Genomic DNA, 144,179 nt, shown 5'->3' with positions numbered 1-144,179 from the left:
CCCGATTGGTCTGGATAGGTTGGCCCTGTTATTTTCCATACTCCCTGCGACGTGTTCATCCCAGTATGAAACAGTGTTATTCCGAGCCGCTTTTGCGTTAGCATTCCATGGGGCTATGCGGGTAAGCGAGCTGGTGGCAAAGAACAAGCAGGATACGGTGGGGGGATTGTGCCGAGAGCACATTCAGGTTAAGATGGAGAGGATGACTGTCTCGTTTGTCAGGTCCAAAGCCGATCAGGGTGCGATTGGGGACTGCATAGTCATACATAGGATTCCCGGATCTCCCATGTGCCCTGTTGTTTGCGTAGAGGAATATTTAGCGCAGAGGGTGGCATCATGGGGGGGGACCTTGTTGAGACACTCTGACGCCACCCCACTGGCGAGGTATCAGTTCCAGCGGGTGCTTTCAATGTCAATTTCGGCCGCGGGTTTGAACCCCGGCGAGTTTGGGACCCATTCCTTTCGGATAGGGGCTGCTACTGAAGCTACAGCCAGGGGTCTGAGTGTGGAAAAAGTGAAACGTTTGGGGCGTTGGTCCTCGAATTGTTACAAGAGGTATGTGCGGTTGCACATGTTGTGAAGCTGTAATCATGTACTCACGCTTCTTGTTTTTGTTTGGTTTACAGTTTCGCAAGCTTACGAGGCGGGGCGGACTGAGCAGTCGACCCGACACCTGGGAACCACCGGTCAGACATCACCGGCTGCGGAAAAAGTGGTGTGGGTCGTGGGCCACTCATACGTGAGGCGTGCTGCGGACGTATTCGAAGCAGGTGACATGATTCACATGGCTGGGGAATACGGGTACAGGGTGACCTTCTATGGAAGGGGCGGGCTCTGTATTGACCAGTTTCAATCCTTTTTCGAGGGTTTGTTAGGGCGGAGAAGGTCACCGCCGTCTATAATCATAGTCCATCTTGGGGGTAATGATTTGGTGACCACTGGTAGACGACTGCTTCTCGAGGCAATGCTTTCCACTGTAAGTTGGTTGGCGAGAAGAGTTCCAGGGTGCACAATTGCATGGTCCCATATGATTCCACGAAAAGTGTGGCGGGGGCGATTTCGGTTTCTGCTCTGAATCACTCAGTGAAAAAAGTAAATAACAAGTTGGGTAGATTGTTTCGTTCAAGGGCACTGCATTCTATTCCGCATGGTTGTATCAAGGGGGACAGTATGTATTTGGGAGATGGGGTCCATTTGTCCCGGGTGGGGAATGAGTTACTCATAGGAGACCTCATAGCTTGGCTAAAGAGTTTAAAACATGACCTTTAGGCAGGAGTTGTTGTGGGGGGTCCGGATAGCCGGTCAACTATCCGGCTTGTGGCGGTAAGGTCATGATCGGTGAGCAGTAATTGGAAGATTCCTATGGGGGGGCGTCACCCATTACGGATGGGAGCGCCCGGGAGAGGTGGCCATTGGCCCCTCAACGGGGAGGCGGTCCCTTCTAAGGATGGGCCGCCGAAAGAAAAGGAAAGGCGGCCAAGGCCCCTTCCTTGATAGGAGGGGCTACGGGCCCCTCCTGGGGAATTTCCCGGGGCCAGGACACCTGCGACGGCAGATGTGGTAAGTTGTGCGGGGTGGGGAGGGGGTTTACGCTACCTTCTAGACACCTCACACGAGTCCTCGGACGACCTTTAAATGGCGTCGAGTTCATTGGGGCCCCCGTCAAGTCAAGGGAAATTGGTAGATGCATTTGAGGTACAGCCTCTGTGCGGTCGCCCCTCCCAAGTGGGGGGGGTAGTTCTGGTTTAGGGATCTGACACCGGTTACGACCTTGCGGTTGGCCCTTAACGTTAGGATGTACAATTTCAAGTTAAATGTTTTGTAGGATGTTAGTTCGGCTAGGAGAACCTTTGTATTAGAAATATGTTAAGGTTAACCAAACATCGTAATGTGGAAATGAAATTGTACATAATATGAAACTGTTATTTTAATGTTTTGATTTAGTTTCATATTTTAATAAATACGGCCGGGAGGGTCACTCCCTCCCGCCTTCCAGAAGTTCAGAACCGTTCCTGTTTCCCATCCTTGGGGATTGCGTCGAGAGGGGGTGGCGGGTATCTCAGCCATATGGAAAGGGGCGACCACTCGGTCCCCCCGAACGTATGGTGGAGTACCCCGATCCCCCCGGGAGGCCATCTTGGGCGGGAGGCGAGTCTCGGCTGGTATGCCCGAAGCGGCGTAGCCGGGGCGCGCCTTTTCCCGCCCTGGAGTGGGTTGACCTAGACGCTGACGCCGCCGGCCACGCCCCCGGAGGCAGGCGGAGGCGGGTTTACGCCCACCCGTAGACGGATAAAAGGAGCAACAAGCCAAGAAAGCATCCTCTTGTTCCTGTGCTCTGAAGCTGCACCTCCCCGCTGCACGTGAGCTCGAGACGGAACGAAGAGCCAATTTTGACCCACCCACCAGCCCCTGAAGACAGCAAGTGGTTTTTTAAATAAAGTTTTGATGTGGTAACTCTATTTCTTACAGGTTGTGATGATTGACGTGTCATTTGTATACGCAATAAAAAGAATGATCATTTAGAGTATGTTTTCGAATAAAGTTTTGCACTAGTGTTGATCAGTAATCATACGTGAAGTAGTTATGGTGGTTTTTTACTTTAGTAATTTAGTTAATTGTCGTATTTATTTTGGTCGGGCGGTAAGGTCATGATCGGTGAGCAGTAATTGGAAGATCCCTATGGGGGGGCGTCACCCATTACGGATGGGAGCGCCCGGGGGAGGTGGCCATTGGCCTCTCAACGGGGAGGCGGTCCCTTCTAAGGATGGGCCGCCGAAAGAAAAGGAAAGGCGGTCAAGGCCCCTTCCTTGATAGGAGGGGCTACGGGCCCCTCCTGGGGAATTTCCCGGGGCCAGGACACCTGCGACGGCAGATGTGGTAAGTTGTGTGGGGTGGGGAGGGGGTTTACGCTACCTTCTAGACACCTCACACGAGTCCTCGGACGACCTTTAAACGGCATCGAGTTCATTGGGGCCCCCGTCAAGTCAAGGGAAATTGGTAGATGCATTTGAGGTACAGCCTCTGTGCGGTCGCCCCTCCCAAGTGGGGGGGGGGGTAGTTCTGGTTTAGGGATCTGACACCGGTTACGACCTTGCCGTTGGCCCTTAACGTTAGGATGTACAATTTCAAGTTAAATATTTTGTAGGATGTTAGTTCGGCTAGGAGAACCTTTGTATTAGAAATATGTTAAGGTTAGCCAAACATCGTAATGTGGAAATGAAATTGTACATAATATGAAACTGTTATTTTAATGTTTTGATTTTGTTTCATATTTTAATAAATACGGCCGGGAGGGTCACTCCCTCCCGCCTTCCAAAAGTTCAGAACCGTTCCTGTTTCCCATCCTTGGGGATTGCGTCGAGGGGGGGTGGCGGGTATCTCAGCCATAATACCATTATTGATGTTTTCAGTAATATTCCGTTAAAAAATATAGTTTTGCAGCACTTCATAGAGACAAATGTTCTCAAGATGATGACTTCTAGTTGGATAATATGTATCCAACATATTTGTTTTCACAATATCTGTACTTTCTGGCTCTTATTCAGCTAAATATTCAATTTCTTGTACAGGTTTAAGAACTCGGTTTTGTGTTGCAGCAAGACCTAGACTCACCCAAATGATTCTTCTAGATTTAGAGTGCAGACTTGCAGATGATAAGCGATCCGAGCATTCATACGCTCCAATTTCTTGATGAGATAACATCTTCAAACTGTAACTGTATAATTTCTTACTTAGACTCTTCTCATGGGAAATCTCTTCCCACCTTTCCTTCAATTCCGTCTTTTCCGACTTTGTTATGTACGAGGTCACATATTGAGCAACAGCAATGGAATTGTCTGCAACATATTGAATATCCATATTATCATTCCACATAGACAAAATGACTGGGTTGTAGTCATTTATGTATTTTGACTCTTCATTTCTTCTGAAGTTGTAGGTATTTTTAGGAGACTTTCTTGTGATAGTATGTCGCAAAGATGACATAAAACTGTTCACTCTTCCTTTCGATATTACAGGTCGAGGAAATGCAAAACGGCATTTGCTGTAGAATTTGTCCTTAGATTTGTACTTTTGACGACAGTATTTCCCACAACGATGGCTTTGGAATCGTAAGACTTGTTGTCTTAAGTCCTTATCTTGTGTACTTTTGGGTACTTGACATGAAGCATATTCTTAAATAAAAGACAACACAGTATCATCTGAGTCTGTTCCAAATATGGGAGCATCTTTGATCCATAATAGCATATGTATGTGAGGAGCACCTCTTGCTTGATACTCCTTTCTCCAAAAGAAATCCAGAACCTCTCCAAGAGGAGGATTTTTTTTATTGGTGATAAAAGACATCATAGCTTCAAATCTATGATTGAAATACCTGCATACATTAACAAGATCCAAAGAGCACAATTCTCCAGGTGTCTTGTATTCGATATTTAGTATATTTGGATTTGCCTCTTGAAGAAATTGAAGTAAATCATCCCAAGCATATTCAGCACAGTTTAGAGTAAAGAACCATGTAGGAGTTCCTAAGTTCCTTAGCATACATTTGAGTTCTCCGTGATGACGGTACCGGTACTCATTAGTACTACGCTGACAAGCCATCAGATTAATCAGATGAGATTCCAAAACATTATCTTTCAGCTGTACTTTATCCATAAATTCCTTTGCCGAAACATTTTGCAGATATATGCCTGTTTTCAATATATCGTTTACTGCATAAGAAAGTCCAGACAAATCACTCTCAAACAAAAGATGGAACAAATACGGAATACATTGTCGAAATCTTGGATCTTTTGAATATAATCTTGATGTCGGGTATTCACATGCAGGAATCTGCACAGGTCGTTCATCATATCGTCCTCCTTTTCCTGTAGGAAACAACGAGCTTCCAAGCTTTTTTCCCATACACTAATGGGACTTTCTTTTGCTTCTTTCATTTGAAATAACTATATAACATTCCCCATCATTTCTTTGGAATGCAATGGATGAACACTGTAATGTTCGTAGATTTCTTCAGTTCTGGACACATCTACTTTTTCAATTTGTCCAGATGGCAAGTCACTATCTTCTTGTACAGTTAATTCTTCATCTCCTACGTACACATTTTTGTAATATTGATTATTTTTTACCAGATACAACGTTGCCTTTTTCACTTTCCTAACATCCACTAATTCTTGCCAGATTTTCTTACTCTTTGTAGGAACGCCATTAACAAGAATAACTAAGGGGCAGATTTATGACGGACTTGCGCCACGTTTACACCGCCGTTGTGTGACGCAACGGCGCAGAAACGTGGCGCATCCCTGTGACCTATTTACAACGTGACGCATCCAGGGAGATGCGTCACGTTGTAAAGCCCTGCGCCACATGAAACCTGCGTCAGGTTTCATGTGGGCGTTCTGTCGCAGGGTGGGCATTCTCTCGTAGGAAAGCCCAGTAAAACTGACGCAGTGAAATCTACAAGATTTCACTGAGTCAGTTTTACGACGCTGCTGCGTCAAATCCTTACGCCTGCTTGAAGCAGGTGTAAGGAGTGACGCACCACATTATGTATGGGTGGCCTCTGTACATTGCAGGAGTTGCGTCGCACTTGCGATGCTACTCCAGCAATGCGCCGCCCGTACACCACAAGATGCGTCACGCATCTGCCCTTCCTTGCACCATGGTGCGCCGCATTGTAAATGCGGCGCATCTGTGGTGCCGCAAGGAGGGATTTGCGTGACGCATCAGTTCTGGCGCATCCCTGCTGATTTGCAGAGATGCGCCAGAACTCATAAATCTGCCCCTAAAGGTTCATCCTCTACATTTTCTACACCAATGGTTTCAATATTTTTCTTTAAATTTAGAGGCAAATATACAACTCTTCCCTTTAATCCTCTCTGTAAATCAGAAGGAGGCAATTTTCCTGTCTTAGGCTCCATACGAACAATAGCCTGAAATTGATGCACACATTGAATAAGAATAGACTCATAGGTATTTAAATCCATCAGTCCCGAAGGAATATTTACCAACTCAAGATTATTATGCACAGCTCTAGCAGGCATTTTGTTCTCATCTAATTTGTTATAACAATATTTACAAATACGCTGATCAGAACCCAAATCAAAATAATTCTCTACCAACAAATAAGTTGCAAAATCCTTCCACTCATTATTATTTTCTTTTTCCCTTTTAAATGCAGATCAACAGTCCTGGTTTGAGTTTTATAATGAATTCGTCGAGAACAGATACAAGAAAAAATTTGCCTTTCACCTGAAATCACCTTAAACTGTATAATTTCTTGCTCAAAATTTTCTACACTGCACTGTCCTACATTCTCTTCCACATTTTCTTCTATTAATCTCTCACTTTCTCCACTGTCTTCCTGAGGACCAAAGTAACTAATCTGAATTTTATCACAAACATTTGTTACATCTGATACAGATCCATGCAAAAGAGCACTGTTCAACTTTTTTTAACATTAGTGCTGGTCTTCGCGTAATACAATGTTTTGACTAATTTCCTCATCTGAGTATGATGAACTGCTAACATCCTGAAATGGTGGAAAACACTTTGACATACTTTTTTAGAAAGACAAGGCAGAGAATGACCTTGCAAACCAGTATTTTCTCTCACGCTGCAAGGGTCTAGTCCTTGCAACATCTTAATCTTTTGTTTAACACTTTTCTTAGTATAATTACGCAAGAAATTGCGTAAAAAATCCATAGATTCTTGCCGCACACTGCAAATAGTACTACAATTCCAAGTGTACACTGGAGCTTTAGGATGTCTCCCTAAAACTTCACCAGCTAACACCTCATCTGCATTTCTAGAAACAATTTTTTCTTTCTCAATAGGACAACCATTTCTAACCTCATAAGCACGACCACTGGTGTCAACTGCATGCAACAAATCATTACTCTGAAGATAACTTTCTTCATTAAAAAAGGCTCAGAACTTGAACTATGTTTCCATTCACCCAAAAAAACCTCACAAAAATTACTTCTGTTAATTAATCTTCTCCACTTACTTCTGGACTTCATTAAATGGATTTGCTTATCTAGTGATCTAATTCTATTGATTACTAAAATAAACAATTTTCTTTTCAATTCCAAAGCTTTGTCAACTACATTTTCTATAGCTTTCTTATAAAATACTGTTTTTTTCTTACCTACCTTAATTTCTTTTATTAAATTTGTTGCAAATCTATTATAAAACATTTGTTTCCTAATTTCCATAAATTGATTTTTTCTCCTTTTACTATACACAGTTTTGTCTGCACTTGATTTTCCATTATACTTCTCATTATTAGTATTTTTTTTCATTCCTGATACACTAAAAACATTTTTCTCTTTCTGAACACTACTCTTAGTCTTTAATATTTTCCTCAAAAAAGTGCTCCTGCTCTTACCAGGACTTTCTTTCTCTTTGTTAAGACATCTCTCTTCATGTAAATCTTCTTGATGACTTCTCTTCAAATACAGACTTTTCTTTTATTGCTTGCGCTTTTGGAACTTCGTTGGCATCATACAGTATTTTCAGTATCGATAAACACAACCTATAATAAAACAATATATATAACATTATAAAAAAAATATATCAAATATTCTATTATATTGCTTACAAGAACAGAGGGAGGATTATGAGGACAAACCTCAGACTATAAAAATAAAAGGACTTACAACAAAAGAACAAGGAGTATGAAACAAGGAAAATATAATAAAAAATGAGAGTATAAATAGACACTGCAATATAACGGAATAAAGAAACAGCCGCGGCCAGTGGAGGGAGTTGCGATGGGGCAGGCAGGCGGGGCGGGGAGGGGCAGAGTGAGGAGTGATAAACAACGGAATGTGGATCATTGCAGGTAAGTAAACAATTAAATTAATAAAACGAATTTCGGGTCATATTATCAACAAAAGGCGATAGATTATCGTCGCTTTTATCGGCAGGAAAATGCTGATAAAGCGACGATAATGAGCTTGATAATATGCTCTTGACACCAGAACCTGGGCTCCTATAGCAATTTATAAGAACCTAGGGGAATATTACCAAGGGGGGCGATAGAAAATTATCGCCGATTTAGTGGCCGTTTTCGGCCGCTAAGCGGCGATAATTCTATCGCCCTATTAGCAAGCTGTCGCTAACTGATGTTAGCGACAGCATTTAGGCGATAGCGAGCGGTTTAGGGCCCGCTTTGCATGTCAGCGATGTTTATCGCTAATGACATGCAAAGTGGGGGTACCCAACCAGTTAGCGACTGAAAGCAGTCGTTAACGTCGCTATCGCCTATTAGCAAGGCAGGCGTAGCGTTGGAAATATTCGCACTAAGCGCAAATATCTCCAAATACTAACACCTGCCCAGACCAGTTCTTAGCCATGTTATCCAATGGGAGGTGGATAACATGGCTAAGAGCATTTAGTCACTAATGCGTGAATATCGCTGTATTCTGAGCGATATTCACGCATTTCGCCGCTATCCCTGGATATTTTAGCACAATGGAGAAAACGTTGCTAATAGTATGTTTTCTCCACTAACATATCCAGCGATAGGCAGCGATAAAAAAATCGTCGCTAAGCCTAATTAGCGATAAATATTGCTACTTGTTGGTAATATGCCCCTTATTACCAAGCCCTTTTTTTCGCCGTTTTATCGGCAGTTTCCTGCCCATAAAACGTTGATAATTTTAACACCTGTCCTTAATAATATGCCTGTCAGTGCCATATTATCAGTAAAGGTCGATACATTATTGCCGCTTTTACCGGCAGGAAACTGCCACTAAAGAGGCGATAACGGTCTCGATAATATATCCTTGTAAATTCCCATAGAAGCCCAGGTTAAGACCATAACTATGTGAATTCACAAGGATATGTTATCGAGACCATTATCGCAGCTTTACCGGCAGTTTCCAGCTGATAAAAGCGGCGATAATGTATCGCCCTTTCTTGATAATATGGCCCATAATCCCTTAATGTACAGAGACGCACAAATTGATATTAAACCAAAAAACATAACAGCATGCATTATAGCAAAACACATTTAATACTCTAAAACGTTTTCTCTCTCATTTTACACATACATACATATAAATAACCAAGTAAAATCCTGTACACATTAATTCAAAATAAAACACACATTTCTATTGGTTTAACATTCCAAACCTTTCCAAGTAACAAAACTTTCAACCCTTCCCCATTCCACAATCTGCCAGTTACCATAGAAACACTTCAGGGAATACCTAACTCAGCACACAGGTGAATAGACTACAACTTAGAAAAGAAATCAAAATAATACCTCTTGCAACATTTTCCCATGCAAACTTACCCCCCTACAAAATTAAATGTTTGGGCCTCAATCATACCCCTCAAACCACGGAAACAATCACCCCACAAAGATTTCTATATTGTATGAGGAGCTGCGTGGCCCTCCGCCTACTGCCCTGGAGTCCACGACGCCCAGACCAGGGTGCTGCAGTGTTCTGGGGGGAAACAGCCATTACAATGCGGTCATAACCACGCGTGATCGTCACCACGAAGCCATTAGCATGCATTTCGGGCCATATTATCAACAAAACGAGATAGATTATCGCCGCTTTAATGCCACTTTCCTGCTGATAAAAGCGGGGATAATGTATCGCCTTTTGTTGATATCGCGTTTTGTTGATAATATGGCCCGAAATTTGTTTTATTAATGTAATTGTTTACTTACCTGCAATCATCCAGATTCCGTTGTTTATCACCCCTGACCCTGCCTCTTCCCCGCCCCCCTGCCTGCCCCATCGCAAGTCCCTCCACGGGCCGCGGCTGAAAGACGCGGTTGCAATCTAGTCATTTACCACAGAGTTGAGGGGCATCCTTGGTGAGGCGCGCTGACTAACGAGTGCGCACTTCACCGAAGATGTTCCGGAGTTCAGACCCGTTTTCAATTGCTCTTTAGACATTCATAAAGATAAAGTGGAAATATTTCTGTGAGAGTTAAAGAACGTTGTTTGACAAGTTAGTGAGTAAGTAAACTTACCTGACATTATAGACAATATTGAATGTACTCAGTTGATGTATGTTCTTTAACTTAAAACAAGAAATAATAAAATTCGTGTTAAGGAAGGTCTTAAGGGAAAAGAGCACATTGAGTTAGGAATAGTAGGAAGACTTTTGAATTAAGAAGGAACATTAATGAAAAACATAAGATATTGAAGGATTGAGAGAATAGATAACGAGCAACTGCATAAAGAAAAGTTAGTAGAAGAATACGAGGAAATTAATAACATAAAAATTAGACAATAAACTGAGAGGTCTAGGTTAATGAATGTTACGTAATTATAGTTGTATAATTTTGCAAAGGGCTAAAACTCTACTAATAGAATGTTATTAGATAATAGTATTTATACAGTATTTTTTGTAGGCCAAAATAGGTGAAAACAGTAGTTTTGTATTATATATTACGAAAAGTGATAAAATTAACGGTTTATATTTTTATACAAGGAGCAAGAACATAAAGCAAAAATTATGGAAAGAGAACAGCCTCATACTTAGGAAATTTTGGATATTACTTTGAGTATAATTGAAGAACTAATCGTATCTGTCACAGGCAATGAGAGTGAAGAAGGAGAAATTAGTGCTGCAGACATGAATTGGGATTTTGAAGACGATAGCTTTGATGGAGATTTTCTGGAAGTTTTAAATTATGTTGAAATTTTAGTACAAATTAAATCAGAAACTGCTGACGAGGAAATTGATCTGAATGATATATCTGATGAAGTTGCATTGGAATGTCTGTTAAATGATGAGATGTTACAAGAATAAATTTATTGTTGAAAAATAAAGGTTTGAGCACTATCTCCTAATGTATTTATTGTACTAAAAGTGAAACTGTTATAGATTCAGTTATATATTCTTTAATTGTTTGTATTGATTTAAAATATGCAAAGTGGGTTTGAGGGTATTGATTGCTTAAAATCCGTATGGAGTATACATGCAGTCTTGCATGCAGCTGCAAACTTGTGTTTTATGCCTTCAATTGCCCAGTCTGTATCCTTAGACTTCCTGCAAGCACTGTGACACTGCTGTTTTAGTATTGTAGTGAGCCAGTCAGCAGTATGTTCTTTTTCATTGTACCATGGTAAAACTGAAGCTGTTATAAATTTAGTGAGGAACATTTTTTGCAGAAGTTTAATGATCCAGTCAGTATTTAGATACTCATGGATTAAAAGAGGCCTTAGTGCATAGGCTATTTCAAACCTTTATAGACTGTGCATGCACTGTTCTATGCACCAGCAAACTTATGTTTTATACGTTCAATTCTTCAATGTGTATCCTAATACTTCTAGCAAACATTCTCACACTACTGTTTCAATATTGTAGTGAGCCATTCATCAGTATGTGTTTATCTGTATACTGTGGTACAACTGAGGCTGTTATAAATTCAATCAGGTTCTTTCCTTGCAGTCTTGTAATCATCCACTCACTATCTAAGTACTCATGCATAAAAATGGGCCTTAGGGCATAGACTGCTTCAAAACCCTTACAGACGATGTATGCAGTCTTCTATGTACTTGCAAATTTGTGTTTTATACGTTCAATTTACTAGTTTGTATCGTTACACTTCCAGCAAACACTCTGTCACTGTTGTTTTAGTTTTGTAGTGACTCATTCATCCGTATGTAGTAATCCTATCACTATATGAAAACACTAATGGGCACATATACAATAACTGGCATATCCCCAGGAATATGTCAGTTATTGTGCTCCGTGACACCACCACCATGCATGCGCCGTATTTACCATGTGGTGTACCATGGGACAAAAATGGCACATGTATATGATGTATCTGCTGTAAAGGTGGTGCATTGTTTGAGTTATGTTGCAAGTGCAACGCATCTCCAGCAATGCTCTCGGGGCCCTATTCTCAGACTGCTGTGTCAATCCTTACACCTGCTTCAAGTTAGTGCAGTGTTTTGACACAGCATGAGCCCAAAAGTGACAAACTGAAATCTTGTAGATTTCAGTCAGCCACTTTTAGGAGGTGTTCCTGTGCCGGAACGCCCCCCCCCCCCCCCCATGTAGGAATGTCTCCTTCTGGTACAGGGATTTACAATGTGACGCACCTTCCAGATACGTCACATTCTAAATACCACATACCATGGCGCATCTTTTGCACCACCGCTTCATCAGAAAAGTGATGCAACGGCTGTGGAAAAGAGGCACAAGGGTGTTGTAAATCTGCCTCTAACAAATACTTACAAATTAACCCAGGCAGTTTCACTAGCAGTGTATTCTTTTTGAACTTACTTTTGTTATTATTTTACATTAAAAATATGAAATTTAACTTTAAAAATAAAATAAATATAAGTATTTATAATAAAAATGTAGGAAATTACTATTAAAAGTGAGAAATATAATAATTAGTACATTTTAAAATTATCATTTACAAAACCTTAAAAATACACTGAAAAAAACATAGGTTTCAGGCACGTTATAGCTAGGAATTAGCATTTAAAAAACCTTAGAAATTCACTGAAAAAAACATAGGTTTCAGGCACGTTATAGTTAGGAATTAGCATTTAAAAAACCTTAGAAATTCACTGAAAAAACCATAGGTTTCAGGCACGTTATAGTTAGGAATTAGCATTTAAAAAACCTTAGAAATTCACTGAAAAAACCGTAGGTTTCAGCCACGGTATAGTTAGGAATTAACATATAGAAAACCTTAGAAATTCACTGAAAAAACAATAGGTTTCACCCATGTTATAGTTAGCTGGACATTTCTCTCATACAAAACCATTGAAATTCCTCCGTTATAGTTAGTTCAGCTAACTATAACTCGCACGCCCACAATGCACTACTGATGATGTCACATAATACATCACTCATGACATGGTCAGTGACATCACTCATGACATCACTGATGACATCTCAAATGACAACACTGATGACATTACTGAAGACATCATCCAGTGACTGTGTGTCTTTCTGAAAAATAAATATTTTTTATATCGCTCGCCATTTCTTTTTAGCACATAAACAACACCAGAACCTTTTGAAATTCTGTGTACTTGATTCCGTCCCTCTGAAGGACAGAGGTGGGAATCGTACATTGGAGTCTAAAATGATAATAAAATACAACACAGTAAGCCCTTTCGGTTTAAATCTGGACGAAGAAATGTCAATTCACTTAAGATAAATCTTGAAACTTAGAATAGAATCAGGTACTGTCTCTATATTTGCTGTCTTTTTAAAGAGCATGTTTTTATTAGCCTTTTTTCACTTATTTTTTGCACACAGCAGTTCCTATTATTTTAGTAATTTCCTGTGTTTGGTTTTGTTACAGAGGAGAAGATCCTTATTGACTGCTGCGGTTGATTACATGATTACATGAGTACATTTCTCACTGGAGCATGACTTGAGTTTATATCTGGGAATGGCACATTATTGAAATTACATGAATTTCTTTTGAGACAAAACTTGATGTTTATCCTTATGCTTTGGATAACTTTGCAATTGGCAACCTTTGTTTTGACTTACCCCACTTGGGGAAGATTTGACTACAATGTATCATGTAGGCTGCAAACAATGAGTGAGTTTAACGTTTGTCAAACAAAGCGCTTTTCCTCACTGGGGGCTTATGTTAGTAAACTATTTGAAATTTATGGTTTGCATAAATACGTTATTAATTACATATTATGTTGCCTTTCGGTTATAAAATCACTGCTAAGTATAATTTGTTCAATGATACAAAACCAGCCTGACAGATGTATATACATTTCTTTTATGTCTATTATTATGGAAACGCTGTATCTTTAAATGTCAATGGCTCATGCATTACTTTACCCGTGATCAAGGAGTGAAGGAACTCCGAAACGCGTTGGGCACCCGTTTGCTTTAATAAAGTCTACTGCAATATAGAGGCCACGGCTCCAGTGAGTTTAATTTCTCAGCAACTGGCTTTCGTGCAATAATTTTGGGAGTGGCATCCCTGCCGTGTTTGCCCGCCTTGCTCAGTGGCTTGACATGCCGAAAACTACGTTAGAATATATCTATCTATCTATATATATATATATATATATATATATATATATATATATATATATATATATATATATATATATATATATATATATATATATATATATATATATATATATATATATATTCACAGAAAAAAACATAGGTTTCAGGCCTTATGTAGTTAGGAATTAGCATTTAAAAAACCATTGAAATTGCTCCTATATAGTTAGTTGTACTAACTATATTTCGCGCACCCGCAATCCACTGCTGATGATGTCACATATTACATCATTCATGACATGGTCAGTGACATCACTGATGACATCTCAAATGACATCAATGATGACATCACTGATGACACCATCCAGGGAATGTGGTTTGCTTCGTTATTTAAATATGCATTATATATATAGCAATTTACATTGAAGTATGAGTAGATATATAAAAATAAATATTTGGATGGAGGACTTTAACAATTTATAGTTTCTCACTAAATATAGTGGATAGTGACTAAACTGTGTGAATATCTGTATCACTTTGTCAGTTGTTGTGTAAATTAGTTCTCCAGTTGGTTATTAGCTATGTGTAAGTCTATGTTAGGTATTGATTAGTTAACTGAGTATTTGTATGGGAGAGTGAATGTGTGTGTGGTTCGGTGGAGGGTGTGTGACTGCCCAAAGATGTGTGAATAGTTAATTCAGTAGATAAACTAGAAAAATAAAAGGCAGTGTATGTGTCAATTGTTGTATATAAATAAGTATACATAAGACTCAATGATTGTGTGTGTGACTGTATGGATAACTGTATACTTGTAATAATGATTTTATTCTACACTAAATTTGACGTACTATCTAAATAATTAGATGAAGTGGTGTTTGTATAAGTGTGTAGCTAAGTAAGTATGTAAGTATGATCCATTGTTTGCATAAGTGAGTAGGATAACTGCATATGTGAATAGGTTGTGTTTTGGTGTGTAATGTCGATATAGGTGTATAAGTATTTTTGATAGTGTTCTATTGATCATTGACAGCATGTATGAGTGAATCTACAGGTAAGTGATTAGATGTGTGTATACATCTGGGAATCAATGAGTGGGTTTTTAGATACTTGTATTGCTGTGTCAATGGATTCAAATATGATACTCTGTATTTTACAAAGAGTGATGAAAGATTTTACTAGTGTATTAAAAGGTGTATGTGATTGTCACGTGGGTGATGTCATCGTTGATGTCATCATTGATGTCATTTGAGATGTCATCAGTGATGTCACTGACCATGTCATGAATGATGTAATATGTGACATCATCAGCAGTGGATTGCGGGTGCGCGAAATATAGTTAGTACAACTAACTATATAGGAGCAATTTCAATGGTTTTTTAAATGCCAATTCCTAACTATATATGACCTGAAACCTATGGTTTTGTCTGTGAATTTCAAAGGTTTTTTAAATGCTAATTCCTAACTATATATGACCTGAAACCTATGGTTTTTTAAGTGAATTTGCAAGGTTTTTTAAATGCTAATTCCTAACTATATATGACCTGAAACCTATGTTTTTTTAAGTGAATTTGCAAGGTTTTTTAAATGCTAATTCTATTAGCGGATAACGTTTAAATATGTTAATATCCTTCTGGGACCACTTTTTAAAAGCTAATTCCTAACTATGTCAGGCGTGAAACCTATAGTTTTTTTCAATAAATTTCAAAGGTTTTCTAAATGCTAATTCTATTAGCGGATAACGTTTAAATATATAAATATCCTTCTGGGACCACCTGAGCAGCCCTAGGGAGTCAGGGTGTTTCTACCCTGCCCCCTTTTTGCATTCTACATGTTTGTTTTTCGGCTTCTTTTGTGCCTCGGTCTACCTAGCACAAGATGAATGCCAACACTTCCTGGTTAGAAGTGTTGACAGCCAATGAGCATGCTGCTTTCCTGTGAAAGGCATGCTGATTGGCTGCCACTGTCTGTCAACACTCCAAACCAGGGAGTGTTGGCAGCCATCTTATGACTTGGTAGAACCAAGGCACATGAAAGCAGTGAAACAAAGGTGCAAAACACGCATTTTTGAAAAATCGCGGGGTGCACGCACCGTGCGCGTACCCCGCGATTTTTCAAACATTTGTTTTGTTTTTTTGGGCCTGGGGGTCCTTGTGGAACCCCCTGAGCAGGCCTAGGGAGTCAGGCTACTTCTACCCTGCCCCCTTTTTGAGTTCTACACGTTTGTTTTTCTGCTTTCCTGTGCCTCAGTCTACCGAGGCACAAGATGGCTGCCAACAATTTCTGTTTTGGAGTGTTGACAGACATTGGCAGCCAATCAGCATGCAGCTTGCGCACGCTAAGGTCCGCGCACGTGCAAGGACGGTGCGCGCACGGGTGCGCACCGTGTCCCACCTATAGATATATAATTTGAAAAAAGTCGATTTTCTCAACAATTACTGAAGGGAATTTCACCAAATATACAAAGGGCACTTCTGCATACCAGGCTCTACCATTTTGCCAAGTTTGCAGTAATTCCATTCAGCCGTTCGGGCTGTAGCTGTGTCTTAAGGTCCTATGGAAAATTGCATTGGACTCAATTTCACATTCAATTTTCTCATAAACTACTGGAGGGATTTACACCAAAGATACAAAAGGCACTGCTCCATACCAGTCCCTACCATGTTGCCAAATCTGGTGTAATTCCGTTTAGCTGTTCGAGCTGTAGCCTTGTCAGAATGTCCCTATGGAAATTAACATGGGGAAAACACGTTTGGGGACCCCCCTTTTTTCTCGGCCCCCGCTTGACGAATCCCCCCAAATCTTTCAGGGAAGGAGCGGAGCGCATAGGAATATTACAGGCAGATCCCTCAATCGGAGCCAAAGTTATCCCCAATAGAATGTTCGGCATTTCCTATGTAACTAGGTCCTAACTATATATAGGTTATATATACATATATATATATATATATATATATATATATATATATATATATATATATATATATATATATATATATATATATATATATATATATATATATATATATATATATATATATATATATATATATATATATATATATAATATATTCACTGAAAAAAACCATAGGTTTTAGGGGTGTTATAGTTAGCTGGGCTTGTCACTAGTATAAAAAAAGGAAATTACTCCGTTATAGTTAGTTGCGCTAACTATAACTCGTACGCCCGCAATCCACTGCTGATAATGTCACATATTACATAATTCAAGACATGGCCAGTGACATCACTGATGACATCTCAAATGACATCATGATGACATCACTGATGACATCATCCAGTGAATGTGGTTTGGTTCGATATTAAATAAGTATTATATATATAGCAATCTGCATTTAAGACTGAGTGGATGTATAAGTGTCTGGATGGAGGATTTAGTAGCACTGTGATTGACTGTCTAAGTGACTAATTTAAAGTGTCTCACTAGATATATGGGATAGTGATTAAATGGTGTGAATATCTGTTTCACTCTATCTCTTGTTGTGTAAACTACTACATAAGTTGGTTACTAGGTGTGTGAAAGTTTATATTAATATTAATTAGTTAAGTGAGTATTTGTATGGGATAGTGAATGTGTGTGTGGGGTTAGGTGGGAGGTGTGTGGCTGTCCAAAGATGTGTAAATAGTTGATTTAGTAGGTATATGAGGTTAAGACTGCATGTGGAAACATTTGTTTGGGTGACTGAATCTCTTTATGGGTGTGGTGATGAGTAAATATATTTCTCAATGATACATGTCCAACAAAGAAGAAATATAAAAGGCACTGTATGTGACAGTTGTTGTTTATAAATAACTATACATAAGACTCAGTGATTGTATGAGTGACTGTATTGAAAACGGTATTCTTCTAATAGTGATTTTATAACATACTGATGTTACTGACATATGAATTACTATCTATATCAATAAATAAAGTGGTGTTTGTATAAGTGTGTAGCTTAGTAAATGTAAGTATGATCAATTGTTTGCATAAGTGAGTAGGATGACTCCATAAATGAATAGGATGTGTGCTGGTGTGTAATGTCGATGTAGGTATAAAAGTATATTTAATAGTGTTATATTGATCTTTGTTAGCATGTATGAGTGAATCTACAGGTAAGTGTTTAGATGTGTGTGTAGATGTAGGAATCACTGAGTGGGTTTTAAGAAACTTGTATTTGTGTGTCAATGGTTTCAAATATGATACTCCATATTTTATAATGAGTGTTGACAGGTTATACTAGTGTATGATGAGATGTATCTGATTGTCACATGGATGATGTCATCAGTGATGTCATCAGTAATGTCATTTGAGATGTCAATAGTGATGTCACTGACAATGTCATGAATGATGTAATATGTGACATCATCAGCAGTGGATTGCGGCCGCATGAGTTATAGTTAGTACAACTAACTTTAACGGGGGAATTTCAATAGCTTTGTCCAGGTAACTATAACACCCCTAAAACCTATGTTTTTTTCAGTGAATTTCTAAGGTTTTTTAAATGCTAATTCCTAACTATAACATGTCTGAAACCTATGTTTTTTTTCATTGAATATATATATATATATATATAGATATATATATATAGATATATAAGCAATAATAACACACAAGTCAAATGCAAACGGTTAAATGCATGCATAAAATATAAGCAGATAATAAACATAATAATACTGGACGTCCACTGCAAGAAATAAGCACTGTTATTTGCAAGTAATCAGACACAAGGAATAAACCCTGTCAAAGGAAAGCATGAAAGATATGTACACAGAATACAGTAGATGATTATAACCACTGGAGACTTGAATGTGCACACAGACACACTCATATATCACAATGCCATTAATCAGAGAAAATACATCTCCAGCTGCAATAACTTCATCTTAGCCCATAACAGACTGGGGGTTTCACAGCCCTGGGATCAAGAGACTCCACAAGCTGGGAATTGCCACACTGAATAGATGTGCCCATCTTTCAGATCCAAAATCCGGCTCTCCACATCAGGAAACCCCAGCTTTATAATCTCAATGCACTAGAAGTTTCAAAGCAGACCTCCGCTCCGCCAAGGAAATTTACTGGAGTTAGCTAAGCTCCATGCAAGCATTCCAAAGGCAAAGGAGTTCCCACATATTCTCCTGCACTCCCACACATTCCAGCCCTCTATCTTAGTGAAGCTTGCAAAAGTAGAAAACATCTCTAAATGTACAGAAAACAATCTTGAGTGTGAATAACCCAAATAATGGGAGTAACATGGGGGCCTGATTGTGTGTGCAGAGCTGAAGAGTGAGAATTCAAGATGGCATGAGTGCATGTCAAAGTCAATAGTAAAAGCTTTCTTAAACTTCCCAATGTACAACATAACACACATGTGTGCACCACTGCCTATATCACCACACACTTCAGTTCCCAATATAAAAAATGATGAACATTTGGGCACCACTGCCTATAACACTACCCTCCGAGACAGACAAGTACCTTCCACACCATTTTCTCTCTCATGCTTTCAAATGTACATCCCACACTTTTTGTGCCTGGCAAGGCTGTTCTACTCTGTGAAACATTCCCACTTTGAGGCAACAAGGAGACATGATATGGAATCTCAAGGCATAATGCACATGCAGAAAAAACTATGTCGTACATACAAGCTAGAGTAAATTAAAACACCTAAAGCCAAATAAAACAATGGTAGTCAAAGGTCATCATGTGGTCCCAATATATAGGAGTGATTCTGGCACTACAGGAACAAATAAGGCAGCTCCAATTCTAACTGGGCCATCGACGTGCAGCCAGAGCCTGCGGTGACACATTAGGGGAGGTTAGCATGGCAGGGGGCTCAGCAAAATATACATAACAGAAGAGTATCATCCTAACACCATTACCAAGAACAAGGCACCAAAACACATGTATGTGGATCCACTCCTACGTGTGACCAATGGGAAAGGTTGGGATCTATGCCAGTGAATGACGGACTGCTGCTCTCATGCAGGGACACAGACTCCAGCGCCCTAAACCATGATGCTAAAAGCATCTCTGGCCTATAATGGATACTGCCATAGACTACAATGGCAATGAAGGGATTTAGAACAGTAAGCTCCCTGTCATGCATCACAGTTCACAAAGTTGATTTACTGCCTGGCTTCCGTTTCCTGCTACAGAGCGAGGCGGGGCAGGCTGCCTGAGACAGACATCATAGACTTAATTACATCTATTGGTTTAGAGATACGATCGTATGACTAAATAAATTGACCTATTTAACATTTGTGCAGGAATGTGTAGGAATTTCAGGGGGGTGCAGGACCAGAGCCTTAATTGAGAAACCACCCCTGAGTAGGGGTAAACCCAAATTCAGAGTTGTGGAAAAGAATATCCACTATTCCTAAAGTTAATCTCTTGGGCACATTAAAAAAGATACAAAGGTCTCCTTCATGCCTATCTTCCATTAATCTTACCCTGTGATGTACAATAATCGATAGACAAAAATAATTATAGGCGGCAGCTAATTTGTTGGTTCAGGGTATCTCATGTTTTGGGACAATCAACAAACACTATGCATTACTACTACCAGAAGAGTCTATAGTCTCAGCAGCTTAGGAATTAAATATTGAATTGTGAGAGCAGCTAGTCTTACCCACACAATGTTTATTTTAAGCTTTGTTGAACTAATCACAAGGTGAAGAAGGTGATCCATTCCAGGTACTATTAATCCTCTTAATTATTTATACACTGGTGTAACATTCCATTTTGGGTCTCAAATAACTGTTAAGTATCCTGCTGTACACAATACACAAACAGCAATATCACATGAGGCCCTTGCAATGCACTCAAAAAGCATTCACAATCTTGGAAAGTACACTTTTATTAGCTCTCTCTCTAAACAAAACACTACTTACAATAGCCTGCCAGTGTAAGCTCATTCTTTGTGACTCGTTGTGCCCTCCCTTTTCTTCAAATTGGATCCCTCTACCATTCCTTTCCCTATCTGTAAAATGTCTTTCATTGTCGGAACTGTTTGTTCAAACAAACAATATTCCGGCTTTTAAGCTTTTGGAGCAACATAATTTTGGATCCACTCTGTGGTGATTAATTAAGCCACATATATATTTTTGTATGGCCTTACGCATTTGTGTGACCTAACGTTACTAAAAGTGTAGTGCACTTGAACCAATATAGAAAGTACCACTACTTTGAAATCCTGGCATTTATATGAGTGTGTATTAACATTTTCTTTACAGTAGGAACAATTTGCAGTTCTCACATATATGTACACTTGTGTGGATTGAATAACATTGTATTTCTTATATCTTCACATACTTAATAATGCTCTCCATGAATGTGTAACTAAAAATGTTGTCATTGGAATAGTGATCTACATTTATATCATAAATGTATATGTACTCGTACTCATGCATTTAAACGTGTACTTGAAATGCTTACTGAGCTAAAGTATACCAGAGGCCTTAAGCTTTTGGTGTTTGCAATGCTTAATTTCAACGTGAAATGCCTGCTTTCAGTTTTTCTCTCCTCCGTAGGTGCCGAAGAGTGAGCTCATTGTTGAAAAAGGATCCATTGTGATAAAGAAATAGTGAGGTTCAAAGGAGTACCGCTTGGCAGAGATAATAAATTAAAGAGGGAAAGAAGGACTGCTGTCCGTACGGAAGAAAAGATGAGAGAAACCCAAGGATGTTTTGAATGTGCAGACCAAAGAAGAAGACATTTTGAGTGTAGTTACCAACTTATTGCTGTTTGATGATTACATTTAGTTGGTCACATGCCCTAGAAATCTAGGAGGTTCTTATATGGGTATAATTGGGTGGTGCACTTTGGCTTTGTTCAGATTCCTTTAGACTCTAAGAAATACAGACCTCTTTGTGACCTCTCTGTTGTGTGGCTTTATGCTATGCAATATACTTTACTTTAAGAACTTCTAAAGATGTTCTGCTATGCTGACACCTTTCTAGACTTCCCCAAATCAAATAGGGTTTCCCTGATGCTGAGTTAGTATAGGGTTTAGTAGGTTTACTTATATAATCTCATGTATAGGGAAGAGGATCGAAGCTTTCAATCTACTCATCAAACTGTTTTCCCCATATTATGAATTGCTGCTACTGAATTTCTAATTTGTTTCTTGTTATTGTGGATTCATTTTATTCACCGGTTCAGTTTTCATATAGTGATTTTATACTTTTAAAATATGTTTATAATACTGATATATTTCAACTTGGCTTTGGATTTGTACTTAATCCATATTTAAAACATTCAATTGACTCTGAACTTTACTGTGTGACCAACGGGTTAGTCTGTGTTTCCTAGAAGTTCGTCCTGGAAGGAGGAGTCCATGTTTTATGGATTATCAATTTGATTTCATGACTGTTGGAATCCTGCCTGTTGTTGCACTGCTTTGCTATAGTGTATCTGTGATATGCGACAGAGGCAAAGGTTCTCATGGCAATTCTGACTTTGTACATTGACATAGAAATGGGACATTCAGGAGTGACCCATGCAGGTAGGAGCAGTGGGACAGGTGGAGGGGAGTCGACAGACAACGATGTGGAAAAATTTTTAAAAAAAGAAAACCACTTTACTTGCCTTCCGCCGCATTGCTCTGCCCCATCTCGCCCCACCCGGCCCCACTCTGCCCCACCTCACCTCTCTTACCTGTAGGGACCGCTCATGTGAACACTGTTTGAAGGTCACGTAGGCAACCCAAAGATCTAGGCTGGAAATTCTCAAGTGCCTTTCAGTCTGTAAAATTCCTCTTGGTACACCAGTTTCCTTTTTTGCAGCTCAACCATTGCATTACTAAAAATGAATGGACCATATGCAATGTTTGCTTGCCTGGAAAGACCATAATCAGATGGATAACTGGCCCAGGGTCGCCTCCTCCATTAAGGCGGAGGACAGTCACCCCACTAATTAAATTGCTGATAGCGACAGAAAAAAAAATGGTAATAAAGTTAATTTATTACCATTTAATTTTTCAAAACCCCACCCTGAGTCAAGCGTCAGGAAGGGGGATGGTGCTTTCTGCTATTGCCCAGTCAGGCAGTGATGGGCATTGCACTTTAAGCTTAAAGTGTGCAAGTCTCTTCGGCCGGCAATGCTGCGATGGCCAACCAGACAAGCGCATTTTAAAGTTCTCTAACCCAGCTGTCTAAGACTTCTGGGTTAGAGACAGAGAGGGCTCCAGTGTCCTTGGGAGGGCCGATTGAGGCTGATCTCTCCAATCCTAGGTGCTTTTTTCATGCTGCATGAGAGCAGCGCCAGGATTGGTTACTGCAGCTTCCTGGGTCCCACGTTGGAGCCTGCCTGTCTGGAGCTGACCGGAGAGAGGAGGATGTTGTGCCAGGAAGGTAAGTGTAATTATTTTTTTACTTATTTATTTACCTTCATTTTTGTTCCACCTGCCCTACCACCCCTCATACATGCCAGCCACCACAGAACTGACCCCCCTCATCTTGCCAAAACATTGGTTTCTCTGCATGGCCCGTTTGTGTCTGCATTTGTGTCTGTGGTGGCGGCAAGCGGATCACTAAGTCAAAGTTACTGTATTGTCTTTGGCACATCCATTTAGTAACATTCACACCAAAAAGGCATCTCAGCTCAAATTCTGACAATAAAAAGTATGGTCAAAACAAAGAACTAAAAGTGGATAATGGGATGCACCATTTATTTAGTAAACAAACATGCTTTTATTTTTTCCTAAAAGGAAAAGGTTTTTCTCTTTCTCTGTGCCTAATGGCAAATTGTCGCTGAATTTACCTCTATTTACTGTAAAGGAATTTTTGTCAAAGGAGGCATTCTTAAAGGGAGCGACCCTCGACCCTTCCAGGTAGGTCGCTCCCCCTCCGCAGAGCACCACCAGTGCCCGTTCTCTCCCTCGCTACCACCGTGTCTCTCTGCCCAGTTTTTCCTTCTGCTCCCCTCGCAGCTACCGTGTCTCTCTGTCCATTTTGCCTTCTGTTGCTTAGCTGCCCCTGCATATCTGTGACCTTTCTGCCCTTTCCTGCGACCTTTACCTCTGCGACACTCATTTCCCACGTTTTTTATGACCTTTTCTGCCCTTTCTTGGGACCTTTGTGCCTCTGTGCCACTCCTTTCCCCCTGTTTTTTTGTGACCTTTCTGCCCTTTCTTGTGAGCTTTCTACCTCCTGTGCCACTCGTTTCCCCCTGTTTTTTGTGACCTTTCTGCCCTTTCTTTGGACCTTTCTGCCTCCTGTGCCACTCGTTTCCCCTGTCTTTTGTGACCTTTCTGCCCTTTCTTGTGACCTTTTGGTCTCTGTGCGACTCGTTTCCCCCGTTTTTGTGACCTTTCTGCCCTTTCTTGTGACCTTTGTGCCTCTGTGCCACTCGTTCCCCCCGTTTTTTGTGACCTTTCTGCCCTTTCTTGTGATCTTTCTGCCTCTGTGCCACTCGTTTCCCCCTGTTTTTTGTGACCTTTCTGCCCTTTCTTGTGAGCTTTCTGCCTCCTGCGCCACTCGTTTCCCCCATTTTTTGTGACCTTTCTCCCCTTTCTTGGGACCTTTCTTCCTCCTGTGCCACTCGTTTCCCCCCGTCTTTTGTGACCTTTCTGCCCTTTCTTGTGACCTTTGTGCCTCTGTGCCACTCGTTTCCCCCTGATTTTTGTGACCTTTCTGGCCTTTCTTGTGACCTTTGTGCCTGTGTGCCACTCGTTTCCACCCGTTTTTTGTGACCTTTTCTGCCCTTTATTGTGACCTTTGTGCCTCTGTGCCACTCGTTTCCCCCCTTTTTTGTGACCTTTCTGCCCTTTCTTGTGACCTTTCTGTCTCTGTGCCACTCATTTCCCCCCGTTTTTTGTGACCTTTCTGCCCTTTCTTGGGACCTTGTTATGTTATGTTAGGTTATTAAAATATTTGTTAAGCGCACTATCACTGATTAGTTTCTTGGCGCTGAAATCCTCAGAGACCTTTGTGCCTCTGTGCCACTCGTTTCCCCCCGTTTTTTGTGACCTTTTCTGCCCTTTCTTGGGACCTTTGTGCCTCTGTGCCACTAGTTTCCCCCCGTTTTTTGTGACCTTTTCTGCCCTTTCCTGGGACCTTTCAGCCTCTGTGCCACTCGTTTCTCCCCAGTTTTTTGTGAACTTTCTGCCCTTTCTTGGGACCTTTCCGACTCTGTGCCACTCGTTTCCCCCCATTTTTTGTGACTTTTTTGCTCTTTCTTTGGCCCTTTCTGCCTCTGTGCCACTCGTTTCCCCCCGTTTTTTTGTGACCTTTCTGCCCTTTCTTGAGACCTTTCTGCCTCCTGTGCCACTCGTTTCCCCCCATTTTTTGTGACCTTTTCTGCCCTTTCTTGGAACCTTTCTGCCTCTGTGCCACTCGTTTCCTCCCGTTTTTGTGTCCTTTCTGCCCTTTCTTGGAACCTTTCTTCCTCTGTGCCACTCGTTTCCCCCCATTTTTTGTGACCTTTTCTGCCCTTTCTTGGGACCTTTCTGCCTCTGTGCCACTCGTTTCCCCCTGTATTCTTGTGACCTTTTGCCTTCTGTTTCCTTCGTCGCCCCTCGCTGCTGCGTCCCCTGCGGCCCTGCCCCCCTGACTGCCCATTCGCTACCCTACCTCCCGCCTACCAGCTGCTCCTGCCTCCCAGCTCCCCATATAGGCCGGCCGTTGCGCGGTGAGGAGAGCGACCCTTGACCCTTCCAGGTAGGTCGCTCCCCCTCCGCACAGCACCACCTGTGCCGGTTCTCTCCCTCGCTGCTACCGTGTCTCTCTGCACGGTTTTTCCTTCTGCTCCCCTCATGCCCTGTGTCTCTCTGCCCATTTTGCCTTCTGTTGCTTAGCTGCCCCTGCATTTCTGTGACCTTTTTGCCCTTTCTTGGGACCTTTGTGCCTCTGTGCCACTCGTTTCCCCCCATTTTTTTGTTACCTTTCTGCCCTTTCTTGTGAGCTTTCTGCCTCTGTGCCACTCGTTTCCCCCATTTTTTGTGACCTTTCTGCCCTTTCTTGTGACCTTTCTGCCTCTGTGCCACTCGTGTCCCCCCGTTTTTTGTGACCTTTTCTGCCCTTTCTTGTGGATTCATTTTATTCACCGGTTCAGTTTTCATATAGTGATTTTATACTTTTAAAATATGTTTATGATACTGATATATTTCAACTTGGCTTTGAATTTGTACTTAATCCATATTTAAAACATTCAATTGACTCTGAACTTTACTGTGTGACCAACAGGTTAGACTGTGTTTCCTAGAAGTTCGTCCTGGAAGGAGGAGTCCATGTTTTATGGATTATCAATTTGATTTCAAGACTGTTGGAATCCTGCCTGTTGTTGCACTGCTTTGCTATAGTGTATTTGTGATATGCGACAGAGGCAAAGGTTCTCATGGCAATTCTGACTTTGTACATTGACATAGAAATGGGACATTCAGGAGTGACCCCTGCAGGTAGGAGCAGTGGGACAGGTGGAGGGGAGTCGACAGACAACGATGAGGAAAAATGTAAAAAGAAAGAAAACCACTTTACTTGCCTTCCGCCGCATTGCTCTGCCCCATCTCGCCCCACCCGGCCCCACTCTGCCCCACCCCACTGGAGTTCTGGACTTTTTGGTTCCGTCCAGAGGTGTCAGGGAACAACACCCGAAGACCCCGGAGTTCCACCTGCCTTGGTGCACAAATAAACAGAAACACGGGCTTCTCAATGGTGGCGTCAAAGACCAAAGGTTTATTACTGCAGGGACACAGAAGTCACAGAAACCACACATGGGCAGTATCTAGGAGCCTGTTCGATTTGTACAAAGAGGGTTGCTCCTTATATACTAAAATTTGAGCTTGAGGCAAATTCTTTACATGTTAGTACATTCCCAAACCTTTGTGTCCTAAACAATAAATATTTGGCGTTACACAGGAACCGTCGATAATATCTGATGCCAAACATTACGAAGAGGGGTTCCCACTAGTTCATCACAATCCCTTGTCAATATTGCATTCAAGAGCCGGACCGCCTCATCGTAAATTTCGTTACCTCCCCCTAATAAAGATTCAGAAAGAAAAGGAACGGAGCCAGGTGTGGAAGATAGGAAAGTGGGATAAGGGATGTTTGTGGGTTGTAAATGGGCAAGGCTACCGGCTTCGGCCGCCTAATCATGATCGGGACAATGGACACGAGAACCAGTTCAGTAGGGCTGGCCTCGGGCAGAGGAGGCAGCCTTTGTCGAGTCATGCAGCTACAGCGTGTTCTGTTCCAAGGTGTACGTGTCACTAAAGAGGTGAATCGCCGGCTAAGCCTACGTGTCCTTAATTGAAATGAAGTGATCAGAGGTTATTGCGTATGTGAGGGCAAGAAACACAAAATGGCTGCCATGATCTAAGATGGATGTCATGGGTAGATCAGAAATGTGTTTGTAACAGGAGTACTCTTGCTCGTAGCATAGCGAAAACACCAGGATATGCTAAATGGATCATTTGCGGTTCGCTGATACCAATATTATGTATTTCCGACAATATTGAAAACACGGGTTCAAATCGTCACGGAACCTCAGACCCTCCTTTTGCCCTTACATAGGCAATTACTCAGTCTATGTCGGAATCTAAATCTATGCTCATCAGGTCAGTGACATGCTGTTGTATCATCATCCTTTCTCGCGCCTTTTCTCCAAACGCAGGTGGTTTCCTAAAACAGGTTGCAGCACAAAGACTACACAGAGCAGGACCACACTGGATAATCAGGCAGCATGAGAATAGGAATACTAAGATGACACCAATGACCATCAGAACCTTCCATCCCCACGCTGATATCAGAGTCCAAAACCACTCCATGAAGGACTAGTTTCCCTTGTCTACATGAATAGAGTCGGAAATCTTGTGTAGCTTCGAGATCGCCTCATAGACTGTTGGAGCATTATTAGGAATAAAGACACAGCAGCTCGATTGGATCATTCTGCATACCCCACCTCGATCTGCAAGTATTACGTCTAGAACCATACGGTTCTGCAACGTCATGAGTCTATCCGCCTGAAGCTCAGCTGTCAAATTGCTAAGGGCACCAGCAGTTTCGGTAATAGTAGATTCAACTACCCGTGTTAGCTGACGTATGTTTCTACTATTGGCCATAGGCCCCCAGAACGGAAGGAAACGTTTGAAGAAGTCTCCAGCTTCCTGACCAGCGGTATCTTCCTTGCTGAAGACACCTCTTGCCACTCTGGTCTTGTGGTAGTCAGATGATGCAGTGTATGTTGGAGGCAATAATCGAGCAATATAACATGATCCTGAAAAGTCGGCAGGCAACCATGTATATGCTCTGTCTCGACAGATGAAGTAGGTACCCCTAGCAGTAAGAAAAGCAGGGGAAGAGTTAGACGGAAACACGTAAGTCTCTACGCACTCACTCCTCCCTAGCTGAGCTCTCGGATTTCTCCCATTACCTTGCAAACAGACCTGACCTCGGTGAGGTACGACCCAGATTGGAGTTGAGCTTTTACGCTTGCTTTCTCCCAAACTAAGGCGATACTCTGAAGAATTCCAACTTAAATATACTCGCAATTCGTCTCTAGGGTAAGATGGAGTATTATTGACGTCCTTGATCATGTCAATAATTCCCTGGACTAAAGCTTTGTTGGCAGAGTTATATTTAGTGGAACGTGGTGGACGTGGAGGATAGGTTTCAAGGGCATAAGCAAAGATGGTTTGAAGGGCCTGAAATGATCCATTGTAGCTAAAAGGCAAAACCAGATAGGGAATACCTTTATCCATAGTGTGGGGTATCAAGCCACACACCCAGCAGTCTGTAGTGTTAACTACCAGTTGGTGTTGGTGCAAGAGCTGTACAAAAGTGTTATTAATGAATTCTGAGCGTCAAGCTTGCTCATGTTCAGGAAACGAGTGAAAAGAGTGTATAGAAGAAACAGTAGAAGTAGCAGGATCAAGGGGAGGTACTGTGGTTACTGGCATAAAAATCAAACCCATACCAAAGACGATTCCACCCACCAACGTTATCAAAACAATCAAAAATGTAATGGCACATTGTATCAAAAAGCATTTGCTGTGAAGAATTCTGTAAAGTCTGTTTCTGCGAACATAAATCACATTTTCTCGTTGCAGCGCAGGAAGCTCCATCTTCTACAATCCGCTCGCGACCACTGATGATGTGTACGTAGATGAAAATGCCTCTATCAGCCCTGGGAGTTCCCAGAACCAACAGAAAGATCGACCTTGTGTCAGACCCCCGCAGATTCAACTAGGCACACAGCCACGACCCTACGGCTACCCAGACGGCAAGGCAATTTTAAAAACAATAAAACAATAGCAAACTTCCTGGCTGAAGGCAAAAGTTCAAAATTTCAAAATATCACAATAGGCAGTTGCCTGCTTTATTTGTCCATATTACGAGGTCGTAGGTTATATCTTTGCTTTGCAGGAACTGTTTGATCGGCAAATAACGTATCACTAGTAGCTGTTGCAGTGTTCAGGTTCGCAGATGACAGAGTTTTTTCTGGTGCAGAGGACAAATGTTCAGAGTTCAAAGGAGTCTTTTCAGGAGGAGAGTCAGAGTTCGGAGTGTCGGTAATAAATTCGGCATCGCTGAAAGGGATGAACTTTGGCGTTTGTTCAAATTCGGAGGCACCAATTCCCTTCTTCACCCAGTCGTCGTAAGGAAGTGGTAGGGGCACACGTTTAACATGGGACGCATGTACCCAGTGCTTGCGACCAGCTACACGAACAGCGGTTCTTGTCGCAAGCAGTACTTGGAAGGGGCCGACGAATCTTGGCTGAAGGTTCTTCGTCCTCGCGAAGTTTCTGATCACAACGTGATCGCCGGGTTTCAGCTGATGCCCTGGACTCTCCGGAGGCTTTGGCAATGCATCGAAAACCTGTTGGTGAATAAGACTCAATTTAGCAGTCAAGTCGTAAAGGTAATCGATCAACATAGGATATTCCAGAGAACAAAACTCCTTCGGCCTAGGCACTCCCCACACATTTGCCGGACGGCCAAACACAATTTCATAGGGACTAAGCCCCACTCTAGAATGTACAGTTGCTCTTGTTGATAACAAAGCCAAGGGTAGTGCGTCTGGCCAGGATAAACCCATGGATGCCTGTATTTTAGCTTGTTTTAGTTTGAGGGTGCCATTGTAACCCTCAACTAAACCAGCAGACTGGGGATGGTTTGCACTGTGGAACTTCTGTTTGATGCCCAAACCGGCACACACACTCTGCATAACTTTCCCTATAAACTCACTTCCGTTATCTGACCATACAATCCGTGGCATTCCGAACCTAGGGAAATATTCTTTGAGAAGAATTTTGGCAGTTGATAGGGCAGTATTGTCCTTTAGTGGATATGCTTCGATCCATCTGGAAAAAGCACAGACTACCACCAGGACGTATTTCAAATTATTACATCGATCCATGTGAATGAAGTCTAACTGAATCACTTCAAAGGGGCAGGAAGGAGGAGCGAAGTGACCAGCAGGAGTTGGAGTTCCCTTGCCAGGATTATGCATCAGGCATACCATACAATTTTTCACCACTCTCTCTGCACATTTACTGATCCCATCATTCTTCCAGACTGGAGCCAACATCTTACAGATTCCTTTAGAACTTATATGCGCTACTCCATGCGCCATCGTCACCACTGCAAGCACATACGCATTAGGCAACATCCAACACTGTTGTTCCGACAAGTCAATCCAACACCCACTCGAATCCAACTTGCCCGTACTTTCTCTCCATACACGTTTTTCCTCTTCAGTTGCCTCTTTCTGAATCTCTTTCACACTTTCCACTGTATCCTCACACATCCCAGACTCAGAAATCCATCTTGCAGACGTAGCAACATACATTCTACTCATCATATCTCTAGCTGTCTGTTTAGCGATCTCATCAGCAAAAGCATTCCCACGACCAACATCATCCGTGATTGCTTTATGAGCACTGCATTTCACAATTGCAACTTCAGTCGGCAAGGTTAGAGATTCCAACAAGTCGTTAACTAGCTGACCATGTCGAATCTTAGTCCCATGGGACGTAATGAAACCTCTTTCTTTCCACAAACGGCCAAAACTATGGGCCACGCCAAATGCGTACTGACTGTCTGTGAACACATTCACTCTCTTTCCCTTAGCTAAAACACACGCTCTTGTTAGAGCTATTAATTCTGCAGCTTGGGCAGAATTCTGACTCACTCTTGCAGTCTCCACAATCGTCTTCAAAGTTGTCACTGCGTAGGCAGCAGTCACATCACCATTCTCCAATTTGAAACATGACCCATCCACATACAGCGAGCCATCTGGATCTGACAATGGAGTGTCTTTTAAATCAATTCGTCCTTTTGTCTCTTCCTCCGTTCTAAAACAACAATCATGGGGCTCGGAATCACTCGACTCTTGATTAGCCGGCAACAGCGTTGTTGGATTCAATACATTACATCTTTTGATCTGAATATGACTTGCTAGTAATGTCAGCTCATAACCAGATAATCTTGCACTGGTAAGGTGTTGTGTCTTGGTTCGATTCATGAGTGTGTCAACAGCATGAGGAACCATAACCACTAGCATGTTGTTCATCACCAAACCAGCAGATTGCCGAATGGAAGCCGCAGCTGCCGCTGTAGCTCTCAAACAACTAGGTAACGCTCTGGCTACCGGATCTAATGTTGATGAAAAATACGCACAAGGGCGTTGTTTATCACCAAATTTCTGTGTCAGAACACTCAACGCGCAACCTTCTCTCTCGTGAACATAGAGCGTGAATGGCTTGCTGTAATCAGGTGTACCCAATACAGGAGCTGAACACAATGCTTTTCGTAACTCAGAAAAACTCTCCTGACATTCATCAGACCATGGCACCGGACTCGGAACATTTTTCCCAGTCAAAGCTACCAACGGTTTTGCTAAAAGAGAAAAATTTGGGATCCACTGCCTACAGTAAGAGGTAATACCTAAAAAGGCACGTACTTCTCTCTGCGTGCAGGGAACACTCATCTGCGTAATTGCTTTTATTCTCTCTGGGGTCAACTTCCTTCCCTCCTTTGACAAGAGATGACCTAGATAGGTCACTTCTTGGCAGCAGTATTGCATTTTTGAAGGTGATACCTTGTGATTCAAATTAGACAAATGATGCAATAACGAAATCGTAGCTGCTTTGCAAGTTTCCTTGTCATCGGCAGCCACTAAAAGATCGTCTACATACTGCACTAGAGCAGAGCCTGGAGGAAGGACAAAGGAATCTAGCTGATTTTTTAATGCCTGACTGTAAATGGATGGGCTCTCACAATAGCCTTGTGGAGCGCGTTTAAACCTGAAACTTCGACCTCCTAGACAGAAGCCGAAAATATCTCTGCTTTCCTCGGCTATCGGAATGCTGAAAAAGGCATTCTTCAAGTCGATGACTGAAAACCATGTGGCTGTAGCAGGAATCAATGTTAACAAGGCAGTAATGTCTGGAACTACAGGAAACTGCGGGACCACAATCTTATTGACTTCTCTGAGGTCAATGACAAACCTATACACTGGAGGCTTTGTAGGATCAGTTCGTTTCAAAATCGGTAATACAGGACTGTTACAGACGTTTCCTCTAGTTTCTTCAACGACACCTTTTTTAATCAAATCTTGTACAATCAATAAAAGTGCACGTTCACCTTCACTAGATATTTTGTATTGAGGAATTCTTGGAAATTTTACATTTGCTTTCAAAGTGACTACATATGGTGGTATTTCCAAAAGGCCTACATCATTAGGACCAGTCGCCCAAAGAGTATCGGGGAGCGAACGCAGCTCTGGCGGGAGTGCATCCATTGACAAGTACATCGGAGAGGTGATTCTTTTGCCCAATGTAAGCTGTACTCCTTCCGGAGAACAGTACAATGTCGCATATAGGCGTTTCAACAAGTCTAAACCAAGCAGATTTTCATTACAACCTGTCGTCAAAATCAGGGGTGCTTTCAATTGACACGGTCCAACAGAAATAGACAAAGGACCAGATATGGGGTTGTAAACAGGGGCGCCTGAAAAACCTACAGAAACATTTGTTGAGCCAGACAAAGGTGCGCCAGGGAGTTTTGCATGAATGATAGAACTTTTTGCGGCACCAGTATCCAACAGAAACGGTTCGACTACACCTGATGTTGCTACTGCGACATAAGGCCCACTCTGATCCACTGGAACTGATACTACTCCCTCTCTCTGTCCATGGCTGTCCTAGTACCCATTTTGCTGAAATCCCTCATCCACTTCACAATAGTCTTCAACAAGATACTGTTGAGATCTATTTTGTTGGGCAGACTGTCCATTTCGTTGATCAAAGTGATTGGAAGGGCGATCATTCGTCTGTGGAGGCATAGCACCTCGCCCTCGACCTCTAGAGTTTTGCACAAAACCACCACGACCTCTCTGAGCTGCTGCTGCGTTATTTTGCGCTAAAACTGGACACTCATTTTTGTAGTGACCTTCTTTCTTACAGTACGCACACTGATTCCACTGATATTGAGGCCTAGGTGAACTATAATCTGTCCTTTGATATGACCCTTGTTGCGTATTAGTCTGATTCGTACGAGGCGGATACGCTTGTTGCAAGAGAACTTTAGTCTTTAAGTCGTTCGTTTTCTTATCTGATTTTTCTTTCTCCTCTTTATCCCTATTTTCATAATACTGTGCAGTTGCAAGTATTTGCGCAGTTGTAGAAACAGCCCACGCACTCTCGGAATCTTTTAATTTGTTGCATAGCTCAGGTAACAAATTATGTACGAATTTATCGACAAACAGTCTCTGTCCTCCTTCTGTGCTCATATCCTGACCACTATGATCTACAAAAGTCTCTTCGAACCTCGTGAAAAAGTCGGAGACACTTTCATCTTTCTTTTGCCTGCATGCGGACAACTTGTCCCAATTAACACGCAATGCGGGCATCAGAGTCTTCATTAAGTCGATTATTCTACCTGGAAGATTAGCAATTAGGGGTTCGGGTTTGGATCCACCTATTTGCTGACCATCCGCTGCAATGATAGCTGCCCAATCACCACCTAGGGCAACTGGATGATTCTCTTTACGAATTTTAGCCCAAATTGGTTGCGGAACTACATTACCAAATAACATATCAATGTCCGCCAGATTCATTACACAAGCCTCAACTGTCTGTGTTAATTCCTTATTGTATCCGGCAGGATTCTTACGCGGGTCTGGCAAGGCCTGCTTCACTGCTAGCACTTCGGCTCGTTTCCATGGAATGTGTATCCACACCCTTTGGAATTGGGCTGGAGCGGCTGCAATACCATTCGCCAAATCAGCTTGCACAGCATCACGCCAAATTGGAGGAACCTCCCTCATTGGATATTGGCGATTTAGCTTCATACTACTTTTCTCTAAGTCTCTTGGTGAACGAAGTGATGGATCATTTCTATAACTTAAAATCAGCTCCATCGCTTCTTTTATATTTTGACCTACTATCATTCCTGCAGCAAACTCTTTCTGAACCTTAATTAAGTCTTCTAAATTCGATTCAACATCATCTTCTTCTACTTCCTCACGTAACAGCGAGCACATCTCGTCAAAGACATACCGTTGCGTTGGTTCATTCCATTGCATAAATGTATCTAGTACATCTCTCGTGCTATATCTCCTACTCTTCGAAATCCATCTGAGAGCCGTGGAATCTAAAATTCCCCGTTCCTCAGTACTCGGAAGCTGGCTACGTCTTTGAACAGAGTCAGAAGTAGGAGTCTTGATTAAAGTTTTATAGAGGGGAGACAGAATGCTAGAAACAGAATCAGTGATCCTTCCTACCCCGGTGTCCCATGCTCGTAATCTGGGCTTTGTACTAGACAACGCCTTATCCATGGATAAGCAGGCCAGCAAAGTTACTGGATTGTGCCTCACCATAACCAGATGGTTGAGGAAAATCCTGTGGATGTTGCCTTTGTCAACACAGAAGACCGTAGTCAATGCCCTTATCACATCAAGGCTTGACTACGGCAACATCCTTTACTTAGGCGCAAATAAATCTGTCATTGGACGCCTGCAAGTGGCACAAAACGCCGCGGTCAGACTCCTGTGCAAGATTCCCAGGAACGCTGGAGTCTCGAACCACCGCCGGGACCTTCATTGGCTCAGGATAGAGAACAGAGTTCGCTTCAAGGCCTTGAACTACATGTTCAAAATAAAAACTGGAGGAGCCCCAAAATACCTCCAATCTCTTGCTTGCCTCTACACACCAAAGAGAAACCTCCGGTCCCAGACAGCAGCATGGTTCTGTATACCTAGGTTCAAACGTGCAAGATCAGGGGGCAGATCCTTTGCCTATCTCGGACCGTCCCTGTGGAACTCGCTTCCTCCAAACATTCGGAAGGAAGATAACTACCATAGTTTCAGAAAGCTTGTAAAGACCTGGCTGTACGAACAGTAACCACTCAAATCCTCCTTCCGTTTTTGTCTTTTCGTTCTAGCTGTGTCTAGGCGCCGGGAAACCCTTCTTGGGTAGCTGTCGCGCCCTACAAATTGACAAAATAAATAAATAAAATTCGACGAACAGAAAGTGGAGTCAACATACTAGCAGACGCAGAGAACACAGTAGAAGTAGGAACAGATAGTGGAACAGTAGGAGTATCGAGCAAGATAGTTTGTGGAACAGTAGGTGTAAGCGATACAGACACAGGTATAGAAGTCGGCAACCCAGGAAGAGGAGGTGCCGTAGGAATATTCACATTGACCACAGGAGGTACAGGAGCTTGATTCTGAGGGGCAGGAGCAGGAATACCAGGTTGTCCAGCAACCGGCAGTTGAATATTCGGTAAAGGTGGAGCCGTAGCACCCTGTGCATACGGTGGAGGTGACCTTAACAGATAAGATAACAGAGGATCGTTTTCGGGGTCCTCCAGTATCTTAGTTGTTTTCGATGGCAAGGCAGGATAGCACTTGTCAATCGCTAAATTATGCTCTCTAATGGCCACCTCTATGGCCTTCTCAGACTCGTTGACTTGCAGCTGCTTAGCCGCTTGTTCTAAAGTCAATTCTTCTTGCTCTTTCTGTTCTTTCTTCAATCTTTTAATTTCTCTTTGTTTAGATTCTTTTCGCCAGTAACGGAAAGAATCAAACATTGCCGGCCGGGCTTTCTTCCTAAACAATTTCGCTTCTAAATTATCAAGGATTTCGGGTTCAAAACTACCATGTAGTGGCCAACTAAGGACACCATCCTTTTTCGTATAGCGGACCCACAACTCATTATAAGATATAGGACCCACACCATGCTTACAGTACAGGTTGTATAAGGGAGTCCCAATCGGAGGAACCAGACATGAGTCCTCCAATCGTGAATCACTGTTGCAACCAAAACATGACAACATACAATTTCTCCGACTTACCATTTTGCAATCCGGAACACAGAACAAACAAAACACGAAACAGATATGTGCACCTGAACCAAGAACTTAGGCCTACCAAAAGCGAACTGATGTATCGATACCCAAACTAAACCAAATAGATTATCGTAACCAGAACAACCAGTGATAATCTTACGAAACCAAACCAAACCAAGAACCAAAAAGGATTTTAACAACCCTCACGAAGTAACCAACTAGCAACCACTAAATACTTAACTGAGGCACTGAAGACGTCACCAAGGAGAAACCCGTCACGTTTCGCCGTACTAAGGACTGCACCTCGGGTCCAAGACAGGGCGACGGTCAAGGCAACGGCCCACTGCAGCCGTCCTGAACGGGAACCCTCGTGGAAGAGAACTTCGGGCCACTTTTGCGATATGCCGGGATCGATGAAGTGGGGCGCCTCCCTCAGGAATCTTCACACGAAGCTTCTCGAACTCTTCAGGCTTTTGGACCGGTACCGAATGACGTCGCCCCACGTTGGGCGCCAATTGGAGTTCTGGACTTTTTGGTTCTGTCCAGAGGTGTCAGGGAACAACACCCGAAGACCCCGGAGTTCCACCTGCCTTGGTGCACAAATAAACAGAAACACGGGCTTCTCGATGGTGGCCTCAAAGACCAAAGGTTTATTTCTGCAGGGACACAGAAGTCACAGAAACCACACATGGGCAGTATCTAGGAGCCTGTTCGATTTGTACAAAGAGGGTTGCTCCTTATATACTAAAATTTGAGCTTGAGGCAAATTCTTTACATGTTAGTACATTCCCAAACCTTTGTGTCCTAAACAATAAATATTTGGCGTTACACAGGAACCGTCGATAATATCTGATGCCAAACATTACGAAGAGGGGTTCCCACTAGTTCATCACAATCCCTTGTCAATATTGCATTCAAGAGCCGGACCGCCTCATCGTAAATTTCGTTACCTCCCCCTAATAAAGATTCAGAAAGAAAAGGAACGGAGCCAGGTGTGGAAGATAGGAAAGTGGGATAAGGGATGTTTGTGGGTTGTAAATGGGCAAGGCTACCGGCTTCGGCCGCCTAATCATGATCGGGACAATGGACACGAGAACCAGTTCAGTAGGGCTGGCCTCGGGCAGAGGAGGCAGCCTTTGTCGAGTCATGCAGCTACAGCGTGTTCTGTTCCAAGGTGTACGTGTCACTAAAGAGGTGAATCGCCGGCTAAGCCTACGTGTCCTTAATTGAAATGAAGTGATCAGAGGTTATTGCGTATGTGAGGGCAAGAAACACAAAATGGCTGCCATGATCTAAGATGGATGTCATGGGTAGATCAGAAATGTGTTTGTAACAGGAGTACTCTTGCTCGTAGCATAGCGAAAACACCAGGATATGCTAAATGGATCATTTGCGGTTCGCTGATACCAATATTATGTATTTCCGACAATATTGAAAACACGGGTTCAAATCGTCACGGAACCTCACCACCTCTCTTACCTGTAGGGACCGCTCCTGTGGACACTGTTTGAAGGTCACGTAGGCAACCCAAAGATCTAGGCTGGAAATTCTCAAGTGCCTTTCAGTCTGTAAAATTCCTCTTGGTACACCAGTTTCCTTTTTTGCAGCTCAACCATGGCATTACTAAAAATGAAAGGACCATATGTAATGTTTGCTTGCCTGGAAAGACCATAATCCGATGGATAACTGGCCCAGGGTCGGCTCCTCCATTAAGGCGGAGGACAGTCGCCCCACTAATTAAATTGCTCATAGCGACAGAAAAAAAAAGTTAATTTATTACCATTTAATATTTCAAAACCCCACCCAGAGTCAAGCGTCAGGAAGGGGGATGGTGCTTTCTGCTATTGCCCAGTCAGGCAGTGATGGGCATTGTACTTTAAGCTTAAAGTGTGCATGTCTCTTTGGCCGGCAATGTTGCGATGGCCAACCAGACAAGCGCATTTTAAAGTTCTCTAACCCAGCTGTCTAAGACTTCTGGGTTAGAGACAGCAGAGGGCTCCAGTGTCCTTGGGAGGGCCGATTGAGGCTGATCTCTCCAATCCTAAGTGCTTTTTTCATGCTGCATTAGAGCAGCGCCAGGATTGGTTACTGCAGCTTCCTGGGTCCCACGTTGGAGCCTGCCTGTCTGGAGCTGACCGGAGAGAGGAGGATGTTGTGCCAGGAAGGTAAGTGTAATTATTTTTTTACTTATTTATTTACCTTCATTTTTGTTCCACCTGCCCTACCACCCCTCATACATGCAAGCCACCACAGAACTGACCTCCCTCATCTTGCCAAAACATTGGTTTCTCTGCATGGCCCGTTTGTGTCTGCATTTGTGTCTGTGGTGGCGGCAAGCGGATCACTAAGTCAAAGTTACTGTATTGTCTTTGGCACATCCATTTAGTAACATTCACACCAAAAAGGCATCTCAGCTCCCCCTCCGCACAGCACCACCTGTGCCCGTTCTCTCCCTCGCTGCCACCGTGTCTCTCTGCACGGTTTTCCCTTCTGCTCCCCTCGCGGCCCCGTGTCTCTCTGCCCATTTTGCCTTCTGTTGCTTAGCTGCCCCTGCATTTCTGTGACCTTTCTGCCCTTTCTTGGGACAATAATGTGGTGTTTCTCAAATTGAAGTAGACAGGAAACGGAGAGAGGTTTAGGAGTCCGGTTTAATAGCCTCATCCACAAACAGCTTCAGGTCGTAACTGACCTGGAATACTAAACACATTCTTATTCTAAGAACAGAGGAGCATTCTTATTCTAAGCAGGGTCCTGGAAAGAGATAAGAACCTGACAGGAGAGAGATGCATGGTGAACAACACAACATAACACATCTCCCTTCTTTACAATGAATCCATACTAATAATATAAAGAGAGAGCCCAAACCTTTGAGGCGGGTAATCTCAGGAACCACAGCACCAATCACAACACCCAATACAGCGTTGGAAAGGGCAGTTGCAGCAGAAGGACATAGGCTATACAGACGCCCACCATATACATTTAAAAGGTAAAAGAACCGTACCAGCAAAGTAGTCCCTTGTGGGCGTGTCTGCGTTGTGCTGTGGGCGTGTGCTGGGGGCGTGTGCTGGGGGCATGACAAACACTGGGGGCGTGTGCTACGTTCCACCCTTCATGCCATGTCTCATATTGTGTGCTAATCCCACCCTGCTCCCTTTAAATACCCCTGCACCCCATGATCATAACCCACCCGTACTCCTTAAAATACCCCAACACCCTTAAACGCTAACCCATCTTAACCCTATAAATATACCCTGTACCCCAAAACCCAAACCTATCCCTAAACCCTAAAAATACCACTATACCCCAAAACCCAAACCTCACCCTGAACCCTATGAATACCCCTGTACCTCAAAACCCAAACCTACCCGTGAACCCTAAAAATACCCCTGTACCCCAAAACCCAAACCTAGCCCTGAACCCTAAAAATACCACTGTACCCAAAAACCCTAACCCACCCCTGAACCCTAAAATACCCCTGTACCCCAAAACACAAACCTAGCCCTGAACCCTTAAAATACCCCTGTACCCCAAAACCCAAACCTACCCCTGAACCCTAAAAAAACCCATGTACCCCAACACCCAAACCTAGCCCTGAACCCTAAAAATACCCCTGTATCCCAAAACCCAAACCTACCCCTGAACCCTAAAATACCTCTGTACCCCAGAACCCAAACCTAGCCCTGAACCCTAAAAATACCCCTGTACCCCAAAAGCCAAACCTAACCCTGAATCCTTAAAATACCCCTGTACCCCAAAACCCAAACCTAGCCCTGAACCCTAAAAATACCACTGTACCCCAAAACCCAAACCTACCCCTGAACCCTAAAATACCCCTGTACCCCAAAACACAAACCTAGCCCTGAACCCTTAAAATACCCCTGTACCCCAAAACCCAAACCTACCCCTGAACCCTAAAAAAACCCATGTACCCCAAAACCCAAACCTAGCCCTGAACCCTAAAAATACCCCTGTATCCCAAAATCCAAACCTACCCCTGAACCCTAAAATACCTCTGTACCCCAGAACCCAAACCTAGCCCTGAACCCTAAAAATACCCCTGTACCCCAAAACCCAAACCTAACCCTGAACCCTTAAAATACCCCTGTACCCCAAAACCCAAAACTATATCTGAACCCTTAAAATACCCCTGTACTCCAAAACCCAAACCTACCCCTGAACCCTAAAAATACCCCTGTACCCCAAAACCCAAACCTAACCCTGAACCCTAAAAATACCACTGTACCCCAAAACCCAAACCTAGCACTGAACCCTCAAAATACCCCTGTACCTCAAAACCCAAACCTACCCCTGAGCCCTAAAAATACCCCTATACCCCAAAACCCAAAACTATATCTGAACCCTTAAAATATCCCTGTACCCCAAAACCCAAACCTACCACTGAACCCTAAAAATACCCCTGTACCCCAAAACCCAAACCTAGCCCTGAACCCTAAAAATACCACTGTACCCCAAAACCCAAACCTACCCCTGAACCCTAAAATACCCCTGTACCCCAAAACACAAACCTAGCCCTGAACCCTAAAAATACCCCTGTACCCCAAAACCCAAACCTAGCCCTGAACGCTAAAAATAACCCTGTACCCCAAAACCCAAACCCACCCCTGAACCCTAAAATACCTCTGTACCCCAAAACCTAAACCTAGCCCTGAACCCTAAAAATACCCCTGTACCCCAAAACCCAAACCTAGCCCTGAACCCTTAAAATACCCCTGTACCCCAAAACCCAAACCTACCCCTGAACCCTAAAAATACCCATGCAGCCCAAAAACCAAAACTATATCTGAACCCTTAAAATACCCCTGTACCCCAAAACCCAAACCTAGCCCTGAACCCTAAAAATACCCCTATACCCCAAAACCAAAACCTAGCCCTGAACCCTTAAAATACCCCTGTACCCCAAAACCCAAACCTACCCCTGAACCCTAAAAATACCCCTATACCCCAAAACCCAAACCTAGCCCTGAACCCTAAAAATACCCCTGTACCCCAAAACCCATACCTATCCCTAAACCCTAAAACTACCCCTGCACCCCATAACCCGAAACTATATCTGAACCCTTAAAATACCCAAACACCCCAAAACATATACCTCAGTACCCCAAAACCTATACCCCTATACCCATACTTACCTTATCCAAACTTTTTTTAAAAACATGCTTTTACCATTCATGCATTTACAACGAATTTCGTTGTAAATGTATGCGTAGTAAAAGCATATAAAATGTAATGCCATGCGTTATAATGGCATTGCAGAGTCATGGTACTTTCGTAATGAAAGTATGCGGAGTGGTGGTATGCGGAAAGAAAGTTGCGGAATAATCGGTGTTTACCCTCCCCCGGTAAGTACATTGGTGGCACGGCGGCCCACATCTCCAGCAACATACTCATATTTTTTCACCACCCATTTGAAAAATGCACAGGTCTCTCTCATTGATGGCCAGCACCAACATACACTTTTAGACACACCTCCCGCCACAAGTTCTAGAATTGCGAACTTTAGAGCTGGGGAGCTACGTTTGAATCTCGGCATCAGCTCAACATCCTGTGATTCCAGGCAAATCGCTTTGTCTCCCCGTGCCTACCACAAATGAATGTGTTCTTCTGTAATGTAAATTGTGCTCATGCCATGTTGTCGAGTTTGCGCTATATAATATTCCAAAGAAATTTAAAGTAGGGAAACTCGAGTTCACACACTACTGAACGCGCACTCTTAAGTGCATCAGCATTGCACTGTGAATCGGAGCGTTTCAAAGGCCTGTCACAGATAAGAAATGCTATCAAAACGAAATCCTACAAAACAATATACTACTGGCCGGCAGCAATTCATACCCGTCCAACGTCGGCACGGGCTGCTATCAACAATGAAATCATAAACCAAGGACTTATAGAAATTGAAGACTCACTGTATCTATTAAGCGAGAAGACCTTACAAGATTTCAGCCTGCCGCCAGCGGTCCAAACTAACCTAATTGGATACCACAATATTGCTACCGCACACAATATTCCAGAGCTAAATAACTACCCTGCTCAACACTTGCCTAACTTAGTTCCCAAACAACAACTCGCCTACAACACCATAGTTCATAGTGTTGAAAAGAAGCAAGGCAAACTATTGTTGATAGACACCCCCGGTGGCACAGGAAAGACTTACCTAATCAACCTCATACTTGCCAAAGTTCGTTCTTCTGGGAATTTGGCTCTAGCTGTTGCTTCATCTGGAATAGCTGCCACTTTGCTAACAGCTGGGAAAACAGCACATTCTACCTTTGAACTGCCTCTAACAGTTTCCCTTGAAAGGGATTCAATATGCTCTATTCGGAAAAACGGACCTTTGGGGACACTGCTTCAAAATGTGTCTCTTATCATGTGGGACAAATGTACAATGATACTAAAACCATTGCTGCCTAGCCTTTTTTTACCCGGACAACGTCGGGACGGGCCGCTAGTAAAGACATAAAGATAAAAACGAAATAGTGGGATGAAAGGAGTTGACCAATTAGAAGAAAAAATGAACATTGCTTACACATAATCTTTCATGTACATAGGAGCACTGCGTAATCTTTGACTTCTCTCACGAGTGCTATGTGAAAAGTTGGCACAGGAGCGAGATGGGTTGTTTATACCAAAAAGATTAGAATTAGTATCACAGTCAGCCTGAGTGATGTTTTCCGACCTAACAACCACAACTCGACTTTTGTAATAGCCTCATCCACAAACAGCTTCAGGTCGTAACTGACCTGGAATACTAAACACATTCTTATTCTAAGAACAGAGGAGCATTCTTATTCTAAGCAGGGTCCTGGAAAGAGATAAGAACCTGACAGGAGAGAGATGCATGGTGAACAACACAACATAACACTTTGTGCCTCTGTGCCACTCGTTTCCATCCATTTTTTTATTACCTTTCTGCCCTTTCTTGTGAGCTTTCTGCCTCTGTGCCACTCGTTTCCCCCCTTTTTTTTGTGACCTTTCTGCCCTTTCTTGTGAGCTTTCTGCCTCTGTGCCATTCGTTTCCCCCCATTTTTTGTGACCTTTCTGCCCTTTCTTGGGACCTTTCTGCCTCCTGTGCCACTCGTTTTCCCCCATCTTTTGTGACCTTTCTGCCCTTTCTCGTGACCTTTCTGCCTCTGTGCCACTCGTTTCCCCCGTTTTTTGTGACCTTTCTGCCCTTTCTTGTGACCTTTCTGCCTCTGTACCACTCGTTTCCCCCCGTTTTTTGTGACCTTTTCTGCCCTTTCTTGTGACCTTTGTGCCTCTGTGCCACTCGTTTCCCCCATTTCTTGTGACCTTTCTGTGTTTTTTGTGACCTTTGACCCTGCTCGCAGGCAGGTAGCCCCCACGCCGCTGCTCGTCACCTGATTGCCTGGTTCCTGCCTCCCTGCTGCCTCCTTGTTTCCTGGGTTTTTCCCTCACCTCAGCCCTGTGCGCCAGTTCCCCCTGCCCCCGCCACTCCCGATCCGGCCCTTTCCCGCCGCTGCTTCCCTGTGGCCCGCCCCACTGCACACCCATTTCACCTCCCAGCTGCTCCTCCCTCCCAAGCCACCTCATATGCAGGGGTCGTGCCGAAGGCGCGCCTAAGACAAGCCTATCTGCACCCGTCCGTGCCTGGACCGCTCCCAGCACCAGAACCCCTGGACCCCGTGAACCCCACAACACCAGAATCCACTATGATGCCAGCACCCTCCACGCACTCAACGCCAGCCGAAACCACACCTGCTTCCAGGCCGCCCCGAAACGCACCCACGGACCCGTCTCCTGCCACACCTGCAGCTTCACCACTGACAGAACCACCAAAACCTCCAAGGACTGGACCCAACCACCTCTGCTGCATACTCCTCAACACCCGCTCCGCATGCAAACATGCCGTTGAGCTCTGGGATCTGCTCGACACCTCCGCCCCAGACGTGGCCTTCCTGACCGAGACCTGCTGGTACAACTACTCGGCGGCCGACATCGCCATAGCCATCCCGGACGGCTACAAGATCACCCACAGGGATCACGCCAATGGAATCGGAGGAGGAATAGCTATCGTCCACAAGTCCACCCTCAAGGTCCCCACCCATGCAGACGACACCCTCAACACCGCCGAACACCTGCACTTCCGTATCCACACCGACCCCAACACCACCCTTAGAGGAACACTCATCTACAGACCCCCCGGACCCCGGGCTCAGTTCAGCGACTCCATCGCCGACCTCGCCAGCACCCACGCACTCGCCTCCATGGACTACATGAATGAATAAAAAATGAATTAATACAATTTATAATCCGCAGACAATAACCCGAAGGTATCAAGGCGCCTAACAGAACAATAAAAGAGGGAATCGCTACATCGCTACAGGTACGCTTGCACAAAAAGGTGAGTTTTCAAGGCCCCTTTGAAAGCCTGAAGGGTGGGTAATGATCTTATTTCCAGGGGGAGAGCATTCCACCACTTAGGGGCCAGTGTGGAGAAGGCCCTGCCACCCCATTTCGCTCTCCTGAAACGGGGGGTAGATAGCAGGAGTCTGCCAGAGGACCGCAGATTCCTAATGGGAGAGTATTGGGACAGAATAGATCCAAGACCAGATGGGCTATTTCTGGCCAGAGCCTTGTATGTCAGGCACACGATCTTAAAGTGAATCCGTGCCTCAACAGGGAGCCAATGAAGCAGCTTTCTAGCCGCTGTGGCTGAGGAGCGCTTAGGAAGGTCAAGGACAAACCTGGCAGCCGCATTTTGGACTACCTGCAAGCGCTGTAGTAGGCTCTTTTTCAAGCCCGCATACAGCGCATTGCAGTAGTCTATTCTTGAGCCTATAAGAGCAACGGCTATCTGTTTCCTGGCCTGAGGGGAAAGGTAGTTTCTGATCCTTCTCAGGATATGGATAATGCCCCAGCAGGTGGAGATGGTTCGGCTGACCTGCTTGGTCATGTCAAGGGCAGGGTCTATCATGACCCCCAAATTTTTGGCGGAAGAGGTAGGGGAGGGACAGGCTCCTAGTGAGTCTGGCCACCAGCTGGAAGACCAAATTTCCTCTTTTCCTCCGAACACCATCACCTCTGTCTTCTCTCCATTTAATTTAAGCGAGTTGGTGATCATCCACTTGCCTACCGCCTCCATATAGGATCTAAAATTGGAGGCAGTTGGGGCGCTAGCAGAGGAGAGAGAGACTAGGATCTGAGTGTCGTCTGCATAGGAAACTATCTCCATCCCATAAGATCTAATAAGCCTGGCAAGTGGGGTCACATAGATGTTAAATAGGGTTGGACTGAGCGCCGACCCCTGCGGGACCCCACATTGCACAGGAAGGGATGGAGATAGGTACTCCCCCAGCTTCACTCTTTGCACTCTATGAGAGAGAAAAGACGAGAGAAGATCCAGAGCTGCACCCCGCACCCCTATCTCACTCAGCCGAGTTGTTAATACTGAGGGAGAGAGGGTATCGAAAGCCGCGGTTAGATCTAGAAGGATCAGGAGGGTGGTCTGGCCCTCATCAACCTGTGTACGTATGTTATCTAACACGATGGTGAGGGCTGACTCCGTGCTGTGATCCCTCCTGAAACCATGTTGGGAGAGATCGAGGCATTCCGAGCTTTCAATGAAGACGGCAAGGTGCGAGTTGAGATGCGACTCTAGCATCTTAGCTGGGGCAGGGAGTAGGGAAATTGGCCGGAAGTTTTTTAAAACTGACGGGTCCAAGGAGGGTTTTTTTAAGAGCGGCTTTACAACCGCTCTTTTCCACTGAATGGGAAAGACCCCATCTCTCATGGATCTATTCATGATGTCCACCAGGGGGGGCAGAAGGATTTCCCTGCATTGTTTAAGGATCCTTAGGGGACATACATCTAGAGGAGAGCCAGATTTGGTTTGTTGAGTAGACTGTCAAGCGTATCTACAGAGAGAGGGGGAAAGGAATCTAGGGTTTTCAGGGAAGTTGATACAATGGGGGCAGGGTCCGTAGTCTCTAAGGAAGGGGGCCCACTCATAAGTGATTTTTGTAGCTCCAGGGCTGAGTAAATATCAGATATTTTAGTCTGAAAAAAGGAGGCAATGTCAATACAGAGCTCTTGGGACGCCACTACAGGATCAGGGGATTGGAGAGTTACGAGGGAATCTACAACCCCAAAGAGCTCTTTAGGGGAGGACAATGAAGAGGTCAGAGTCGTGAAGTGTTCTTGTTTAGCTTTGATAATTTCGGCCTTGTATTTTCTGAGCAGGATCTTATGACCTTCCTTATCTTTAGGATTCCACCCTGTATGCCAGAGGCGTTCCTGTCTCCTGACCTCCTGTCTCAGGAGTCTCAGATGCTCTGAGAACCAAGGAGCCGAGGGCCTTTTCCTAGTGCGTCGGCAAAGTTGAAGAGGGGCTAGTTCATCTAGAGCTTCCGTCATAGTATTGTCAAACTGTGTTGCGGCTAAAGGGGCACTTTCCTCCTGAGCGGGGCACCACTTAGCTGCCCACTTGGAGAGGGAACTGTTAGAAATGGCTTTGTAGTTCCTACGAAGTTCCTGTTTGCTCGGTATGTTAGGGGGCAGAGAGATACCAGGAAACCTAAGTTGGAATGGGACGGCCATATGATCAGACCATGACAGATGGATAGATTCTTCAATCAATATCTTCTCGTCATTGGTAAAAATGCCATCGAGAGTATGGCCAGCTCGATGAGTGGAGCCTTTGACCAACTGATTGAAGCCGCAAGCTGACATCATATCCAACAGAGAGATGGTATCTTTATTGTTGGACCTTTCTAAATGAAAATTAAAGTCTCCAAGTAAGGTAAAATCTTTTCGGCCGAAAAAGGGTTCAAGGACTTGGAACAGCTGTTGTCCGAAGTTGGTACGAGGGCCTGGGGGGCGGTATATCAAGATGCCATTTAGGAGGGTTCTGTGGCCGCTTTTAATGATAAAGGAGAGGGCTTGGAAACTATCCTTGGGAACTGTGAGGGCGACCGTGTGACAGTGTAAGTGGTCCCTGTGAAGAATGGCGAGCCGTCCTCGGGGACCTGAACGTCCACTTCGAGAACAACAACAACGCCAACTCCGCCATCCTGATCAACAACCTCGCCAACCTCGGCCTCAGACAACTCGTCACCGCTCCCACCCACGCCGCCGGCCACACGCTGGATCCCGCCTTCTCCACAGGCTCCACATGTCGCCTTTGACCACACCACCGAACTCCACTAGACCGACCACCACTGCATCCATTTCACCTTCAAGAAACCAACTACGCAGCACTGCACCCAACAGCTGCCTCGCCGCTGCTGGAGCGAAGTCACCGAAGACCAGCTGATCACCTCCCTCACCAAGAACCCACCCACCGACCCCACCAACCCAGAAGCTGAAGCCCGAAACCTCAGACAGTGGATCGACAACTGCACAAACAGCCTCGCCCCGCTCAAAAAACCTTCCAACAGCCACACCAACAAGAGAGCCACCTGTTTCACCGACGAGCTCTAGACCTCTAAACACGCATGCCAGAAACTGGAGAAAACATTGCTTCATGAACGCACACAGGACAACCACGCAGCCCACAAAGACGCCACACGCAGACACCACCACCTCATCAGATTAGCCAAGAGATCCTCCTTCAAAGACTGCTTGGAAAACAACGCACACGACAGCAAAGAGCTCTTCAGCATCGTAAAGGAACTCTCCAACCCCAGCGCCAACGCCAATGACATCCTGCCCTCACAAGAACTGTGCGACTCACTAGCCATCTTCTTCCACCGCAAGATCGCTGACATCCACGACAGCTTCAACACCACGACCTCCCCGACTACGCTAGATTCCATCTCCCCTGTGAACACCACCAGCACAAACCGCCTGACTTCCTGGTCTAACATCAACAACCACGAGACATGCAAGGTCATGAACTCCATCCACTCAGGATCTCCGTCTGACCCGTGCCCACACCACGTATTCAACAAAGCAGACGCAGCCATCGCACCCCAACTACAGAAGGTCATCAACATCTCCTTTGAAACAGCAACATTCCCCGAAAGCTGGAGGCACGCCGAAATCAACCCCCTCCTCAAGAAGCCCAAAGCAGACCCCAAGGTCCTCAAGATCTTCTGGCCCATCTCCCTGCTCCCGTTCCCGGCAAAGGTCATCGAGAAAATCGTCAACATGCAACTGGCCCGCCACCTGGAAGACAACAACATCTTGGACCCGTCCTAGTCCGGATTCAGACAAAACCACAGCACCGAGACAGCCCTCATCACCACCACAGACTACATCAGGCGCCAACTAGACAACGGCGAAACATTAGCCCTCATCCTCCTGGACCTATCAGCCGCCTTCGACACAGTCTGCCGTTGCACTCTAAAGACACGCCTCCTAGAAGCTGGAATCCAAGAGAAGGCTCTTGACTGGACCACGGCCTTCCTCTCCGGCAGAACCCAGAGCATCCGCCTCCCACCCTTCTGATCCGAAGCCACTGACATCATCAGCGGCGGCCCCCAGGACTCATCCCTCAGCCCAACGCTGTTCAATGCCTACATGGCCCCCCACGCACAAGTGGCCTGCCATCGCGACCTCAACATCATCTCCTATGCTGACGACACCCAGCTCATCCTCTCCCTCACCAAGGATCCACATACTGCCAAAACCAACCTCCATGAGGGAATGAAGGCTGTCGCCGACTGGATGAGGAGCAGCCGTCTGAAGCTTAACTCGGACAAGACGGAGGTCTTCATCCTCGGACCCACCCACTCTGCCTAGGACAACTCCTGGTGACCGACCACACTGGGAACCGCACCAACACCCACCGACCATGCATGCAATCTAGGATTCATCCTCAACTCCTCCCTCTCCATGTCTAAGCAGGTCAACGCGTCTCCTCCTCCTGCTACAACACCCTCCGCATGCTCCACAGGATCTAAAAGTGGAACCCGACTGAAACAAGAAGAACGGTGACACAGGCCCTCGTCAGCAGCAGACTGGACTACAGCAATGCACTCTACGCAGGAATCCCAGCCAAACACCTGCGACGAACACAACGCATCCAAACGCCTCCGTCCGACTGATTGTCAACGTCCCCCGCCGCAGCCACATCACCCCCACCTGAGAGACCTACACTGGCTCCCCGTCGACAAGAGGATCACAGAATTTTTTGTGTGCAAGAAGGAGCACCTTCCTGTCCAAAAACAGTTCTGAGCGGCTTTTTACTTGTTATATGTGTGCTGTAGAATGCAGCACACAATATCATTGGGGAGGCGTACCTTTTGGTGCCTTACCAGGTTTACCTGTTCTTGTATATCTGGGAATAGGTCAAAATCCATGGATGTTGCTTGAGAACACCAATGCAACATGTGGAAAAGCCTCCATGGTGTAGAGTAATGCAACACAGTTATTTACTCTGCGTTACATTACTCAAGATTTATGAAGCCACACAGGGGCATGCAAGGTGGCCTTGCGTGGCTTCATAAGTCTCTTTTTTGACTTGTGTCTCTTGTACCACATTGCAGGGTTCAAGAGCAATGCACTGAGGTTCGTAAATATACCCCCTAGTGTGCCTGGGTGGGTTCAACCACCAGTGGAGGGAGCACTTCTAAATGGAATTGCCAGTGGGATCTGTTTACATATAAAATTACCTCAAGTATTTGAGTACAATTTATATAGTCTGTGGGTACTTGGGGAAGGTTAAAAACACAGGGGGTGTCACTTTCAATTCTTCAATCTCCCATAGGACAAAGTATGAATGTAAACCTTTCTGACCTCCAGGAATGAATGTTACCAAGTGTTTGATTAGGAAACTTTGTAGCTTTTTCCCGAGTTCCAAACAGTACAATTGCAGGCCCTATCTCTAAGCACTTTTCTGGTATTTATGTTCTTGCTAAGAGCCACCCAAAAACCAGTCCAAAGGAGTCACATTTCTACATAGAGAATGGTCAGGGACCATTCTCTATGAACATCTTGCCTTCCTTCACATTCTCAGGATTGCTCCTTTACAGGCACCTGGGACTGTGGACTTTCTGCAGTATATCCGGGCTATCATAACATCTTATAGTCTCTGAACTGTGAATTTCACCTTCCTGGGAGACTTAAATATATATCTAGATGACACTACTTGTAGTCAGTCACAAAATCTGTTACATGACCTGTCTTCAATTCAGCTTGAAAAACTAGTCAGGCTCCCATATCATTGTAAGGGACATATATTGTATCTCATTTTCTCTAACCTGCCCAATATAATGGTCAACAACCCACAACCTGTGCTCTGGTCAGAACATCTTTTGATTAAATTGTTGATTAACAAGATAGACAAGACTAAGTCTAGCATGCCTTGTGTTGTGATGTTATTTTATATCTTCTTCCTTCCTTTACCCCTTTCCTGCTGTTCAGCCTGGATGTGTATGAAATAATATGATCTCATAGAATGTTGGGTGCATGATCTTGGTCAGTTGGTGTCAGCAGGCTGAGCAGCTATGAGGATGCTCCCGGTGGGGTGTACATACAGGCCTACTTAACATCTTGGCTACAACTTGTATCTTCTGTAACTTGTACCTGAATAAAGTTACTACTTGGAACTACAACCTGGTCTTCTGTGGACTTTCATACTAAAACATTTTGGCGACGATCTGGTCTTCAAACCCTGCGTGAATTCAAATTCAATGGACTTACATGACAAGTAACCTTCTTACTGCAACTAAGAAATCTACAATACTACAACTACATGAAGAAATTCAAGCTTGAACCTTAAGAGCTTGGCAGCCCCAACCTCACCAGTGAGTAGCAGACACCGGTCAGCCACAACTAGGGCATGCCAGTTTCCTTACCCAACCTTGGCCAAGTTATGGACTGTTAGAGTTTTACCGCTCTGCTTTTCTATCAAGCTTGGTGAATGTGCTTCAACTTGGGTCAAACAATCTGAGCCTATCAAATTAGAGCCTCGCCTTTCATTTGTGCTCTTCATCTGTTCCTGATTGCTTCCACTATCAGTGCACTGTTTCCATTGCCCTCCGACTTGTGTTTGTCTACAGTGTCTGACAGCATTTCTGTACTATTGCCACTTATTGATGCTGCCCGAGTACCCTATTTCGCTCCACTGTAAACTTTTGGCTTTCCCTTTACTGCGAGCACTTCACGTTTTGTGTATAGTGTGATACTTCTGTGCTTACATCGACAACACTGACGGCTAAGAAAGTTTCAGGTCACTCTGTTTTGTTATGCTTGTTCGAATGGTGGCCAGCACCATGGCATTTACAGTTATCATTGCTCTGGCAGTTACAGGCACCTTGCATCTTTTGAACATGCCGCGAGGTACCTTCTTACCTTGAGCCTCAGCCGCGTGGATCTTCTTCAACCGCATCTTCTTGTTACCATTGTTCTTCCTTCTCTGACGTTCCTTCTCTCCGTCACTGTTGCTGCATGTCAAGCAGAGAAGCAAGTTTACGCCGACAGGCACCCAGCACGGAGTCACCGAACTTGCCGCCATCTTGTATTTGGCACCAATGATACACCAATCTCCATCACGTTCTGTAAATTGTTTTTTCTTCTTCAATAAAGTTCATTTTAATGCAGCATTGAGAACTTTCGGCAGCATTAGGAGTACTTTCGTTGGGCACAATTTTCATTTTCTCCACATTATTTTACAACTGGACCTACAACCCGGGTGAGAGTTCACTCACTGGTGTTTGCTGTCCCCTGATTTGTACTTACCATCTTGGCTACAACTTATATCTTCTGTAACTACTTGGAACCACAACCTGGTCTTCTGTGAACTTTCATACTACAACACCTTGCCACAAACCGACAAGGCAATGGTCTAAAATTAACATTCCTCAGTGGATAAAATCTCAGCAGGATTCAGGGTGCTCACAAGATGGTGATGTCAAAGTTGTTTATAAGGCATTTGAGGATTGGGTCACAACATCTCTTAAGACTCAGATTCTAAGAAAAATGTTAAAGTCTCATTACACTAGGACAAATTTCACCTGGTTTACACCTGAAATTAGAGAATTAAAGAAATTATGTAAAAGGGAGGAAAGGAATTGGAGGCAAAACATTGATTTTGATAAAAAGGAAATGTATAAAAAAGCTGTGAAAAATTATAAATATGTTATCAGGAAAGCAAGGTTAGCAGACATTGCTGATAGAATAACAAGGTTCTCAAAGGCCTTTTGAGAAAGCTACAGTAAAGTGAATTCCTTTCTGAAACACAAAATCACAGGAGTAGGCCCTACTCCCTCCAGGGAAACATGTGAAGAGCTTGCTCACTGTTTTGTCAGCAAAGTCAGTCATTTCTGTGACTCTCTGGGAAACAACTCTGATCAGGAGCCAGTTCAAATCCCTGAAGATGGCCACAAAACAGTTAGCTTAGATACTCCCACTTTGTCTACATTTCCTCAAATAAATAATAACGTGATTGAGGAAATAGCAAAGATAGTGAAATCGGGATACCCCCTAATACCCTACCCCTATTGACATCCTGCTGAAAGGAGGTGATAATATTCTATCAACCCTGACTAACCTATAAAATATTTCATTGCAAATTGGTGAGGTCCCCAACCATTGGAAACATGCAGTCATTAGTCCACTGCTGATGAAGCCCTCCTTGGACCCTTAGAAGACAGAAAATCATAGACCTATATCTCTGCTTCCTGGTGCAAGCAAGCTTTTGGACAAGGTGGTCAATTGCCAGTTGAACAGCTTCCTGGAATCTAATGTTCTGTTATATTCAGTTCAAACAGGATTTAGACCAGGATATGGCATTGAGACATCTCTCCCAGTAGCTACTGAAGCTCTCAGGAGAATACTGGATCAGGGGGGCTCAGCTGCGCTCATCCGCTTGGATTTGAGTGCAGCCTTAGACACTGTCTCCCACCAGATTCTGCAAGGCAGGCTGGAGGTGCTAGGAATTAAGGATAATGTACTGAACTGATTGACCTCCCATTTGGAGAATAGAAGTTTCTAGGTCAGGGAGGATGACTGCCTATTGAGAGTACATCAGCTCAAATGCAGAGTACCAGTGGGCTCGTCTTTGAGCCCTACTCTTTTCAATGTATATATGTGCCCTTTACCTGAAATGATCTGCTCAACAGGTTTTACGATGGTCTCATACCCAGACAACACTCAAATTGTCATCTACCTTGCTTCCAACAATAGGCAAACTGAGGCCAAGTTAGTGGAATGCATGAAGCAGGTACATATATGGACGTACAAGAGCCGTCTTAAAATGAATGGCGACAAGACAGAGGTTATTTTGGTCAGAAATAATCCCTTTCTTTGGGATAACTTCTCCTGGTCCTCATGCCTGGGCACCTATGTGAGTAAAAACGCCTAGGACATCAACATAATTAAGTGACCAAATTATTTTAAGCCAGCAGGTGTGAAGAATAAACAAAAAATAAAATTGTATACAATATATAAATTTAATAAGTATTGATTAAAAATCATATAGACAGGCAAACTATATGACGGGGCTAAAAATACAATTCATTAAAACTCAACAAGAATGTCATACTACACTGCAATTCCTCAAATTCATACATATAGTTCAAAAACAATACATTTATATACTTAAATGACATAAAGAATACAATCATAAAGCAACTCGACGCGCGTTTCGGCAGAAAACCGCCTTCTTCAGGAGCCTCTGCTGATAATCTAGAGAAGCAATTATAAAGAAAAAAGATATATGTCACACAAGACTAGATATTTTTCACATATTTAACATACTTGTTTAACATATTCTAAAAACTGCTAGCTTCACTACAATCTTCCAACAAATGAGTATATATTCTGAATCGCGACTACGTCTAAACTCACAACTTCTAGAATTAAACATTATACAATTTTGGTCACCTCATGTCAATTGATTGACAGATATTCACAGAACTACATTGTGCAGTACTTATCTGAATTAACATGCTGTTATTAACATATATATATTTTTACATTATAGAAAACTTCATAGATACATATAGTCAGAGCCACTTGATTAAATGCTAATGCCTGATCAGTGATAGAACCTTTGTATGGGTATATTGGATGGAAAAGGGAAAAAGGGGAATACTTTGAACACATAATGGTAAAGAGACCAGTAACGAGATGTGAGGTGAATATTTTACCTGATGACATATACTACTGCTTTGGTGTATCTTCTCTAACGGCTTTATTCAACTAGAGAGGTTTCAGACTGATGGCTTTATTACGTTGGCGAGAGATCAGATTGGTGACTCGCCCATCTATATTTCCTACTAGGAGCCAAGTATTACCTTATATTGTACAGGTCCTATTTTACACTTGATTTTCAATCGTGAGCCTCAAACGGGTAGTTCTGAGGTGCGGACGATGATCAATGGGTTATTTGATATTATCCCGGTACTCTGATGATACAAACAAGACAACACCATAGGGTAAGATGTACGCCTAGCTGTCTAAATAACTTAAAATTGTTGACTTACTGAAAATGAATCATTGTATAGAGGAAAGAATAACAGAGAAGATAAGGGGGGAATTACCTCTAAAAATATAAGAAGAAAGCTTTGTGAATGACCGTGGTTACTGATGCTGCCAGGTAAGACACTTGATTTGTAGCTGTAAATTCGAAAAGAAGGGACTGTAATCGGTAATCGTAGAGAGTAGTGACCAGACTGAAAGAGGCGACTGATATCTACTGATCTTTGCTTTATGGTGGTAAAAGCATATACCTACCTCTCGATTTCGCAAGGAAGATCTTATAGGGGGGTTCTGAAAGCGTAATTGGTACAGCTCGGTGTTTCCGAAAATGGCGGAACCCGAAAGCCTGCAAAGATATGAGAATGGTTTCTAGGGTGATAGAACAACCAGGATTGTCAATTTATAAAAGATTGCAGATGTTACAAAAAGCGACTTTCTGTTTTTAGGCAAGTAAACAGTAACTAGGGATTAATGATGTCCGCTAGTTGTGCAAAAAGTGAGCACATACCTTTCAATTTATAACAAGTGGCAGATGTTACATAAGGCGACTTTCTGTTTTAGGCAAGTGAACAGTGGCTAGGGGCTAATGGTGTCCACAAGTAGTGGAAAAAAGGGGAACACATACCTTTCGTGTTTCTAAAGACTTTATTTTAAGGATTCTTGGTCATGGCAGGCAATATTCGGCATACGGGAGATGGCGATAAAGATGACGCTAAAGGAAAAATAAACAGCACAGTTTCAGAGTGATGCGCTGTGTATTCATCTAGTTATTAATATTAACAAGGGGGGATTTTTTCGGAGTGATGAACCAGCAGAGTACGGGATCCCTCAAACTAAATGCGGCAGTTCTTACCTTGTTTAGACGATAAATCAGACGGACAGCAAGATGGTGCTGCTCCAATCGGACGTGGACCGTCACTTCGGGATTCTTTAGCCGTGAAAGTAAAGCCAGTTCAAAAGGGCTTGTATTTAAAGCCCCAATATTGGCACGAACCAAGCGAGTAGGTGGTAAACAGAGTTGAAGGACTGTTTAGCCACGGCTTGAAAATATATCGGACCGTTTCAAGATGGCGTATCAAATCGTGACTGTCATGATGAATTTAGTTGAGAAAGCGGATCATAATGATACTTTCATTTAGAGATAACAATCTAAATTACCATGATGCATAGCTAGACGATGTGTGTACGCAGCCAAGTGTAAAGGCACGATAATACACTCAAGTTCCGTAGTAGTCTTCCAGAAAGGGACTCATTTAAAGATGGCGCCCCATTTAGCTGTCAATGTTCATTACCTTGGCCGGATATTTACAAATAGACCGAGATACAAATGACACGAGCCGATGGACTGACTCGGTAATTGGTTGCTATATGGACAAAGAGTTATCCCGATATTTGTAATGTCCAAGGGATAAGTTGTGTCTATTTTAAAAAGGGGTAGAAATAGCTAAAGAAGACATTTCCAACTTCTAATCAATATATTAAAAGCGTTATATAGATTGTTACACAGATAGATATATGCTATGTTGTTAAACAAATACTGTGAAGTTAGCAATTATTAAAGATGGATAGTAGAGTCTAGGAATGATTAATTAAATATACCTCATACCCTGTGGGTCGGCATATTAAGGCGCCAATAGGTCGGTGTGTAAAGGTGCCAAAATGTACATAGATACATACTGACTAAAAATACATATACAGTTAGCAGTTGGCAGGGGTTATGGTTTGTGTCATGGAAGAGTCATGGTGATGCATTATATAATAGGTAATCGTCATTCAACAGATTGGGTTACTTAAGGAGGACATACGAGTTACCAGTAATTGAGAGGGGTTAGAAGCACTGGTAACCCTGAGCAGTCGTTTATCTGTAGTTAGTTGCTAATTTAAGTGATAGCGTTCTCCCACGGTATCTCAGCATTTAGTCCTCTTTTGAAGGTGCCCATGGCAAAAATCCAGTAGACTTCTCTTTTACGTCTGACTTTGTCGCCACCTTTGTTGTCAGGGAGTCTAATCTTTTCTAGAATACACCATTTAAAGTCATCGGGTCCATGTTGTTTCTCTGCAAAATGTTTGACAAGGGGTGCCAGAGTTTTGTTTGTACGAATGGCAGACCGATGTTCAGTAAGCCTGGTTTGTATGGGTCTAGATGTTTCATCCACATAGCCCAGAAGACAGGGACACCTGATAAAATATATGCAATTGGCTGTTTTGCAGTTCCACATGTCTTTGGCGCTAACTCGGCAGCCATTGTGTTCAAAGGATTCTCCCGTGATAATATTGTTGCAGGACTTGCAGGATGAGCATTTAACTGTGCCTCTGACCGGAAAGTTGTTTGTAAGAGATCTTTGGACAAATTTTGAACAAACGCTATTGTTGGTGAAGCGGGAGTGCACAATCAGATCCTTAAGATTTTTATTCCTACGATGGGCGAACATTGGTTTATCAAGTTTACAGTTAGTTGGGTTCGAATTTAAAATGTGCCAGTTGGAGTTTACAATGTGTCGTACCGTGTTGTCAAGGGTAGAGTGTTTCGTGATGCAAACTAGCTGTGTGTTTGTATTGGCGGGTTTAGGTCTGAGGAGGGAGTCTCTGTCATAAAATCTAGCTCTCTTGTATGAGTCTCTGACTAACCTATGAGGGTAGCCTCTATTTAGAAATTTTTGTCGCATATTGTTCGCTTGGATATCAAAGTCAGCTAAGGTTGAGCAGTTCCTTCTGACCCGAAGAAATTGGGAGAAGGGTATACTTTCTCTCTGGCATCGAGGGTGGAAACTCTTGAAATAGAGAAGAGTATTCCTAGCAGTTGATTTTACGAAAAGATCCACAATAAGTTTGTCATTCCAATGTTTTATAATGATGTCCAAAAATTCAATCTGGTTGTTGTTGTATTGTTCTGTGAATCTAAGGTTATCATCAGCCAAATTGATCCACTCATCAGAGTACCGGGATAATATCAAATAACCCATTGATCATCGTCCGCACCTCAGAACTACCCGTTTGAGGCTCACGATTGAAAATCAAGTGTAAAATAGGACCTGTACAATATAAGGTAATACTTGGCTCCTAGTAGGAAATATAGATGGGCGAGTCACCAATCTGATCTCTCGCCAACGTAATAAAGCCATCAGTCTGAAACCTCTCTAGTTGAATAAAGCCGTTAGAGAAGATACACCAAAGCAGTAGTATATGTCATCAGGTAAAATATTCACCTCACATCTCGTTACTGGTCTCTTTACCATTACGTGTTCAAAGTATTCCCCTTTTTCCCTTTTCCATCCAATATACCCATACAAAGGTTCTATCACTGATCAGGCATTAGCATTTAATCAAGTGGCTCTGACTATATGTATCTATGAAGTTTTCTATAATGTAAAAATATATATATGTTAATAACAGCATGTTAATTCAGATACGTACTGCACAATGTAGTTCTGTGAATATCTGTCAATCAATTGACATGAGGTGACCAAAATTGTATAATGTTTAATTCTAGAAGGTGTGAGTTTAGACGTAGTCGCGATGCAGAATATATACTCATTTGTTGGAAGATTGTAGTGAAGCTAGCAGTTTTTAGAATCTGTTAAACAAGTATGTTAAATATGTGAAAAATATCTAGTCTTGTGTGACATATATCTTTTTTCTTTATAATTGCTTCTCTAGATTATCAGCAGAGGCTCCTGAAGAAGGCGGTTTTCTGCCGAAACGCGCGTCGAGTTGCTTTATGATTGTATTCTTTATGTCATTTAAGTATATAAATGTATTGTTTTTGAACTATATGTATGAATTTGAGGAATTGCAGTGTAGTATGACATTCTTGTTGAGTTTTAATGAATTGTATTTTTAGCCCCGTCATATAGTTTGCCTGTCTATATGATTTTTAATCAATACTTATTACATTTATATATTGTATACAATTTTATTTTTTGTTTATTCTTCACACCTGCTGGCTTAAATTAATTTGGTCACTTAATTATGTTGATGTCCTAGGCGTTTTTACTCACATAGGTGTTTACCCTGCCCTAGGAATCCAGATTGGTACCCAGGGGGTCCTTGTTTTTCTCACATATATTATCCCACAGCCTGTCTGTGTAGGGCTTTGCCTCCCCGTATCATTACACTTTATATCAAACATTGTCAGTACTTATCCCCTCATCTTTTTTTCTGTCCATAGTTCTTTTATGTTTACTAATTTGCTTTAACAACTATGGCTCAATTACCAACATTTGGCTTCTCTGATGAAGTCTTTGCATCTCTTGTCGGGACTAATGTGACACCGACCATTGGAAATCAAACTAGTATATCAAATAATAAGGATTATCTAAAACTTACCGAACTTAAAAAGAGACTGACACGTATGGAAGCCCATGGGGAATTTATGTTAGCTTATCTGAAAAACTGCATCATCCCCATGGGCCTTAAAGTAAGGAATATCCCTGGTTTGTTTGTTAATCATAGGCCATTTTTAGAGAGATGGAGCCTTATTGCAAATAGGTGTTCCAGGGATCTCATGATCCTCATCATTGAAACTTCCAAGGAGCTAGCTAGTGAGATTAAAAAAGAAATCGAAGCACTGGAGAATAAACTTAAAAGCACAATTAACATTGACGATGCAATGAAAAAAATAGAAGAGGCCAATAAGGAATTGGAGTCATTTAGTACATATCTCAACAAACGTAAGAACGACAAATTATCCAAAGACAAACGTTATTATACACTGGAAGGAACTTACCCTTATTTAAGACAAGATTTTTATAAACAGAATCATTATGTTGACGAAAGTAGACAAATACCCCAAAGAGTTATTAACTTCACGGACTCATCCGACTCAGAGAACGAAGGGCCCAGTAATTACTATGAAGCTGAAGGTAATTCAAATCAATATAATGGCCCTCGACCAAAGCAGCCTTTTTTGTCCAACAGGGGCCCGAGGAGAGGGAGACCCAGAGTCCATTTTCAAACCCATACCAGAGGCAATTTCCAACAGGCCCATCACCCGCAGCAACATCAACCACAATACCAACAACAACCACAATACCAACAGCAACCACAATATCAACAGCAACCACAATACCAACCTAATCACCAACAGCAACAGCCACAAGAACCCCAGTTCATCCGCGAAACACACAACCGACAATACTGGGGACAAGGGACATAATTCCTATCTTCAACTTGTCTTCAAAAAACATTGATTCATCCACAGAATCGCTATTATCTAAAGGGTTATCCTATGTTCCGCATTCGCAAGTCAATGTTTTTGAGCTCCAAAAAGATATCATTTCCTTTTTTCGCAAAATTAGGTTAAAGAAATATTTTTCTATGCAGACAGATACTAATGAAAATCCCCAAGAAACTAGACAACTCTCGTTACCATCTACCTTCAATCCATCATTAGACCAATTAGGTCCTGAGGTAGCGACTTTCGAGTTGGTGGTCCTTCAACAACTCGAAAGAACCCTTCGTTATATACCTAAACCTATATATAACCTCAGTCGAGAAGAATCAGTTTCCCTCAATAATCTTAGGCATGACAATACCCTAATTGTCAAAAGCTGTGACAAAGGGGGCGGTATTGTCCTTATGGATACGGAAAAATATGAACAAAAAATTAGATCTATGCTTTCTGACCTCACCACCTATTCCCCTATTAGAAGTAATCCAATAATTTCTGTTTCCAACAAAATCCGACACCTAACTACTTCAGCACTCGCCAATGGAGATATCAACCAAAAAGAATTTGAATTTTTGAACCACCATCAGTCTAAAACAGCATGTATTTATGGCATGCCAAAGATTCATAAGAGTACAATTGACCCACCCTACAGACCTATCGTGTCCACCATTGGTACAAACACAGAGCCCCTTTCTAAATTTATTGATTCAGTCCTACAACCTCATATACCTAAGATTACTTCGTATATAAAAGACACAAGCGCTATGATATCCAAAGTTGAATATTTGCCCTTTGACCCCAACAAAGATCTGTTAGTAACTATGGACGTCGAGGCATTATATAGCAATATACCCCAAAAGGAGGCTATTCTCGCAACCAGTTGGTTCATAGATACCTTTAATATTGATTGTCCAAAAGCCTTTATCCTGAATCTTCTACATATTGTTCTCACTGAGAATATTGTAGAATTCGGCAACACTCTTTATCGCCAAATTAGAGGCGTTAGCATGGGAGCCTCTGTTGCCCCATCTATCGCCAATATCTATATGGCAGCTTTCGAATCTAGGGTCATCCACAATGAAATAGCCCCCTTTTATGAGTCCATTTCCCATTGGTCCAGATACATTGACGACATCTTTTTTATCTGGACCAATGGGGAAGAGACTCTTCGTGAATTTTTAGAGTGGATCAATTTGGCTGATGATAACCTTAGATTCACAGCACAATACAACAACAACCAGATTGAATTTTTGGACATCATTATAAAACATTGGAATGACAAACTTATTGTGGATCTTTTCGTAAAATCAACTGCTAGGAATACTCTTCTCCATTTCAAGAGTTTCCACCCTCGATGCCAGAGAGAAAGTATACCCTTCTCCCAATTTCTTCGGGTCAGAAGGAACTGCTCAACCTTAGCTGACTTTGATATCCAAGCGAACAATATGCGACAAAAATTTCTAAATAGAGGCTACCCTCATAGGTTAGTCAGAGACTCATACAAGAGAGCTAGATTTGATGACAGAGACTCCCTCCTCAGACCTAAACCCGCCAATACAAACACACAGCTAGTTTGCATCACGAAACACTCTACCCTTGACAACACGGTACGACACATTGTAAACTCCAACTGGCACATTTTAAATTCGAACCCAACTAACTGTAAACTTGATAAACCAATGTTCGCCCATCGTAGGAATAAAAATCTTAAGGATCTGATTGTGCACTCCCGCTTCACCAACAATAGCGTTTGTTCAGAATTTGTCCAAAGATCTCTTACAAACAACTTTCCGGTCAGAGGCACAGTTAAATGCTCATCCTGCAAGTCCTGCAACAATATTATCACGGGAGAATCCTTTGAACACAATGGCTGCCGAGTTAGCGCCAAAGACATGTGGAACTGCAAAACAGCCAATTGCATATATTTTATCAGGTGTCCCTGTCTTCTGGGCTATGTGGGTGAAACATCTAGACCCATACAAACCAGGCTTACTGAACATCGGTCTGCCATTCGTACAAACAAAACTCTGGCACCCCTTGTCAAACATTTTGCAGAGAAACAACATGGACCCGATGACTTTAAATGGTGTATTCTAGAAAAGATTAGACTCCCTGACAACAAAGGTGGCGACAAAGTCAGACGTAAAAGAGAAGTCTACTGGATTTTTGCCATGGGCACCTTCAAAAGAGGACTAAATGCCGAGATACCGTGGGAGAACGCTATCACTTAAATTAGCAACTAACTACAGATAAACGACTGTTCAGGGTTACCAGTGCTTCTAACCCCTCTCAATTACTGGTAACTCATATGTCCCCCTTAAGTAACCCAATCTGTTGAATGACGATTACCTATTATATAATGCATCACCATGACTCTTCCATGACACAAACCATAACCCCTGCCAACTGCTAACTGTATATGTATTTTTAGTCAGTATGTATCTATGTACATTTTGGCACCTTTACACACCGACCTATTGGCGCCTTAATATGCCGACCCACAGGGTATGAGGTATATTTAATTAATCATTCCTAGACTCTACTATCCATCTTTAATAATTGCTAACTTTACAGTATTTGTTTAACAACATAGCATATATCTATCTGTGTAACGATCTATATAACGCTTTTAATATATTGATTAGAAGTTGGAAATGTCTTCTTTAGCTATTTCTACCCCTTTTTAAAATAGACACAACTTATCCCTTGGACATTACAAATATCGGGATAACTCTTTGTCCATATAGCAACCAATTACCGAGTCAGTCCATCGGCTCGTGCCATTTGTATCTCGGTCTATTTGTAAATATCCGGCCAAGGTAATGAACATTGACAGCTAAATGGGGCGCCATCTTTAAATGAGTTCCTTTCTGGAAGACTACTACGGAACTTGAGTGTATTATCGTGCCTTTACACTTGGCTGCGTACACACATCGTCTAGCTATGCATCATGGTAATTTAGATTGTTATCTCTAAATGAAAGTATCATTATGATCCGCTTTCTCAACTAAATTCATCATGACAGTCACGATTTGATACGCCATTTTGAAACGGTCCGATATATTTTCATGCCGTGGCTAAACAGTCCTTCAACTCTGTTTACCACCTACTCGCTTGGTTCGCGCCAATATTGGGGCTTTAAATACAAGCCCTTTTGAACTGGCTTTACTTTCACGGCTAAAGAATCCCGAAGTGACGGTCCACGTCCGATTGGAGCAGCACCATCTTTCTGTCCGTCTGATTTATCGTCTAAGCAAGGTAAGAACTGCCGCATTTAGTTTGAGGGATCCCGTACTCTGCTGGTTCATCACTCCGAAAAAATCCCCCCTTGTTAATATTAATAACTAGATGAATACACAGCGCATCACTCTGAAACTGTGCTGTTTATTTTTCCTTTAGCGTCATCTTTATCGCCATCTCCCGTATGCCGAATATTGCCTGCCATGACCAAGAATCCTTAAAATAAAGTCTTTAGAAACACGAAAGGTATGTGTTCCCCTTTTTTCCACTACTTGTGGACACCATTAGCCCCTAGCCACTGTTCACTTGCCTAAAACAGAAAGTCGCCTTATGTAACATCTGCCACTTGTTATAAATTGAAAGGTATGTGCTCACTTTTTGCACAACTAGCGGACATCATTTATTTATTTATTTATGGTTTTGTATAGCGCTAGAATCACTCCATCAGGCGTATCTCTGCGCTTTTGACCGGTAACTCCACGAACTTATTGATATACTGAGAGATGTTTAGATTTGATTTTTGAATAAAATGGTTTTTAGTTGCTTACGAAATGTTAAATGTTCATTACATTGTCGTAAGGTCAGAGGCAGTTTGTTCCACATCTTTGGTCCTAGAGTGGATAGAGCTCTACCTCCATGCCTGGCCTTTTTGACCTGGGGGACCACAAGTAAAGAGTTGGTACTAGATCTGAGGGACCGCGCTGGGACATAAGAAACAAATCTCCGTTCGAGATAAGTAGGTCCCTGTCCGTTCAGACACTTGTGGATTAAACAGCAAATTTTAAATTTGGCCCTTTGTCTGACTGGGAGCCAGTGCAGTTGCTCAAGAAGGGGTTTGGAGGGAGTTCTCGGAGGAGCATTCAGAACGAGGCGAGCTGCCGTGTTCTGGATGACCTGCAATTTGTCTAGCACTCCTTCATTGGCTGAGATTAACAGACCATTGCAGTAGTCTATCCTACTCAGTACAAGTGCTTGCACCAAGGTTTTCCTCACTGAGTTAGGTAGAAGCGGGAAGACCTTGCGAAGCAGGCCGATGGTGTGGAAGCATATCCCTGCTATGTAACTGGTATGCTGTTTAAGAGACAGGTCTTGGTCCAGTCGAATGCCCAAGTTCTTCACAATCTTCTTGGGTTCAGGGACAGCCCCCAGCTCAGCAGGCCACCAATCCGGAGTCCAGAGTATCTTAGCTTCTCCAAACAGCATGATCTCTGTCTTGCTGACATTGCATTGGAGGTAGTTGGAGGACATCCAATGTGCTACTGCTTTCATGCCAGCTGAAAAAGAGTTCTTAACTTCGGCGGAAAGAGATTTGAAGGGAAACAGGAGTTGAGTGTCATCTGCGTAGGATACGGGGACAAATCCGTATCTACGCAGCACTCCTGCCAGGGAGGCCACGTAGATATTGAAGAGTGTAGGGCTCAGACATGAGCCCTGTGGCACCCCCTTAGAAATCTCAATTTCCGCCGAGCGATATGTGCCCATGGTGACTCTCTGGGTACGATCAGCTAAGAAACTCTTTAGCCATTCCAGGGCTAGTTACTGTTTACTTGCCTAAAAACAGAAAGTCGCTTTTTGTAACATCTGCAATCTTTTATAAATTGACAATCCTGGTTGTTCTATCACCCTAGAAACCATTCTCATATCTTTGCAGGCTTTCGGGTTCCGCCATTTTCGGAAACACCTAGCTGTACCAATTACGCTTTCAGAACCCCCCTATAAGATCTTCCTTGCAAAATCGAGAGGTAGGTATATGCGTTTACCACCATAAAGCAAAGATCAGTAGATATCAGTCGCCTCTTTCAGTCTGGTCACTACTCTCTACGATTACCGATTACAGTCCCTTCTTTTCGAATTTACAGCTACAAATCAAGTGTCTTACCTGGCAGCATCAGTAACCACGGTCATTCACGAAGCTTTCTTCTTATATTTTTAGAGGTAATTCCCCCCTTATCTTCTCTGTTATTCTTTCCTCTATACAATGATTCATTTTCAGTAAGTCAACAATTTTAAGTTATTTAGACAGCTAGGCGTACATCTTACCCTATGGTGTTGTCTTGTTTGTATCATCAGAGTACCGGGATAATATCAAATAACCCATTGATCATCGTCCGCACCTCAGAACTACCCGTTTGAGGCTCACGATTGAAAATCAAGTGTAAAATAGGACCTGTACAATATAAGGTAATACTTGGCTCCTAGTAGGAAATATAGATGGGCGAGTCACCAATCTGATCTCTCGCCAACGTAATAAAGCCATCAGTCTGAAACCTCTCTAGTTGAATAAAGCCGTTAGAGAAGATACACCAAAGCAGTAGTATATGTCATCAGGTAAAATATTCACCTCACATCTCGTTACTGGTCTCTTTACCATTATGTGTTCAAAGTATTCCCCTTTTTCCCTTTTCCATCCAATATACCCATACAAAGGTTCTATCACTGATCAGGCATTAGCATTTAATCAAGTGGCTCTGACTATATGTATCTATGAAGTTTTCTATAATGTAAAAATATATATATGTTAATAACAGCATGTTAATTCAGATAAGTACTGCACAATGTAGTTCTGTGAATATCTGTCAATCAATTGACATGAGGTGACCAAAATTGTATAATGTTTAATTCTAGAAGGTGTGAGTTTAGACGTAGTCGCGATGCAGAATATATACTCATTTGTTGGAAGATTGTAGTGAAGCTAGCAGTTTTTAGAATCTGTTAAACAAGTATGTTAAATATGTGAAAAATATCTAGTCTTGTGTGACATATATCTTTTTTCTTTATAATTGCTTCTCTAGATTATCAGCAGAGGCTCCTGAAGAAGGCGGTTTTCTGCCGAAACGCGCGTCGAGTTGCTTTATGATTGTATTCTTTATGTCATTTAAGTATATAAATGTATTGTTTTTGAACTATATGTATGAATTTGAGGAATTGCAGTGTAGTATGACATTCTTGTTTAGTTTTAATGAATTGTATTTTTAGCCCCGTCATATAGTTTGCCTGTCTATATGATTTTTAATCAATACTTATTAAATTTATATATTGTATACAATTTTATTTTTTGTTTATTCTTCACACCTGCTGGCTTAAATTAATTTGGTCACTTAATTATGTTGATGTCCTAGGCGTTTTTACTCACATAGGTGTTTACCCTGCCCTAGGAATCCAGATTGGTACCCAGGGGGTCCTTGTTTTTCTCACATATATTATCCCACAGCCTGTCTGTGTAGGGCTTTGCCTCCCCGTATCATTACACTTTATATCAAACATTGTCAGTACTTATCCCCTCATCTTTTTTTCTGTCCATAGTTCTTTTATGTTTACTAATTTGCTTTAACAACTATGGCTCAATTACCAACATTTGGCTTCTCTGATGAAGTCTTTGCATCTCTTGTCGGGACTAATGTGACACCGACCATTGGAAATCAAACTAGTATATCAAATAATGAGGATTATCTAAAACTTACCAAACTTAAAAAGAGACTGACACGTATGGAAGCCCATGGGGAATTTATGTTAACTTATCTGAAAAACGGCATCATCCCCATGGGCCTTAAAGTAAGGAACATCCCTGGTTTGTTTGTTAATCATAGGCCATTTTTAGAGAGATGGAGCCTTATTGCAAATAGGTGTTCCAGGGATCTCATGATCCTCATCATTGAAACTTCCAAGGAGCTAGCTAGTGAGATTAAAAAAGAAATCGAAGCACTGGAGAATAAACTTAAAAGCACAATTAACATTGACGATGCAAGGAAAAAAATAGAAGAGGCCAATAAGGAATTGGAGTCATTTAGTACATATCTCAACAAACGTAAGAACGACAAATTATCCAAAGACAAACGTTATTATACACTGGAAGGAACTTACCCTTATTTAAGACAAGATTTTTATAAACAGAATCATTATGTTGACGAAACTAGACAAATACCCCAAAGAGTTAATAACTTCACGGACTCATCCGACTCAGAGAACGAAGGGCCCAGTAATTACTATGAAGCTGAAGGTAATTCAAATCAATATAATGGCCCTCGACCAAAGCAGCCTTTTTTGTCCAACAGGGGCCCGAGGAGAGGGAGACCCAGAGTCCATTTTCAAACCCATACCAGAGGCAATTTCCAACAGGCCCATCACCCGCAGCAACATCAACCACAATACCAACAACAACCCCAATACCAACAGCAACCACAATATCAACAGCAACCACAATACCAACATCATCACCAACAGCAACAGCCACAAGAACCCCAGTTCATCCGCGAAACACGCAACCGACAATACTGGGGACAAGGGACATAATTCCTATCTTCAACTTGTCTTCAAAAAACATCGATTCATCCACAGAATCGCTATTATCTAAAGGGTTATCCTATGTTCCGCATTCGCAAGTCAATGTTTTTGAGCTCCAAAAAGATATCATTTCCTTTTTTCTCAAAATTAGGTTAAAGAAATATTTTTCTATGCAGACAGATACTAATGAAAATCCCCGAAAAACTAGACAACTCTCGTTACCATCTACCTTCAATCCATCATTAGACCAATTAGGTCCTGAGGTAGCGACTTTCGAGTTGGTGGTCCTTCAACAACTCGAAAGAACCCTTCGTTATATACCTAAACCTATATATAACCTCAGTCGAGAAGAATCAGTTTCCCTCAATAATCTTAGGCATGACAATACCCTAATTGTCAAAAGCTGTGACAAAGGGGGCGGTATTGTCCTTATGGATACGGAAAAATATGAACAAAAAATGAGATCTATGCTTTCTGACCTCACCACCTATTCCCCTATTAGAAGTAATCCAATAATTTCTGTTTCCAACAAAATCCGACACCTAACTACTTCAGCACTCGCCAATGGAGATATCAACCAAAAAGAATTTGAATTTTTGAACCACCATCAGTCTAAAACAGCATGTATTTATGGCATGCCAAAGATTCATAAGAGTACAATTGACCCACCCTACAGACCTATCGTGTCCACCATTGGTACAAACACAGAGCCCCTTTCTAAATGTATTGATTCAGTCCTACAACCTCATATACCTAAGATTACTTCGTATATAAAAGACACAAGCGCTATGATATCCAAAGTTGAATATTTGCCCTTTGACCCCAACAAAGATCTGTTAGTAACTATGGACGTCGAGGCATTATATAGCAATATACCCCAAAAGGAGGCTATTCTCGCAACCAGTTGGTTCATAGATACCTTTAATATTGATTGTCCAAAAGCCTTTATCCTGAATCTTCTACATATTGTTCTCACTGAGAATATTGTAGAATTCGGCAACACTCTTTATCGCCAAATTAGAGGCGTTAGCATGGGAGCCTCTGTTGCCCCATCTATCGCCAATATCTATATGGCAGCTTTCGAATCTAGGGTCATCCACAATGAAATAGCCCCCTTTTATGAGTCCATTTCCCATTGGTCCAGATACATTGACGACATCTTTTTTATCTGGACCAATGGGGAAGAGACTCTTCGTGAATTTTTAGAGTGGATCAATTTGGCTGATGATAACCTTAGATTCACAGCACAATACAACAACAACCAGATTGAATTTTTGGACATCATTATAAAACATTGGAATGACAAACTTATTGTGGATCTTTTCGTAAAATCAACTGCTAGGAATACTCTTCTCCATTTCAAGAGTTTCCACCCTCGATGCCAGAGAGAAAGTATACCCTTCTCCCAATTTCTTCGGGTCAGAAGGAACTGCTCAACCTTAGCTGACTTTGATATCCAAGCGAACAATATGCAACAAAAATTTCTAAATAGAGGCTACCCCCATAGGTTAGTCAGAGACTCATACAAGAGAGCTAGATTTTATGACAGAGACTCCCTCCTCAGACCTAAACCCGCCAATACAAACACACAGCTAGTTTGCATCACGAAACACTCTACCCTTGACAACACGGTACGACACATTGTAAACTCCAACTGGCACATTTTAAATTCGAACCCAACTAACTGTAAACTTGATAAACCAATGTTCGCCCATCGTAGGAATAAAAATCTTAAGGATCTGATTGTGCACTCCCGCTTCACCAACAATAGCGTTTGTTCAGAATTTGTCCAAAGATCTCTTACAAACAACTTTCCGGTCAGAGGCACAGTTAAATGCTCATCCTGCAAGTCCTGCAACAATATTATCACGGGAGAATCCTTTGAACACAATGGCTGCCGAGTTAGCGCCAAAGACATGTGGAACTGCAAAACAGCCAATTGCATATATTTTATCAGGTGTCCCTGTCTTCTGGGCTATGTGGGTGAAACATCTAGACCCATACAAACCAGGCTTACTGAACATCGGTCTGCCATTCGTACAAACAAAACTCTGGCACCCCTTGTCAAACATTTTGCAGAGAAACAACATGGACCCGATGACTTTAAATGGTGTATTCTAGAAAAGATTAGACTCCCTGACAACAAAGGTGGCGACAAAGTCAGACGTAAAAGAGAAGTCTACTGGATTTTTGCCATGGGCACCTTCAAAAGAGGACTAAATGCTGAGATACCGTGGGAGAACGCTATCACTTAAATTAGCAACTAACTACAGATAAACGACTGTTCAGGGTTACCAGTGCTTCTAACCCCTCTCAATTACTGGTAACTCATATGTCCCCCTTAAGTAACCCAATCTGTTGAATGACGATTACCTATTATATAATGCATCACCATGACTCTTCCATGATACAAACCATAACCCCTGCCAACTGCTAACTGTATATGTATTTTTAGTCAGTATGTATCTATGTACATTTTGGCACCTTTACACACCGACCTATTGGCGCCTTAATATGCCGACCCACAGGGTATGAGGTATATTTAATTAATCATTCCTAGACTCTACTATCCATCTTTATTAATTGCTAACTTCACAGTATTTGTTTAACAACATAGCATATATCTATCTGTGTAACGATCTATATAACGCTTTTAATATATTGATTAGAAGTTGGAAATGTCTTCTTTAGCTATTTCTACCCCTTTTTAAAATAGACACAACTTATCCCTTGGACATTACAAATATTGGGATAACTCTTTGTCCATATAGCAACCAATTACCGAGTCAGTCCATCGGCTCGTGTCATTTGTATCTCGGTCTATTTGTAAATATCCGGCCAAGGTAATGAACATTGACAGCTAAATGGGGCGCCATCTTTAAATGAGTCCCTTTCTGGAAGACTACTACGGAACTTGAGTGTATTATCGTGCCTTTACACTTGGCTGCGTACACACATCGTCTAGCTATGCATCATGGTAATTTAGATTGTTATCTCTAAATGAAAGTATCAATATGATCCGCTTCCTCAACTAAATTCATCATGACAGTCACGATTTGATACGCCATTTTGAAACGGTCCGATATATTTTCATGCCGTGGCTAAACAGTCCTTCAACTCTGTTTACCACCTACTCGCTTGGTTTGCGCCAATATTGGGGCTTTAAATACAAGCCCTTTTGAACTGGCTTTACTTTCACGGCTAAAGAATCCCGAAGTGACGGTCCACGTCCGATTGGAGCAGCACCATCTTGCTGTCCGTCTGATTTATCGTCTAAACAAGGTAAGAACTGCCGCATTTAGTTTGAGGGATCCCGTACTCTGCTGGTTCATCACTCCGAAAAAATCCCCCCTTGTTAATATTAATAACTAGATGAATACACAGCGCATCACTCTGAAACTGTGCTGTTTATTTTTCCTTTAGCGTCATCTTTATCGCCATCTCCCGTATGCCGAATATTGCCTGCCATGACCAAGAATCCTTAAAATAAAGTCTTTAGAAACACGAAAGGTATGTGTTCCCCTTTTTTCCACTACTTGTGGACACCATTAGCCCCTAGCCACTGTTCACTTGCCTAAAACAGAAAGTCGCCTTATGTAACATCTGCCACTTGTTATAAATTGAAAGGTATGTGCTCACTTTTTGCACAACTAGCGGACATCATTAATCCCTAGTTACTGTTTACTTGCCTAAAAACAGAAAGTCGCTTTTTGTAACATCTGCAATCTTTTATAAATTGACAATCCTGGTTGTTCTATCACCCTAGAAACCATTCTCATATCTTTGCAGGCTTTCGGGTTCCGCCATTTTCGGAAACACCGAGCTGTACCAATTACGCTTTCAGAACCCCCCTATAAGATCTTCCTTGCGAAATCGAGAGGTAGGTATATGCTTTTACCACCATAAAGCAAAGATCAGTAGATATCAGTCGCCTCTTTCAGTCTGGTCACTACTCTCTACGATTACCGATTACAGTCCCTTCTTTTCAAATTTACAGCTACAAATCAAGTGTCTTACCTGGCAGCATCAGTAACCACGGTCATTCACGAAGCTTTCTTCTTATATTTTTAGAGGTAATTCCCCCCTTATCTTCTCTGTTATTCTTTCCTCTATACAATGATTCATTTTAAGTAAGTCAACAATTTTAAGTTATTTAGACAGCTAGGCGTACATCTTACCCTATGGTGTTGTCTTGTTTGTATCATCAGAGTACCGGGATAATATCAAATAACCCATTGATCATCGTCCGCACCTCAGAACTACCCGTTTGAGGCTCACGATTGAAAATCAAGTGTAAAATAGGACCTGTACAATATAAGGTAATACTTGGCTCCTAGTAGGAAATATAGATGGGCGAGTCACCAATCTGATCTCTCGCCAACGTAATAAAGCCATCAGTCTGAAACCTCTCTAGTTGAATAAAGCCGTTAGAGAAGATACACCAAAGCAGTAGTATATGTCATCAGGTAAAATATTCACCTCACATCTCGTTACTGGTCTCTTTACCATTATGTGTTCAAAGTATTCCCCTTTTTCCCTTTTCCATCCAATATACCCATACAAAGGTTCTATCACTGATCAGGCATTAGCATTTAATCAAGTGGCTCTGACTATATGTATCTATGAAGTTTTCTATAATGTAAAAATATATATATGTTAATAACAGCATGTTAATTCAGATAAGTACTGCACAATGTAGTTCTGTGAATATCTGTCAATCAATTGACATGAGGTGACCAAAATTGTATAATGTTTAATTCTAGAAGGTGTGAGTTTAGACGTAGTCGCGATGCAGAATATATACTCATTTGTTGGAAGATTGTAGTGAAGCTAGCAGTTTTTAGAATCTGTTAAACAAGTATGTTAAATATGTGAAAAATATCTAGTCTTGTGTGACATATATCTTTTTTCTTTATAATTGCTTCTCTAGATTATCAGCAGAGGCTCCTGAAGAAGGCGGTTTTCTGCCGAAACGCGCGTCGAGTTGCTTTATGATTGTATTCTTTATGTCATTTAAGTATATAAATGTATTGTTTTTGAACTATATGTATGAATTTGAGGAATTGCAGTGTAGTATGACATTCTTGTTGAGTTTTAATGAATTGTATTTTTAGCCCCGTCATATAGTTTGCCTGTCTATATGATTTTTAATCAATACTTATTAAATTTATATATTGTATACAATTTTATTTTTTGTTTATTCTTCACACCTGCTGGCTTAAATTAATTTGGTCACTTAATTATGTTGATGTCCTAGGCGTTTTTACTCACATAGGTGTTTACCCTGCCTTAGGAATCCAGATTGGTACCCAGGGGGTCCTTGTTTTTCTCACATACCTCATGCCTGGGCAAACATTCTTCTCCAAAAGATGAGGTTAAGAGCCTGGGAGTATTCATTGATAAGAACCTTACCCTGGCATCACAGGCCAAGAAAATGATGTGATCATATTTATGTCTCTTAGGAGCCCTCAGGAAGACAAACAAATGGCTTCCTACAGACATTTCTTAGAATAGTAATAGAAGAACCCATACTGTCACATCTGCATGATGGCAACTCTCTTTATCTTGGAAGCCATATGCACATCACCAGAAAGATGCAGGGGATAAAGAATGCTTTAGCCAAAGTATTGCTGAGTATCCCGAAATCACATTCAGCATGACCGGTGCTGGCGAGCCTTCATTGGTTGCCAGTGAGAAAGAGAATTGAGTTTAAAACTTTCTGCATGGTTCACAAAGTAAAGCATGCTCAGAGGCCACTTATTCTGAAGCAATTCATTGTTTGTTCCTCACCATAAAGCACAGGACCTACGATGAAACAACCAATTTCTTCTGGCAATACTGACAATAAAAAGGGCCAGAAGCAGAGGGCGTTCCTTTGCCTATCTGGTACTCAGGCTCTGGACCTCACTCCAGCTATGCCTAAGATCCAATAATAATGTTCTCTGATTTAGGAAGCAACTGAAAGCTTGCCTGTTCTCCTGATTCAGTAAGTCATCTCTCAGGTCTCCTGTCAGTGCTGGGAAACCTGTGTTGGGCAGCTATGCATTTTACAAGACCCCAAATTTAAACAAAATGCTTCACAGAGTTAAGTGCGTACATTTACTCAGAAAATGTATGAGATAGTGTGTAAGTCGTAGACAATACAGTTCAGAAACATAAAGAGGCAAACAGGATCTGTGGCGGATATGCAGAAGAAATGGCGAAAACTATTGCTTACCTTAGTTAGCGTGCGTTTTTTTAATTGCCATGTACCGCAGAAAACTATCGCTGTGTTAGCGGTGTATTCAAAACATGCTGCTAACAGGAGATCGATTTCCCTACCCAGTAAAATGTCCGGTGATAAGATTAGCGGTACAGCAAAAAAAATCCTCACGCTAATGTGAAAAAGGTGGCGATTGGCCAATTAGTGGCCAGAAATGGCTAATTGGCGTCAGCACACTTTTCTTCACGTTAGGCAGGAATAATCACTATAAAACTCCCGCTAAGCAGCCCACACACAAAAAAAATTAAACAATTGAGAAGAACCTTGGAGGAAGTGGACCCAGTACAGAAGCCTACAACAATCACCAAACACCCAGGAAGACAAGCCATAGACCCAGGGGAAGGATAAGTAGAAGAGGAAGAGGAAGATCCGGTTCAGTCAACAGGAAAATCAGGTCCTGATTGCGGAGGAGACAGAAAACCAACAACAACTTTTTGTCAGTTCTACAGTGTCATTGGGCACAAAAAACGCAATATGGCAGTCCATTGCAGCCAAGGTGAATGCTGTCGGACAGGTGAGGAGGACAGTGGATGACTGCAAGAAGTGCTGGCATGATGCTATGGGAAAGACCAAGAAGAAACTTGCAGCCTATCTGAAAGCAGCAATACAGACTGCATGTGGGAGACCAGCGCCACAGGAGGAGCTGGATGCTTTGGAGGAACAGGTGTCCCAAGTCCTCAGCGAGGAGACAGTGGTTGGAGTTCTGGGACAGGATACTGCTCAACATGACCAGACACAACACCAACAGGGTGAGTAACAACCAGGGACTGGGGGGACGGGGGGAGATGGGCCTAATGGCACCCATGCACATTTAAAGATATTGCAGTGCACACTCACAATGACTGTGGATCATGTCCCGGATACCCTTGGTCCATGTGGCATAGACACATATCACCCTACTCAACCAATACATTGTAAGACACATGTTGGTGGGCTCACAGACATGGAAATGTACAGGTAAAAGTCTAGCAAATATAGTCCAAGTATCATATCAGGATAAGGACTACATGGAAGAGCAAAGGGTCACATTGATTGGAGATGTGGCAGGGTGTCAAAATGGCCCTCTGCCTCAACACAACGCCTATGAATGTTCCAGTATGTCTGAGTCATGTGTAAGATTGCGCATGAGCCTCAATGGTGACACTACTGCACAAACACAATCTTGCATATACAACTCAGACACACAGGCACAATGGTGCATGTGTGCTGACATTGCTGGCAGCATGCCCACTCATGCACTCTGTGGTGATGGGCCTCAGCAAGGCCTACCAGTGCTAGGGGTTCTTCCTTCTCAGCACAGAGTCCTCAGACCATAGAATAGAAGTTGGCACAGAAACTGGAATAAAAAATACAATATTTATTGAACCTCACGAGGTGGAACTACATTCACACAGCACCCTTCGGTAATGTATGAAGTAACACACTGACTGGAAGGAGCTTGGTCCTTTTATACCCACAGAGGGGCTCAAATGAAGGCGGTACAAGTACAAAATGCTGGCTTTAGGTACATATAAGGTCATACAGAAAATGCACAGTCAACAAGTGGGAGGAGCTAACAGTGGCTGTTTTTGGCAAACACATCCTGACAGTTACATTCTAGTGGGAGCTGAAAAGACAGCTGCAAGCTCAACCGAGCATGTGCAAAGGTGGAAGATGCTAAATATATCTTGTCTCTAGGCAGATTTCAAGAGCAGTTAACAGAAAGGTAGGACAGAGCACATGGCGAGCACATGGTAGCACATGACAAGCAAAATGGCTGACAGAAATACAAAATGGATTCCACAAAACGGACAAGATAGTCTCTAAATACAGGATGGCTTCTGCTAATGCTAACCTAATCGCTGCCAAATTACAACAGATGACCATTTTAGCATTAGCTGAAGACATTCGTTTATCTGGGGTAATCTAGTTATGCATCCTGTACATTGATGCTCATAATCTTAATGATCTCTTTATTTAGCATTTGTTGTGCTTCCATTTCTGCAATATTTCTCTTGGCAGGTTTACACGCAGTGATGCACATGGAGCAAATCATATGACCACATTGTATACAAGTACAGCATGTAAATAATATCGCCAACAGTATACATAAAATAGTCAGTAGTTTCCTGCCCCAAGTAGCAAATAGTGTCCAGAACCAGGTCGAAAAAGTGCAGGTACCAGTCTCTGGGTGAATCTCGGCAGCAATCTTATGCAGTTTTGAAATTGCGTTGTATACTGAAGGTGAGTGATTTGGTATAAATACGCAGAAACTGCTACAGATGTTTCGACGTGCACCACCTCGAACAGCCAAAATCACATCAAGCACCATTCTGTTTTGGAGTGCAACAATCCTTGCAAATTGCAGTTCCTCTGTAATGGTCCAAAGTGCCATTGCTGTCTGATTGGTAACAGCTTCGCCAACACGAGTGAGTCTCCTTATTTTCCTACTGTTTAATACAGCACCCACGAAAAAGAACAAACCCAAATTAAAATCGACATATTGTTGCAAAGTGGTATCAGTCTGATCAACCTCATCAGTACTTATTGTCCTCTTATTTCTGTTCTTGGAAATGTCATTGTACAATTTGAAGTCGAGGTTATATGACGCAGGTGCCAAAAACACAGGGGGCAACAGAAAGGACACATAGCAGATCCCTGACCACCCAACAGGTAGTTGATAGTATCCCTTATTTCCACACACCAAATAAGTATTATGTGAGGCTGTAAAACTGCTATTATTAGCACCTTCAATGGTCAGAACTACTGTACACTCACTCCTTCCTACTGGAATTCTCCCAACACTACTAATACACAAATCTGCTTTAGCTCTAGTAACAGAAATTACAAAAGGTCCATTGTTCTTAATATTTCTCATATTCGTGAAGACATATGGTGTCGAAATATTGTCAGGTTGATACTCTTCCCATTCCAATTTAGTCCCTTTAGCTTGAGGATAACCATCTGTATCTTGATAGCATACTTTATTCAGACGAAAGTTAATCCCACCTACTGAAGGCTTTCCAGAAGCAAACAAAAGTGCATACCAAGTTTGACATGAACCATTATGGGAAAACGGCAGAGGAATAAAAGGTGTTCCTCCCTTTTTCTGGTGAGCAGGTATCATCCCACACACCCAACAGTTGGTGGTATTCGTGGCATTATGTGTATGAAGCAACATTTGAATGAAAGTGTTGTTTAAGTAGGATTGTGGATGCTTCTGCTCGTGATAGGGAAGCGTGAAGTATTGATGTTCCATTGGTACTGTAGTAGTGGCAACAATAAGCTGTCGAGCAGGAGCCACTTTCTCAACAAAACAGGTGATTATTGCCATAACCACCAGAGCAACAACAAACCCTACAGCACAAATGATTCTTTTGTTATGCATTTTCGCAACAGCGATAATTGATCTTTCTACAAACTCGTTGAAACAATCGTTGGAGCTCCAATCCCTGGGCAGCCGTTGATTTCTTCACCACGGGCCAAGACAGGTGTCACTACACTACGCATGACTGATACCCCCCTTGCCACATCGGCGTTCCGTTTCACTAACCCAGGGCGGTAGTTCAACCAGTCTTTTTCGGCAAAGCAGAATCTTTCCTTGGTCTCAGCTGATATCGGGATTCTCCAGCGATCGTGTGGTCCGGGAAGACTTCTGCAGATTCGTCAGGTGAGATAGCTTGACCTTTCTCTGTCTCCAGAATCTCTCGATGGTCGGTCAACACAGCAAGTTCCATCAAGGTAGGTAGTACTCTCTTGCAGTGAGTACTATGGACCCAATTCTTTTGATTCGTCACTCGAACTGCAGTCCTTGTCGCAAGGAGCACTTGCTCTGGTCCTCGCCACAGCGGCTCCAAGCTGTTCGATCTGTCAAAGACCTTGGCCATCACGTGGTCACCAGGACAGAGTTCATGGGCCTCACCTGTAGATCTGTCAGGAAGAGCTTCGCGAACCTGTTGATGAATAGAGATCAAACTGTTGGTTAACTGTGCCAAATAATCATTCATCAGAACACATGGAACATCATGTATGGGGCGTGGCTTAGGAACTCCCCAAATGTTCATTGCTCTCCCAAAGACCACTTCATATGGGGTAAGACCAGACCGTGAGTGTGGCACCGATTCATGGACAACAATGCCAAGGGTAGTGCATCTGGCCACTTCAAAGACGTGGATGCCAGTATTTTCGCCAACTTCAATTTCAAAGTAGCGTTGTACCTCTCCACTAATCCTGCTGATTGTGGGTGGAAGACTGCATGGAATTTCTGCTTGATCCCTAATCCTTTCAGGACATGCTCAACAACTTGCCCAATAAAATGAGGTCCGTTGTCACTCCACAAAAGTTTACAAACACCATATCTAGGGAAAAACTCCTTTAGAAGCACCTTCGCTGTGGTGAGAGCAGTATTATCCTTTGTAGGGTATGCCTCTATCCATTTACTGAAGGCACATACCAACACTAGGATGTATTTCAGATTATTGCAGCGTTCAAGTTGGATGTAATCCATCTGCAAAACTTCAAAAGGTGCGGTTGGTGTAGCAAACCCTCCTGTAGGAGTTCGTGTCCCTTTACCAGGATTATACTGCCAACAGATCAAACAGGACTGTACTACTCTTTTAGCTGTGCTGGTAATTTCAAGATGTTCCCAAATTTGCGTTAGCAATTTAGTTATTGCAAGAGCTCCAACATATGCCATCCCATGTGCCATTTGAACCATAGGTTGTAAATAGGCTGCAGGCAATTTCCATTTATCCATGTTGCGCCAACAACCCTCTTTGTCCAATATTCCTTCTTTAGCCCATTGCTCAAGCTCTGCTACAGAAGCAGATCTCTGTACATCTAACACTTCCTGTCTAGCTTCATGCCATCGCTAATCTTGAGACTTCACTACATACATGGAAGTAGTGCTTCGTTGCATTGCAGTCTCACAAGCTACGCGATCAGCAAAAGCATTACCTTGTCCTATCTTGTCAGTCACTTTCTTGTGTGCGCTACACTTCACTATCGCTATCTTCTTCGGATATGTCAGTGCAGTCAAAAGGTTATGCACTAATTCTCCATGCATTATCTGCATCTTGTGGGATGTAAGAAAGCCTCTTTCCTCCCAAAGCAGGCCAAAATCATGGGCCACTCCAAAAGCATAGCGGTTTTCTGTATAAATGTTCACACACAGGTCAGTGCTAAGCTCACTTGCTCGTGTCAAAGCTATTAGCTCAGCTGCTTGAGTCAACTTCTGAGGTATGCGAGCTGTTTCCACTACTGTCTGAAGTGTCGCAATTGCATATGCAGCTGAGGTCGTGCCATCTGTTAACTTCAAACAGGACCCATCAACCCACAGTTCCCCATCTACATCTGGAAGGGGCGTATCTTGCAAATCGATGCAACACTTTGTCTGTTCCTCAGTAAGGAATATACAATCGTGAGGCTCCTTTGACTGAGACTGAGTCGCAGGATATGGCAACAAAGTGGCTGGGTTCAGTGTCGCGTATCTCTTCAAGGTGATATGAGGTGCTAACAGTGTCAATTCATATCCTGTCAAGCGAGCACTAGTAAAGTGTTGTCTCTTAGTCTGATTCCAAAGGGCATCTACTGCATGGGGTACTAGCATCAACAGTTTGTGTGACAAAACTATCCCTTCACTCTTACGTATGGACACAGCTGTTGCTGCAACTGAACGAAAACCCCCGGGCAATGCACGAGCAACAGGATCAAGGACGGTTGAAAAATATGTACAGGAACGCTGCTTGTCACTGTGTGTTTGTACTAGAACTGACAATGCACATCCATCTTTTTCGTGTACATAGAGTGTAAAAGGCTTCTTGTAATCTGGAGTGCCTAACACTGGTGCAGAACAAAGAGCTTGACGTAATTGTCGAAAAGCATTCTCACATTCATCTGTCCATGGAAGGGGCATTGGAGTATCTTTCGTCAAAAGTAATAACAAGGGTTTGACAATGTGAGAAAACCCTAATATTCATTGTCTACAAAACGAGGTCAGACCAATGAGTGCATGGACATCCTTCTGATTGGAAGGTACTGGTGTGTCTAAAATTGCTTGAATGCGATCTGATGTAAGTGCAGGACCCTCCTTAGACAGAAGGTGACCTAAGTAGGTTACCTTCGGTCTACAATATTGCAATTTCTTTTGTGACACTTTATGATGGTGTGTAGAAAGAAAAGAAAGCAAAGTCAAAGTACACACTTCACATAGTTCAGGCGTATTGGCTGCCAACAAGATGTCATCGACATATTGAATGAGAGCCACGCCTTTAGGTAAGACGAAAGAATCTAGTTGTCTTTTCAGTGCTTGGCTATAGATACTAGGACTCTCAGTGTACCCTTGAGGAATTATACAAAATCTGTATGATCCAATATTTAAAGTGAAACCAAACAAATATCTGCCATCAGGATGAATAGGGATCGAGAAGAAAGCATTCTTCAAATCAATCACGCTAAATGTAGTCGCTGTCGGGGGAACCAAAGTAAGTAGTGTCGTTATGTCAGAAACTACTGGGTATTGTGGTACTAGAATCTGTAAATCCTAGTATCTGTATGCTTTTTCAAAATGGGCAGAATAGAACTTTTATAAACATTGTAAGGGACTTCCTCCACAACCCCCACTTTAATCAAATCATTGATAATGTGAAAGAGTGTTTCTTCGCCTTCCTGAGAAATTGTATATTGAGGCAAGCGCGAAAATGAAGCGCCCTCCTTGACACTAATATGCACTGGTGGAATAACAATTTGTCCTACATCAGGGTCTGAAGTAGCCCACAAAGCACTAGGGAGTGACGCTAATGCAGTATCTTCTTTAACCAAACAAGATCTCTCAGTCATGGGGTAGTTGTCATTCAAAATAACACGCATTCCTTCAGGAGAACATCGTATCACAGCCCTGAAATACTTGAGCATATCAAGACCCACAATATTGTCTGGTGTGTTCGAAGAGAGCCAAAATGGACATGGATCAGTAAACTTATCAACCTGGAATGCGAGTGGTTGTGACAATGGGCTATGGGAAGGCGTTCCATCGAACCCTATCGATGTAATGGTTGAGCCAGACAGGGGAGCCCTTGAAACCAATTGTTTAGATAAGGCTCTATGAGTAGCTCCTGTATCAACCAGAAACTGATCAGTAGAACCCAAAACATGTACTGTAACATAGGGACCCTGTGAGAAGTTAGCCTGGCATATGATGTCCACTATTCTAGTGGGCACCTTGCACGAGTCTAAATGACCCTTATTGATGGTGGTTGTAAAGTCAACCTTATAGACAAGCTATCCTAGTGGTAGCACGGACCAGCAGTCATAGGCTAAGACTTCAGAGAGCATGTGAAGCAAGCTGTTTTACCAATTATAATCCCTTGAATACCAAATGAAAGGACACCACACAAGGTATATATCAAATATATATGTATTTATTTCTAACACAACCCCTCTGCACTCTTTATGAGGTCAGAGGTAAAAGTACATCACAAGTTACTCAATTAGCATACGGTAAGTTGCACAAATACAGTTATGCCCTAGGGGCCTCACAAACCATATACTAAAGAAGTGGCATAAGAACCATGACAGAATCAGTGAGTAGGCCTAGGGCCTAGGGAATCACTGGGGCTACACTAAACAACCAAAGGTTAGGAAGTAGGAGGCCCACGGGAGACGTGTGCAGTGTCTTAACACAGTCGCGAGTTGCCATTTACTTATTTGGAAACAAAGAAGTTACAAAGTTACTGTTTAAGGGTACTTCCGTATGGACTACAACAAAACCCCTTTAGACTAGGACACTTTGAGAGTCAAGACCCATGGGAGCACCAGAGTACTTGTGTTACCTCACCCAGGGAAGCCGGGTGCATTGGTGCCTTTTGTTGTCGGGTTTCGTCGATGCTTTCAATGGAGATCTGCAAAGAAGTGATGTAGGCGACCAGAGGAAGAGTGTCCGGGTGGATCCAAGAGTGGATCGAAGATGTGAAGAACTTGAAAGCAGAGAGGACAGAGTCTGGGTCACTAGCCAGTGACCAGGAAGATACCAGGAAGGAACCAGGCGATGTCGCGATGATCTCAGGTGAAGAAGGGAAGCTTGTTTCTGCAGCCACGAGAACCAGGAGGCGTCAATGATGACCAGAAGCTGGATTCAAACTGTCCTACAAAGGATCTAGTAGACTGCGGTGTTGGTATCTGGATTGGACCCAACAAGCCTTGGCAAACGCAATCCATGCAGGAAAAGAAGATGGACATCAGGTCAGACCAGCAAAGTCTGAGGAGTTTCTCCTTTGCAGGGAAGCTGGAGCAAGCCTGGAGCAACCAGGAAAGCAGTGTGGTTTCAAAGGATTGTCTTCAGGGGGCTCACTAGCCAACAGGCTAGCAACCGGGAAGATGGGTTGAGCTGAAATGCAAGAGCGGGCCCCACGCGGCACTCATGGAGTGTGGAGGGCTAAGTTTTGGTGCAAATGGTGCTAGGGACTTGGGCTTCTCTTATCCCAATGCACAGCTTTGAGTTACCTCATGAGTCGATGCAGTTAGCAAAATGCAGGATGTCGAGGGTGTCCGGTCCCACGTCTCTCGTGTCTGCCATGGGTCTCAGATTTGCTGTGGATGTGGATCGGAGTCAGAAAAGTCTGGAAGTTCAAGTGCTGTGTCGCTGAGTATTTGGGTTCCAGCGGGAGCATCAACAAAGCAGACCAGCAAGTTACTGATGGTGCCTGTTTGCACAGGGTGGTCACTCCTTGACCACAAGGGAGATGCCTTCAGTCTTCTAGTGGAAATAGAATGTCGAAGTCCAAGAGTTCTGTATCAAAGTTTCATTCCAGGATAATCTAAAGTCCTGGGGACACAGCTCCTATACTTATACTAAGCTAAGGGGCTGGATTACCTGCTAGGTCCTTCCTCCGGGTGGACCTGGGAAGGGGGTGGTTACACCCTTTTTCCTTTGTCCAGTTCCACGCCAGAGCGGGGCTGGAGTGCCCCAGCAACTGGTTTGAACCAGGCTATGCATGGAGCACCTTGTGTCCCCAGACAGTGTCTCAAAAAGCATCTGCTGATGCAGCCCTCCCTGTCCCAATACACATCTGCCTGTCTGGGGAGATGCTGGCACCTCCCTGGACAGGAAACCTATTGTCCAGGCCTCCCCTGCCGGAGTTTCGTCCAGCAGCAGGAGGTCAAACTTGTGTCTGTGGCAACAGCATCCATTTTGTGATGCTGGGGCTCTGTTTAACTTTAACCGTGTAAAGCAGTAACATGCATGTCTTTTCCCTCTAGAAGGGTGGAATGCTACCCCCGCCACCAGAATTGGCAAGGGGGTAGTATTCCAAAGCATTTGACACCTTACACGACATGTTTTGATAAAGCCAAACCAAAGTTAGCGTTAACCGGGAGGATTATAATGCACTTAAGAGTATATGGTATGGCTATATCATAGAACAGCTATAAGGAGTTGGTTCCGAAAGCTGCAGAGGGGCTCAGCTTATGGTAGGGCACCCTCTCACATAAAACCAAGCACTCTGCCTCCAGGATTGTCGAGGCCTACCATAGGAATGACTTATAGGTGCATATGTGACTATATATATGGGTAGATATAGGTATACTATAACTAAGTAGGGGTGATTACACCACCTTACCCAAGCTGAGTGATCAGCCTGTGGTGTCAGTTTAGAGGGCCAGCCAGGGGTGGCATAATACATGATGCAGCCCCTGGTAGGCCTTGGATGCACCTATGCCCTGGGTACCTGTGGAACACTATACAGGGGCTCACAGAGGTTACCCAATACCCTATCTGGTATGTACCTAAAGTACATGGAGTCCATTTTATAGGTAGAGCAGATAGCCTGGGGCCCTGAATAGCAGGATCCCAGGCCAACTAAGTCGAAAACCAGCGAAACACTAGGCAAAAGGTTAGGGTAACCATATAGTCAGATATCCACCTTCCTACACAATCCCCCCCCCCAAACGAAAGGAGATAAGGCTATCCTTGTCCAGGTAAGCCTATATTGCCTAAGTGGCCATATAAGGAAGTACCTGCACTAGCATGGTTACCCCCTGTCTCATGGTCCACTAAGCAATCCCTCAACCTAAGGGTATCAGAGGGTCTCCACCGTAGGGAATCTCTACCTGTGGTGTGTTTTGGCAAAGTAAAAGGCTGGTGCTGGGATGGAGTACTGAAGTGAGGCACCACTAATGTAGGGCTCAGCTTCCTCCAATCACTATCCACCATGTATACCTTTCTTCCAGTGACTAAGTTGCACTGTGCTCCCAGGGTCAACCTCTGGCTGCCTAAAGCTGGAGGCTGGGTCCCTTTTGTTGGACCAGAGAAGGGACAGGTCAGGTTTGGGGACACTAGGTCCCAGGTTTGCCTGTGTCCAAGAGAGTCCATCTGGGGGAGGTTCCTACCTAAGGGTAAGGGAGATCCCTCAGAGGTTTGAGGATTTTTCACCTGACTAGGGCTGCTAGACTGGGTACACCTAATCTGCTGATGGGGGGTTCCTTTGGACAGAGAACCCTTTGGGGTCCACTGGCCTCCCTGACCTCTTTAACCCTGGACTGACTGAGGCAGGGTAGAGAGGGGCAGGTTACCTGGTCCAGACTGGGTACCACCTTTGAAGGGTCCACTGACATCAGGGGCTCTGCCAGGCCAGGCCTGACTACCTCTGGGGCAGTTCCTTCACAAGGGGTTGGGTCAGTTCCCTGAGGAGGCTGACCCTCACCTAATGCCTGGTGGGGGGGAGACTTTTCTTCCTCCCCAATGCTCTCTGTGTGAGTGGAGTGATCCGTAGTTTCAGGCTTCACTACGCAAAAATCTGTTTGAGTTTGGGCTGTGACCATCACAGCCCTACCAACCTTTTCAGGAAGGCCTACCTTTTTGGAATGGATTTATTTTTCTATCTCAGCCCAGGCTGAGATCTCTAGATCATTGCCCAGTGAACAATCTACAGGCCAGTCGATCTGCTCTGCCCTAAATCAGTAGGAGGTCCGGCGAAAAATCTAGGGGTCTGGTTCGGGCAGGATCTCAAGTTTGAAGACCATCTAAAAAAACTGACTGGTATCTGTTTTGCCACTCTTAAAGCGTTAAAAAGGTTCTTCCCACTCCTCCCGAGAGAGGCTAAAGAAACGGTTTTGCGTGCCCTCATTCTTTCTAGGCTCGATTAGGCCAACGCACTGTTCAGTGGCCTACCTGCCTATTTTATCCAGCTGCTCCAGGTCATCCAAAATGCGGCTGTGCGGCTTTTATTCCAACTTCCCAGGAGAGCCAGTGTGCGATCCCACCTTCGCAGTCTTCACTGGCTCCCAGTCGCCCGTCGAATCCTGTTTAAATCTTTGGTTCTCGCGTTTCGGGCCACCCACCAATTAGGTCAGTTGTATTTGCAAAAAAGGTTTGTCATGTATGTTCCCCGTCGGGCTCTTCGCTCTGCAAATTTGCACCAAATGAATATGCCCAAATTTAAGTATTCAAGACTGGGCGGGCAATCCATTTCTGTTCAGACTGCCAGGGTCTGCAACGCTCTCCCGCTGCATCTAAGAGCGTCTCCGACAATCTCTATGTTTAAGAAGGGGCTCAAAACACATTTGTTTAATATTACCATATAATAATTTTTTCTATGCGCATTTTTTCTGGATAACCTCATTCACCGCGCCAAGATACTTTGTAGTAGCAGAGCGCGATATAAAAACATTTATAACATATAACAGGCAAGTTTGTAGACACTGCCACTCTCTTTGGGCCAGTGACACCTCCCCAGCTGAGATATACTACTGCCATGGCATGATCATACTGCACTCCATCAATATTGGTCACCTGGTATGTGAACCCAGATAAAAGCTGTTCTGAGGAGATTAGTCTCTCAGTCACCATAGTGATGCTAGCCCCTGTGTCCCTATAGGCCTCAGCTTTCTGACCATTGATGTGGGGCTCCTGTCTGTACTTGCCCAAGGTATTGGGACAAGCAGTGAAATTGGAAAACCCCATGCCATTCTCACAGACTAGAGTTGCTGTAGTAGGGGACCTGGTTAGGCCAGAGTCCACTTGAGTTCCCCAAGTAAACCCAGCCAAAGTTTTGGGGGCACTCCCACTACCTGTGGGATTACTACTAGTAGTAACAGGAGGTGCTGGAGTATTACTTGGAGGGATATTTTCCTTATTGCTGGCTTTTGGGCAACTGCTGTCAGTTTTCCAGTGGCCAGGTTGCTTACATACATAGCAATAAGGTTTCTTAACATTAGAGGAAGGGGTTTGGGACCCACCCCCTCAGAGGATTTTTGGGGCCCTGTAGTGGATGTGTCCTTAGATTTATCCCCATCTTTCTCTTGAGTTTTGGTAGAATCTTTCTTCTGGTCACCACCCTGATTTTTAGGCCTTACCCTGGTTCTGACCCATTTTTCTGCCTTCTTACCCAATTCTTGGGGAGAGGTCAGATCAGAGTCTACCAGGTGTTGGTGCAAAATCTGGTTTTGACAATTATTAAGGAAATGCTCCCTTATAATCAAATTGAACAAACATGTATAGTAATTTACTTTACTACCCAGTAACCAGCCTTCCAGAGCCTTAGTAACACAATCTACAAAATCAGTCCAGTCCTGAGTCTATGTCTTCTGCGTGTCTCTGAACCGCAACCTGTACTGCTCAGTGGTTAAGCCAAACTCATCTATCAGAGCACTCTTCAGGACAGTGTAGTTGTCAGCATCCTGTTCACTAACTGTTAGGAGCTTATCTCTGCCTTTATCTGAAAAGGAGAGCCACAAGATTGCTGCCCACTGCTCCTTGGGGACCTTTTGCACTTTGCAGGCCCTTTCCAAAGCAGTTATCCACTTGTGGATGTCATCCCCAACCTGATAGGGAGGGACAATATTGCACAGGTTTCTATGGTCATAAGACCTTTCCCTATCTCTAGGTACTGTGCTGCTACCAGTGGGCTCTAGCCCACACAATGTTCTCCCTCTCTCAAGAGCCAAGGTCTCTTTTGCAAGGGCAACTTCTTGCCTCTTGATTCTAAGCTTGGATTTCCTCATCCTAGCCTTATGCTCTCGTCTCTGGGATGAAGACATTCTTGCCAGAGCTGAAGCATGGGACACTACTGAGTCATCTGAGTGGTTTGACTCACTGGAGAGTGACCTTCCTCTTCTGTGCTCAGGGTTAGGCCTACTTGGGGGCCTGGATTGGATTCTTCCTCATCCAGTCCCAAATAGTCCTAGGTTAACCTGGTTCAGGTCCCTGACTTCTACCTGGTTAGCATCCACATCATCATAAGAATCCCCTTGGTTCTCACCAGTGGGATCTTCTGTTGAGGGATGCCCCACCTCTGTACTACCTGTTTGATCTGGGGTAGATGCCTTTTATACATCATACTCCACTAAAATATCTACCAGGTGGTTAAAGGTTGGACTTTGTCTTTGTGTCAGCCTTCTGGTTGTACACAGACTTCTCAGCTCATGAAAAGTGAATGTGTCATATTTAGAAGGGATCCTGGGAGGGTCCACTTCTTGCAGAGGCATACTAGACCCTGATTCCAAAGACATTTTCTAGTGAGGTGTGGTGTGCACCTACCTACACTAAATGTTATCTGCTAGAACCTCTCTAGGAGCTGTAGTCAGGGTGTGCTAAGCCCTTATCACCTACAACTGCTAAGTTCAGTAGAACTTAAAGTATTATAAAATCTTGATTTATATGTACCTACAGGTACCTTAATGTGATCTTTCAAATGATATTTTAAGATTATATGGTAAAACAACAGCAAGCTCTTATTCCATCCGCTGCACACCAATGTGAGAAGTTAGCCTGGCATATGATGTCCTCTATTCTAGTGGGCACCTTGCACCAGTCTAAACTACCCTTATTGATGGTGGTTGTAAATTCAACCTTATACACAAGCTATCCTAGTGGTAGCATGGACCAGCAGTCATAGGCTAAGACTTCAGAGAGCATGTGAAGCAAGCTGTTTAACCAATTATAATCCCTTGAATACCAAATGAAAGGACACCACACAAGGTATATATCAAATATATATGTATTTATTTCTAACACAACCCCTCTGCACTCTTTATGAGGTCAGAGGTAAAAGTACATCATAAGTTATTCAATTACCATACGATAAGTTGCACAAATACAGTTATGCCCTAGGGGCCTCGCAAACCATATACTAAAGAAGTGGTATAAGAACCATGACAGAAACAGTGAGTAGGCCTAGGGCCTAGGGAATCGCTGAGGCTACACTAAACAACCAAAGGTTAGGAAGTAGGAGGCCCACGGGAGACACGTGCAGTGTCTGAACACAGTCGCGAGTTGCCGTTGACTTATAATGGGAAACAAAGAAGTTACAAAGTTACTGTTTAAGGGCACTTCCGGATGGACTACGACAAAACCCCTTTAGACTAGGACACTTAGAGAGTCAAGACCCACGGGAGCGCCGGAGTACTCGTGTTACCTCACCCAGGGAAGCCGGGTGCATAGGTGCCTTTTGGTGTCGGGTTTCGTCAATGCTTTCAATGGAGATCTGCAAAGAAGTGCTGCAGGTGACCAGAGGAAGAGTGTCCGGGTGGATCCAAGGGTGGATTGAAGATGTGAAGAACCTGAAAGCAGAGGGGACAGAGTCTGGGTCACTAGCCAGTGACCAGGAAGGAACCAGGCTATGTTGCGATGATCTCAGGTGAAGAAGTGAAGCTTGTCGCTGCAGCCACAAGGACCAGGAGGTGTCAATGATGACATGGAGCTGGATTTGAGCTGTCCCACAAAGGATCTAGTGGACTGCGGTGTTGGTATCCAGACTGGACCCAACAAGCCTTGGCAAACACAACCCACCTAGGAAGTGAAGATGTGCTTCGGGTCAGACCAGCAAGGTTTGAGGAGCTTCTCCTTTGCAGGGAAGCTGGAGCAAGCCTGGAATAACCAGGAAAGCAGGTTGGTTTCAAAGGATTGTCTTCAGGGGGCTCCCTAGCCAACAGACTAGCAACCGGGAAGATGCATCAAGCTGAAATTCAAGAGTGGGCACCACGCGGCACTCGTGGAGTGTGGAGGGCTGAGCTTTGTTGCAAATAGTGCTCGGGTCTGGGGCTTCTCGTATCAAAATGCACAACTTCAAGTTCCCTCAGGAGTCGATGCAGTTAGCAAAATTCAGGATGTCCAGGCTGTCTGGACCCACGTCTCTCGTGTCCGCCACAGGTCTCAGCTTTGCTGTGGATGTGGATCTGAGTCAGAGAAGTCTGGAAGTCCAGTTACTGTGTTGCTGAGTCTTTGGGTTCCGGCAGGAGCATCGACAAAGCAGACCAGCAAGTTACTGATGGTGCCTGATTGCACAGGGTGGTCACTCCTTGACCACAAGGGAGATGTCTCCAGTTTTCTAGTCGTAAAAGAATTTTGAAGGTCCAAGAGTTCTGTATCAAAGTTTCGTTCCAGGATAATCTAAACTCCTGGGGACACAGCTCCAATACTTATACTAAGCTAAGGGGCTGGATTACCTGCTAGGTCCCTCATATAGGTGGACCTGGGAAGGGGGTGGTTACAACCCTTTCCCTTTGTCCAGTTTCGTGCCAGAGCAGGGCTGGAGTGCCCCAGCAACTGGTTTGAACCAGGCTATGCATGGAGCACCTTGTGTGCCCCAGGCAGTGTCTCAAAACGCATCTGCTGATGCAGCCCTCCCTGTCCCAATACACATCTGACAGTCTGGGGAGGTGCTGGGACCTCCATGGACAGGAAACCAATTGTCCAGGCCTCCCCTGCCAGAGTTTCATCCAGCAGCAGGAGGTCAGACTTGTGTCTGTGGCAGCAGCATCCATTTTGTGATGCTTGGGTTCTGTTTAACTTTAACCGGGTAAAGCAGTAACATACATGTCTTTTCCCTCAAGAAGGGTGGAATGCTACCCCCGCCACCAGAATTGGCGGGGGGTAGTATTCCAAAGTGTTTGACACCTTACACGACATATTTTGATAACGCCAAACCAAAGTTAGCATTAACAGCGAGGATTATAATGCACTTAAGAGTATATGGTATGGCTATATCAAAGAACGATTCAGAAAAGGGGGTGGTGATGAACAGAGTGTCTGAATTAAGCAGACCACTCTTACCCAGTCCAAAGATCAGGGCTTGATCCATCACCGTTATTTAGCTCACTGGACCATCCCAGCTCAGAACCTGGCTATATGCAAATCAGTCTGTCCCTGGCCCAGTGCATCATGGGAACAGGGCAGACTAAACTACCAAGCCAATTCTTCACCAGAAAGGAGACAAGCTTTCGGGGACCGGTTTCTGGCATTTCAGCCGTCGTCGGGTCGGCTTGCTTGAATCCTGATGGTGCAGTGAGCAAGGGACTCATGTCTGAGCATACCCTGCCACACCTATAGTGGCCAAAAACGATTCAGAAAAAGGGGTGGTGATGAACAGAGTGTCTGAATTAAGCAGACCACTCTTACCCAGTCCAAAGATCAGGGTTTGATCCATCACCGTTATTTATCTCACTGCACCATCCCAGCTCAGAACCTGGCTATATGCAAATCAGTCTGTCCCTGGCCCAGTGCATCATGGGAACAGGGCAGACTAAACTACCAAGCCAATTCTTCCCCAGAAAGGAGACAAGCTTCCGGGGACCGGCTTCTGGCATTTCAGCCGTCGTCGGCCCGGCTTGCTTGAATCCTGATGGTGCAGTGAGCAAGGGACTCATGTCTGAGTATACCCTGCCACACCTATAGTGGCCAAAAACGATTCAGAAAAGGGGGTGGTGAAGAACAGAGTGTCTGCATTAAGAAGACCACTCTTACCCAGTCCAAAGATCAGGGCTTGATCCATCACCGTTATTTAGCTCACTGCACCATCCCAGCTCAGAACCTGGCTATATGCAAATCAGTCTGTCCCTGGCCCAATGCATCATGGGAACAGGGCAGACTAAACTACCAAGCCAATTCTTCACCAGAAAGGAGACAAGCTTCCGTGGACCGGTTTCTGGCATTTCAGCCGTCGTCGGCCCGGCTTGCTTGAATCCTGATGGTGCAGTGAGCAAGGGACTCATGTCTGAGTATACCCTGCCACACCTATAGTGGCCAAAAACGATTCAGAAAATGGGGTGGTGATGAACAGAGTGTCTGAATTAAGCAGACCACTCTTACCCAGTCCAAAGATCAGGGCTTGATCCATCACCGTTATTTAGCTCACTGCACCATCCCAGCTCAGAACCTGGCTATATGCAAATCAGTCTGTCCCTGGCCCAGTGCATCATGGGAACAGGGCAGACTAAACTACCAAGCCAATTCTTCACCAGAAAGGAGACAAGCTTCCGGGGACCGGTTTCTGGCATTTCAGCCGTCGTCGGCCCGGCTTGCTTGAATCCTGATGGTGCAGTGAGCAAGGGACTCATGTCTGAGTATACCCTGCCACACCTATAGTGGCCAAAAACGATTCAGAAAAGGGGGTGGTGATGAACAGAGTGTCTGAATTAAGCAGACCACTCTTACCCAGTCCAAAGATCAGGGCTTGATCCATCACCGTTATTTAGCTCACTGCACCATCCCAGCTCAGAACCTGGCTATATGCAAATCAGTCTGTCCCTGGCCCAGTGCATCATGGGAACAGGGCAGACTAAACTACCACGCCAATTCTTCACCAGAAAGGAGACAAGCTTCCGGGGACCGGTTTCTGGCATTTCAGCCGTCGTCGGCCCGGCTTGCTTGAATCCTGATGGTGCAGTGAGCAAGGGACTCATGTCTGAGTATACCCTGCCACACCTATAGTGGCCAAAAACGATTCAGAAAAGGGGGTGGTGATGAACAGAGTGTCTGAATGAAGCAGACCACTCTTACCCAGTCCAAAGATCAGGGCTTGATCCATCACCGTTATTTAGCTCACTGCACCATCCCAGCTCAGAACCTGGCTATATGCAAATCAGTCTGTCCCTGGCCCAGTGCATCATGGGAACAGGGCAGACTAAACTACCAAGCCAATTCTTCACCAGAAAGGAGACAAGCTTCCGGGGACCGGTTTCTGGCATTTCAGCCGTCGTCGGCCCGGCTTGCTTGAATCCTGATGGTGCAGTGAGCAAGGGACTCATGTCTGAGTATACCCTGCCACACCTATAGTGGCCAAAAACGATCCAGAAAAGGGGGTGGTGATGAACACAGTGTCTGAATTAAGCAGACCACTCCTAACCCAGTCCAAAGATCAGGGCTTGATCCATCACCGTTATTTAGCTCACTGCACCATCCCAGCTCAGAACCTGGCTATATGCAAATCAGTCTGTCCCTGGCACAGTGCATCATGGGAACAGGGCAGACTAAACTACCAAGCCAATTCTTCACCAGAAAGGAGACAAGCTTCCGGGGACGGGTTTCTGGCATTTCAGCCGCCGTCGGCCCGGCTTGCTTGAATCCTGATGGTGCAGTGAGCAAGGGACTCATGTCTGAGTAGACCCTGCCACACCTATAGTGGCCAAAAACGATTCAGAAAAGGGGGTGGTGATGAACAGAGTGTCTGAATTAAGAACACCACTCTTACCCAGTCCAAAGATCAGGGCTTGATCCATCACCGTTATTTAGCTCACTGCACCATCCCAGCTCAGAACCTGGCTATATGCAAATCAGTCTGTCCCTGGCCCAGTGCATCATGGGAACAGGGCAGACTAAACTACCAAGCCAATTCTTCACCAGAAAGGAGACAAGCTTCCGGGGACCGGTTTCTGGCATTTCAGCCGTCGTCGGCCCGGCTTCCTTGAATCCTGATGGTGCAGTGAGCAAGGGACTCATGTCTGAGTATACCCTACCACACCTATAGTGGCCAAAAACGATTCAGAAAAGGGGGTGGTGATGAACAGAGTGTCTGAATTAAGCAGACCACTCTTACCCAGTCCAAAGATCAGGGCTTGATCCATCACTGTTATTTAGCTCACTGCACCATCCCAGCTCAGAACCTGGCTATATGCAAATCAGTCTGTCCCTGGCCCAGTGCATCATGGGAACAGGGCAGACTAAACTACCAAGCCAATTCTTCACCAGAAAGGAGACAAGCTTCCGGGGACCGGTTTCTGGCATTTCAGCCGTCGTCGGCCCGGTAGTATTCCAAAGTGTTTGACACCTTACATGACATATTTTGATAAAGCCAAACCAAAGTTAGCATTAACCGCGAGGATTATAATGCACTTAAGAGTATATGGTATGGCTATATCATAGAACAGCTATAAGGATATGGTTCCGAAAGCTGCAGAGGGGCTAAGCTCATGCTAGGGCCCCCTTTCACATAAAACCAAGCATTCTGCCTGCAGGATTGTCGAGACCTACCATAGGAGTGACTTATAGGTGCATATGTGTCTATATACATGGGTAGATAAATGTATACTATATCTAAGTAGGGGGTGATTACACCACCTTACCCACGCTGAGTGATCAGCATGTGGTGTCAGTTTAGAGGGCCAGCCAGGGGTGGCATAATACATGCTGCAGCCCCTGGTAGGCCTTGGATGCACCTTGCCCTGGCTACCTGTGGTACACTATACAGGCGCTCACAGAGGTGACACAATGCCCAATCTGGTATGTACCTAAAGTACATGGAGTCCATTTTATAGGGAGAGCAGATAGCATGGGGCCCTGAATAGCAGGTACCCAGGCCAACTAAGTAAAAAACCAAAAAAACACTAGGCAAAAAGTTAGTTTAACCATATAATCAGATATCCACCTTCCTACAGACTGCTCTGATCTACTGGAACTTCAACTGATTCCTTACCCCATCCTAGGCAATCCTATGCCTAAGCAGAATCTTGAAAATCAGAGGGCTCATAGTCGGACATTTGATATTGGTTCCTTCTATCAAAAGTGTTAAACCCATCCTGCCCGTGTGTATTAGCATCAAACCTAGCATGATCATTCGTGCTTCCTCTAGGCCCTGGATATCCTGAACGATTTCTCATTTGTTCCCGACCACGTGGACACTGCTGAGCATGCAGCAATGGACAATCAGAAATCCATTGTCCAAATTTCTTGCAGGAACCATACGATCCACGTCCACCTCTATCATTACCTCTAGAAGGTGGACCATAAGCCTGAGCCAACATAACCTTTGTTTTTACCTCTTTAGTCTCTTTATCCTCATTACCCTTCGCTTCTAATTTCTGGCGTTCATAATACTGAGCCATAGTCAAAAGAGAAACCAGAGAAGAGGTAGTCCATGAACTCTCACTGGCCTTTAGGCGACTAGCTATTCCTGGCAAAAGGTTTGCGACATATTTATCGACAAACAGATGCCTACCCGTGTCATCTGTCAATGACTGGCCACTAAAATCGAGGAATGCCTCCTCAAAGCGTTTTAAAAAATCTGAAACCGATTCATCTGCCTTTTGCTTACACAACGCTAATACAGTCCAATCTATCTTTTTAGGGGGGATAATCGTCTTTAACTTAACTAATATAGCTGTAGGGAGATCTAAAATCAATTTACACAGTTTCTGTGCAGGCTCCGGCTCTACATCCATTTGTTCTAACTCTTTCCATAATGCCCCAAAAGTTGCACGATCATCAACTTTATGCACAGTTCTCCACATGTCAGCCGGCAATATCAATCCGAAAAACAAATCAATATCAGGCAAAGTCATGGCACGGATCAGGCAATGCATTTTTAAGGGCCATAACATCCGCTCTATTCCAAGGAGTATAGACCCAATTATAAATAAAGTAACCTTTTGCATCAGCGGAACTTTTATCATCATCTGTTCCCTCGCCTCTAGGAGGAACATACAAAGGAGCGGCTTCCCGCATAGGTTTAGCATGAACTATAATAGTCTTATCTGTTCCGACGATAGAAGCTTGTACCACCACGGTCTGAGATGTTAGTGCAGCTGCTGCTGCCTTTTTCTCCTCTCACAAACGGACTGCATCAGCACGCAGTTTAACCAAATGCCTGAATGTATCAGCCACCTGAGAAAAGACAAAAAGACAATCACGCAGGTTTCAATTCATCAGAATGTTTCCTAAACTGCCCAACAACCTCTGCGGCAAATTCCTCGGTAAAATGTATTTGCTCCCTTTCCTGCCAGTTTTTTATGTCATCTAAAAGCTCAGAAGCAGGGGCGGTACTATGAAGGGCCTTACGAGCAGCAGATCTAAGCTCAGACGCACGCACAGCGGACAACAGCGGACAACATAGAACGAGTTTCCCATGCTTTCTCCTGTTCTTTAGAAGAGTCCTCATCTGATTAATGAGGGGCAGAGGGAAGAATATACGGAGGTGGAGAATGATTTAATAACAAGAAATCATCTTGAGGTTTATTAAGGATAGGATAAAGGGGTTGCCTAACAGCGTATTGGCCAGTTACCTGTAAATGGTGCTCCCTATCCTCTCTCTCTTTCTGTTCTTTTATGTCCTTGTTTTTCAACTCTAATGCTTTTGCATAAATGTTCTTTCGCTGTTCTCTTTCAAACAAGGCTTGCTCACGCTTTGTTGTGTTTCTATCTAGGACCCTAATTCGATATTCCCGATTTATGCCCTTATGTAGTTATAACAATCTATATCCTTATAAAGGCATAAGAATCATATCCATATTTAGTAATAGCCCATGCAGTGCAAATACGGCACGGCTACTCCCCTTAGACTCCTAGAAAGTACAACGCGTTCTTTTTTTTTTTTTCCAAGACCTTTATTGTAGCGAAGTCATGACATTACACGGCTGGTAGCCTACAACCCTGGGGCCGGCTGCGAAGATGGAACCAACAATAAAAGCACATTGTACATAGATTGAAGCAGTCGGGACAGCAGTGTAAAACATACAGTTGGGTCTTGTAACAGTATTTGTGTTTTTATAGGAACCATAGGCCGCAACCTGCAGACCTGAGTACAACAGTTAACTGGAGACCATAACCCCCGAAGAGAAAAAGGAAAGATTAGTGCAATTCAAGAAGCAACGTCTCGCGCCGGCACCAGCGCTCGCATGAATTGTGGCAATCGTTCAAGTCACATCACCCAGGCGGTAGCGCGGGAACCCCCTAAGCCTCCTCATCAGCCTGTCTTGCAACTAGAAAATCAGTGAGGTAACACCAAAAGTCCTTAGGTCTGGACCTCGCTGGTAGGTCCTCCTCATAGGTTCTGAGCTTGTCTCTACAGTTTGCCATGTCCCCCAGCCACCTGGCCACAGTTGGTTTCTTGGAGCTATTCCAGCATTGAGCTACTTGTCTCTTGGCCAGCAGCAACGCAACAACACAGAATTTACGTTTAACAGCCTTAAATTGGGCCGTTATTCCCAAAAGACCCAATCTTATAGAACATAGCATGTCGGAGCTCAGCATGGCAGACAAAGCAATGAAAACCTCGCTCCAGTAGTTCTGGATCGCTGGGCATGACCAAGCTAGGTGTAGAAAGTCAGCCCTCTCCCTCCCGCATCGTTTACACTGGTCGACATCTAACAATCCATATTTGTGCATGCGAGCCGGGGTATAATAAGCTTGGTGTAAAAACTTGAAATGTATGATACGGAGATTTCCATTGGGGGTAAGGATCTGGGTTAGCACGCATGCCTGCTGCCATTCCTGTTCAGTGAGCGGATCGTCAAGTACCGTGTCCCAGCGCCCTTTGGCCCTGTCCGTGGAGTAAGGTAAGTCTGCCTGAGCTGAGGAGTACAGCCGTGACACCATATGGGAAGTGTTTGGGGATGTAATCATCTGCTGCAGGGGAGACAGAGATTCTGGTTCCTGGGGAAAGTGGGGTAGTGTTCCCTTAACGCCCTTTTCAACCTATAGTGTGTGAATACAAACAACGGGGACTTATTCTGTACATATGTCCTGTCGTCTATTTCTATAAATTCCCCCTCGCAGAACAAGTCGCCGAGCGTGGAGATGCCCACCTGGTGCAGCAAAGACATGCCCACCGACTCCCCAGTGACCGAAAGAGCCTGGTGATGTGCCAATGGCAGGGATGGGGCAAACAATGGCGATTTATGTGTTAATTGACTCAATTTGTTCCAGGCCTTAACAGTGGTATCCACCGGATTGATATCCTGGGAGTGGAGGGGCGGGCGCTTATGCGTGAGTATGGACGTGAGGGGTATTGGCGCCGCATCATCTTTTTCAACAGCTGTGTGCGTGAGGTAGGGAACCTCGTGAAACCAGTATGCAGCAAATTGAGCTTGCGCGCAAAGGTAATATAGTAAAAAATCCGGGACGCCAAAGCCCCCCTTGTTATACGGGAGCGTCATTGTCTGTAAATCGATACGCGCCTGTTTACCCGCCCATATGAGTTGTAGCGTAAGTGTTTTTATGCGACGGAATACCTCGCCAGGGGGGGTGATCGGAATGTTATTAAACAGGTACAGGAACTTTGGCAAGACATTCATTTTGACAATCGCTATGCGATCTGCCAAAGACAGAGGGAGTTGAATCCAGCGCCGGATTTTATCTTCCAACGTGGAAAGGACAGTGCCGTAGTTCACCCTAATCACCACCTCCGGGTCTCTATGGAACATGACCCCTAAATAGCGAATTGGGTCTGTCTGCCAAACCAATGGATAGTCCGTGTGTATAGGGTCAGCCATGTCAGTCAAGGGAATAATGTAGGATTTGGTCCAGTTGATGGCAAGTCCGGAGTGACCCTCGAACTTCACGTATTCCTGTAGAAGCGGGTTTAAATTAGTGGCTGGATCGCGTACATACAGGAGCATATCATCGGCGTATAATGATATATGAAGGGGTCTGTCAGTGAAACGCAAGCGGTTCGAGGGCGAGGGCAAATAGTAGGGGGGACAGGGGACAACCCTGTCTCGTACCACGTCCTATAGGGAAATCGTTGGACACGTAGCCATTCACTCGTACCCTAGCACCAGGCTTGGTATAGAGTAGTCTCACCCATTGCACAAATCTTTTAGGAAAGCCCATTCTGTGAAGTATGGTGATCAGGTAGCTCCATTCCACTGAATCGAACGCCTTTGCGGCGTCCAACATGACAGCTACCGCCCTCGTCGAAGGTTGTAAATAGTGGGATAATGCGAATAGTGTCCTGGTATTGTGCGCTGTGGAGCAAGTTGGGATAAATCCTGACAGATCAGGGAGCACTAAATTAGTCATTAGGGGAGTGAGTCTAACCGCTAGGATTTTGGCTAATATTTTAGAGTCGGCGTTTATAAGTGATAGGGGCCTGTAGGAATCGCATAGTTCGGGATCTTTGTGGGGTTTTAACAACGTAATGATCACAGCTTCCCTAAGCGTGGGTGGGAGTTCTCCCTGATCGAACGCTGCGCCGAACATTGCTACCAGATGTGGGGCAAGAATGTCAACATAATGTTTATAAAACTCATTTGTGTAACCGTCTGGCCCAGGTGATTTATTGTTTGGTAGAGATTTAATTATTTCCGTAACCTCCTCGACTGTGATGGGGGCGGCCAGATACTCCCTCTGAGAGTCGGATAGCCAAGCGATGGCCACGTCCTCCAGGTAGCTAAAGATCTCATCGGGGATGCAATAGAGCGGGAAGTGTAGAGTGCGCTGTATGCGTCAACAAAACAGGACAGTATATCAGTGGCTTGCGTCTTATAGTCCCCATCAGTGGACCGTACGCGCAGAACAGTGTTTCGCTTTCTGCCCTCGCAAATTTTAGCCGCCAGTACCCCCCCCCCGGCCTTCCGCCCTCTCCAAAAGCTCTAGCAGAGGTACGCTTGTCTAAGTATTTGATTTCGTCCTCAATATAAGTGCTATGTTCTGTGTGTATTAAACGCAGTTCGGCCAATAAGGAGATGTCTTGCGAGGCTTCAAAAGCCTTTTCTAGTTCCCTCATTCGCTTTTCTCGCCTATTGATCTGGTGTCGAATATCCCGTAGTGTGCCTACCGTAGTGCTGATACAGACCCCACGAATCGTGGCCTTAAAAGCCTCCCAGAGCAGGCAAGGGTCGTCTGACGATGGCTCATTTAACTGGAAGTGGTCCATGATGGCCGTGTGGATAGTGTGATCATAAATCGTGTCAGTTAAAGCTCGAGAGTTAAATCTCCATTGGAAGGGTGGCGGGCTGTAGTTCGGGATGGTTATTGAGAGCATGACAGGGTTGTGATCGGAAAGTGTTCTGGGTAGAACACGAACTTCTGTGGCCTGAAGTGCAACATCTGTCGTGGCGAGCCAGTAATCTATGCGTGACCAACTACTGTGTACCGCCGATATGTGTGTAGCACCAGCGGTGACCGGGAACTTATGCCTCCAGACATCCGTAAGACCGAGATCGTGCATTAAGTGATGTAGTTGCAGTCTAGCGTGTTTGTGTGGCTCGTGCGAGTTGGGTGATCTATCCAGCTCGTCATTCAAAGCTATATTCCAGTCCCCGCCGCAGATGACATGCGCACCCCGATAATCTTGAAGCCTACCCCACAGGTCCCGAATAAATTCGGGATTGTCTACATTAGGTCCATTTGCATTTAATAGTACAACTTTTTGGCCGCGCAGTATGCCTTTGACAATAATGTATCTACCCTCGGGATCGGAAGTCGTCCCCAAATGTTCGAAGTTCGTACCTTTCCTTATCAGTGTAATTACCCCTCTAGAGTAGGACGAGTAGTGTGAGGCGTAGGAGGATTCAGCCCAGCGAGCGCCTAAGGTATGTTTAGAGTTGGGAGCGATGTGGGTTTCCTGTAGTAAAGCGATATCGACCTCCCACCTTGTCAAGTAAGAGAATATCTGTCTTATCTTTTTAGGTTGTGTAAACCCCCTGACATTCCAAGTGAGAAGGCACAATTGTGTTCTGTATCTATCAGTATTCACAGTAGCCATAAGTCAGCAGCAGTATAGTAGACATTACCAAGAACATACAGCATAACGGTTTGTAGCGCAGGAGGCCAGGTACGCGCCGGTGCATATACAAGGAGCACTTCAGTTACAATTTAATGACATAGTTGTGTTGTAGAGCAATTGGTCTCAAAACAGTAACAAAACACTTCTCCCATCCACCCCCACCCACTCCAGCACCCCAATCCTGCCGAAGCCATAGACCCCAGTAACAATTACCCCAAAAACAACGAGGACATAAGAAGTTCCCCATCCCAAGTAACTTTGCGGGGAACACCCTTTTGGAGGACCGCAGGGGGCACAACTCAGCACCCGAATGCACGGGCGTGGACGTCTCTAATGCATCTAGATTTGTACAAGCAACAGTGTATGCAACAATTCACATGTGGCCCAATCTCCAGGCCCGTCAGGTGGCCAACAAACATAATCTCCCCATCTCAACCACCCCCCCCCCCCCCCCCCAGTGACCTCGTTATCAATTTGTATCATAGCAGAGTCAGAAGGCGACCTGGGCCACAGTCAAATGAGGCAGTCAGCAAAGGAACAGAAACATGTTCGGGCCCATGCATCGCCTCTCAACAGTAAACGAGAGGCCGGGAGACGGCATGACCAGGAAACAAAACATAGGCAATTACTTAGCCGCCACCCGAGTGGCCGGAGATGAAGCAATACATTAAGAGCGTGAAGGGCTAGATAGCCGCTGTATGAACATTTGAGGCTTTGCATACACAGAATACCTGATGGCATAGCACAAGGCACAATGAGGAACGTATGGGGCTTTAGGTATATGGGCCACAAGAACGTTCAACAAGTACAACAGAATAGTAGAGGCCGAAATAGAGTAACCGTGAAGGACCAGCTCTGTAAGAGGGTCTATCGCACCTGGATGCAGAGGCGATTCAATAGAGTAAAAGTCAATGATCACACAATGGCAACGATGAATACATACCCGCTGCAGGGTCAACATGGGTATAATGAGTCTGGGTGGGCATAACAAGGCCCAATCTACAGGGTACATTACCATCTCGATCATAGTCTTCTTTCCAGTACAAACAATATAAGGCTGGCAGCGTCTTGCAGAGGTTAAGCGGTTTGATACATTACCATCTCAGTCAGATTCCGCATTTTGTTCATCTCGTGCTGCCTTTTTCGCCTGTTTCCTTGCATTTTTGACAAACTCCATTGCAGCCTTAGGGTTCGACAAAATGATAGGTTTTCCTTCCCATGTTACCCTGAGTCTGGCTGGATATAACATAGCGTAGACAATATTCAACTCACGCAACTTCGCTTTCGCAGAGGCAAATTCCTTCCGCGCCTGCTGAACTGCGACTGTGTGATCAGGGTAAAATTCCAGCTTATTCCCCTGGTGCGTAATTTGGCCCTTTTCACGTGCAAGGCGAAGGAGGGTGTCCCTGTCACGGTAGTTCAAAATGCTCGCGACAATGGGTCTGGGAGTGGCGCCCGGGGGAGGGCGTGGCGCCAGAGATCTGTGGGCCCTTTCAACAAAGAAGACTGACGACAGGGCCTCCGAACCAAATAAATCCTCGCAAAGTTGTTCGACATAAAGCTCCATGCGCCCAGTGTTGGTCGTCTCCGGAACGCCCGTGATGCGCACATTATTGCGCCATGACCGCGCTTCCAACTCTTCCTCCTTTGCACGGATCACTTCGAGCACTCTGTCTAGCCCATTGCATTTCGTTGTGGTGGCTCTAGATTCGTCCTCAACCTCCGAGATCCGAACCTCGGCCGCATCAAGCCTCTCCCCATGTTTTTCAAGTTTACCTGCCATGCTATCCATTCCACAAGTCAAATGGTCGAGCTTGCCATTGATATCCTGTAGGTTCGACTGGATGGCGAGGAGAATCTTCTCCATGTTGTTGCTTGCGGACACTTCGGGCGGATCCCCACTCATCGCCCCGGCCTCCGCGTCTTTAGTGGGCTTCTTCGAGTCAAAGCTCAGCTTCGGTTGCTGCTTATCGGGTCTCACCATCATACCTTTCAGTTTAAGCTGAGTCCTGGTGGTCTGCCGTGTGGGTCTCGTTAATGGGGTAAGCGACCCCGTTTTGGCTAAGGTTGTTCTTGCTGGGTGGGACTGAGGGGGTGTGAACGAGGCCACACAGCGACTTGGTGGCTCTCCCGCTCCCTCGCCACCTCCGTTGTAGATTATAGCTTGGCGGTGGCGGGAGGAATGCTCAGCGAGGAGACCCGCTCACAATGTCAGTCAAGGATCCAGCAGGGATAGGTCAAAAGCAATGGGATAATGACCCTGTTGCGCCAGGCAGGGCTATGGAGACAGGCAATTATCGTTCAGTAATTATAACCCCCAGCTGGACCTCCACAGAATCCCACTCCGTGCCTGCCTTCATCAAAGAGTTCCCCACTGGGCAAAGGCTTCTCCCACAGTGCCTTGTGCGTGTAATTGTTTGCTAATACCTTACTTCGTGGGGAGCCGGCGCATCAGCAGAGTGTCCCGGGTCTCTCCGTGAGGCGGGTCCGCAGCAGCAGTAGGTCGTTTCGTGCTCCCCCGCGCTTCAGCAATGGGTTCATACTCCCAGGCGCTGAATCCGACCAGTGTTCCCACTATCTTGACTTATGCAGGAATGAGTGGGCGCGAGAGGCGAAATATTAATCCTGAGCCCCGCAGCCACCGCAGTAACTCACCGGGTCTCGAGCTTTCCGACGGGGCTAATCGAGTTTCGGCAGTCTGGGCGCCGCCATCTTGTCGCCTCCCGGTCTCGAGGGGCTCCGTGTAGTCACGAGTCCCCCTCGCACCCTCTACACTCCGCACAAACGTGGGACTGCAATCCACAGCACAGCGCAAAATTCCCCCCTCCGCTGTACTGCAATGAGGCTGTGAGTTCGGCGAGGGTCCCGGGGACTGACTGTCGGTTCACGGAGTGGCCGCCATCTTGACCAATGCTCTCGCCCGCGAGTGTTTTCACATATATCAACTGCTGCCGTCTTGATGCCCACGCGCGGATCCCCTCACCCGGTTCTCTGGATGTTCCGATCCACTTTACTTCAATTTTTAAACGTGTCCGGCCAGTATAGCTATGCGTTTCAAGGAAGGATGTCGGACGTCCGACGGAGCTGTGGTCTCACACAGCCATTCCGCTGTGCGCCCCCTAGCGCCTCCACAACGCGTTCTTTAAACAAACCAAGCTTCCAGCAGCCTGGGAAATCCCCCCTGCTTTTGTTTTGATTTGAACAAGAACTCCTGGAGTCCAGAAAGAACTGTAAGTTCTTAGTGACGTCTTATGTCCAACCTTACGTCAAACTCGGCACCTTTCAGGTATAAATATACCAACAGTTGCCTTAAGCAAACACACAGTAGTTGGGAGCAGAGCGACTGTCTACTTGCCCGCGAGCCCAGATGATGCGAGAGCCCACGGAAGCCGCCCCTCCCCTTTGACGCACTGAGAGAGACGCTGTCTTTTCTCCTGCCGAGAAATCCAGCTCCAGTGTTTCCAGTCATCCTCGCGGATTTCTGGGATATCGAGTCCTGAGAGAGAGATACAAGACCTCCTGCATTCTATTACCCAGGTACGGAGCTGACTAAACCCTTGAAAGAATTCTTGATTCAGATTCTTGGCAAAAAACAACTTAACTTAAACTGCAACTTACTTACTCCTTCCCACGTATTAGGCTTAGGTCAGGTACACCGGGGTAGGCGTAGTTAGAAGCACCAGTTGAGTACGTTAGTCAATGTTTTTATGTATGTATATATTTTATCTATTTTAAATTATCATATGGCTAAGAAACCATATCAATGCTTTTACAGTATTATTTCATAATACTACTTTTACTGTACGCAATTTACTTTATGATAAGTATTGCAATTGTGGCAATTCACTTCTCTTGCATGAGAAAGAAGACGCTCAATAAATACCTCCTTTTATTGAAAACGCCTGTCTCTCTATTTCTCTGCACTCTGGTGAAACTAAGTATGCACGAGTGACTGAGTGAAATAACTGTCTATTGTTTTCACACAACTCTAGAGATACACTCTTTATTCTGAGGGAGCAAAGTTGTCATGTTATATGGTTGTCAGAAGCTAATCCCTTCTTGTCTAAATCTGGAGAGGTAACTCTTTCCTGAACATTCGAGAAAGTTTCTAGTGATCTCTGAGCTAGCTGGCAAAACTAATTAAGTCTAATATAGTCAGTAGAGACCTAGTCGACCTCAGTCCTATGTCTACACTGCTGTTTATATTATTCCAATGCGCAGAGCCTATTGGGAATATAGGAACTACACTACAGCTTCATTCGTTCCTGCACTTCTGTCTCCCACATTCGTGCAGAGTCAAACATATCTTGCCTAGTCTTCCGCTTAAACATACATTGTTCTACATATTGAATCTTTCGCAAATAAATGACCCATGCATAGGCCAATCCAACTCAGAATCCTTACGAGTATATTTATTCCATAACGTGCTGTACATTATAGAAGAAATACCATACTTAATATACATGTCCCAATTAGGCGTCCCCTCCGGGGGGGGGGGACGGTTGTGCTTCATCGAGTCTCAAACTGGTACCTCTACAAAAGCAACACATCCTACAAAGTGTGCTAGAAAAAGGCATGCCAAAAATAGTGCAAAATATGCAGTATTATAATCAAAGTAGCGCTTAAGGTACTCTTCGTACGTTGCGCCGTTCAAACAAATTCAAATAGAGAAAAATCTCCTCATTACCTGCCTATATCAATTGCAATTTATATATTACATACATACAAATACAAATATTGGCCAATCATTCAAATCAAAAGCCACAGTAAGTGTTACTAAACTACCTTACCAATCCAAGGAATCGAAAACCAACAGCAAGTGCCGCAGAACGACTCTTACCAATCAAATGGTGTCCAGGTTCCAACTGCCAAGTTCTCAAATCGACCAAATGGTCACTGCATGGCGAATCAACAGAAGAGATCTCATTTGAGTACCGGCACCACCTGGATGGTCAGATCAGAAAGAAAGGAATAACGCCGTGGTTGCCAAGACTCGGGTCTCCTCAGGCAGCGATCGCGTCCAAAGCGAGATTCCAATCCTTCGTTTCGACCAGTCCTTCGGGCATCCGAGTCCCAGATGAGCCCCGCGTTGGAAACGCCAATTTGTGGTGATGGGTCTCAGCAAGCCCTACCAGTGCTAGGGGTTCTCTCTTCTCTGTACAGAGTCCTCAGACCATAGAATAGAAGTTGGCACAGAAACTGGAATAGAAAATACAAGATTTATTAAACCTCATGAGGTGGGACTACATTCAGACAGCACCCTTCTGTAATGTATGAAGTAGCACACTGAATGGAAGGAGCTTGGTCCTTTTATACCCACACAGGGCCTCAAATGAAGGTGGTACAAGTACAAAATGCTGGTTTTAGATAAATATATGGTCATACAGAAAATGCACAGTCAACAAGTGGGAGGAGCTAACAGTGACTGTTATTGGCAAACACCTCCCGACAGTTACATTCTAGTTGCAGCTGAAAAGACAGCTGCAAGCTCAACTGAGCATGTGCGAAGGTGGAAGATGCTAAATATATCTCGTCTCTAGGCAGATTTCAAGAGCAGTTAACAGAAAGTTAGGACAGAGCATATGGCGAGCACATGGTAGCACATGGCAAATAAAATGGCTGACAGAAACACAATATGGATTCCACAAAACGGACAAGATAGTCTCTAAATACAGAATGGCTTCTGCTAATGCTAACCTAATTGCTGCCAAAGTACAACAACACGATCAGTCACATACACACTGCATCCTCATTTTGGCTTAACAGAGATGCGGGCTTGTGAAGACCAGCCATATATGCGGGGTGTTGAGGCAAGGGGCTGTGTAGACATCCTGCTGCATCTCCAGTTAATGTTCCAGCTTGCTCATACAGGAGATGCAGTCCTGTGTACAGCAAGTGAGAAAGCATCCAGTGATTCTGCATACCATAAACACATGCATTGTCACAACAAAGTGATCATGTAGCCTACGGGCTAAAAGGTGCATATCGCACAATGCACACAATCAGCAGTCTTGATTCAAAATGTGATGTAATACAATGAGCAGGGGGGGGTTTGCCTACAAAACTACAGTGCATGGACAATGCATTTCAGGAATGTGTCACCCAAATATGTACCACATGACTTGTCTGTGTGCCATACTCACAGAACTACAATGTCCCTGTATAGATGTATGACAGCAAGCAAGAAGAGCAAAGCAGCACCAAATAATGACAAGTAGCGAAATGGCACCATCACCCCTTAGGTCAAATAGCACTCTGCCACTATCAAGTGTACACATCTGACATACAAAAAGCAGCATTCCACATCAGTCCTGTTGTGATTTGCCCATTACACCATTATGTGCATGTAAACCTATCTGTTTGGTAAGTGTCAGTGAAAAGATATGCAGTCATGGTCCTTATCACCCACACGTAAATACCGGCATTCAATAATCTGAACCATGACAGCATGTATTATCTATGTGACCATCTGCGTGGCAAAAACACAAACACACATCTCCCTGCCATTTACATCTGGGGGTGGGGGGGCGGAGGCAGGTCCTGAGTACCACTAATACGCCTTGGTAAATCCACATCCATCAAATCCAGGCCCACTCATACACCGCACGTGGGGTCAACGTTGAGCGTTATGGGTGTTGACACTGTCTGTACAGCCAGCATAATCAATGGAAACTCAACCTGCACCATACTCATAATGGGTAAGCCAACAGAAGGGCAGTAAGCAATGCATGCAAGAAAAAACATTACTGACGACATGCACACAAGATAAAACACAATAGCATAAGCTAGCTGGATGCACACGTTTTCCGCATTGTACGGAACACATAGAAACAGTAAGTAGGTCTTCGTTGCAAATGTGCATAAAGGGGGCCTTCCTCACACATGACTATTTTCGCACCAAACCCATGCACATGTGCAGTAACCAGCAAAGCTGGCTGTTTGAGCCACACTGACAAAGCAAGTGACAGCTCATTATGAAAAGCATGCCTAGTGCTTAATTTGAGCAGGTGCTGTCAGGTGCTCATCACCGGCTCTTCTTTCACAGGGCCGGGGCTACAATTTCTGACCCTGCAGGTGGTGGTCTCAATATTAATTGTTCAAATTCCAAATAAAAAGAATAACATACATTGCATGGTGACTGGCTTGTAAACGTTCATATGCAGGCCAGCACACGCCTGTCCAGGCAGGCATGATTGTGTTTCACCACGTTAGTGATGATGTCATCACGCCAATCACAAATCCAAGAAGTCATCGACAATCTATGTCTTGCATTCTATTCCCTGAGACTGCTGCACCATGCCACTGCCTGAGCCTAAGCCTCCCATTGGATAATTGTAACTGGGGGCTCATGATGGAGTTGAGGCAAGGAAGCTGTGAGGGCGCATTTGGAACTTGGGAGTGAGGGCTCTTGAGGAAGCATATACAATAGTAAGTGTGGACTTTCCACTTGCTGTGCAGCCAAAGTGGTGTATCCTGCAGCCCTCCTTTGCTGCTATCCTCAATGTGCTCGATGCTGCTGTGGCCCAACACAACTTTTGTGTGCCATGGCGTCACCTGTAGAATCTGTGCGCTGCACCGCAGCATGGTAATTGCTGAGCATGCATGAGTCCAGTAGGCACCACAGCCATACTTACCAGCATTGGCATCATTACGGCTGGGGACAATGCCTTTGCTGTAGCAGGCAGGGTCACAGCAAGCTGAGCAGTGAATGCCAATGCTGTCGCCATCCCTGGCCCTACTAATTACAGGCAGCACTAGTAGTCACATCACCTGTTGTGCTCGAGCAGGTACCTGTTCTGCAAATAACCCAGTTATACTGCACTGATTAATATATATGCAAAAAAAAAATTATTTGGTGTACATTTTGTTTTTGCACTCGGTGTAGGTAAGAAAGTAAAACACATGTCATCTTCCTCTTCTTTAGGAAAGACAACAGGAAAACGCAGAGTTCAAAATAGCAGGGACATGTACAGGCTGATGACAGGAGTCACAGGTAGCAGCAGTGTTATAGATGAGAGAGAGGGCAGGAGTAAAGAGGAGAAAGAAATAACAGGAGAGGAGAGAGATAAGACTGAGCTAAGTAGAAGAATAGGAGAGCAAATCAGATACAAGGGGAAAGCAGCCATGATGTGAAGAAGAGAGCATTAAGAAGAGAGAAGATAGAATGAAAGGATGTAGAGGACAGGACAGAGGAAAAAAAGCAGACAAATGATAAAACGGAGACACAGCTAATCACTGCTAGAAGAGTGATAGTAAAGAGGCAAGATCGAGGGGAGAGAGAACAGAGCATGGATAAAAGCGAAGAGGAAAAAGGGCAGGGGTAGAATGAATAGAGGGTGATCCAGTGGGCCAGAGGAAATTCAGTCTCAGTATGAATTACTCTACACCAAGTTACTCACCATATTTCACAAAACTAACACTAGGCCCAAAAATGACTGAGACATGAAATGACCAACTGAATCATGGGACCTAATTATTTAGAAACACTTTATAAACATTTAAATTAAGTCAAAACAAAGGCAATGGATTAACTAAAGGTAACTTAAGGAAACAAACAAGTCCAGCTTGTCATTTCAAAATGTATTTTATTAATTATATTTTTAAAGCGAAAGCATTTTAGGAGCTTAATTCTTTTATTAGCAATTTTATTAAGCAAATCATTTATTAGAAAGGCACATTTGACTGTCAGCTCGAATCAAAATCAGCATAAGAAGTGCTCAAACATTAAGTTAAATCCCTAAATTCTATTTCCCTAACATTAGCTAAAGAAAACCTAAAGGGAAAATTAGCAAATGTCTTTGGATCTTACGTGAGTTAGAAAACCGGCAGCATCTCTGGAGCACAGGAACGAGCCAGCAGTGCTCTTTCCAAGGGGGCATTCTTATACCTTTTCCCTATCTAAAACTAACTAAAAGAATACAAATATTCGAGCAACACGAAGCAGGATTGGACAAGCGATGTCGTCAGATGTTGTCATTTGCCTTTCGCCTAGCAGAAACCACGTTTCCTCAAGAGCGGTATTGCTCTTTAACTAAGAGTGTCACAAGCTCTTCCGAGTTTGGCAACATTAAGCAAAGCCTTCCGTAGCTTCCTCCGTCCAAGCCTTTCCACCGCCACATATCCTGCCTTATGACCATGAATGTTTCAACAACATGTTCATTCAATGCTACGCACAGCCTTGCTTCCACGAGCGTCTTTCAAAGAAGAAATATTGTTTCCTTTTCATTACGTTGCTGTGCAAGGCCCAACTCTGGCAGGAATTCTGACATCCATTTTAGAAATAGGCCGCAGGCCTCTTTTAGCATGACTCTAGTATGCAAGGAAACACAAGACATCAATTAATTCAAGAAATTATAATTATTCTGTCACCCACCCCCTTTGCTATTATTAACCCATTAGTCTATGTTACCTAGCTTTGTATACAAAAGACAAACATAGGATAGTCACATGAAAAGACACGACATAGACTAACGCATATTCAAAGAAAGCTCATGCCATTATTTGAAACAGCAGCAAATTAGTAAATGACAAACAAAAGACAAAGTAAATGTATTATTATAACGAAAATGACAAACATGACAAGAGCACAAATAATTAAACCCGCGTGTTTGTGTCGGTGCACATTATTCTAGGTTGGTTAAGTACGAAAACATGCAACACTTATTAGTAAATTAAAATTATGGGAGTTTTATTCAGCGTGCTTTTAAAAACTAAGCTTATACTGAAAGCCCGCTTCATCAAGGGCGAATCAGAAATGCAGGGAATAAGGTAACACACCAGGTGTGACAAAGATGATAGAAAACAATTAGAGAGGTGAGAGGATAGACTCTTAGAGCAAAGACTTAGGGGACAGACAACTGATCAAGGTTAGAAGATAGAGACTGAGGTAGTGAGAGTGTTGAAAGTGGGGCTCACCGGAGGAAGAAATGAGCTGTGTCCTCCTTGGCAAAATTTTCAGCACCTGCACTTCTTTTTTTTACAAATTAAGCACTGGCCTGCCCCCAAAACATATTAACATGGTGCAGGCCATGTCACTGAAGTGCCTGAATGTGGACTTCATCCTTAATGGAGCAGGTCACACTCTGACACTTCCTCGTGTGGATGTATGATATTACAACGCATGCTTTTACATAGCATGCTTTTACAACGCAGTTTTTACAATGCATGCCATTACAGCGCATAGTGCTTTGGGGCGCTGGATAGTGAATAGTTTAATTTACTATTCCAACTACAGTCCCCGTGGATAGTAGGGAAGGTGTTGGACAGTAAATTAAACCTATTCCCTATCCTAGAGCGCCCCCCAGCGCAATGCGTTGTAATGGTTTGCGTTGTAATGACCGCATTGCAAAGGCACTGCGTGGTAAAAGTTGCATTGTAAGTGATGTTTCCCACTCGTGTACATACAACCCCGGATGTAAACAAGACATCAGCTAACAAACAATGCACAAGTGTCCCAACTCTGACCAGGACCCATATTTACCCCATCTCACCATTGTAAAGGCACAAGAGTGAAAGGTCCACTGCCTGAAAGGGATAAGGCGCAGCAATACCAAAGCTGCTGGGGCGACTCTCCCACAATGCAGTGCGCACACACATAATTCTGAGCTACTCAACATTGACCACAATGTAGGGCAAAGTGCATCACTTTCACAACTTAACAGAGGACACAACTGGTGCTGCTTGTGTGTAGAAATTAGCCATTCACATGTGTCATAGCTGTCAACTGTGAGATGTACAACTACAACGTCACATCTGTGATGTTGCGCTAATATTCACTACCCGGCAACAAATATGTATCTCCTCGCAAACTGTCATAATGGACAGTGTCATGCAGTCTGCTTGTAAACACATCCAATGCATGTTCATACATGAAACAAACAGTTAATCTGCATCTCCCCTTTACATTGCAGAGCGAGAAGCATCACCTCCTGAAAACCAGCCTGTCCCACTCTTCACTGATGAAGAAGAGGAATTTGCCACCATCAACACTGACACACTCCAACAGCTGCTAGACTCACTCAGCACCCCATCTCTAGGAGCAGGACAATCCAGCAGCGTAGTGAAAACTCCACCACTACACAAACCACACAGCAGCAAGCACCTATCACCACAGCGGTCTCACAGGACCCTGGGGACCCACTACTGGCATTTCAACGCCGTGCGGTAGAGGTTCCGCAGGAGATAGCTCACCAGGTGTAGTGGAGTTTCTGCATTTTTGCAAAGAAGAAAGCAGTAGCATTCATCTATGCCAAATGGCCTGTTTCTCCTTGGATCTGGGCTCAGCATCATGGCCCGTAACATCATTTTCCACTGTCCACTCTGTGACACTCACCTTGGACTTTGGCATGGACTGCCATATTATGACTTGTTCCCAATGACACTGCAATCAGCCTGCAGGCTGAACTCTGCCTCTTCCTCTGGACATTTTACACCCAAAGGACTCCGACTGGCCCTTCACTCGGCATCTATGGAATGTGGGGATTGTTTGGCCAAGTACTGGTCCAGTCTTCACCAATGTCACCAGACTTGTAAATAAAAACATTAACTCACACACAGATGTGTGTTGTCCATTGTCTATCAAGTATAGGGGTCTCTAAAAATTCAGGGCCAATGAATCCACCAAAAGGTACACCAAGGGAAATAAGGGAAATGTACATGTTTTACTGTGACCCAGATAGGCAGTGAGATGACCGGGTATGTGTGAACTAGCTGTGCCCTCATTGATCCAAATCAACAATGTAGCAACATCCCAACTTGGTCCCGCCTCTATAAAGGAAATATGGATGTTTGCAAAACTGTCCAAGTCTGTTGCAAGCCACAAGTAGTGTCCCCCTTTACAATTGCTAAAAATGATCTCTTGACATATCTACTCACACTCTACGGGGTGGACAAAGCCTATTGTGATGGTGCACTTTGCATGTCACATCCCAAGAGCGTGCACACCATATTCGAATTGATGAAGATTCATAAGGGCACACGTCTACCAGCCACAATTGAAACCCAATGTCTGCCTCAGTGAAGTAGAGTTGGCAATAGGGACTCACCCCAAAGTGCAAGGCGTCAGTCAGCCCCTTCCTGTGGATGAACAATACTTACAAAATTAGGAACCCTCTCATGCTGTGACCACTGTGAGCGGATAGGGCAAAGTGTATACGGATGTGTGGTGCACTGCACTTAGCATATAGTCAGATGCAATGCCACCATTCAAGGGTGGCATCACTATGAGCAAATGCCAAAAGTTACAGCTGGGAGAAGTGGCTACGACACTGGCACTACAGGGAGCAATGCAACATTTCCCCTCTTTTGTGCAGCAGAACAGTGTGCCCGCACAAAAACGATAACTGGGACAAAATTGTGACTTTCCAACTTTAGTGATTCACAAAAGGCATTTAGGGGAAGTGAAGTCAGTGTACCCAACTGTACTACTCTTAAATGCCATTTGTGAATACCGGAAATCGTAAAGTCATGACTTACTCTCAGATGATTTTTGTGACTCAGGCCCACTGTTCTGCCATATGCTGTTCACAATGGACCCACAAAAAGACTACTTCCTGCATGTCCCAGAGGTTGAAACTCCATGCACATGAACATATATTTCGAATGAAGCTGACACACTTGCACTACGCAGCAAGTGTGCCAAGGTCTGTGCATTGTAGATGGACTCTGCACCAGGAGCATGTGATATGCATGGATTTGACGGAATCTGTGGTACCCAGCTCATACATCCATCTCCATGATGATAACAGTTGCAAATGCAATATCCACTCAATGCCATGTCCCTATGTTAACAATGTGCTGTCCAACTCTGTGAGTCACACTTAAGATGTTGAACTTCACAAACGACTGTCCCTAGACTAGGTCGTAAATCCTACTTGCCACCCTGTTATCCATGCAAGTTTACTGTGCTCATATCTAAGGTATCCTGACACAATCCATCCTGCCAAGTAACATGTCATGACCACACTTACACATTCAACGGATTGTCCAGTGATGGTATGAGTTGCATACAAGGAAAAAAGCCACACTCTATCACATCACCCCTAAAATAAGTGCAAGCAGAAATAAAAAGTAGTAATGCTTTATTATTGAAGTACAACAATTAACTATCCTAAACTAACAATAATCATTACTAATACTAATGTAATCTAAACTAGAAAAAAATGGTAAATTACCTAAACTATGTACCCTAACTAATTCTAAACAATCAACAACATATCTAAGACATCAACCCCCCTCCCACTCTTAAGGCACATCACGAGACAGGACAAAGACATCTAAGCTATGCATAAACTAACTGCATGGTTAACCTACAGAAAGATATATTTTTTTATGAATTAATGTTTTATATTTTGAAACAACAAATACATCAACCCCCCACCTAAAGGAAAAGGAAACTTATCCCTAAATACTATATAATAATAAATATCTAAAACTACCTTAAAATCTAACACTAACTATAACGACACTACAATTACACTACCAAACACTTAAAAAACTTACCTAACACTATCTAAAAGACAAGATAAAACATTAGGGGAAGGGAGAAGAGGGGAGTGGGGCTCAACATGTCCTGTCTTCATGGGAGACCAAGGGCTGACTTAATGTCCATCAGGTGCCTGGAATGCTCTGCCATTTCCCTCCATAGTTCTGCCAGTATAACATTTTTGTCCATCAATGTTCTCCGGTCCTGTACAGTGAACGTCACCACCTGATCAGCAGGTGCAGGTGGCATTGTCCCTTGTGGTGTTGGGGGGATGGGTAACTGCCTGTCTATGCTGCGACCCATGACCGACGCCTGAGGGGCCTGGGATGGCCTGTGTGCCACTCTTACTCCCACGTCTTACAACCGCGGGCACCCACTTCCAACTCCCAGCTGCCAGGTCATACTGGTACATCCGTGCCATGTTGTGGTACCCTTTAGCTGCTTTCTTTATGTGGAGGTACTGGTCCTTCCTCACCTGGAAGGCGTAGGACTCCTCTGACAACATGTTGTCTGTAAAATAAGAGAAATGTCAAAATGTGAGTCCTTAAAACTATGTCAATGTTTTCCATTCAAATCTGAAACACAAGGTCACTGAAAAATGGGAGCCTACACTCTAGCTTAACAATGTTAGTCAGAAACTGACCTGGAAAATGAAATGTTGAATCCAGGATCACTGACTACATGCTGGGGAGACTGACATGCCAGTGCATGGCATGGGACATGTACTGTCAAAACCAAATGAGACTCTCAGTGTCAAATGATGGTGCTATGATATACCCTGACTGAGGGTGACATGTACGAGGAATCAGAGAAGGGAGGCATTAGCTCTCCCTGTGTAGCGCCACCCTCATCCTCTCTTATAACACAGTGCTGCTTAATATGTACAATGTTCATTTACAGCCCTGCATGTCCCCCAGCGACTGTGTGCAGTTCATCCAGTCTGCACAAATACAGGCACGCTTGCACAAGAGTGCAAGGGTGTCTGTGTGAACGAGGGCTTGTTAATGTGTAGGAAGGTTACCCAACCTGCACAGGAGCAATCCTGGAATAGTCGTACTCACACTTTCATTTCTTTCATTTATGTTGCATCATATAACACATATGGAAACACGTCAGCTGGCTGAACACTTACATGTACATGAGGTGCTGGCCCTCTCTCCACCACTACTTCACAATAGGTGATGCATTGCTGCGGCAAGGGGAAAACATTGTTTCCTCAAATTTGCCAATCATGCATGTCTTGGATCCACTACGATCACTATGTAGAAAATGTAACCACGCAGGCATCTACAACATAAACCGTTACAATGGAATCCCCATTGTAACAGCACCCTGGAGTCATAATGGTTATTGTGTTGTAATGGGTAATGATTTCTCCCAGATAGCATTGTAGAGCCCTGCAATGAAAAATATATGGCACAGCAATACATGCCGAACTAAAGCATGCGGTGTAAATGCATGCAGAGTAATGTCACCAATTCAGACAGAGGGGCTCGTAGACATGTGCCCGAGTCGACCAGGGAATTACCCCAAGGAGACAGCTTGACAACACCATTGCGAAACATGCCAATGAGATTCATAAGGCCATATTTGCTAGGTGTTTGAGGAACGCGGCTCAAAGCTACGAACCGCTACTTCAGTGAAGCTGGTATGCAGCATACCAATGAATTCACAGTGCCGACTGGTGTCTGAGCACGCATGGCCTGAAAACCACTGCCTTCTTGTGCCTGATCAGGCCCACTTGCACAGTCATCTCAGTCAAGGAGGTACATGCATTCCATGTCTGCTCATACTCATCAGCAACACCACTTACATGTCTCCTCCCCTATCTGTACGCTATGTAATCCACATGCATGTTCAGTTGTGACAGAACCCATAGATCAAATTCACTGACTGGGGATGTGTAAAGTTACATCTGGAAGACAAATGCATTGCTCTAACTTCACTTACAGATTTGTACACACTTCTGACTTCCACAATACACCATCACACTGTAGGCACGGTACATGTGATACACAGCCATACTGTATACTACAACATCTATCATTCATGAAATTGCACTATGCCAATATGTGATGGCCAAACTCACAAGTGGCATGTTTTTCCTTGAAGCTGTCGATGTCCCACAGTGTGACGAGAGGTCGCCCAGCTGTGAGACATGAAGAGAAAAGTGTGTTGGTATTAGACGTAAAATCACACAGGCCATATTCATCATACAAATCATCACCATAACTGACAATGCTTCGTTACTGTACTGTTGCATTTCATGTTGGCTACATGATTGGGTCTACTTTGCCCACCATTCACACGAGACCTGTGAATACTGAGTTGGGCCAACCAAGACAATGATGCTAGCAAACCTGCACATACTAGTTGTTTGACACATTCACAAGGCCCCATTTGTACATGCATCATGATGTAATACATGCTCTGTGTACAATAGCATCGCTGCATATCGCACAAGGCTGTCTCACAGATGTAGGTGATGTATGACACTCTGGAGATGTCCCATTTCCTTTAATCAATTGTTCATATCTCATACATTGTCACAAGGAGCCAATGTCCAAGGGCAACGTAGCAATCATACCAAATAATGATGAGGACAGCATTTTTACACTTCCTTTTGTGCAGCACACAGGTCCCAGAAACAATGCCTTGGATTGTTTATGTACAGTCACCCTTCCTATACACAAACAATCATTGTCATGCGTGCAGTATTGTGCAAGGGTGCCATCCTTGACACTACAATGCTATGCGTTGTGCCAGCGCAGTGGGTAACACAAACTTGCACCCTATGCTTGTCAATATGAAGCAGCGTTGTGTTGCTTATGTGCCAATGTTAGACATGAACGCATGAGGTCTCCCACCTCACACTGCCACATTTTTACACTTAGATACCAGTGTGTCCCAAAGGGCATTGTTGGGTTTTCGTTCAAGTGTTAATATTTAAATTGAGAGGTTGCACTTGCCACACTGTAGGCCAACGATGACTCCCAGGTGGTCCAACAGGTCACCCTCACAGTGCAGTAAATTCTGCCAGCGGTGCTTCCATTGGTGCACAGTCCAGTCCACACTAAAAACACGCTGCATCTGCGCCCGCACACGCTCCCACCTGACCTTCCGCACACTGACGCCACATCCGGAGAGGATACGGCCTCCCCTCTCCACCATCAAGGGCAGGTAAAACTTGATAAGCCAGATGAAGCCCCCCAATACCCCCTCTGACATCCTGCCCTCCTTGCCCACACCCACCAGCTCCCTGCACACACATAAACCCACTGCCAAAAGAAAAGAAACCCAATGTAATAGCCCCAACAACTTCAAAGAAAGTTAACCACTCCAATACAAACACCCAACAATATCGAGGACAAGAGACAAAAGAGCACGCAAACAGAGGTACACCACTCTTCACAGGGACATAGCAACACTCTGTAAATCACCGATATGCACCACACAACTCCAAACACCTACGCCACTCTCCACAATCACCAGAAATGTGCACAAAAGAGAAAGTGAAAGTGCATAGTACTCCTCTAGTAAACAGGAAGCATGCAGTCACCACTTCCTTTGTGTTTGCTGCCCATTTTTTGACAAAGCTGTGAAAATCTGCACGCAAATAGACTTAGGGGTAATATTTCGTATTGTTCAATGTGATTAGAGATGGATTTTCCATCGCGAGTATTTAAAAAAACATTACGTTAATGCGGGCAGATTTTGTACGCTACTTCCAAGTTCTTACACAGATGAACAGTAGTAGATAAAATGTCATTTCAAACCCAAAAATACACCATGAAGAGCTTCTGTTAACCCCAAATAACACCCTAAAGTTCAATATTTTGCCCCAAATGACACCCTAAGATTCATATTTCACCCCAATTGATGCCGTAAAATTCATATTTTACCTGAAATGGCACCCTAAAATTCATATTTTACCACAAATTACACCTTAAAATTCATATTCTACCACAAAGGACACCCTAAAATTCATAATTCATAGTTAACCATAAATGACACCCTAAATATCATGATTTAGTCCAAATGACACCCTAAAGTTCAATATCTTGCCCCAAATGACACCCTAAGATTCATATTTCACCCCCAATGACACCCTAAAATTCATATTTTACCCCAATTGACACCTTAAATGTCATATTTTAGCCCATTTGACACACAAAAAGTTGAATTTAGTACCACGATTGACACCCTAAAAAGTTGAGTTTTGCACAAATTGCACCCTAAAAAGCAACTATATGTACAGAGGAGACATACCCACCATCAAATTACAATTGTGATAGTATTACCACTTTATGTTAAACTTACACTAGTCAGAGTGATGTACTTACACAGAGGAGAAACATGCACACAGGGTATGTGTGTTGTGTTTTTAGTTTGCATAAACTGGGCTAAGGGTCATGAATCATTTTGCACTGATATATAATTGCTAAGGAATGTCACGATGTGATGTGCTCAGGTGAAGAAATTGTTTATGATTTGGTTCCTTCGGGCAGTTCCTGCTGTAGAAATTGTGGGGTGTGCTGCACCAGCCTAATTTTCCTCATCATCCTGTGCATTGTCCGGTGCATCTGGCACTTGGATCCATGGGGCATTGGTACGAACACATATATTGTGCAATACACAACATGCTATGAATATCTTGCAGACTATTTCTGGGCTGTACAACAGTCTGCTACTGTGATGTCAATGCGCCGGAAACGTGACTTTAGCATGCCAAATGTGCGCTCCACAGTGGCCCGGGGCGTCCGAGGGCCAAATTATACTGCCTCTGGGCCTGGGTGTTAGTAGTTTGGGATGGTGTCATCAACCATTGGGAGAGTGCATATCCTTGATCACCTGTAACATGTAATGGAGAGATGTGTCCATTAGTGGTTATGCATGCTGCATTGGCAGTGTTAATAGTTTTATGGTGTGTGATTTGTGCTACTTTGGAATTCATGTTAACCATGTTTAGCTTCTGACAAACGACCAGCATCAATGCTAATTACATTGCCTCACAGCTGCTCGTCCCTCCGCCAGAGCCTATCTAATTGTGTGCGCTGCGTGATTGCATCACTGGCACTCTGACAATGCTCCAATGTCAAGCCAGTCTGCGCTTGTCCGCAAGCCTAACACAAACACCGGGTTGTACCCAGAAAGCGTCACTGGGACCTGGGCTATCAAAGTGATAAGAGGAAGGGGTCCCAGTAATCAAAAAACAGTTTACTAAATAATAACAAATAAATCAACCAAGAAGCAAATCTGTCCACATTGTTTTAATCACAATGTGAAATGCATATAACAAATATATAATTTAATTTAGTCTGAAAACGTAAATATGGTTTCGTAGTGCCCCAAGAATAGTAAAGAGACAAGGGAAGGGAAAGTGATCCTGTGAGGAGGAAGTGAAGGGGAGGAAGAAGAAATTCTCAAGTGACAATTTAATCAGTATATATAAATCATTGTCTTCGCTACACAGTGTGTGTAGAGATGGGGACCACAAGGTTCAAAGAATTATTTCATACAACAACATACTCCACATGGTTCAGAAAATGAAAATAATGCGGCGTGGAGTTGGTAATCCGAATAGTTGTCGACGTTTCGACCCCCTAGTGTGCAGGTAGAATTGCTATCCTTGCTGCGGGGTCTTCATCAGGACAAGGGTGGGGACACACCTATTTAATGTAAATATATGAATTAGTAAGGGAAAATGAATCCCTATATCGTTCCAATGGAAAAGCACATCAGTACTAAACTCAAGTGGTAGGGGAGAAAGTCCATGCAGTGTCATGGGAATAATGTGAATTCAATTAGTACGCCACATAGTTAGTGTGCGTTAGAATAAATGACAGTAAAATCATGAGCGCATAAAGGACCAATGAATTGGCGCTCAGTGAACAGGCTAATTCCGAGAGTATAGAAAAGCAGCCAAACCGGATTGGGAAGGCAGCACAGAGACATCTCTATATCCGTTGATTAAGGGGTGGGCTCACACTATGTGCAAGAGTGGGCCACGTCCCGGTATTGACAAATAGATTAAATTCAAAACTCACCACGAAGTGGTATTCAAAGAGACCCTGATGCAATCTACTGGCGCGGTACAGACATATCATCAGGGTTGAGAAACTGTTAAAAATGCAATCAAGGCAAACAAGTAGACCAAATTAAAGGTGGACCAATATACAGAACAGATCTAATATAATCAAGAAGGAGAACTCACCACGAGTGGGAAATTGGACGGCCCCTGATTTAATCTAATGGCATGGTCCAAGGTATCATCGGGTAAGGCGGGACTACAGAGAGTGAACAAATGAAGGGGTCATTAGATATCATACCGGGCTCGATGAATCACTGCAGTCGGAATAGGACGGAGATTTCACTCACCTAACAGGGCGATGCACGCGATCAGAAATGTGTGGGCGGTCTGGTTAAGTCAGGGTAAGGCTCCGTAGTTAGTCTATGGAGAAGGGAGGTAAAGCTGTTGAAATCCGCCCCTCAATGTATAGTTGTCCCATCATTAGTCAACACGCTAACAAAAGGCTTACCGATCCAAGGGATTAATCGCGTCCCGCAGCGAGCTCCATTCGCAATGGCGAGGCTCAATTCCGGGTTAGGCGATATCACCATGGCGATTAGGTCACGTGGTGCGGAGCACCCGTGTAGACAAAGTAGAAAGACTGGAGTACAATATCGAAGGTGGGTGGAACTATCACACTACTTACAAACGGGTCTGATAAAAAACCGGGCTATTCACAATGAAATTATGTTAAAGGAGACGTAGAAAATAATAACCATAACGATTAATCATTTTCTAAAAGAATTGTACAAGGTCAGGGACCATGTGGGTATTGTAGGCATGCATCCAATAAGCATGCATCCAGTGAGTATGAAATCTCATAATTCAAACAAAGGGAGGGGTGGCTTGCCTCTGAGGCTAAATGAATATAGCAATCTGTTCATTCAGTGGAAGACATTCACATGTTCTTAAAAAGTAAAGACCAGCATAATAGACATCATCTAGCACTGCTAGTACATGACAATGAATCTAAATAGGTCAACTTACACTGGCATGATAGCAATGAGCAGCGTATCTCTCACAAGAGGATAAAGGCTGCAAATCAATGTAATCCCGGAGATTTTAAATTGAATATGTAAATTCATAAAATTACACATTTAGTGCCCACATTGTAGGTGATGAATCTAAATATGTCAAATTATACTGGCATGGTAGCAATAAGCAGCGTATCTCTCACATGAGGATAAAGGCTGCAAATCAATGTACTCCCGGAGACTTTAAATTGAATATGTAAATTCATAAAATTACACATTTAGTGCCCACATTATAGGTGGATTGAATGATGAAGTTGGTACTGACATAGCGTATTTCTAACAAGAGGGTAAAAAACCATCCAGGGTCTCACTTCAAGTTAAAAGACACACAAAGACACAAGTGGTGGCGTACCTCTTCAACAAAAGGGTAAAGGCCACATAAGAGTTTACATGTCTTATAACATTATAACAGCACCTTAACACTGGAATCAGGTAGGCGATAGGGTTGCCAATTGGGAGAAAGAGCTATCTTGCTCATTGAGCCCATTTTCAATGGAATCAAACTTTAACATCCATTTCAGCTCTCGAGTGTTTAAGATAGTGGCGATGTTCCCACCCCGGGGTCCTAAGGTGGCTTTTTCAAGAATTACCCATCTCAAGCTATCTGGTGTATGACCTGCTGTCGAGAAATGTTCAACCAGAGGTGCGCCAGGTGCTTTGCACCTAATCCTACTCATATGCTGAAGGATCCTGGCCTTCGCCTTCTGCTGTGTCTGACCAACATATATCATTGAACATGGACATACAATGGCGTATATAATGTTTGATGAGTTACAGTTGGTGTGTGTTCTCAATGGAATTTTATGATCACGATAAATGAATTCCTTAGTTTGAATGACACTGTCGCATGCCTTGCATTGACCACACCTGAAGTGGCCCATGACAGCAGGCAGATTCCAAAGGGTTGCGACCGTAGGGTCGTCCTTGGTCTTCAGGAAGGAGCGGACTACATGATCCTTGACACTTCGTGCTTTTTTGAATGCATGTAAAGGCGGATTAGATTGCTCGATGTCATCTGATATCAATTCCCAATGGCGGTTGATAATGCGTTTAATTCTGTTACTCTGAGTGTTGAAGGTGGTAACGCATACAATCCTGTCTTGCTGGTCATCTCGGTCAGTTTTAGGGGTGAGCAATTCCTCACGGGGATAGAACCAACCTCTTTTCCTTGCTCGCTTGAGTAATTGTTTGGGGTATCCCCTATTCAGAAGTCGTTGTTTGAGCTCTTCAGATTCAGTGAAATAATGCTCCTTGTTGGAACAATTTCTGCGGATTCGCAAGAATTGCCCAAACGGTAAATTGTCTCGTAAAGCTCTGGGATGGTGACTGGTATAATGCAATAATGAATTCCTTTCGGTGGGTTTGCGGTAGAGTGTTGTTAATAGGTGGCCCGAACATTCATAAATGGTAAGGTCTAGAAAATTAATTTTATGGTTGTCAGATTCAATGGTGAATTTGAGGTGTTCCGATTGGTTATTAAGCCAACCAAAAAACATCATCAAGCCATCCAAATCTCCGTTCCAAATCAGCAGAATGTCATCTATATACCGCATCCAGAGACCAAGCTGGTCTCTGAATGGGTTGACTTGATTCAGGATAGTGTCCTGCTCGAAGGCTGCCATGTACAAAATGGCTACATCGGGAGCAAAGGGCGCCCCCATTGCCACTCCAGATGTTTGAATATAGAATTTATCCCTAAAAATGAAAAAGTTCCTTGTCATGGCTATACGTAATAGGGCAACAATGAACTCGGTTGGGACTTGAACTGGTGCCAGGCGTTGGTTCAGGCAGCGTGTAATGACCATTAATGCCTCATGTTGGGGGATCGATGTGTAAAGAGATACAACATCACAGGTGGCAAGTCGTTGCTGTGAGGGATCAAATGCAGAATTTTCAACAATGTTAATGGTGTGCATAGTGTCCCGTAGGTATGCAGGAGTGTCTTCCGCCAATGGTTTTAAAAAGAAATCGATATATTTGCCTAGTGGCTCAAGCATGGAGCCACACCCCGAGACAATGGGGCGACCCGGGGGGGCTACCATGGACTTGTGGATCTTAGGCAGGGTATAAATAGTTGCCAAGCGTGGGTGCTTTTTATTCAGGAAATTGAACTCTAATTCTGATAGAAAACCTTGTTCAAGGCCTGCTTGGGTTAGCTCCAAGATCTCATGCGCAATAGTCTTTGAAGGATCTGATCTCAATTGCTGGTAACTAGTTCCATCATTTAGCTGTCTGAGAATTTCGGACTCATAAGCGGTGACGTCCTGAACTACAATTGCTCCCCCCTTATCAGCAGGTTTGATAATAAGTTGTTCATTATTGGCAAGTGATTGTAAGGCCATTTTTTCATTCCTACTGGTGTTATATTTGATAAATGGTTTGGTACCCAACAATTGTAACACATCTCTGATGACAACAGATTCATAAGCAAGGATCTTATGCGACATTGTACTGTTGAATGGGACGAACGTGGAAGGCGGTCTAAGCCCCGTGACCGATGGTTGTGTCGAAGGTTCAGAGTTACGGAAGAAGTATCTTAGCCTTATCTTCCGAAAGAATTGAAAAAGCTCAGTCCGAATGATAAAGGCATCAGGATTATTAGTCGGAACGTAGGATAATCCTTTCCCTAGTACTCTGATCTCATCATCATTGAGATTTTGATTCGATATATTGACCACCGGGCTGGACGCCAGTGGTGGTGCTCCTCCGAGAAGTCTGAGTTTAGGGTAAATCTCGAAATTATTCACCATCTGTAGGTCTTGTTTCGGGTCACTCGTTCTCCGTGTTGTGGTTCCGTCTGGAATTGTACCTGTTTTTGCGGTTGGCCACGACCTCCATTCCAGGTGTTGGTGCCTTGCTGTGATCCACGTTGTTGGCCGCGCTGCCAGTTGTTGCTTCTGCCGCGTGGTGGTCGCCATGACCATTGGCGTTGCCCTAAAAAAGGGTTGTATTGATGCTGTTGGTATTGGGCGTAGTCCGGATAGTATTGCTGGAAGCTAGGACCGGGTTGCTCCTGTTCGCCCTCAGAACTGTAGGAAGAGTCTGAAAAAGTTTGATAATTGCGTCTGCCTCTGTAACTACCTCTTCCACGATTCGTGAACCTGCCTTGCTGGTCTTGGCGAAAATAATCTTCCTGTAGATAAGGATACGTTTTTTTCTTATCATACAGTCTAATATCCCTTGCCAGTTTTTCAAGTTTTCGATTCTGCGTCGTTAGATCAAAATCCTTAAGAGTGGCCTCAAGATTATTCAAAGTTTCTTTGGCACTGGCGAAATTGGCGTCTGCCGCTATTTCAGCTTTTAGAGTCTTTATTTCAGCAGTGATCACCTTGATCTGGTCCGCAGCAGTTTCCACGCCAAGGACCATCCAGTGGCGAGAACAGTTGTTCGCCACGTGACTGAACCCTTCTCGGAACTTAGGTACCTCGACAAAGATTGCCGGTTCGATCTTGATTTGCAGCCCAATGGGGATGATGTTCTCCTTCAAATATTTGGTCAAGAGATGTCCATGCCACCTAGTACGGATCAGCTTTTTCTCTAGTCTCTCCAAACGGGTGATTTTATCCTTTAGTGTAAAGTCAATAGTAGGGATATCGGATGCAATGAATATATTACTTGGATCCTCAAGGAGTTTATCTATATAGTCTTCAGAAAAAGATAGAAGTTCCCTTTCTACCATGATGTGCAACAGTCAAAATTAATTGAACATGAAATGTAATCTCGCAAACCAGCGTCTGCACGAAGTAAGGTATAAACAAAGGGTTGTACCCAGAAAGCGTCACTGGGACCTGGGCTATCAAAGTGATAAGAGGAAGGGGTCCCAGTAATCAAAAAACAGTTTACTAAATAATAACAAATAAATCAACCAAGAAGCAAATCTGTCCACATTGTTTTAATCACAATGTGAAATGCATATAACAAATATATAATTTAATTTAGTCTGAAAACGTAAATATGGTTTCGTAGTGCCCCAAGAATAGTAAAGAGACAAGGGAAGGGAAAGTGATCCTGTGAGGAGGAAGTGAAGGGGAGGAAGAAGAAATTCTCAAGTGACAATTTAATCAGTATATATAAATCATTGTCTTCGCTACACAGTGTGTGTAGAGATGGGGACCACAAGGTTCAAAGAATTATTTCATACAACAACATACTCCACATGGTTCAGAAAATGAAAATAATGCGGCGTGGAGTTGGTAATCCGAATAGTTGTCGACGTTTCGACCCCCTAGTGTGCAGGTAGAATTGCTATCCTTGCTGCGGGGTCTTCATCAGGACAAGGGTGGGGACACACCTATTTAATGTAAATATATGAATTAGTAAGGGAAAATGAATCCCTATATCGTTCCAATGGAAAAGCACATCAGTACTAAACTCAAGTGGTAGGGGAGAAAGTCCATGCAGTGTCATGGGAATAATGTGAATTCAATTAGTACGCCACATAGTTAGTGTGCGTTAGAATAAATGACAGTAAAATCATGAGCGCATAAAGGACCAATGAATTGGCGCTCAGTGAACAGGCTAATTCCGAGAGTATAGAAAAGCAGCCAAACCGGATTGGGAAGGCAGCACAGAGACATCTCTATATCCGTTGATTAAGGGGTGGGCTCACACTATGTGCAAGAGTGGGCCACGTCCCGGTATTGACAAATAGATTAAATTCAAAACTCACCACGAAGTGGTATTCAAAGAGACCCTGATGCAATCTACTGGCGCGGTACAGACATATCATCAGGGTTGAGAAACTGTTAAAAATGCAATCAAGGCAAACAATTAGACCAAATTAAAGGTGGACCAATATACAGAACAGATCTAATATAATCAAGAAGGAGAACTCACCACGAGTGGGAAATTGGACGGCCCCTGATTTAATCTAATGGCATGGTCCAAGGTATCATCGGGTAAGGCGGGACTACAGAGAGTGAACAAATGAAGGGGTCATTAGATATCATACCGGGCTCGATGAATCACTGCAGTCGGAATAGGACGGAGATTTCACTCACCTAACAGGGCGATGCACGCGATCAGAAATGTGTGGGCGGTCTGGTTAAGTCAGGGTAAGGCTCCGTAGTTAGTCTATGGAGAAGGGAGGTAAAGCTGTTGAAATCCGCCCCTCAATGTATAGTTGTCCCATCATTAGTCAACACGCTAACAAAAGGCTTACCGATCCAAGGGATTAATCGCGTCCCGCAGCGAGCTCCATTCGCAATGGCGAGGCTCAATTCCGGGTTAGGCGATATCACCATGGCGATTAGGTCACGTGGTGCGGAGCACCCGTGTAGACAAAGTAGAAAGACTGGAGTACAATATCGAAGGTGGGTGGAACTATCACACTACTTACAAACGGGTCTGATAAAAAACCGGGCTATTCACAATGAAATTATGTTAAAGGAGACGTAGAAAATAATAACCATAACGATTAATCATTTTCTAAAAGAATTGTACAAGGTCAGGGACCATGTGGGTATTGTAGGCATGCATCCAATAAGCATGCATCCAGTGAGTATGAAATCTCATAATTCAAACAAAGGGAGGGGTGGCTTGCCTCTGAGGCTAAATGAATATAGCAATCTGTTCATTCAGTGGAAGACATTCACATGTTCTTAAAAAGTAAAGACCAGCATAATAGACATCATCTAGCACTGCTAGTACATGACAATGAATCTAAATAGGTCAACTTACACTGGCATGATAGCAATGAGCAGCGTATCTCTCACAAGAGGATAAAGGCTGCAAATCAATGTAATCCCGGAGATTTTAAATTGAATATGTAAATTCATAAAATTACACATTTAGTGCCCACATTGTAGGTGATGAATCTAAATATGTCAAATTATACTGGCATGGTAGCAATAAGCAGCGTATCTCTCACATGAGGATAAAGGCTGCAAATCAATGTACTCCCGGAGACTTTAAATTGAATATGTAAATTCATAAAATTACACATTTAGTGCCCACATTATAGGTGGATTGAATGATGAAGTTGGTACTGACATAGCGTATTTCTAACAAGAGGGTAAAAAACCATCCAGGGTCTCACTTCAAGTTAAAAGACACACAAAGACACAAGTGGTGGCGTACCTCTTCAACAAAAGGGTAAAGGCCACATAAGAGTTTACATGTCTTATAACATTATAACAGCACCTTAACACTGGAATCAGGTAGGCGATAGGGTTGCCAATTGGGAGAAAGAGCTATCTTGCTCATTGAGCCCATTTTCAATGGAATCAAACTTTAACATCCATTTCAGCTCTCGAGTGTTTAAGATAGTGGCGATGTTCCCACCCCGGGGTCCTAAGGTGGCTTTTTCAAGAATTACCCATCTCAAGCTATCTGGTGTATGACCTGCTGTCGAGAAATGTTCAACCAGAGGTGCGCCAGGTGCTTTGCACCTAATCCTACTCATATGCTGAAGGATCCTGGCCTTCGCCTTCTGCTGTGTCTGACCAACATATATCATTGAACATGGACATACAATGGCGTATATAATGTTTGATGAGTTACAGTTGGTGTGTGTTCTCAATGGAATTTTATGATCACGATAAATGAATTCCTTAGTTTGAATGACACTGTCGCATGCCTTGCATTGACCACACCTGAAGTGGCCCATGACAGCAGGCAGATTCCAAAGGGTTGCGACCGTAGGGTCGTCCTTGGTCTTCAGGAAGGAGCGGACTACATGATCCTTGACACTTCGTGCTTTTTTGAATGCATGTAAAGGCGGATTAGATTGCTCGATGTCATCTGATATCAATTCCCAATGGCGGTTGATAATGCGTTTAATTCTGTTACTCTGAGTGTTGAAGGTGGTAACGCATACAATCCTGTCTTGCTGGTCATCTCGGTCAGTTTTAGGGGTGAGCAATTCCTCACGGGGATAGAACCAAGCTCTTTTCCTTGCTCGCTTGAGTAATTGTTTGGGGTATCCCCTATTCAGAAGTCGTTGTTTGAGCTCTTCAGATTCAGTGAAATAATGCTCCTTGTTGGAACAATTTCTGCGGATTCGCAAGAATTGCCCAAACGGTAAATTGTCTCGTAAAGCTCTGGGATGGTGACTGGTATAATGCAATAATGAATTCCTTTCGGTGGGTTTGCGGTAGAGTGTTGTTAATAGGTGGCCCGAACATTCATAAATGGTAAGGTCTAGAAAATTAATTTTATGGTTGTCAGATTCAATGGTGAATTTGAGGTGTTCCGATTGGTTATTAAGCCAACCAAAAAACATCATCAAGCCATCCAAATCTCCGTTCCAAATCAGCAGAATGTCATCTATATACCGCATCCAGAGACCAAGCTGGTCTCTGAATGGGTTGACTTGATTCAGGATAGTGTCCTGCTCGAAGGCTGCCATGTACAAAATGGCTACATCGGGAGCAAAGGGCGCCCCCATTGCCACTCCAGATGTTTGAATATAGAATTTATCCCTAAAAATGAAAAAGTTCCTTGTCATGGCTATACGTAATAGGGCAACAATGAACTCGGTTGGGACTTGAACTGGTGCCAGGCGTTGGTTCAGGCAGCGTGTAATGACCATTAATGCCTCATGTTGGGGGATCGATGTGTAAAGAGATACAACATCACAGGTGGCAAGTCGTTGCTGTGAGGGATCAAATGCAGAATTTTCAACAATGTTAATGGTGTGCATAGTGTCCCGTAGGTATGCAGGAGTGTCTTCCGCCAATGGTTTTAAAAAGAAATCGATATATTTGCCTAGTGGCTCAAGCATGGAGCCACACCCCGAGACAATGGGGCGACCCGGGGGGGCTACCATGGACTTGTGGATCTTAGGCAGGGTATAAATAGTTGCCAAGCGTGGGTGCTTTTTATTCAGGAAATTGAACTCTAATTCTGATAGAAAACCTTGTTCAAGGCCTGCTTGGGTTAGCTCCAAGATCTCATGCGCAATAGTCTTTGAAGGATCTGATCTCAATTGCTGGTAACTAGTTCCATCATTTAGCTGTCTGAGAATTTCGGACTCATAAGCGGTGACGTCCTGAACTACAATTGCTCCCCCCTTATCAGCAGGTTTGATAATAAGTTGTTCATTATTGGCAAGTGATTGTAAGGCCATTTTTTCATTCCTACTGGTGTTATATTTGATAAATGGTTTGGTACCCAACAATTGTAACACATCTCTGATGACAACAGATTCATAAGCAAGGATCTTATGCGACATTGTACTGTTGAATGGGACGAACGTGGAAGGCGGTCTAAGCCCCGTGACCGATGGTTGTGTCGAAGGTTCAGAGTTACGGAAGAAGTATCTTAGCCTTATCTTCCGAAAGAATTGAAAAAGCTCAGTCCGAATGATAAAGGCATCAGGATTATTAGTCGGAACGTAGGATAATCCTTTCCCTAGTACTCTGATCTCATCATCATTGAGATTTTGATTCGATATATTGACCACCGGGCTGGACGCCAGTGGTGGTGCTCCTCCGAGAAGTCTGAGTTTAGGGTAAATCTCGAAATTATTCACCATCTGTAGGTCTTGTTTCGGGTCACTCGTTCTCCGTGTTGTGGTTCCGTCTGGAATTGTACCTGTTTTTGCGGTTGGCCACGACCTCCATTCCAGGTGTTGGTGCCTTGCTGTGATCCACGTTGTTGGCCGCGCTGCCAGTTGTTGCTTCTGCCGCGTGGTGGTCGCCATGACCATTGGCGTTGCCCTAAAAAAGGGTTGTATTGATGCTGTTGGTATTGGGCGTAGTCCGGATAGTATTGCTGGAAGCTAGGACCGGGTTGCTCCTGTTCGCCCTCAGAACTGTAGGAAGAGTCTGAAAAAGTTTGATAATTGCGTCTGCCTCTGTAACTACCTCTTCCACGATTCGTGAACCTGCCTTGCTGGTCTTGGCGAAAATAATCTTCCTGTAGATAAGGATACGTTTTTTTCTTATCATACAGTCTAATATCCCTTGCCAGTTTTTCAAGTTTTCGATTCTGCGTCGTTAGATCAAAATCCTTAAGAGTGGCCTCAAGATTATTCAAAGTTTCTTTGGCACTGGCGAAATTGGCGTCTGCCGCTATTTCAGCTTTTAGAGTCTTTATTTCAGCAGTGATCACCTTGATCTGGTCCGCAGCAGTTTCCACGCCAAGGACCATCCAGTGGCGAGAACAGTTGTTCGCCACGTGACTGAACCCTTCTCGGAACTTAGGTACCTCGACAAAGATTGCCGGTTCGATCTTGATTTGCAGCCCAATGGGGATGATGTTCTCCTTCAAATATTTGGTCAAGAGATGTCCATGCCACCTAGTACGGATCAGCTTTTTCTCTAGTCTCTCCAAACGGGTGATTTTATCCTTTAGTGTAAAGTCAATAGTAGGGATATCGGATGCAATGAATATATTACTTGGATCCTCAAGGAGTTTATCTATATAGTCTTCAGAAAAAGATAGAAGTTCCCTTTCTACCATGATGTGCAACAGTCAAAATTAATTGAACATGAAATGTAATCTCGCAAACCAGCGTCTGCACGAAGTAAGGTATAAACAAAGGGTTGTACCCAGAAAGCGTCACTGGGACCTGGGCTATCAAAGTGATAAGAGGAAGGGGTCCCAGTAATCAAAAAACAGTTTACTAAATAATAACAAATAAATCAACCAAGAAGCAAATCTGTCCACATTGTTTTAATCACAATGTGAAATGCATATAACAAATATATAATTTAATTTAGTCTGAAAACGTAAATATGGTTTCGTAGTGCCCCAAGAATAGTAAAGAGACAAGGGAAGGGAAAGTGATCCTGTGAGGAGGAAGTGAAGGGGAGGAAGAAGAAATTCTCAAGTGACAATTTAATCAGTATATATAAATCATTGTCTTCGCTACACAGTGTGTGTAGAGATGGGGACCACAAGGTTCAAAGAATTATTTCATACAACAACATACTCCACATGGTTCAGAAAATGAAAATAATGCGGCGTGGAGTTGGTAATCCGAATAGTTGTCGACGTTTCGACCCCCTAGTGTGCAGGTAGAATTGCTATCCTTGCTGCGGGGTCTTCATCAGGACAAGGGTGGGGACACACCTATTTAATGTAAATATATGAATTAGTAAGGGAAAATGAATCCCTATATCGTTCCAATGGAAAAGCACATCAGTACTAAACTCAAGTGGTAGGGGAGAAAGTCCATGCAGTGTCATGGGAATAATGTGAATTCAATTAGTACGCCACATAGTTAGTGTGCGTTAGAATAAATGACAGTAAAATCATGAGCGCATAAAGGACCAATGAATTGGCGCTCAGTGAACAGGCTAATTCCGAGAGTATAGAGGTTATTAAGCCAACCAAAAAACATCATCAAGCCATCCAAATCTCCGTTCCAAATCAGCAGAATGTCATCTATATACCGCATCCAGAGACCAAGCTGGTCTCTGAATGGGTTGACTTGATTCAGGATAGTGTCCTGCTCGAAGGCTGCCATGTACAAAATGGCTACATCGGGAGCAAGGGCGCCCCCATTGCCACTCCAGATGTTTGAATATAGAATTTATCCCTAAAAATGAAAAAGTTCCTTGTCATGGCTATACGTAATAGGGCAACAATGAACTCGGTTGGGACTTGAACTGGTGCCAGGCGTTGGTTCAGGCAGCGTGTAATGACCATTAATGCCTCAAAAAGCCTTTATCCTCATGTGAGAGATACGCTGCTTATTGCTACCATGCCAGTATAATTTGACATATTTAGATTCATCACCTACAATGTGGGCACTAAATGTGTAATTTTATGAATTTACATATTCAATTTAAAATCTCCGGGATTACATTGATTTGCAGCCTTTATCCTCTTGTGAGAGATACGCTGCTCATTGCTATCATGCCAGTGTAAGTTGACCTGTTTAGATTCATTGTCATGTACTAGCAGTGCTAGATGATGTCTATTATGCTGGTCTTTACTTTTTAAGAACATGTGAATGTCTTCCACTGAATGAACAGATTGCTATATTCATTTAGCCTCAGAGGCAAGCCACCCCTCCCTTTGTTTGAATTATGAGATTTCATACTCACTGGATGCATGCTTATTGGATGCATGCCTACAATACCCACATGGTCCCTGACCTTGTACAATTCTTTTAGAAAATGATTAATCGTTATGGTTATTATTTTCTACGTCTCCTTTAACATAATTTCATTGTGAATAGCCCGGTTTTTTATCAGACCCGTTTGTAAGTAGTGTGATAGTTCCACCCACCTTCGATATTGTACTCCAGTCTTTCTACTTTGTCTACACGGGTGCTCCGCACCACGTGACCTAATCGCCATGGTGATATCGCCTAACCCGGAATTGAGCCTCGCCATTGCGAATGGAGCTCGCTGCGGGACGCGATTAATCCCTTGGATCGGTAAGCCTTTTGTTAGCGTGTTGACTAATGATGGGACAACTATACATTGAGGGGCGGATTTCAACAGCTTTACCTAGACTAACTACGGAGCCTTACCCTGACTTAACCAGACCGCCCACACATTTCTGATCGCGTGCATCGCCCTGTTAGGTGAGTGAAATCTCCGTCCTATTCCGACTGCAGTGATTCATCGAGCCCGGTATGATAACTAATGACCCCTTCATTTGTTCACTCTCTGTAGTCCCGCCTTACCCGATGATACCTTGGACCATGCCATTAGATTAAATCAGGGGCCGTCCAATTTCCCACTCGTGGTGAGTTCTCCTTCTTGATTATATTAGATCTGTTCTGTATATTGGTCCACCTTTAATTTGGTCTAATTGTTTGCCTTGATTGCATTTTTAACAGTTTCTCAACCCTGATGATATGTCTGTACCGCGCCAGTAGATTGCATCAGGGTCTCTTTGAATACCACTTCGTGGTGAGTTTTGAATTTAATCTATTTGTCAATACCGGGACGTGGCCCGCTCTTGCACATAGTGTGAGCCCACCCTTTAATCAACGGATATAGAGATGTCTCTGTGCTGCCTTCCCAATCCGGTTTGGCTGCTTTTCTATACTCTCGGAATTAGCCTGTTCACTGAGCGCCAATTCATTGGTCCTTTATGCGCTCATGATTTTACTGTCATTTATTCTAACGCACACTAACTATGTGGCGTACTAATTGAATTCACATTATTCCCATGACACTGCATGGACTTTCTCCCCTACCACTTGAGTTTAGTACTGATGTGCTTTTCCATTGGAACGATATAGGGATTCATTTTCCCTTACTAATTCATATATTTACATTAAATAGGTGTGTCCCCACCCTTGTCCTGATGAAGACCCCGCAGCAAGGATAGCAATTCTACCTGCACACTAGGGGGTCGAAACGTCGACAACTATTCGGATTACCAACTCCACGCCGCATTATTTTCATTTTCTGAACCATGTGGAGTATGTTGTTGTATGAAATAATTCTTTGAACCTTGTGGTCCCCATCTCTACACACACTGTGTAGCGAAGACAATGATTTATATATACTGATTAAATTGTCACTTGAGAATTTCTTCTTCCTCCCCTTCACTTCCTCCTCACAGGATCACTTTCCCTTCCCTTGTCTCTTTACTATTCTTGGGGCACTACGAAACCATATTTACGTTTTCAGACTAAATTAAATTATATATTTGTTATATGCATTTCACATTGTGATTAAAACAATGTGGACAGATTTGCTTCTTGGTTGATTTATTTGTTATTATTTAGTAAACTGTTTTTTGATTACTGGGACCCCTTCCTCTTATCACTTTGATAGCCCAGGTCCCAGTGACGCTTTCTGGGTACAACCCTTTGTTTATACCTTACTTCGTGCAGACGCTGGTTTGCGAGGTTACATTTCATGTTCAATTAATTTTGACTGTTGCACATCATGGTAGAAAGGGAACTTCTATCTTTTTCTGAAGACTATATAGATAAACTCCTTGAGGATCCAAGTAATATATTCATTGCATCCGATATCCCTACTATTGACTTTACACTAAAGGATAAAATCACCCGTTTGGAGAGACTAGAGAAAAAGCTGATCCGTACTAGGTGGCATGGACATCTCTTGACCAAATATTTGAAGGAGAACATCATCCCCATTGGGCTGCAAATCAAGATCGAACCGGCAATCTTTGTCGAGGTACCTAAGTTCCGAGAAGGGTTCAGTCACGTGGCGAACAACTGTTCTCGCCACTGGATGGTCCTTGGCGTGGAAACTGCTGCGGACCAGATCAAGGTGATCACTGCTGAAATAAAGACTCTAAAAGCTGAAATAGTGGCAGACGCCAATTTCGCCAGTGCCAAAGAAACTTTGAATAATCTTGAGGCCACTCTTAAGGATTTTGATCTAACGACGCAGAATCGAAAACTTGAAAAACTGGCAAGGGATATTAGACTGTATGATAAGAAAAAAACTTATCCTTATCTACAGGAAGATTATTTTCGCCAAGACCAGCAAGGCAGGTTCACGAATCGTGGAAGAGGTAGTTACAGAGGCAGACGCAATTATCAAACTTTTTCAGACTCTTCCTACAGTTCTGAGGGCGAACAGGAGCAACCCGGTCCTAGCTTCCAGCATTACTATCCGGACTACGCCCAATACCAACAGCATCAATACAACCCTTTTTTAGGGCAACGCCAATGGTCATGGCGACCACCACGCGGCAGAAGCAACAACTGGCAGCGCGGCCAACAACGTGGATCACAGCAAGGCACCAACACCTGGAATGGAGGTCGTGGCCAACCGCAAAAACAGGTACAATTCCAGACGGAACCACAACACGGAGAACGAGTGACCCGAAACAAGACCTACAGATGGTGAATAATTTCGAGATTTACCCTAAACTCAGACTTCTCGGAGGAGCACCACCACTGGCGTCCAGCCCGGTGGTCAATATATCGAATCAAAATCTCAATGATGATGAGATCAGGGTACTAGGGAAAGGATTATCCTACGTTCCGACTAATAATCCTGATGCCTTTATCATTCGGACTGAGCTTTTTCAATTCTTTCGGAAGATAAGGCTAAGATACTTCTTCCGTAACTCTGAACCTTCGACACAACCATCGGTCCACGGGGCTTAGACCGCCTTCCACGTTCGTCCCATTCAACAGTACAATGTCGCATAAGATCCTTGCTTATGAATCTGTTGTCATCAGAGATGTGTTACAATTGTTGGGTACCAAACCATTTATCAAATATAACACCAGTAGGAATGAAAAAATGGCCTTACAATCACTTGCCAATAATGAACAACTTATTATCAAACCTGCTGATAAGGGGGGAGCAATTGTAGTTCAGGACGTCACCGCTTATGAGTCCGAAATTCTCAGACAGCTAAATGATGGAACTAGTTACCAGCAATTGAGATCAGTCCTTCAAAGACTATTGCGCATGAGATCTTGGAGCTAACCCAAGCAGGCCTTGAACAAGGTTTTCTATCAGAATTAGAGTTCAATTTCCTGAATAAAAAGCACCCACGCTTGGCAACTATTTATACCCTGCCTAAGATCCACAAGTCCATGGTAGCCCCCCAGGGTCGCCCCATTGTCTCGGGGTGTGGCTCCATGCTTGAGCCACTAGGCAAATATATCGATTTCTTTTTAAAACCATTGGCGGAAGACACTCCTGCATACCTACGGGACACTATGCACACCATTAACATTGTTGAAAATTCTGCATTTGATCCCTCACAGCAACGACTTGCCACCTGTGATGTTGTATCTCTTTACACATCGATCCCCCAACATGAGGCATTAATGGTCATTACACGCTGCCTGAACCAACGCCTGGCACCAGTTCAAGTCCCAACCGAGTTCATTGTTGCCCTATTACGTATAGCCATGACAAGGAACTTTTTCATTTTTAGGGATAAATTCTATATTCAAACATCTGGAGTGGCAATGGGGGCGCCCTTTGCTCCCGATGTAGCCATTTTGTACATGGCAGCCTTCGAGCAGGACACTATCCTGAATCAAGTCAACCCATTCAGAGACCAGCTTGGTCTCTGGATGCGGTATATAGATGACATTCTGCTGATTTGGAACGGAGATTTGGATGGCTTGATGATGTTTTTTGGTTGGCTTAATAACCAATCGGAACACCTCAAATTCACCATTGAATCTGACAACCATAAAATTAATTTTCTAGACCTTACCATTTATGAATGTTCGGGCCACCTATTAACAACACTCTACCGCAAACCCACCCGAAAGGAATTCATTATTGCATTATACCAGTCACCATCCCAGAGCTTTACGAGACAATTTACCGTTTGGGCAATTCTTGCGAATCCGCAGAAATTGTTCCAACAAGGAGCATTATTTCACTGAATCTGAAGAGCTCAAACAACGACTTCTGAATAGGGGATACCCCAAACAATTACTCAAGCGAGCAAGGAAAAGAGCTTGGTTCTATCCCCGTGAGGAATTGCTCACCCCTAAAACTGACCGAGATGACCAGCAAGACAGGATTGTATGCGTTACCACCTTCAACACTCAGAGTAAAGAATTAAACGCATTATCAACCGCCATTGGGAATTGATATCAGATGACATCGAGCAATCTAATCCGCCTTTACATGCATTCAAAAAAGCACGAAGTGTCAAGGATCATGTAGTCCGCTCCTTCCTGAAGACCAAGGACGACCCTACGGTCGCAACCCTTTGGAATCTGCCTGCTGTCATGGGCCACTTCAGGTGTGGTCAATGCAAGGCATGCGACAGTGTCATTCAAACTAAGGAATTCATTTATCGTGATCATAAAATTCCATTGAGAACACACACCAACTGTAACTCATCAAACATTATATACGCCATTGTATGTCCATGTTCAATGATATATGTTGGTCAGACACAGCAGAAGGCGAAGGCCAGGATCCTTCAGCATATGAGTAGGATTAGGTGCAAAGCACCTGGCGCACCTCTGGTTGAACATTTCTCGACAGCAGGTCATACACCAGATAGCTTGAGATGGGTAATTCTTGAAAAAGCCACCTTAGGACCCCGGGGTGGGAACATCGCCACTATCTTAAACACTCGAGAGCTGAAATGGATGTTAAAGTTTGATTCCATTGAAAATGGGCTCAATGAGCAAGATAGCTCTTTCTCCCAATTGGCAACCTTATCGCCTACCTGATTCCAGTGTTAAGGTGCTGTTATAATGTTATAAGACATGTAAACTCTTATGTGGCCTTTACCCTTTTGTTGAAGAGGTACGCCACCACTTGTGTCTTTGTGTGTCTTTTAACTTGAAGTGAGACCCTGGATGGTTTTTTACCCTCTTGTTAGAAATACTCTATGTCAGTACCAACTTCATCATTCAATCCACCTATAATGTGGGCACTAAATGTGTAATTTTATGAATTTACATATTCAATTTAAAGTCTCCGGGAGTACATTGATTTGCAGCCTTTATCCTCATGTGAGAGATACGCTGCTTATTGCTACCATGCCAGTATAATTTGACATATTTAGATTCATCACCTACAATGTGGGCACTAAATGTGTAATTTTATGAATTTACATATTCAATTTAAAATCTCCGGGATTACATTGATTTGCAGCCTTTATCCTCTTGTGAGAGATACGCTGCTCATTGCTATCATGCCAGTGTAAGTTGACCTATTTAGATTCATTGTCATGTACTAGCAGTGCTAGATGATGTCTATTATGCTGGTCTTTACTTTTTAAGAACATGTGAATGTCTTCCACTGAATGAACAGATTGCTATATTCATTTAGCCTCAGAGGCAAGCCACCCCTCCCTTTGTTTGAATTATGAGATTTCATACTCACTGGATGCATGCTTATTGGATGCATGCCTACAATACCCACATGGTCCCTGACCTTGTACAATTCTTTTAGAAAATGATTAATCGTTATGGTTATTATTTTCTACGTCTCCTTTAACATAATTTCATTGTGAATAGCCCGGTTTTTTATCAGACCCGTTTGTAAGTAGTGTGATAGTTCCACCCACCTTCGATATTGTACTCCAGTCTTTCTACTTTGTCTACACGGGTGCTCCGCACCACGTGACCTAATCGCCATGGTGATATCGCCTAACCCGGAATTGAGCCTCGCCATTGCGAATGGAGCTCGCTGCGGGACGCGATTAATCCCTTGGATCGGTAAGCCTTTTGTTAGCGTGTTGACTAATGATGGGACAACTATACATTGAGGGGCGGATTTCAACAGCTTTACCTCCCTTCTCCATAGACTAACTACGGAGCCTTACCCTGACTTAACCAGACCGCCCACACATTTCTGATCGCGTGCATCGCCCTGTTAGGTGAGTGAAATCTCCGTCCTATTCCGACTGCAGTGATTCATCGAGCCCGGTATGATAACTAATGACCCCTTCATTTGTTCACTCTCTGTAGTCCCGCCTTACCCGATGATACCTTGGACCATGCCATTAGATTAAATCAGGGGCCGTCCAATTTCCCACTCGTGGTGAGTTCTCCTTCTTGATTATATTAGATCTGTTCTGTATATTGGTCCACCTTTAATTTGGTCTAATTGTTTGCCTTGATTGCATTTTTAACAGTCTCTCAACCCTGATGATATGTCTGTACCGCGCCAGTAGATTGCATCAGGGTCTCTTTGAATACCACTTCGTGGTGAGTTTTGAATTTAATCTATTTGTCAATACCGGGACGTGGCCCGCTCTTGCACATAGTGTGAGCCCACCCCTTAATCAACGGATATAGAGATGTCTCTGTGCTGCCTTCCCAATCCGGTTTGGCTGCTTTTCTATACTCTCGGAATTAGCCTGTTCACTGAGCGCCAATTCATTGGTCCTTTATGCGCTCATGATTTTACTGTCATTTATTCTAACGCACACTAACTATGTGGCGTACTAATTGAATTCACATTATTCCCATGACACTGCATGGACTTTCTCCCCTACCACTTGAGTTTAGTACTGATGTGCTTTTCCATTGGAACGATATAGGGATTCATTTTCCCTTACTAATTCATATATTTACATTAAATAGGTGTGTCCCCACCCTTGTCCTGATGAAGACCCCGCAGCAAGGATAGCAATTCTACCTGCACACTAGGGGGTCGAAACGTCGACAACTATTCGGATTACCAACTCCACGCCGCATTATTTTCATTTTCTGAACCATGTGGAGTATGTTGTTGTATGAAATAATTCTTTGAACCTTGTGGTCCCCATCTCTACACACACTGTGTAGCGAAGACAATGATTTATATATACTGATTAAATTGTCACTTGAGAATTTCTTCTTCCTCCCCTTCACTTCCTCCTCACAGGATCACTTTCCCTTCCCTTGTCTCTTTACTATTCTTGGGGCACTACGAAACCATATTTACGTTTTCAGACTAAATTAAATTATATATTTGTTATATGCATTTCACATTGTGATTAAAACAATGTGGACAGATTTGCTTCTTGGTTGATTTATTTGTTATTATTTAGTAAACTGTTTTTTGATTACTGGGACCCCTTCCTCCTATCACTTTGATAGCCCAGGTCCCAGTGACGCTTTCTGGGTACAACCCTTTGTTTATACCTTACTTCGTGCAGACGCTGGTTTGCGAGGTTACATTTCATGTTCAATTAATTTTGACTGTTGCACATCATGGTAGAAAGGGAACTTCTATCTTTTTCTGAAGACTATATAGATAAACTCCTTGAGGATCCAAGTAATATATTCATTGCATCCGATATCCCTACTATTGACTTTACACTAAAGGATAAAATCACCCGTTTGGAGAGACTAGAGAAAAAGCTGATCCGTACTAGGTGGCATGGACATCTCTTGACCAAATATTTGAAGGAGAACATCATCCCCATTGGGCTGCAAATCAAGATCGAACCGGCAATCTTTGTCGAGGTACCTAAGTTCCGAGAAGGGTTCAGTCACGTGGCGAACAACTGTTCTCGCCACTGGATGGTCCTTGGCGTGGAAACTGCTGCGGACCAGATCAAGGTGATCACTGCTGAAATAAAGACTCTAAAAGCTGAAATAGCGGCAGACGCCAATTTCGCCAGTGCCAAAGAAACTTTGAATAATCTTGAGGCCACTCTTAAGGATTTTGATCTAACGACGCAGAATCGAAAACTTGAAAAACTGGCAAGGGATATTAGACTGTATGATAAGAAAAAAACTTATCCTTATCTACAGGAAGATTATTTTCGCCAAGACCAGCAAGGCAGGTTCACGAATCGTGGAAGAGGTAGTTACAGAGGCAGACGCAATTATCAAACTTTTTCAGACTCTTCCTACAGTTCTGAGGGCGAACAGGAGCAACCCGGTCCTAGCTTCCAGCAATACTATCCGGACTACGCCCAATACCAACAGCATCAATACAACCCTTTTTTAGGGCAACGCCAATGGTCATGGCGACCACCACGCGGCAGAAGCAACAACTGGCAGCGCGGCCAACAACGTGGATCACAGCAAGGCACCAACACCTGGAATGGAGGTCGTGGCCAACCGCAAAAACAGGTACAATTCCAGACGGAACCACAACACGGAGAACGAGTGACCCGAAACAAGACCTACAGATGGTGAATAATTTCGAGATTTACCCTAAACTCAGACTTCTCGGAGGAGCACCACCACTGGCGTCCAGCCCGGTGGTCAATATATCGAATCAAAATCTCAATGATGATGAGATCAGAGTACTAGGGAAAGGATTATCCTACGTTCCGACTAATAATCCTGATGCCTTTATCATTCGGACTGAGCTTTTTCAATTCTTTCGGAAGATAAGGCTAAGATACTTCTTCCGTAACTCTGAACCTTCGACACAACCATCGGTCACGGGGCTTAGACCGCCTTCCACGTTCGTCCCATTCAACAGTACAATGTCGCATAAGATCCTTGCTTATGAATCTGTTGTCATCAGAGATGTGTTACAATTGTTGGGTACCAAACCATTTATCAAATATAACACCAGTAGGAATGAAAAAATGGCCTTACAATCACTTGCCAATAATGAACAACTTATTATCAAACCTGCTGATAAGGGGGGAGCAATTGTAGTTCAGGACGTCACCGCTTATGAGTCCGAAATTCTCAGACAGCTAAATGATGGAACTAGTTACCAGCAATTGAGATCAGATCCTTCAAAGACTATTGCGCATGAGATCTTGGAGCTAACCCAAGCAGGCCTTGAACAAGGTTTTCTATCAGAATTAGAGTTCAATTTCCTGAATAAAAAGCACCCACGCTTGGCAACTATTTATACCCTGCCTAAGATCCACAAGTCCATGGTAGCCCCCCAGGGTCGCCCCATTGTCTCGGGGTGTGGCTCCATGCTTGAGCCACTAGGCAAATATATCGATTTCTTTTTAAAACCATTGGCGGAAGACACTCCTGCATACCTACGGGACACTATGCACACCATTAACATTGTTGAAAATTCTGCATTTGATCCCTCACAGCAACGACTTGCCACCTGTGATGTTGTATCTCTTTACACATCGATCCCCCAACATGAGGCATTAATGGTCATTACACGCTGCCTGAACCAACGCCTGGCACCAGTTCAAGTCCCAACCGAGTTCATTGTTGCCCTATTACGTATAGCCATGACAAGGAACTTTTTCATTTTTAGGGATAAATTCTATATTCAAACATCTGGAGTGGCAATGGGGGCGCCCTTTGCTCCCGATGTAGCCATTTTGTACATGGCAGCCTTCGAGCAGGACACTATCCTGAATCAAGTCAACCCATTCAGAGACCAGCTTGGTCTCTGGATGCGGTATATAGATGACATTCTGCTGATTTGGAACGGAGATTTGGATGGCTTGATGATGTTTTTTGGTTGGCTTAATAACCAATCGGAACACCTCAAATTCACCATTGAATCTGACAACCATAAAATTAATTTTCTAGACCTTACCATTTATGAATGTTCGGGCCACCTATTAACAACACTCTACCGCAAACCCACCGAAAGGAATTCATTATTGCATTATACCAGTCACCATCCCAGAGCTTTACGAGACAATTTACCGTTTGGGCAATTCTTGCGAATCCGCAGAAATTGTTCCAACAAGGAGCATTATTTCACTGAATCTGAAGAGCTCAAACAACGACTTCTGAATAGGGGATACCCCAAACAATTACTCAAGCGAGCAAGGAAAAGAGCTTGGTTCTATCCCCGTGAGGAATTGCTCACCCCTAAAACTGACCGAGATGACCAGCAAGACAGGATTGTATGCGTTACCACCTTCAACACTCAGAGTAACAGAATTAAACGCATTATCAACCGCCATTGGGAATTGATATCGAATGACATCGAGCAATCTAATCCGCCTTTACATGCATTCAAAAAAGCACGAAGTGTCAAGGATCATGTAGTCCGCTCCTTCCTGAAGACCAAGGACGACCCTACGGTCGCAACCCTTTGGAATCTGCCTGCTGTCATGGGCCACTTCAGGTGTGGTCAATGCAAGGCATGCGACAGTGTCATTCAAACTAAGGAATTCATTTATCGTGATCATAAAATTCCATTGAGAACACACACCAACTGTAACTCATCAAACATTATATACGCCATTGTATGTCCATGTTCAATGATATATGTTGGTCAGACACAGCAGAAGGCGAAGGCCAGGATCCTTCAGCATATGAGTAGGATTAGGTGCAAAGCACCTGGCGCACCTCTGGTTGAACATTTCTCGACAGCAGGTCATACACCAGATAGCTTGAGATGGGTAATTCTTGAAAAAGCCACCTTAGGACCCCGGGGTGGGAACATCGCCACTATCTTAAACACTCGAGAGCTGAAATGGATGTTAAAGTTTGATTCCATTGAAAATGGGCTCAATGAGCAAGATAGCTCTTTCTCCCAATTGGCAACCCTATCGCCTACCTGATTCCAGTGTTAAGGTGCTGTTATAATGTTATAAGACATGTAAACTCTTATGTGGCCTTTACCCTTTTGTTGAAGAGGTACGCCACCACTTGTGTCTTTGTGTGTCTTTTAACTTGAAGTGAGACCCTGGATGGTTTTTTACCCTCTTGTTAGAAATACGCTATGTCAGTACCAACTTCATCATTCAATCCACCTATAATGTGGGCACTAAATGTGTAATTTTATGAATTTACATATTCAATTTAAAGTCTCCGGGAGTACATTGATTTGCAGCCTTTATCCTCATGTGAGAGATACGCTGCTTATTGCTACCATGCCAGTATAATTTGACATATTTAGATTCATCACCTACAATGTGGGCACTAAATGTGTAATTTTATGAATTTACATATTCAATTTAAAATCTCCGGGATTACATTGATTTGCAGCCTTTATCCTCTTGTGAGAGATACGCTGCTCATTGCTATCATGCCACTGTAAGTTGACCTATTTAGATTCATTGTCATGTACTAGCAGTGCTAGATGATGTCTATTATGCTGGTCTTTACTTTTTAAGAACATGTGAATGTCTTCCACTGAATGAACAGATTGCTATATTCATTTAGCCTCAGAGGCAAGCCACCCCTCCCTTTGTTTGAATTATGAGATTTCATACTCACTGGATGCATGCTTATTGGATGCATGCCTACAATACCCACATGGTCCCTGACCTTGTACAATTCTTTTAGAAAATGATTAATCGTTATGGTTATTATTTTCTACGTCTCCTTTAACATAATTTCATTGTGAATAGCCCGGTTTTTTATCAGACCCGTTTGTAAGTAGTGTGATAGTTCCACCCACCTTCGATATTGTACTCCAGTCTTTCTACTTTGTCTACACGGGTGCTCCGCACCACGTGACCTAATCGCCATGGTGATATCGCCTAACCCGGAATTGAGCCTCGCCATTGCGAATGGAGCTCGCTGCGGGACGCGATTAATCCCTTGGATCGGTAAGCCTTTTGTTAGCGTGTTGACTAATGATGGGACAACTATACATTGAGGGGCGGATTTCAACAGCTTTACCTCCCTTCTCCATAGACTAACTACGGAGCCTTACCCTGACTTAACCAGACCGCCCACACATTTCTGATCGCGTGCATCGCCCTGTTAGGTGAGTGAAATCTCCATCCTATTCCGACTGCAGTGATTCATCGAGCCCGGTATGATAACTAATGACCCCTTCATTTGTTCACTCTCTGTAGTCCCGCCTTACCCGATGATACCTTGGACCATGCCATTAGATTAAATCAGGGGCCGTCCAATTTCCCACTCGTGGTGAGTTCTCCTTCTTGATTATATTAGATCTGTTCTGTATATTGTTCCACCTTTAATTTGGTCTAATTGTTTGCCTTGATTGCATTTTTAACAGTTTCTCAACCCTGATGATATGTCTGTACCGCGCCAGTAGATTGCATCAGGGTCTCTTTGAATACCACTTCGTGGTGAGTTTTGAATTTAATCTATTTGTCAATACCGGGACGTGGCCCGCTCTTGCACATAGTGTGAGCCCACCCCTTAATCAACGGATATAGAGATGTCTCTGTGCTGCCTTCCCAATCCGGTTTGGCTGCTTTTCTATACTCTCGGAATTAGCCTGTTCACTGAGCGCCAATTCATTGGTCCTTTATGCGCTCATGATTTTACTGTCATTTATTCTAACGCACACTAACTATGTGGCGTACTAATTGAATTCACATTATTCCCATGACACTGCATGGACTTTCTCCCCTACCACTTGAGTTTAGTACTGATGTGCTTTTCCATTGATACGATATAGGGATTCATTTTCCCTTACTAATTCATATATTTACATTAAATAGGTGTGTCCCCACCCTTGTCCTGATGAAGACCCCGCAGCAAGGATAGCAATTCTACCTGCACACTAGGGGGTCGAAACGTCGACAACTATTCGGATTACCAACTCCACGCCGCATTATTTTCATTTTCTGAACCATGTGGAGTATGTTGTTGTATGAAATAATTCTTTGAACCTTGTGGTCCCCATCTCTACACACACTGTGTAGCGAAGACAATGATTTATATATACTGATTAAATTGTCACTTGAGAATTTCTTCTTCCTCCCCTTCACTTCCTCCTCACAGGATCACTTTCCCTTCCCTTGTCTCTTTACTATTCTTGGGGCACTACGAAACCATATTTACGTTTTCAGACTAAATTAAATTATATATTTGTTATATGCATTTCACATTGTGATTAAAACAATGTGGACAGATTTGCTTCTTGGTTGATTTATTTGTTATTATTTAGTAAACTGTTTTTTGATTACTGGGACCCCTTCCTCGTATCACTAACACAAACACCAGCGGGGATCCTGGCTCTCCTAACATCTAGCGGTACCACTCATCCAACCTCCTTGTAGTCAACGACAGGAGAATGTTAAACTGCCAATAGGCCACACCAGACAAGGCTCAGATTCAGTTCTGCTGCTTTC

This window comes from Lissotriton vulgaris, unplaced genomic scaffold, assembly GCF_964263255.1.
Source record: "Lissotriton vulgaris unplaced genomic scaffold, aLisVul1.2 SCAFFOLD_626, whole genome shotgun sequence".
In the NCBI taxonomy this organism is placed as follows: Eukaryota; Metazoa; Chordata; class Amphibia; order Caudata; family Salamandridae; genus Lissotriton; species Lissotriton vulgaris.
Note: the sequence above shows the minus strand (reverse complement) of the source record.